Below are 144,179 nucleotides of genomic sequence, written 5' to 3' on the forward strand. Positions count from 1 at the left end.
CTGAGGCGGAAGAGCACAGACTGTTTATAGACCCCAGTGTACCCAGCCAGAATCTAGGCACCTTCAAGGCTTGCTACCTCAGTCCCTTTTCAAGCTCAAAGGCAGGCAGCTTAGGTGCATTACTGGGTGAGAATTCAGGCAACTTTGGTGCCCCTGTCAGGCTATAGGTTGGCGGCTTTGGCAAGAGTGAGCAAAAACCCAGGCTGCTTACAACTGCCCCAGGCTGCCTTGATTTGCATTAAGCTAGATCCCAGGCTGCTCCACCCACCTACCTGCCCATACACTGACATGGGTAGACCACAGCGCAAAAGAAATAACACGAAAAATAAAATGGAAGAAAATCCAGACAGATCATCCAGTCCAACAAGGATCACAACTAACCAAAACATAGAAGAGTGTTTAGGATCAGAACATCAAGTGGAAGCAATGAACAATGTAACCCTGACCAAACTACTGCTAGAACTGACAGGAAAGCTACAAAGGATAGATAATCGTATGGATGCTACCATCACGAAGCTAGAGCAATATGATAAGACACTGGAAGGAATTCAAAGAGAGCTAAGAGAGTTGAGGGAGAATGAAAAAAAAGAGGACCTTAAAAATCAGCTGGCCACACTAAATGAAAACATAAAGAAATGCAAGGATGATTTCCAAGAATCAGCAAGAAAATCAGAAAATGAGACAAAAAGGGAGCTGGACAAAGCGATGGAAGTGATACATAGGAAAGTAGTAGAAAATGCAAACTTAATTGAACAAGTCAAAAACTCACTAGAGGCTCTCAAGAATAGAGTCAGTGAAGTGGAAGATAGAAATTCTGATCTGGAAGACAGGATGGAAGAAACAGTTCGAGAGTCCAAAAATTTCAGTAAGTTCAAAAGTTCCTGTGAACAGAACATGAGAGAATTGTGGGATACACTTAAACGTCCTAATATCAGAATCATTGGAATACCAGAAGGAGAAGAATTTCAGACCAAAGGCATGGAGAACTTATTTAACACAATAATTGAAGAAAACTTCCCCCATCTCTTAAAAGAAAGGCCCATCAAGATTCAAGAAGCAAACAGAACTCCTAACCGACTAGACCAAAGGAGAAACTCCCCAAGGCATATTATCATTAAGACTCTAAACATTGACACCAAGGAAAAAATCCTAAAAGCAGCTAGGGAAAAACAGCACACCACTTTCAAAGGAAACCCCATCAGAATTACTTCAGACTTCTCAATGGAAACCCTGAAAGCTAGAAGGGCCTGGAATGATACTCTTCAAACGCTAAGAAACTATGGCTTTCAACCTAAACTACTCTACCCAGCAAAAGTCTCCCTTATAATAGATGGTGAAAGGAAAACTTTCCATGATAAAACTCAGCTTTACAATTATATGAACACAAAACCAAACCTACAGAAAGTACTCCAGGAAATTCTCCACAGAGAAGAAACAAATAACCAAACACAAATGCCTACAAGAAGAAGATCACAGCAATCAAACCCAGAGTAGATACAAAAAAAAAAAAAAAAAAATTCCATGGAAATGCCAACACACCTCTACCACCACAAAATGACAGGGATCAAATCAAATCTCACAGTCATCACCCTAAACATTAATGGCCTTAATTCACCCATCAAGAGACACAGGCTAACAGGGTGGATCAAAAAATTAGACCCCTCAATCTGCTGCCTTCAAGAAACCCACCTTACCACTAAAGACAGAAACCTCCTCAGGGTGAAAGGGTGGAAAACAATATTCCAAGCAAATGGGAATAAGAAACAAGCAGGTGTAGCTATATTAATATCAGATAAAGTTGACTTCAAACCAAAAACAATCAAAAAAGACAAAGAAGGCTACTTCCTACTTGTAAAGGGAACAATCCATCAAGAGGATATTACAATCATAAATCTGTATGCACCAAACACAGGGGCACCGCAGTTCATAAAACAAAACCTACTTGACAATAAAACAGAAATAACCACCAACACCATCATAGCTGGGGACTTTAACACACCATTATCAGTAATAGACAGATCATCCAAACAGAAGCTCAACAGGGAAGTAAGAGAGCTCAACAAAACCATAGAGCACTTAGACCTAACAGACATCTACAAAACTTTCCACCCCAAATCCACAGACTACACATTCTTCTCAGCAGCCCATGGAACATTCTCTAAAATAGACCATATACTGGGTCACAAAGATAGCCTCCACATATTTAGGAAAATCGACATAATTCCCTGCATGATATCAGATCATAATGCTATAGTCCTAGAAATCAACAACAAAAAAACCAACAAGAGCCCCAACGGCAACTGGAAACTGAATAGCACACTCTTAAACAATAAATGGATAGTGGATGAAATAAAAAATGAAATTGCAAAATTCCTGGAATTGAATGACAATGAGAACACATCATACCAAAACTTGTGGGACACAATGAAGGCAGTCCTCAGGGGAAAATTCATAGCACTCAATGCCTTCATAAAAAAGACAGAAAAATCCCAAATCAATAGCTTAACCATCCACCTAAAGGCATTGGAAAAACAAGAAAAATCCAACCCAAAGAGCTCCAGAAGGAAGGAAATAATTAAAATCAGAGCAGAAATTAATGAAATGGAAACCAAGGAAACAATTAAGGCAATTGACAAAACAAAGAGCTGGTTCTTTGAAAAAATAAACAAGATTGACAAACCTCTGGCCAATTTGATCAAGCAAAAAAAGGAGAGACTCCAAATTAACAAAATTCAAAATGAAAAAGGAGAGATTACAACAGACATCAGTGAAATTGGCAGAATCATCAGGACTTATTTCAAAAACCTCTACTCCACAAAACTGGAAAATGTGGAGGAGATGGATAAATTCCTGGATGCATATCATCTACCAAAGCTAAACTCAGAGCAGATCAACCACCTCAATGAACCCATCACACTCATGGAGATTGAAAAAGTAATAAAAAACCTCCCAAGAAAGAAGAGTCCAGGACCAGATGGATTCCCAGCCGAATTTTATCAAACCTTCATGGAAGAACTCAAACCAATCTTCCTAAAACTGTGCCACACAATCGAAGAACAGGGAAAACTACCCAACTCCTTCTATGAAGCTAGTATCACCCTAATCCCAAAACCAGGCAGAGACGCCACAAGAAAAGAAAACTATCGGCCTATTTCCCTAATGAACATAGACGCAAAGATCCTCAACAAAATTCTCGCAAACCGAATCCAACAACACATCAAAAGCATTATCCACTTTGATCAAGTGGGATTTATCCCAGGAACACAAGGGTGGTTCAACATACGAAAATCTGTCAATGTAATACACCACATAAACAAGCTTAAACATAAAAATCACATGATCATTTCAATAGATGCAGAGAAGGCCTTTGACAAGATACAACATCACTTCATGATCAAAACATTGGAGAGAATCGGCATGGCCGGTTCATGTCTTAATATAATAAAGGCAATATACAAAGCTCCAAAGGCCCAAATAATTCTTAATGGAGAGAGACTGGAGGAATTCCCATTGAGATCAGGAACAAGACAGGGATGTCCTCTCTCACCTCTGCTTTTCAATATAGTTCTGGAAGTCTTAGCCCAAGCAATAAGGCAGGAGAAGGAAATAAAAGGGATACAATTTGGAAAGGAAGAAGTTAAGTTAGCTCTATTCGCTGATGACATGATTGTATATGTAAGAGACCCGAGAGACTCCATCCCAAAACTCCTGAAGGTGATTAACTCCTATAGCAAAGTAGCAGGATACAAAATCAATGCACAAAAATCGGAAGCATTTCTATATGCAAATGACAAAGACACAGAAAAAGAAATAAAGGACATAGTCCCATTTTCAATAGCAAAAAATAAAATAAAATACCTTGGAATAACGTTAACCAAGGAAGTAAAAGATCTATACAACGAAAATATAAAAACTCTCAAAAAAGAAATTGAGGAGGACTTGAAACGATGGAAAGACCTCCCATGCTCCTGGATAGGCAGAATTAACATTGTGAAGATGACAATCCTACCAAAGGCAATATATAGATTTAACGCAATTCCAATTAAAATCCCTACAATGTTCTTCACAGACATAGAAAAAATGATCTCAAATTTCATATGGAAAGGCAGAAGGCCTCGCATATCCAAACATATCCTCAGCAAAAGAAATACCTCTGGTGGCATCACCATACCTGATATAAAGTTATACTACAAAGCCATAGTAATAAAAACAGCATGGTACTGGCATAAAAACAGGAGTATAGACCAATGGAATAGACTTGAGGACCCGGATTTTGGGCCAAGCAACTATAGCTACTTGATATTCGACAAAGGCCCAAACAATATAGACTGGAAAAAAGATAGCATCTTCAACAAATGGTGCTGGACAAACTGGATAACCCCATGCAGGAAACTAAAACTTGATCCACACATTTCACCATACACAACACTCAAATCCAAATGGATCAAAGACCTCAACATAAGACCAGAAACTCGAAAACTACTGGAAGAAAATTTAGGAAGTACTTTCCATGATATAGGAATGGAAAAAGACTTCCTGAATAAAACCCCAGTGGCTGAAGTTCTTAAACAGTCACTCAACCATTGGGATCATATGAAGCTGAAGAGTTTCTTTACAGATAAGCATATAATAAACAAAGCCAATAGATTACCCACAGAGTGGGAGAAAATATTTGCAGGTTATCCAACTGATAGAGGCCTTATCTCTAGAATTTACAAAGAACTCAAAAGTCTAAACAATAAGAAGACAAATACCCCACTCACAAAATGGGGCACAGAGTTAAACAGGCAATTCACAGAGGAAGAGATACAAATGGCAAACACACACCTAAGAAAATGTTCATCATCCCTAATCATCAGAGAAATGCAAATTAAAACAACTATGAGATTCCACCTTACCCCAATAAGGATAGCCAACATCAAAAGGTCAAATGAAAATAAATGCTGGCGAGGATGTGGAGAAGCAGGGACACTCATTCACTGTTGGTGGGAATGCAGGATGGTACAACCACTTTGGAAAGCAATATGGAGACTCCTGAAAAAGCTGACTATAGAAATACCAACAGACCCAGTTATACCATTACTGGGCATGTACCCTAAAACCTTCAAACCAAAAGCCAGAGAGATTTGCTCAACCATGTTTGTAGCAGCTCAATTCGTAATAGCTAAAAGCTGGAATCAACCCAGATGTCCATCATTAGAAGAATGGATAACAAAGATGTGGTATATCTACACAATGGAATTCTATACAGCAGTAAGAAAAAACGACATAAAGAAATTTGAGGAAAAATGGTTGAACCTGGAACAGATCATTCTCAGCGAACTTACCCAATCACAGAAAAAAAATCGACACATAGTCTCACTCATCTGCAACACCTAACCTGAATTTGCCCAAGATGCCTTACATACCCAGCAAGCACCTCATGGACTAGACAATAAGATGGATGGGTGGGCGGGGAGGGAATCAAAGGGTGGAAAATAGTAATCCGGACCCAAACGGCAATGGTACCATAAAATTCTACTTCCTAAAAGACAGACCAAATGACTGAACCTTCACTAGTCCCTTACAGGAAACACCTGAACCACAAGACACTGGAGAGGGTAGGATCAAGACTGACCTAAATCTCCTACATCTTCCTTCCCTCCCTCTCCCCCTCTCTCCTCTCTAACTCTGGTATATTAGTTATCTTTTTCCTCAATTTCTTAGTGGACACTGACCTGTAACCCCCACTTCCAGCTTGGGCCTACAATCCACAATGAGCTTTTGATCAGAGAAACCTACAAGGTTTCCCAAAACAATGACAGACTTCTGTCAGAGTAATTGATGACCCACCAAAGGCCAGTGGTAAGACCCTATTGCTGAAGACTCCATACGCAGCTGGCACGTAAAATGGAATGACATGGCTGGAAGCCAGGAGAGAGTCAGTCCCCAGACAGTCAGCGTGTCTAGTGCCAGAAGGCGCTACATAGGCGACTGGGGGAAGTGACCAAGATCTGTCCAAGCAACACATTGTTTAACCTAAGTAGCAACAATTAACTGGATGTGATACCCACACAACTGCAATAGTGGTACACAGCCATGGTGAGGAATCAATTGCTCTTGATTTGGCTAACTGATCCACTCAGTGGTACTAGACCCTTAGCTGGAGGTGGGAAACAAGTCAGAACCATACCCAAACACAAGCCCACTCTACAATATCAAGCTACCATCAATCACGGGGTATAAGAGGGCCTACACCTATCAAACTGTCTATCAAAAAAGTAAGTGTTATCTCAATTTTCTGGGTGCTAACTTACTCTCCGTTGGAGAATCTGCTTCTCTTTTCCAGATAGATGCAGATCCTAAGAAGAGAGCTGCCCCAACATACCTCAGAAGGGGCCCAACTGAAACTAAGGACAACTGGCGAAATAAGCAAGGGTGCTGTTTTCCTGTGAACTGGATACCAGCACAAAGGGGAAGGAGATCAATGCAGAGAAAAATCAACTCCTACCAAATCAGAGAGCCAGAGCCTCAGAGGCCCCCAACACCTCAGCACTGAAGCAGACCAAAAATGAACCCAACATGGCTCAGGGAAATCTTGCGGAAGAGGGGGCGGAAAGAATGTCAGAGTTACATGTTGGGTCATGATTTTCAGAGACATTTATCATACTAATAACTGGGGGCTAACTCCACAATGCACGACCCATTTTCAATAATAAGGAGGGTCTAATGGGAGGGGGTAGATCACAGATGAGCCTAAATAATGGTACCAAACTGCCTGTATTTACTGAAAAGAAAACTAATAAATTAAATTTAAAAAAAAAAAAAATGAAGCTCAAGGGCTGGAGGGATTGCTTAGTGGTTAAGGCATTTGCCTACAAAGCCAAAGGACCCAGGTTCAATTCCCTAGGACCCATGTCAGCCAGATGAACAATGGGGTGCATGTGACTGGAGTTCGTTTGCAGTGGCTGGAGGCCCTGGCATACCCATTCTCTCTCTCTCTCTCTCTCTTTCTTTGTCAAATAAATAAAAATAAAATATTTTTTAAAAAAAAAAAAAAGGCATGAGATAGCCCTCAAGGATGGAAAATGAGTAATGAAGTGAACCACTTATTTGGTTTCTGTAAATAGCCTGCACTATAAGCCTTACACTATAAGCCTTAATAGCCCACACTGTTAGCCTTAGTAGCTCGCACCATAAGCTGTAGCAGCCTGCCTCAGACCACCAAGGTCATAGGAGGCTGATACCATACTCTGCTACCCCCACCTAAGGAATTACACAAGTGCTGACCTCCAAGGTCATAGGAGACTGGAACCACACTCTGCTACTCCCACCCAAGGACCTGCGCAAATGCTGACCACCAAGGTCATAAACTAATTGGCTTAGAAACTATGGAGTGGCACCAACTGACTGGCTAACACCCTGCGGGGCTCCTAATATTAGAAAATGATTGGTCTAAGGCACAGGCTTTGTTAGAAACCCTATAAAAACTGTCCTGTTCCTGCATTCAGGGCTCTGCAGTCCTCTACCCCTGTGAGGTGTACGACTGTGGGCCCCAGCGCGCTTGGAATAAAATCCTCTTGCAGTTTGCATCAAAAAAAAAAAAAAAAAAAAAAAGAAAGTATATTCCATGGGAGCAGTGGACTTGAGACCATATTCTTCTATCCATTGATAGAAGCTGTGAAACAATTGTTTTGTACTCTAAGGTGAATATGCACACAATATATGGTGGAAACAAAAAGACTAATTGAAGCCAGGCATGTTGGCGCAGGTCTTTAATCCCAGCACTGGGTAGGCAGAGGTAGGAGGATCACCAAGAGTTCGAGGCCACTCTGAGACTACACAGTGAATTCCAGGTCAGCCTGGACTCGAGTGAGACCCTACCTCAAAAAAAAAAAAAAATATTAATTGACTCAAAACCAGACAAACACTAGGAAGTAGCTTTCACTCTGAAGAGAAGAGAGTCCTGAGAGATATAAATAAAATGCTTCTGACTTGTTCCCAGGGAGTTGACCTAAAACTCTGGCACCACCATGCCCCATGAAGAAAGAAACAGTGGGTCAGGAAAAGAAAACTAAATCCATGGGAAATGGTTTTTATTTGTTTTGTTAACAATAAAAATTTTAAAGCAATAAATTAAACTCCATGATATTAATCATCTCCCACTTCAAGTCGACTTACAGAAAAACAAAGCACTAAAAGAGTCCACTTGTTAAAAAAGACAAACTAAGTAATCAAGAAAGCATGTTAACTGGACAAGTTTTAAGTCTTAAGAAACCAAGATGAAAAAATAGCCACAAGAGTAAAATAGGAAGTATTGATACAAAAATAGGTACTTGTGAATGTGAATAAGTTATATTCTTTGTAATTAAAAATAATTAAAATAGAAACTGCAATACATATCCTATCCAATTCAGCTGAAGACAAAAATCATAATATAACACTTTGAAAATTACCTAGAATACAGTTTAAAAAGATAAATACATGAACATATAAAAAGTGCAATTCAGAGACTCACGATTTGGATTCTCTAGAATAATCTAAGAATTTCAGAAAGAGAGGTCATTTTCAAACAAACAAGTGATCACTTAGATTGGACATATTGGGCCTATTTCCTTAAGACTATAAAACCCTATATCTGACTAATTAACTATTAAAATAATAAAAATAAGCAATTAACAGATAAAACAACAGAAAGTACAGAAGTAAAATGAGTGCATGATTAGTAATGTGGTATGTTTAATTAGACATAAGGAAGGAATATTTCTGTATTTTTCCAGTGAAATATACATGCATATACATATAAACACTTATGTTAGGCCTTGAATTTGTAGTAATCCTCCTGCCTCCCACCTGGCCCTCAAGTTTCTTTAGAGTATGTGATCTATATAATTTATTTATTTTCAAGGGGAGAGAGACAGAAAAGGCAGACAGAGAGAATGGGCACTCCAAGGTCACTAGCCACTGCAAACAAAATCCAAATGCATATTGCTCTTGTGAAACTGGCTTATGTGGGTCTTGGGGAATCAAACCTAGGTCCTTTGGCTTTTCAGCCAAATGCCTTAACCTCTAAGCCATCTCTCCAGTTCAAGAGTATGTATTTTAAGAAGAAACAGTTAGCCAGCAGAGAAAAAGTGGGAAGCAAGAAAAGATATTTGCAAATAGAATTCTTTTGTATATTTTAAATAGAGAATTATCATGTAGACATAATGGGAGCGTACTTACCTAACATTCACAAGGTGCTGGGTTTGATCTCCAGCAGGGCTAATAGGAAAAGAAGGAAACTACTTGCAGTGTGCAAATGCCACTGTCCCTCTGATTTCTTTTCATCTGGGCCTTCGGTCTGTTGGAAGGTGTTGTCCGCATCAGAAAGTATTTTCTGCCCATTCTCTGTCCTACACATTAGTCCTCTCTGAAAATGTCCAATCAGGTTTCACAAATCCTAGATGTCCATTCATGTTGTCAACCAAAGTCAATAATTACAATTCCCTTATAAGAGGTGACCTTGGAGAAATTATTCTGTTCTCTAAATACAAGGTTAGCAGGTGCATACCAGAAAGCAGGTATGAGACACACTGCATTTGAAGGTGTCGTGATCTTGAACCTTCCAACCTTCAGGATTGTGGGAAATAAAGGTCTGTTGTTCAAACGACAAGTCTTCAGTGTTGTTATAGCAGCCTGACCAGGTTAAGACATTCAGGAAGATTAAAAAAAAAAGAACTGTCAGGTGTAGTGACACATGCTTTTAATCCCAGCACTCAGGAAGGAGTCTAGGGTAGGAGGATTGCTATGAGTTTGAAGCCACCCTGAGACTACCTAGTGAATTCTGTGTCAGTCTGGGATAGAGCATGATCCTAGCTTGAAAAACCAAACAATAAAAAGAGAGAATGGAAAGAAAAAATCCTTACTACTGCCTCTGTAGCACATATCATTTAACAGTTGTAGGTAATATTTATGAAGAATATACATTGTATACACATTATTCTAGGTCATTTAAATGGTTTATTCTACTCATTCCATTATATCCTTAAAGCAAAATGAAGTACAGCTGTGCTAATAGCAGGAAAATAGAGTGAAAATAGCATTTCCTTTATTTCCCAAGTTACATTATTGATCAAGGAGGTTTTGTAAAGATGCATATCGCACCAGGTTAGTTGTTTTCTTCAAGGCTTTTGAGGAAGGTGACAATCATTATCTAAATAACAATAATAATCAAACTTATAGGTCATTAGCTACATTATATGATTTCTCCAACTTTGTATGTGTATCATTTAACTTTTACACGGTAGTATGAGGTGGGTGTTAATTTAATCTTATGTTGTGGGTGGCAAAGCTGAGGCACAAAGGCATAATTTTTCCAAGTTTTTTATAGCCATTAAGTGGACAAGCTATTATTTGAAGCTAGCTCATCATTCCAGAATTCCATTTCTGACTTCTATGTGCCATCTACCTTAGCAAACTTTCAAGATTTTATCTTCAAATTCTTGCATACTCTGTGTTTTTCCTTAGTGCCCTTCACACATTGTAATTTATTCAGAGCAAGTTATGGAACACAATTTCTGGAATTTCAGGCATTAGTGCCTTCCGTAGTAGCATCTTCCTTTTGTAAAACAGATCCTAAGAAAATAAAGCAGAAAGCCCCCAAACCAGGGGGTGTCCTGAGCACGTGGTTCTTACACAACATTGCTGGCACCCAGACCTTGAAGACTTAGCTGAATGGCCGCATCCTAAATTTTATTAAAATACCACAGTTGCACTGGACATGGATTGATTAGCCATGAACCCATTGAGATGATATGTTTTATTTAAGGGAACTGACTGGGCACCTCGGGCTCAGATGGTCTTGTGGTGACAGCTGGATGGCAGGTACAGCTTCACTGTAGCCCCCCCCACCACCAAGTTTTTCAGAATCTTGGGACACAACTCCAGAGGGTTGCTGATTTCACAAAGGATGGATTAATGGACGAATGCTTGGTGGGCATAGCCACGGTATAAAGAAATGATTTGGCTAAAATAGCATAAATTGTTTTTGTGGACTGGTTGACTTCTGTGTTTCATGGAAGTGAATATTTGTGCTGTAAATAAGAATATGGGAGACTCCATACAAACCATACCACGGTCACACACCACAACTCATATACTACACATTAAAAAGGGGGCTGGGGCTGGAGGGATGGCTTAGCGGTTAAGTGCTTGCCTGTGAAGCCTAAGGACCCCGGTTCGAGGCTCGGTTCCCCAGGTCCCATGTTAGCCAGATGCACAAGGGGGCGCACGCATCTGGAGTTCGTTTGCAGAGGCTGGAGGCCCTGGCACGCCCATTCTCTCTCCCTCTGTCTTTCTCTCTGTGTCTGTCACTCTCAAATAAATAAAAAAATGAAAATAAAAAAAGGGGGGGCTGGAGGGACAGCTTAGCAGTTAAATCGTTTGCCTGCAAAGCCAATGGACCCAGGTTTGATTCCCCTCGATCCATGTTAGCCAGATTCACAAGGGGACACATGCATCTGCAGTGGCTGGAGGCCCTAGCACACCTATTCTCTATCTCTCTCTCCCTCTTTTTCTGTCAAATAAATGACTGTATGTGTGTGTGTCTGTGTGTGACCATATTATATCTGTTCATCTGTCTGGTAAGGTTAAAAAAAAAAAAAGAAAAAATGTGATTAAGCACAAGAATCACCTTCTCGCATTCCTTCCCTGGTGCTATGCATGAACATCAAAATGTTTAATGCTGAGTAGGAAGAGGTACTATCTCATCAAGTGAATGCATTGTCCAGTTCAAAGCAATGTTGACCAAAGCTGGGATAACTCTACATTTGCACATACAGAATACTGGCCCAGCATGGCACCCTTTGTGTCGCTAAAAGCAGAGGTGGAACACCATCTATCTTTTCACATATAGATTATAAAATGGAAACAACAATCAGGCTTTTCTTGTATGCTTTGAACATACCTGTCTCCCATTGCCTTATAGTACCATATATGTTAAAACAATAAAGTAGGGCTGGAGAAATGACTTAGCAGTTAAGGCATTTGCCTACAAAGCCAAAGGACCCAGGTTTGATTCCCCAGGACCGATGAAAGCCAGATGCAAAAGGGGCACATGCGTCTGGAGTTCATTTGCAGTGGATAGAGGTCCTGGTGTGCCCATTCTCTCTTGCTTTCTCTGATTGCAAATAAATAAATTAAGTCTAAAAATATTAAAACAAATAAACAAATAAAAGAAAATATATATATATAAAAGAATAAGGAAGCAGGGAGTGAAGGGGGATAGGATTTCATAGAACAAACAATCTACTTTAGTAAAATCTGTGAAATCAAATCACTAGAGAATTAAGATATTAAGGATAGTGGACAAAAATGTTTATAACTTGAGTTATTTCTATCCATTGCAGCCTGAATAAATGGAAGAGGGCATGCAAATAGCTTGATTCTTTTCTTTATTTAACTCACTCATTTGTGAGTTAAATGAAATATATTCTAGTTTGTAGTTACATTTACATTAGTCAACAAGAAGCAAACAGAGAAATTGATAGAGAAGAAAGTAGGATAGAGAGAAGGGACAGGTGAGTAACAAAACAAGAAAAGTGTGGCTGTGACTGAATGGGCATACAAAGGAGGACTTTTGAAGTGAATTGTACCAAAAAACACAAAAGATAAGTTTGCACCATGGTGTGATCATGTCATGGGTGGGTAGTGAGTGAAAAGAAAGGTACTCTTTCACAATGAGCATCTGGAATAATTCACAAATATTCAAGTTGAATTAAGAATAGTTGTTGCAGTCAGCTTCACACTGCTGGCAGAAAATGCCTGACCAGGAGGAGTTTGTGAGAGATAAGGGTTTATTTTGCCATATAGAGTTGAGGGGAAAGTCTATGATGATAGGGGGAAATGACAGCATGAGCAAAAGAGTGGATATCACCTTCTGGCCAACATCAGGTGGACAATAGCATCAGGAGAATGTGCCAAACACTGGCAAGGGGAAGCTGGCTATAATACGCAGAAGCCAACAATACACTGACTTCAGGAGGTTTCGGTTCTCAAATTGCAACCAACTGTGGACCTAAGCATTCAGAGTACACCTGAATCAAACCACCATATTCTGCTCCTGGTCCCCATAAGCTGATAACCATTCATGTTGTAAAATGCAATGCATTCAGTCCAACTTTAAGAGTCCCCATGGCTTTTATCCCCCATCCCAGTATTATTCACCCCTTCTCCCCTTTCCCACTGCCCCACAAGGACTGCTGCCCCATACCCCCATGTGTCATCTGACCTGCAGCAGCCCTATGTCTCCGCCCAGCTTGTCACAGGACCCAGTAGATCCATCCACCCCATGCAACATGGACCTAAATGGATCCCACTGTTCCCTCCCCTCATCCCTCAGCATCTCAGAACCACCAGACAATCCCATCCTCCCCTCCCTCTGCTACCCTGCCTCAACACCAGTCTGCTTTGTCTCATCCCCCTTGTCAGTGGGTCACCTGACCATGCAGTCCCATACCCCAAGCCACTGACCAACAAACCCCTTCTAAAGGTCTTCAGGCCCCCACCAGAGCCTCACAGATTCCTTCCCTCTGAGCAGGCAGGCCCCATTGCCATCAGAAATCTAACCAAAGCAAATATAAAAGGGAATAATCACTGAAGACACTTCAAGGGTAAACTACAGCTTCCTCCTGAATTAAATAAGATTCCTACACTGGGATGGGCAGACCACAGCGCAAAATAACATGAAAAGTCAAATGCAAGTAAATCCAACAATTTTCCCAGTCCCACAATGGATGTCTCTAATCAAGATGTAGAAGAGACAATAGGATCAGAATCTCAAAATGAAGATACAAGTTATGCAACCCTGGCCAAGCAATTAACAGAACTTGTCAGCAAAGTTCTAATAATTGTATGAAGGCTGTCCTCACTAGATTAGACACACTAGAAAAGATTCAGGAAGCATTTCAAAGAGAGTTAAATGATCTGAAGGAGAGTGAGAAAAAAAGAGGACCTCAATAATCAGCTGGCTAAGCTCAGTGAAGACATAAATAAATGCAAAGATGAATTCCAAGAAGCGTTAAGAAAACCTGAAACATGAAAAGGGAACTCAACAGAGGGATGGAAACTATACATAAAAAGGCAATAGAAAATACAAACCAAATTGAACAAGCCCAAAACTCTATAGATTCTCTGAAGAATAGAGTCAGGCATGTGGAGAATAGAAACTCAGAACTGGAAGATAAAACAGAAGAAACAGTCCATGAGCTCAAAAGTTTCAATAAGTTCAAAAATTTTTGTGAACAGAACATGAGAGAACTGTGGGATACCCTTAAACATCCAAACATTCGGATCATGGGAATACCAGAAGGAAAATGCTGTATTCCTAGAAATTAACAACAAAAGATGCACCAGGAATCCCACCAGCTCATGGCAGTGCAACAACACACTTTTAAATAACAAATGAATAGTGGATGAAATTGCAAAATTTCTAGAATTGAATGACAATGAAAACACATCCTTCCAAAACTTATGGGACACAATGAAGGCAATCCTAAGGGTAAAATTCATAGCACTAAATGCCTCCATAAAAAAGATAGAGTGATTACACATCAGTAACCTAACCATCCACCTGAAGGCATTGAACAAATAAGAAGAATCCAATGCAAAAAGCTCTGGACAGAAAGAAATAAGATCAAAACAGAACTAAGTGAATTAGAAAGTAAGAAAACAATTAAGAAAATTGATGAGACAAAGAGCTGGTTCTTTGAAAAAATAAACAAGTTAGACAAGAAAACTGGCTAATTTTATCAGGTGAAAAAAAAAGAGATGCTTCAAATTAACAAAATTAGAAATGACAAAGGAGAGATCACAACTGACATAAGTGAAATTGGGAGAATCATAAGGACTTATTTCAAAAACCTCTACTACACACAACTAGATAATATGGAGGAAATGGATGAATTTCTGGACACATACTACCTACTAAAGCTAAAAACCTAAACAAATCTATCACACCCATCGAGGTTAAAAAGGTAATCAAAAACCTGCCCCAAAAGAGGAGTCCAGGACCAGATGGCTTCTCAGCTGAATTCTATCAGAACTTCATGGAAGAACTGAAACCATTTTTCTCAAACTGTGCCACACAATCAGAGAACAGGAGAATCTCCTCAACTCCTATGAAGCTACTATCACCCTAATTCCAAAATCATGCAGAGATGCCACAAGAAAAGAAAACTATAGGTCTATTTCCCTGATGAACTTAGATGCAAATATTCTGAACAAAACCCTTGCAAACCAAACTCAACAACATACCAAAAGCATTATCCACCTTGACCAAGTAGGCTTCATTCCGGGATCACAGGGGTGATTCAACTTTGGGAAATCTATCAATGTAATATACAACATATATAAACTTAAACACAAAAGCACATGATCATTTCAACAGATGCAGAAAAGGGCTTTGACAAAATACAATATAACTTTATGATCAAAACATTGGAGAGAATAAACATGGACAGTTTATATCTCAACACAATAAAGGCTATATATAAAGCTCATAAAGCACAAATAATACTTAATGAGGAGAGACTGAAAACATTCCCATTGAAATCAAGAATAAGACGGGGTGTTCACTCTCATCTCTGCTCTTCAACATAGAACTGAAAGATCTATACAGTGAAAACACAAAACCTCTCAAGAAAGAAGTTGAGGAGGGACTTAGTAAATAAGAAGACCTCTCATGCTCCTGGCAAGGCAGAATTAACACTTTGAAAATGACAATCTTACCAAAATCAATATAGAGATTTAATGCAATACCAATAAAAACCCCAACATTTGTCTTCAAAGAGATAGAAAAAAATGATATCAAAATATCAAAATCTATATGGAATGGCAGAAGGTCTCAGATACTCAAGCATATCCTCTGCAAAAGAAACACCCTCTACTGATCTAAAGCTATATTACAAAGCCATAGTAACAAAAACAACATGCCATAAAAGCAGGAATATAGAGCAATGGAAGAGAATAGAGAACCCAGACTTGGGGGTCAAGTAACTACAGCTACTTGATATTTGGAAAAGGCTCTGACAATATAGACTGGAAAAAAAGACAGCATCTTCAAGAAATGGTGTTGGACAAACTGGATAACCATAAGCAGGAAAATGAAACTCAATCCACACATCTCACCTTGGACAAAAAACAAGTCCAAATGCAACAAAGACCTCAATATGAGACCAGAAACTCTGCTACTACTGGAAGAAAAAAATAAGAGGAACTATCCATGACATAGGAGTGGGAAAAGGCTACCTGAATAAAACCCCAGTAGCTCAGGAAATTAAACAATCTGTGGTAGTTTGAGTAGATGGCCCCCAACATATTTAGTTCTTTATTGTTTATAGTTTACATCTGTAGCCACCTGGATGGAGGCAATGTCACTGGGTGATCTTAAGGTGTGATGGTGGGTTTTAGATTTCAATCTAAAGATACGCAAAATGTGCCTAGCTGGAGTTCCTGAAGTATGCTGTATGGCTTTTGGCTTTTGGCTTGTACTTCTCTCTCTTTTCTTGGACTTGTGAAGGCAGGCCAGCTTCTTTTGCCATTATGGAACTTCCTCTGGATCTGTAGGCTTCATTAAATATCCCTTCCTCCATAACTGTGCCTGGTCTGGAAGTTCATCTCAGCAAACCTGGAGGTGTCTGCTACAAATCACTCAAGCATTGGGATCTCAGGAAGCTGAAAAGTTTTTTTCACAAACATAAAATAAGTGGAGCCAATAGATTATCCAAAAAAATAAGAGAAAATTTTTGCTGGCTATGCAACTGACAGAGGCCTAATTTCTAGAATCTACAAAGAACTCAAAAACCTAAACAATAAAACACCAAACAACCCACTCACAAAATTGGACAGAGAACTGAGTTCTCAGAGGAAGAAATACAAATGGCAAATACACACTTGAGAAAATGTTCAACATCCCTAATCATCAAGGAAATGCAAATTAAAACAACTATGAGATTCCACCTTACTCCAGTAAGGATAGCAAACATTAAAAAATCAAATGAAAACAAATGCTGGTGAGGATGAGGAGAAATATAGGAATCCTCATTCATTGTTGGTTGGAATATAAGATGGTACAACCACTATGGAAAGCAAGATGGAGACTCCTAAAGAGATTGACTATAGAATTACTGATAGACCCAGTTATACCCTTACTGGGCATTTATCCTAAAAGCTCCATGCCTCAGTTCAGAGAGATATGCTCAACCATGTTTTTTTTTTTTTTTTTAATTAGTTTTCTATTCTGCAAGTACAGGCAATTTGGTACCATTATTAGGCTCATCCATGACCTACCCCTCCCATTTGGTCCCTCCTTGTTGAGGTATATGGGTCGTGCATTGTGGAGTTAGCCACAGTTATTGGTACGATAAGTGTCTCTGTATATCATGACCCAACATGTGGCTTTGACATTCTTTCTGCCCCCTCTTCCACAAAATTTCCCTGAGCCATATTGGGTTCATTTTTGGTCTGCTTCAGTGATGAGGTGTTGGGGGCCTCTGGGGCTCTGGCTCTCTGATTTGGTAGGCATTGATTTTTCTGTTGCTCAACCATGTTTATAGCTACTCAGTTCATAATAGCTAAGAGCTGGAATCATCCAAGATGTCCATCATTAGAAGAATAGATAACCAAGATGTGGTATATCGACATGATGGAATGCTACACAGCAGTAAGGAAAACAATGACACAATGAAATTTGAAGAAAAATGGTTGAACTTGGAACAGATCATTCTTAGTGAATTTGCCCAATCACAGAAGGGCAATTATCATATAGTCTAACTCATCTGTGGCTCCTAACCTGAATCTGCCCAAGATGCTGACATACCTAATAAGCATCTTGAGGACAGGACAATAGGGAGAGTGGGGCAGGAGGCGAGGGTAAGAGTGGGGAGGGACACAAAACTGGACCCAAATGGAAATGGTACCATGAAATCCTATATCCTGAAAGACAGACTGAAAGGTTGAACCTTCATCAGGTCCTTAGATGGAAAGCCTGAATCAAAGGACCCTGGAAAGGGTCTGATGAATATTAACCTTAATCTTCTCTTGTTTCTCTCTCTTTCTCTTTTCTCTTTCTCTTTTATATTACCTATATCTTTCTTATTTTCCTTTGGTGCTAGCCTGTAACTCCCAGTACCAGAATGGTATTAAGATCCACAATGAGCTGTTGATCAGAGAGACCTACAAGGTTTCCCAAAAGAAGACAGATTGCTGTCAGAGCACTTGATTTTCCACCAAAGGTCACTGGCAAGATCCTACTGCTGAAGACGCCATATGATGTTGGTATGGAACATGGAGAGACCAGGCTGGAACCTGAAAAAGAGACAGTCTCCAGACAGCTGGCTTGTCTAGTGCTGGAAGATGTTATATGAGTGACTAAGGGAAAATGACCGATATCAGTCCAAGCAATTCATGTTCTAAGCTACTCAGCAGCAAACAACCTGACATGATTCTCACACAAGTGCATTGCTGACACACAGCCATGCTGGGTAACCAACTGCTCTTGAATTGGCTAATGGATCCCCTCAATGGAATGGAACTCATAGCTGGAAATGGGAACCAAGTCAGAACCATTTCCAAAAAGTGAGTTTGCTTTCCAATATCGAACTCCCACCAGTCTTGGTCTATAAGAGGACCAAATCCTATTAACTTCTCTCTAATATAATAATGGTTATCCCACTTATCCAGTTCTGACTTCACTCTCTATTCGATAATCTGCTTCTCTTTTTCAGATGGACGAACCTGAGGAGAGAATCACACCATCACATCCCACCAGGGCCACAGCAGAAATGATAGAGTAAATGGGGAAATACTGCTTTCTTGGTGAACCTGGTATCAACACAATGGTAAAAATGATAGACACAGAGAACACTCAGCTCCTACCAAACCAGAGATCCAGACACACTGAGGCTCCCATGACCTCATCACAGAAGTAGACCTCAAGTGAACCTAACATGGCTCAGGGAAATACCTAGAAGAGGGGGAAGAAAGAATGTTAGAGCCTCAGTGGGGATATTATTCACAGAAACATTGACTCTTCCCCATAATTGATGGCTGCCCCACAATGCACCACCCACACCCAATGAAGAGGATCCCTTTGTTGTGCCAAGACCCCTGACCAGGAGCCAAGTCCCCCAGTCACCCAGGAGTCACCCAGAGAACCGCCACAGAAGCCGAGACACTCGAATGCAAAAGCAACAGGTTTCTTTATTGCAAGCCTAGGCCTGGGCTTTGTCCCCACAGTCTGGCACAGCGGTAGTGAGGGAGAGAGCCCCTTTCTTTTGGGGGAAGGGGTTCATATAGGAATTTGAACAAAGAAGTAGGGGATAGTACATGATTGGTTGATTTAAACAGTTCTGATTGGCTTGGGGTTTCAGCGGTCAAAGTTGGGGGCAGGAGCTAGGGGCACTCCAGGCAGATGAAGTCATCTCCATTGTCCTTGAAGTGGAGATTCCTCAGTTTCTTATCTAAGCAGGTGGTCTGAGGCCCAGCCCCATACACTGCCTCCAGGAAGCTTCAGTTTCCAAATTGCCACCAGCTGGTGACCTAAGCATTCAGAATGCATAGTTTTATGGGGGGCGCCTGAATCAAACCATCACAACAGTATAAATGACAACACAGAGAAATGGTTTAAGGAAATGTCTCTCCATTTGAATTGAAAATTTAATGAGACAAAACTGCTATAAATTCTTCTGACAATACCAAAATAATATTGTTTTAATCCTCTACAAAGGAAGGCACTTTCAGCTAACTTTTTAATTTCATGACATGTTTTGTACATGCTTTCTTATTGTTAGTTGTAACATTTTCCTTTAAGCGTCAAATTGTTAATTTTACTTAAATTCCCATGTCAAAATTTAGCTGACAAATTTTATGTTTAACATTTAAATGTTACATTAACAATTTAAGAATTAGGCTATTAAATTGATCTTATTATAATTCAGGTTTTAAAAATATTATTATCTAGTAGATATCTAATAATTCAATTTCATAACACTGTACTTTGAAAAAAAGATCGATTCTTATTGAAATAAACATGTTTCTTTTCTAATTTGTGACTTTATATATGTGATAAACTTGAGACTTATAAAATAAAATAGATTTGAGTAGTTATTTGCCAGAACTGTGCTTTTCACTGTTGTCCAGTGAAGTGTAGCTGATCATATTGGTTATTTAACTTCTTCTTTGCCATAATGTTTTCCTTGCCACACTAGTATTTTCAACAAATTTATGTAAAACATAAAAGTTGAAGACAATAGAGATCATCAGGCCATTTGTATTATTTAATAAGTTACACATCCCCAGTCCTGAGGTGTGGATTGAGCAGGTTACAGAGAGTATTCCATTTGACAGGACTACCAGGTGGTGTTATGTTGAGGTGTTTGAAGACTATACCTAGTCTGCTAAATCAGACAGTTATTTAAGCATTACGGATCACATGTTGTAAATTAATTTTTAAAATCTTAGTATGCAATTTCTTCTTCAATAAAACACTGAAAGCTTGTTATTTTTGTAGATTAGGCTCAAGAAGCTCTGATTAGAAGACCGTTTGATGCTTAAAAAAAAAAAAAAAAAAAAGAAACTCTCCCGTACTCATGTTCCGTTTCCTAGAGAAATGGCATGGTGGTTGTTCAGCTTATATTGGGCCATGGTGTGAATTCTAAACATGGATAGAAGCTTTGTTGGTGAGGTTTCTCAGTTACAGGCAATTGTATCCTTACAGCGGTCCGTGGTGGAAGAGTGGCAGTTGTGTCCTTTTTATATGTTCCTTTCATTTACTGTATGCAGCAATGCACCAACTTGGGCAATTTGAGAAGTGCTGGGTAAGTTGCATCCCTGTGAGTTGGACTGTGCAGTGGCTGATGCATATATACAATACGGCCTTCTTGTTATTTCTTTCAAGTACAATGAATTAAAACAGAGCCCCCACTTCTTCTGCAATAGACTCTGAGCCTTGGAAGGTGTGATAAGAGATATTACAGTGCTGAGCACTCCAGTCACTTCTCTCCAGCACCATGGTACCTTCTGGGTGATCCCAAGGTCACTGCCATCTGAAAAGAGAAGATTCTCTACCAAAAGTGAGAGTGGCATTAGTACAAGGGTATGAACATTAAAAGAAGTGCTTACTGGGCAGTTTGATAAGCGTGATTTATACATTTAGCCAGACAGCAGCAGACATTATGGCCTGGATATCCATGACCTCACAGTGCCTGACACTACCTACACAAGACCATCATAAGAGAAGCAAAAGATCATGACATCAAAATAAAGAGAGACTGATCGAGATGGGGAGGAAATATGATGGAGAATGGAGTTTCAAAGGGGAAAGTGGGGGGAGGGAGGGTACTGCCATGAGATATTTTTAATAATCATGGAAGTTGTTAATAAAATTTAAAAAAATATAGAGCCCCCTTTGTCTTTGCCATATATATAGAACAGGCTTTCCTCTTGACATACATACCCATATGTTTTCTCTGTGTTCAGATTCCAGAAAACCATATATTGCTAAATACTTTACAAAATATAAAACATGCTTTAAGTATAAAGCAAATTAAGCTCACTTAAAACAATTATCTGTTGTAGTTTCCATACCATTACAGTATGAAAAAAGTAATGCTGTGCTAATGAAGGAAGAGGATTAAAGAAAGTTTTGAGGATATTGTGATGGAGTGAGAGGTACAAGACAAACCCTAGACAGAATGGAATCAGGAAGGTAAATTAGGAAGCCCTAGGAACTTTCACCATGGAGTGACAGATATGATGACAATATTTTAGGAAAAGAATAGGACTTTAGTGGTACTCCTGTGAGAATCTGCATTTGCAGATGAGAAGTAAGGTGCAGAAAAGTTGATCTCCAAGTCAGTGGCCAGCATGATTAACCTTAAATTTCTAGCACCATTTCTGTGCAGTATGTATTTTGATTATGAAACACTTTATGAATACTTTCTTCTGAGAATTAACAGAATCTTCAAGCTTTAATGTCTCACAGGTCAGGAAAAAATAAAAATGAGAAAAAAGATGCCTGAATTTTTTTTTTTTAAAGTCTCATTTCTCCTAGATCTTACAACAAAAATCTTAAGAAGAGAGCTGTTGATGAAAAGTAAATTCTCTTGGATTATGTGTCTCAGTTTCCCCAAAAACTTTTGGACATTTGATCAGAGTTTCATTATGATTTACCAGTAGGTGCATGAAATGTTTGCTCTGAGGGGTTTCATGGCCATAGGATGCTTGAACAGATGTCTTAGCAAATCTGCGAACAGACTTTGTGAAATGCATAAAAAAGCAAATATTTGAACCCATGAACACCACAGTGTATTTTTTGGCCTTTAATTGGTCATACTTCTCTTATTTGGGAGACATGAGAATGACTGTGGCATTTCTGACACATTCAAAGGAAAAGTTAACTGGTAACACACTGAAATTTGGGTGTATACTCCCAACAAATACTACTTCACTCATATCATAGGGAGAGCTGAATGCACTTACATTTTCTGTAAGAAAATATTAAATAAGAGTTAGAGAGGAGAGAGATAGAGGGGAGAGGGGGAGAGGGAGGGAGGGAAGATGTAGGAGATTTAGGTCAGTCTTGATCCTACCCTCTCCAGTGTCTTGTGGTTCAGGTATTTCCTGTAAGGGTCTAGTGAAGGTTCAGCCATTTGGTCTGTCTTTTAGGAAGTAGAATTTTATGGTACCATTGCCGTTTGGGTCCAGATTACTGTTTTCCACCCTTTGATTCCCTCCCCGCCCTCCCATCCATCTTATTGTCTAGTCCATGAGGTGCTTGCTGGGTATGTAAGGCATCTTGGGCAGATTCAGGTTAGGTGTTGCAGATGAGTGAGACTATGTGTCGATTTTTTTTTCTGTGATTGGGTAAGTTCACTGAGAATGATCTGTTCCAGGTTCAACCATTTTTCCTCAAATTTCTTTATGTCGTTTTTTCTTACTGCTGTATAGAATTCCATTGTGTAGATATACCACATCTTTGTTATCCATTCTTCTAATGATGGACATTGTGAGGACATACCATTAGTAATATAATATAAGACTGCTGACTGATATAAATACTAGGTTGCTTCTCTAGACTTTGTGAATGTGAATGTGAGGTTTTGAAAATGTGCATTTATCCCATATATGTGTGTGTATATATGTAGATACTTTCAGACTAATTCTGTATTGATTTCCTTTAAAAGCATCCCTAAACTGAATAATCACCAAATCCTGAACTTTTTTCTATTAGATGAATACTTGAGAAATCCAGATAAAGAGAGTGAAAGAAGAGGAAACAAGAGATATGAGGCATTTTTCATGTAATTCCCTTAACAAAATGTTCTCAAAAAAGTATACATGGGTAAATGTTTAAGACTATCCACTGGAATAGAGGAGAAATATATTTCTCCTTATGTTTATATTTCTTCTTAACTTTCATTTACCTATGCACTTATGTACAGACATATTATTACAAATATTTTAAAATATTTTTATTTATTTATTTGAGAGAGAGAGAGGGAACACATGCAAGTGTATGAGGGCCTCTTGCCACTGCAAATGAACTCCAGTTACATGTGGCATGTGTGTATCTAACTTGATGTGGACAACTGAATAATTGAGCCTGAAAAAGTAAGTTTTGCAAGTAAGTAACTTCAGCCACTGAACCATCTTCTCAGTCTCACAGAGATTTAATATTATAAAATTTGTAATTTTTAATTTTTTTAAAATACTTTTTATGAGAGAGAGAGAGAGAGGGACAGAGAGAGAAAGAGAAAAAGAATCGGGCACCAGGTCCTCCAGCCACTGCAATCAAACTCCGGTCACATATGCCACCTTGTGCACATGTAAGAACTTGCATGCTTGTGCCACCTTGTGAGTCTGATTACATGGGATCTAGAGAGTCAAACATGAGTCCTCAGGCTTCTCAAGCAAACACCTTAACCGTTAAGCCATTTCTCCAGCCCTATTATAAACTTATTATACTCACTGTTTTTATGTTTCTTAGTCATTTTCTCTGATAATAAGAGGTAGAGTTGATAGCAGAACAGCCTTAAGTGACAAGCAACGATAAATTTGTTATAAGTGTTAGACCCATTTCCTTTATGGGAGCCAATGCAAAAGTCTAGGGGGTGCCTGTTACCTATATATATGGTTTCAGTCTGAAGGTCATGCAAGTAATAAGGACCAGTCATTAGGATAAAGCTGGAATGAAAAGCGGGGAGTAGGGAGAATGGTAAACTCTTGGAGATAACCAGAACCTGTGAGTTCAGGCTGGAGCCTATGCTCTGCTTTCATTGTCTATAACCTTTGTATGTGTCTGAGCTAGTTTGCACAAGTGATGACAGTCACCGTGGACTTGCATGAATGTCTGTCCCAGGCATCAGAGAAGATGGAGACTGCCCAAGAGGTGAAGTTAACATGGAAACAGCAGCTGCTTTCAAGCAACAATGTGAAGAGATAGACAAGCCACATTGTGCCTAGCTCTGAGGGCACCTGAACTGTGTGTGGACTTGGCTGTTTCAAGACACCTTCTGAATCAAAAGGCTACTGTGTCATCCTGCTTTGAAAATATTGCCAACTTATTTTTGTAACCAGTGCCAAGATGTAACTGCATAGGAAAGGGAATTCTGGGAAATAATTTTCCATCTCAGAAAACCACTGACAGATTGATGAATATGTTGTTCCTGTTTGGAAGTGGTTTGAATATGTTTCCCAAGAGTTCATGTGTGTAAATTTAATCTTGTGAGATATTAAGATGGTGGAGTTAAAGAATTATGTAGCCACAAAGAATAAGAAAATCATCTCATTTTCAAACACTGTATGAGTCATCATATCATAAACCCAATTCAGAAAGACAAGGACTGTGTGATTTTTCTCAGAGTAAAAAGAAAACAAAGGGTGCATATTAGGGAAGAGATAGGAGACCAGGCAGAAGGGGATGTAAGGAAGTATGATGAGAGGTGAATATGATTACAGTATGTTATATGCGAGTGAAAATGTGACAATAAAACTCACTAGTTTGTCAACTTAATCTTCACTAATAACAAAAGAGGGCAAAAGCTCAGTTACAATAGATGCTTAGGGAAATAGAGTTTCTGATGTTACTATGCTGAAGCCCTCAGGACTAAATCTTAGTGGCTTTATAAGAAGCTGGATAGGTCTAGGGAGATGAGCAAAAGTTCTTGAAGAAAGCATGAGGACCTGAGTTCAGGTCCCCAGCACCTAAGTAAAATGCCAGTATGGGAGAATGCACCTGTAATCCCACCACTACGCAATCAAAGAGTGTTAGGTCCCTAGGATTTGCTGGCCATCTAGTTTAGCAGAAACCATGAGCTTTAGGTTCAGTGGAAGAGACCCTGTCTCAACAGAGAAGGTAGAGAGTGTTCCAGGAAGAAAACAGATGTCGACCTCTGGTCTCTATGCACACATGCTTCCACGTGCATTAGCATTTGCACACACAGACACACCAACATTCATATGAATACACATGCATGCCAATGCACAGTACACACACAAAGAAAAGAATAAGGAGAAAGACCAGGAGAGAGAAACACTACTCACTGTTTATGTCAAGTTACTTACTCCCCCATTCACAGAACTTGATGTTGTGCTCTGACATTTTAATAACACTGATATTGCAACGAAAAGCTGTATTCCAGTATTGACATGACTAAGTGGGTCCTCCATGAACGACAACAACTCTAAAGAAAATACTAAGAGTAAACACAGGGTGCAAGGTGTTTTCTTTGTTGATGACAGAGTCAATGCTGTAGAGATAGCTCAGCAGAGGAGTGTTCATCCTTTGACCTGAAACCCAGATTGCTTAGATACACCCCCAGCCAAGCACAGGCCATCTTGTGTGAGACAGCCTATTTGTACTTGTCCCCTCTTTTGACCATGCATGTGTGTTCTAGTCAGCTGTCTGCAGCTGAAGAATGAGCAAAGGGGTGACAGGGCCTCATGGTGCTTAAGGGAAAGTTCTTCTGTGGGGCCTACCAAAAACACATTGCATCTACAGCAATTGATGCAATTTAACTGCACTAATGCAATTTAATTTCACTAAAGGCCCTCTACAGGACACCATATATATCAGATACATAGCATAGTACAAAGAGGTTTGTGTTTCTGAAGAGCTGAACATTATTAAACACTGAATATATCAGCACTTGATGCTTCAATATTTTTAAAGTTCAAATGTGTTGAAAACGCTGTATACATATAAAGCTTGCTCTCTCTCTCTCTCTCTCTCTCTTTCTCTGGGAGTGTGAGTGTTAGGTATTTCTGAGGCGTTTTTGAGAGTGGCCTCCTGGGCTGCATCTTCTTCTTTGGGCACTTCCTGTTCTCCCTTCTGCCCTCCTGTGCAAGCTTATGGGATCTTTGCCTGTGTGTTCAGTGCAGCTGGAAGCCCATCTCCATGCAGCTCAGGCCCTCACACCTTTATTACCTAGCTTCTTATATTCTCCCCAAGCACAGATGAATGGCAAGTGTTACAGATCTTCTGTAACTTAATATTATGGTTCTTGAAAAAAGAAAATAAGAGTAAAAAAAAAAAAAACACCACATTTTTCCATCTAGAAACTTCTCCCAAGCCCTGAAGTTTACTTTCCTCCATCAAAATGCATCCTTCAGTGCTCTGACATGCTGCTTGTTAAAGTACTGATCAGCTCGAGGTGCCTCAATGCAGAGTCAACTCTAGCCTCTACATTCATTCTCCAGTGATATGTCTCTTCCCTGCTTTTGGATTAACATAGGATGTGATTTTTTGTTATGTACGCAATAAAAAATAAGGAAGGTAATTTCAAGACTGATATTAGGATATTTAGAGGTAGGGAGGGAACTGGAATAAGATTCAGGTTTTTTTTTTCACCTGTCTTTTCCTGCCACTTTCTAACAGAGGCACCACCACCATGCTAAATGCAATGTGTGTGAAGAATGCCAACATTGAGGTTTGCCCATTGCTTTATTACTCCCTAACTTCCACCCCAGCCTCGCTAGACTTTCCCTCTTCATGCTTGTCAATAGCACAGACATTTTCAAAGTGTAATTGAGATTACTATGGGGTTAAACCTAGCAGAAGTTTCTTTCTACTTCTCCCCCTGAACTAATATTGTCACAATGTATGACATTTTCAGAAATATTTTAACTGTTAGCAACCTTTGCTGACAAGGAAAGAAAATATTGAGCAAGCAAGGATATGTGCTGGAAAATTTTGCTGCTACAAAATAAAATGCTTTCTTTTTAAACCCTAATTGTAAATTAAGTTTTATTACTAGCCTTGGCTCATGAGGTATTTTACAAGGCCACTAGTGAGGATATACACAACATAGGCTTTTCCCTTGGAGTCTACTAAGACTTTCAGCTCTGGCAAGAAGCTCATCCTGGTGCCTACCCCAAGCCATTCCTATCTTTACGACTCTTTCTTCTGTTATAGTATGAAGCGTCTGGCCTTTTCCACTCCTGAGACACCTTGGGGGTCTATCCTCTACCATGTTATACCTCTAACATCACCCAAGCAGCTCTGTGCCTCCTTCCCTCCCCTCCCACTGGAGGCACAGCAGAACTTAGCCTCTCTCTGAAGATCTCTCCAGATTCTCTCACTCTGTTAACAAATAAGGCCTCTGACTTTGGGTTAAAGCAACATTCTCCATCTGTAATTATGCTCCCCAAAGGAAAAATTCTGTTAGAAATCTTTTAAACAAGGAATACCTCGAGTTTTTTCCTTTTTGACCAGTACAAATTTTCTGTTAAATATCCAAAAATTCCTCTTTATTTTTATTCTCTGAAATGTTTGTTTCTTTTACACTGTGGCTGCATGGCGCAAAAATATCTTGGTTTTCTGTAGTATAAATGTCATTTGGACAAATGACTGTGACAGTTAAGTTTGAACAAACAAAACATACACTAACACCTGTGGCACCTGGATAGTTATAGTCTCAGGAAATATCACCTTAATTTTTATATTTCCTTCCTGGCAGTTTGAAAGTCCTTTTACAGCCAGGATAAATGAGCACTTGAATGGTTACTACAAGTTGACATTTCTTTTCCAAACCTGCTGTCTTCTAAGAATACTCCTTATAGCATCTTTTCCCTTCAATACTTTGCCTTGGAGCAGATCAACACTCTGTCATGACTGTTAGTGGCCAAGAGCAGCAGCTTCCAAAGGCCACTAGCATCAATGATCATCAGGTTTATCCTTTTATGTTGCTGTTGTTTGATTTTTAACTGTTTAATTATAAAACAAGAGGTCAACACTTTGACATGGCATTTGAGGCACGAATGCACTGTATATGGTTTGATGAAATAACTGCAATCCTCAATGAGTTCTCAAGGTGCTCCTTACCTCTAAGCACTGCCAAAATGAAACTAAAATCATAGCAAGTTAAAATTAAGGCATTTTATTATTCCTTAATTCATGCATTTTGACACCTTGGCTAAGCACAATCCTGTGAACAGCAAAAATATTTAGTCTTGATTTTTGAATTAATACAAGAGTTTGAAAGCATACTTCAAGGTATTTGGGGTAAAAAAACATCAATGTTTTTGAATATTTGCTAATCTATGTTGCGTTGATATAAATCTGTTGTTTGCAATTTTCAGATGGGATGCTTGTCTCTTGAAAGTACCACAGATACACTCCGGCTGCCCATTCCTGGTTGCTTTCTTTCTTTTTTTTTTCTTTCTTTCTCCCAGTCAACTTAGCAGATAGGAATGGCACTGAGCTCTCAACTAATAGTGAGCTTCTCTTCTGCAACATGACCTGTATACAAGAGGATGTCTCCAGTATGGTTAAAAGCATTAACCTCAGTTTTCTGTTGACAGTCATAACTGCTCACTGCCACTGGAACCCAGGGCCACATGCTTACAGAGTGCTATGCTGATGTGGGGGCATGATCCCAGCTGGCTGAGGGCAGTGTTCATATATTCTTGTGCTGTCTCACCAGCTCTGGGATGACAAAAGAACGTGCTAAAATGGAAGCTAAAGTGCTGGACAGGATTGCTGTGGGGATAAATTAGACCGCAAAGCAAAAAAGGACCCTTAGCAGGCCCAACAGCAATTATTGTCTAAAACTATGGCATTCATTTAAACTGAACCTCCAGAATCTTAGATGCTTTGGTATACCTAAGTGCCTGATTTAATTATTTAAAAAATTATTTTTATACATGTTAAAATTTTAATGAAAACAGACACTTTCTAAAATAGGTTATTACTGTTTTTTTTTTTCTTTTTTGCACTGTTGGGATCCATTAGCATTACCCTGTTCTATTAGGCTACCTAGTTTTGGAGCTGATATAAGTGTAAAATGGCTTTTTTTCCCCCAAGATCGAATTCTGAAGACTGTAGAAGTCTGATTAACTCTGACCTCCATACTAATACTGAGCTGAAGCTGTATTAGCCAGCCAGCACCTGGTAGGGCACACAGGCACTGAAATTATTAAAATGTCCCTCAGAGCTCAGGGCTCCCTGTAGGCCACTCTCTCTTGGTGCTCCTATGGCAATGTACAGAACTCCCCGTAATCACCTGGAGAGGAAGAAATAATGACATTCATTTGGACTTGGGGCACATATTTTATAAAAAAATTCTCATAGTAGTTTATATTGTGAAATATTTGTTATTCCTATAAACGTTACAATATCTTCTTCAGGCAGTGTAACTACCAATAAGGTGTATCGCTCTTTTAAGGTGAAATTTATACAAATAAACTGAAACCCAACAAAGGCAATACAAATGTATTTTTAACATAATGTCGCTTTTTAGTAGGCAAAGGCAAGAATACTATTGAAAAAATTCTCATTAAAGTGATTTTATGGGAAATATGCCAAATGAGCTTTCCTGGAACAGCAATGGTTATTCCTGCCTGATCTGTTAAAGCAGCACCTAAGCAGTGGTGGAAAGCTCTCCTTGCTGAGGTCTCTTCTCTGCTTCCTCTAAGACTATGGCTTTCCTCCTGCACTGGTCTCTGACAACACTGTAAGAAAAATTTTATATGGAAGGTTTTATTAGGACCCCTTTTTATCCCTTTGCATCCCACACATGAAACATGAATGCTGGAACACAGGCTGCAATCGTGCTCAGCTAAGAAATTGTAGAGGAACAGCTCTTCCCCTGAACTCTTCATATAAGAATTACATTTCACATATTTCTTTTATAGGAAGGGATCTAAGAATCTATCTCAAGAAACAATGATTATTTTGATTTTCTCTCATAGGCAGTGATGCAAAATCCTAACTAACCAGTACGTGGGCTTGTGTGAAGACAGCAATAAAATAGAACATTTTTACAGATCTGCTAACAGAAAATCAAAAGCTACAAATTACTCTATTGGGCTTTTAAAAGACCACTTATTTATTGAATGAAATTGAGGAACATTTGTTATATTAAAGATATGTGAAGTATATATGATCTGAGAAGAAAAAAGTAAATGATTAAGATTAATTTGAAGGCACTATCAATGACATTGGCATGTGGTGACATGTGTGTATAGAAAACTTGTGAAGGTGGAAAACTCCACAGAAGAGGTGGTTTTTATAGTGTGAAATTTAAATGTCCTCAAGAAGTCCTTGAAAAGCAGACATGAGCCTTGCAGAGAGATTATTTTCTTACATGTGTGTTAAAATCGTGTATGGCAACAGTTATTCTGTAAGTATGCTTACAGTTCTCACATAGTCAGAGTACATGTTGTTTTAGGATACAGCACTATTCAGACACCTGGGTACTCAGCATGTTCCTCATCTGCATCTCATTGTGAGCAGATATCAGGCTTTACTTCTGCTTCACATATGCTTCTAAGTCTCAACACTCATTAATAGATGCATTTGCTTTGATGAACATTAAATGAGGTAGTAAAGTTACATCATAGTTTACAGGTATATTTCAATGTCAGCCCAAAACAGCTATGTGTTCAGAAGTGCCAACTTATGCGCTGATCATGTAATCTACAAGTCTCATTCAGATTAATTTCCAGAAAAGTCACAAATGCTCTGAGGGTGTGTTTTCATTGTAAATGTTTCGAGATTATTTGTCACCATATAGTCAATGAGCTCTAAAACTTTACTTTCTTTTTTTCTTTTATCTCCAAGTTCATTTGTAATTGTGGGCATAATTTACCAATTATACGTTTGATAAAGATATAATATTAGTTAGTTGGTGTCGTAGAGATATAACATGCTCCTTGCTAATATTTAAAACCATTAAATGAACTCAATTTGTCAAAGCAGTTATTTATCTGTAATCTGTGTGTTAAATCTTAGAGTAAAAGTAAAGTTTTAAGTTGGATGGATGCAAATTATATAGTAGATGCAAGATTATTTTGTTCTTTCAAAGTATTGACAGAGAGAGCCATTGAGGAATCTTAAATCTACCTTAACTTTATTTGTAATCAAATATTTTGCAAAAATGTTGTCAAAACCATTCTGGTGCCAAGAGGCATATAATCATCATCCTTGTCAACTTGACTGGATTTAGACATATGTCTGGGTATGTTTATGAAGGTCTTTCCAGACAGGGATTAACTCCTGTATTAGTCAGGGTTCTCTAGAGGAACAGAATTACTAGAATGAATTATTTTAAAAAGGGAATTTGTTGGATTAGCTTACAGTAGTCCAATAGCAGTTGAAGGCCCGAGAATCACCGAACCTGGTAGCTGCTCGGTCCACGTGGCCAGATACCTCAGCAGTCCCGACCTGGCACTGCAGATGGTGCCGGAAAGCCTGGAGGCTTACTGAGGAGCTGCTGGGTTTCGATCGATCCACGTGGGTCTTCAGTTGATGTTGGTCTTTAGTCCGTACTGGTCTTCAATCCACGCTAGAAGGTAGGGAGCAGCTCCGGCAGCCAAGTGGAAGGAAGGAAGGAAAAAAGGGAACTCTTCTACCCAGAGCTTCCTTATATCAAGTCCCCCTCTGAGCGGGCTGCCCACTCTGGGGGAAGGGCTCACCCTGGGAGAAAGACCTCCTCCTTTGTTGATCCTTCCTAGAAGCACCCTGTGGATTACTAAACAGATCAAGTTGACAACACCTTAACTATCACAAGTCCACCCCTTGTCAACTTGGCATCAAATCACGTCTCCTTACATCATACTTAATTTCCAAATGAAAACAGTAACAAGCTCATAATTCCACCTAACATCACATAACTATCCCATGTACAACCAGAACCACAAAATCTTCCCCCCAACTCAAGCTTAGTCTCTAATACAATGGGTCTAATATAAATTCAACAGTTAGCTAATGATATAATCTTAATATTGGTGTAGATACAAACACTCTGTTATCAAGGCAGGACAGAAACATTGCAATCACAGTCCTCGTTTCTGTAACTGATCACGTGGCCTTAGCTGATATTTGTAACTGCTTTCTTCTACTACCCATTCTGTATTCCCTCCACCTTCAGCAAGCACCTCAGCAGGTCTTGGTTCTTTACCTGCAGGGGTAACCCATACCTTCATTCCTGAAGGATCTGGGCCATTTATCACACTACTTCTATTGGGTTGTTGCAGTCGTCCATTGACTTTGACAACAGGACATGGTAACACTAACAGACGCCCTAAAGGATCTCCTGCACTCCAGGCATACTCTTCCTTACCTCCATTGTGGAAGAAAAGCCCAATTTCCCCCTGGTAATCTGGATCAATCACCCCTGCAATCACTGTAACTCCTTTCTCAGCCTGTTCACTCAAGGGCATTAGGAGCCCAAAGTGACCAGGGGGATGTCTTAGCTTCCAGTTCAATAGAATGTTCTTTGTGTCTCCTGGCAAAAGCACTCCCCCCTCTGGGACCAAGACTTGTAGTCCAGCAGAGTGTAAGGTTGTGGGAACAGGAAGCAAAAATCTAGCTAACGGGTCACTTGGGGTGATGGTAAGTGGGACCATTGTGGGGAGGAATGTGGTGGTTTGATTCAGGTGTCCCCCATAAACTTAGGTGTTCTGAATGCTAGGTTCCCAGCTGATGGAGATTTGGGAACTAACGCCTCCTGGAAGGAGTGTATTATTGGGGTGGGGGGGCTAATGGGCTTTATAGCCAGTTTCCCCATGCCAGTGTTTGGCACACCCTTCTGTTGCTGTGGTCCATCTTATGTTGACCAGGGGGTGATGTCCACCCTCTGTTCATGCCATCGTTTTCTCCTGCCATCGTGGAGCTTCCCCTTGAGCCTGTTAGCCAAAATAAAACTCTTTTTCCCAGAAGCTGCTCTTGGTTGGGTGATTTCTACCAGCAATGCTAACTGGACTGCAACAACTCCCCCTGAATGTAGAAGGCATCTTCATAGTGGCTGCGATCCCAGAGTGAATAAAAAGGGGAAAAGGAACTAAGCATAAAAATTTACTTCTCTCTCTGCTTTCTCTCAGCATATACCAATGTGACTAGCTAGCTTACATCCTGTTACCATGAGTTCCCTGTCATGATGGACTTTACCCTCAGGCTGATAGCCAAAATAAACCCTTCCTTCCTTAAGTTGATTTGCTCAGGTATTTTGCCACCACAGAAAGAAAATAAAAATCTAGCATAGGAACTAGTACCAAAATTGGGACCATTGCAGTGGTAAACTTGACTGTGTACTTGGTGGGCTTCTGGAGTTGGTTTGCAAGAGGAATGTAGTAGAATTTGCAGCTGTGGACTAGGTGAAAGCCTACAATCACATAAGGAGAGCTTAATGAGGCATTCTGATGGGAGTTTGCAAGACCAGGGTGCTGAGGAAATGTAGACAGTGGAGGCCCAGCTTTCAGGGACTCTGAGAGGAACAAGGGGTCTACCAGGAACTTGGCTGTAGGCTATGTATATTATATTCTAGAAAAGAAGTTAACTTCATGCAGCCCTTATCCTGAGTAATGGAGTGAAAGTGAATCCAAGAGTGATGTGCTGAATCCGGGTGTGGTTGGCGCACACCTTTAATCCCAGCACTCAGGAGGTAGAGGTAGGAGAATCGCTGTGAGTTCAAGGCCACCCTGAGACTCCATAGTGAATTCTAGGTCAGCCTGGGCTAGAGTGAGACCCTACCTCGAAAACCAAAAAAACAACAAAAACAAACAAACAAACAAACAACAACAACAAAAAAACGAGTGATATGCTCATTTGTTTGGTGGAGTGCATTTTCAGACAGTATAGCATTCAGATTGAGTTGTGTTTATTGCTCACTGCTTTTATTCAAGTTGATAGTGAGAGAGCAGCAACTGAAGCAGAAAGCTATGAAAACTGTGTAGATGGAAAAAAGAAAAGTAGCATGAGAGAGTTTAAGATTGTGGACAAGGTGTAGTGAAAGCAGGTGTACTTGTTTAAAAGAGAAGGTTCGCATCTTCAACATTAAGGCTTGTACTCTGCTCTGGGGCAGTAGTAAAGGTGTTCTGAGGACATGACCAAGACCCATTGAAGGCTCCAGCTTATTTCAGTGTCACTGCTTTTAAAAGAAGAGAGTCTGAACTGCAAGTGCTGCTGAAGGGGTTCCCTGTTCCAAAATCACTATCTAGGGAAGTGTTTGCCTAGCTTTGAAGGTGCTTGGAGACTGCTGCAGCTGTCCAAAGGGAACCCGGAAGAGCTTGGCCTCATCATCCATGTGGTACTGAATTTGTAGGCATGAAAGATGCCAAGAGAGAGAGCCATCGAAGTTTGTACTAGAAAGCTCTTGAAGCCAAGAATTTTCTGCATGAATCTGGGCAGGTAAATCCTGTTTCAATGGAGATCACAGGATGCTGGGAATTCCAAGACTATGGAATGTCTGTCAATCACAGTTATAGATACAGAGTGGAGCTGGATCCAGAGAGAGTCTATGAGTGCCAAGAGTGCCATAGGAGGCAGAGATGGAGAGCTGGCGCTACCCAAGGCCACTGGGTCTAGGTTAGTCTATCACAGTCTCAACATCTTGCCTGTGTTCCTGCATTGTTTGGTGGTTGTTTGCCTTGCTAAGATTTAGTCTAACGTTGGGCTCATATTCCCTTGCTATCCTCCTATCCACTTTTAGAATAGGGAGTTTTACTATATTCTATTCTCTATTGGATATTTATAAGTTAATTTTTTTTAAAAAATTAATATTTGCAAGCAGAAAGAGAGATAGAGAAAAGAGAGACAGAGAGAGAATGGGCATGCCAGGGCCTCTAGACACTGCAAATGAACTCCAGACGCATGTACCCCTTGTGCACCTCGCTTATGTGGGTCCTGAGGAATCCAACCTGGGTCCTTTGGCTTCACAAGCAAATGCCTTAACTGCTAAGCCATCTCTCCAGCTCCGTAAGTTTTTTAATATTATTATTTTATAAGGGGCTCACCATTAAGACATTGCCCAGAATCTTATAAGAAACTTTGGACTTTGAGTGTTAGAACTAAGATTTTGGAGAATTCTTGAGATGGACTAAATGCATTGTCTATTATCATATGAACATGAACATTTAGGGCTCAGAGGCAGAGTGTCATGATTTAAAGTGGTGCATCTGGGCATCCAGTTGATGAGGTGTGGCGTTGCAATGGTTAATTTTTATTTCTAACTTAATTGGATTTATAATCACCATGGAAACACACCACTGGGTTTGTCTATGAGGAATTTCCAGAAAGATTTAACCAAAGAGCAAAGACACACCTGAAAGTAAGTGGTACCGTCCACAGGCTGAAGTCGTAGAATGGGTTCCAAAGAGAAAGTGAGCTGACCACACCCTGCATTCCCCTCTGCTTCATGACAGCAGATGCAGTGGGTCAGAGGGTTATCGCCATAAAGTACTGTTCCTTCAAAGCGTGAGACAAATTAAACCCTTCCTTCCTCCAGTTGCTTTTGTCAATGAGAAAGGCAAGTAAAAGGTACCAAAGGCACCAAGGCCATCTACTGCATTTTTGAAGTCCTTGAAGTGTACCCACCAGAAAAGGCTTAGTTCTATCACTTTTTATTCTGAGATCCAGTGCTATGAATTTCAACGTCATCGGCCATTGTCATCTGTTGACACATCAGTGTTACATATTATCATCTCTTTTCCTATTTTGAGAGATTAGGATTTGGGCTCATTCACTCCTCTTTTCCTCTTTTTTTTTTTTTGTGAATAAGTTGGACTTCATTTGAGCAGTTATGTTTTGTTCTCTAAGCTATATCCTGTATTTTCTGTGAGATAATTATTTTGACTTTTATTCAATTGTTTTTGAGTATTTGGGTTGTGTGGACATGGGAAAATCTGCACATGTTTCCTGAGAAGTTGTATTAGGATGCGGGATGTCCAGCTCCTCGAGGTCTCTGATCTGCTCATCCATCAAGATTCTGTGGTCCTTAGTCTTAGTCTTTATGAAGGACACTCTTACCTTGCTTCTCCCAGACATCTCTCTGTACATTTCCATGTATTTTTCCTTGCTGTTTGGTTCCATGTCTTACTTTCTCATTTTATCCTTTATTTTTGTGAAATACATCATTTAATAGCTTCTTCAGAAATAGTTTAGGGGAGATAGCCCTTTTAATTTTGTATATTTAAACATAGCTTTGTTTTAGCCTTATGTTTGATCAATAATCACATAGTTCTACAATTAATGGTTAAAAATAATTTTTCTACAGCCCCTTAAAGAAAAAAAAAAAAAACCTTGTCTTATTGTCTTGAAACTGCCAATATTTGAAGTTAAAAAATGTCATGCTGGGCTGGAGAGATGGCTTGGCAGTTAAGCACTTGCCTGTGAAGTTTGAGGCTCAATTCCCCAGGACCCACGTTAGCCAGATGCACAAAGGGACACTCATGTCTGGAGTTTGTTTGCAGTGGCTGGAGGCCCTGATGTGCCCATTCTCCCTCTCTCTCTCTGCCTCTTTCTCTGTCTCTGTCACTCTTAAATAAATAAGTAAATAAATAAGTAAATAAATAAATAAATAATAATAAACCAAACATTAAAAAATGCCATGCTAATTTTTCTCCTAATTATTGTTAGTTTTTTTTCTGAAAGCTGGTAATTTCCTGAATTTGTTGAGGAGGAGGAATGGTAGGTTAGCATCTTTTCTCATCAAGCTAAGATAATAGAGAGGAAAGATGACAATTTTTAGTTGTTTCTATAAAAAATTGTCTTTCCCAAAGAAGGACAGCAGGAAAGGTATGTTGTTTTTGTTGCTATGACAAAAACATTTGGAGAAAGTAAGTTAAGAGAAGGAAGATTTCTTTTCCCTTACATTTTCCAAAGTTTCATCCCATAGTTGACTGATTCTAATGCTTTTGGACCCACAGTGGGACAGAATATCATGTGTGAAAGCATGTGGTAGAGCAGAGCTGCTCATCGCATGGCAACCAGCAACAGAGAAACAGGAAGGGACCAAAGGGAAGATACCTCCTTTCCAGGCCCGTGCATAGTGACCTATGTCCTCAACCAAGCCCTACTGCTATCATGAGATGGTAAACTGTCCTGATTTCTCCTTTGCACTCTCTGGAGGATACTCACTTTCTCTGTCTCTGTCTCTGTCTCTCTCTGTCTCTCTGTCTCTCTGTCTCTCTCTCTCTCTCTCTCTCTCTCTCTCTCTCTCTCTCTCTCTCTCTCACACACACACACACACACACACACAAGAATATCTCTTTCTAACAGAAAAACAAAAGTCAAATGCATTCCAACTTATTTACTACTTCTTGCCTGCCTTTGGGCACATTTGTTTCCATTTCCTAAATGATGGCTAATCACAAGGTTTTCTCATTATATTAATAATAGCCTTTCATTGTTTATTTTCTTTATGTATTTGAGTGAGCGAGGCAGAGAGGGGGAGAGAGAAAGAGAGAGGAAGGGAGAGAGAGGACAGGGAGAATCAGTGTGCCAGGGCCTCTAGCCACTGCAAATGAACTCCAGACACATGCGCCCCCTTGTGTATCCACCTTTACATGGGTACTGGGGAATCAAACCCAGGTTCATAAGCTTTGCCTACAAGTGTCTCAACTTCTAAGCCATCTCTCCAGCACCCAGTTTTTCTTTTTATTAAGTTAAATTAATTTGTTCACTTGCAAGAGAGAAAGAGAGAGAGAGAGAGAGAGAGAGAGAGAGAGAGAGAGAGAGAGAGAGAGAGAGAATGGGTGTGTCAGGGCCTCTTGGTACTGCAAATGAACTCCAGAGAAAGGCACCACTTTATGCATGTGGCCTTATTTGGGTACTGGGGAAACAAACCCAGTCATTCAGGCTTTGGGAGCCTGAATGCTGAGTCATCTTGCTATCCCACCAGTAGTTTTTCTACAAATTTATTATTGCTTCTTCTAGTTCCCATAGAATCAAGATTTACATTTCCTAATACCCTTAGGCGTACTGTCTAGCTTTCTACTATAATCTCTCTGGGAAGAGGAGAAGTAAGACAGATATGTTAATGACACCTAGGGTTAGTGAAGGTGGCATTGAGTATTAGTCAAAAGGACTTGGAATGTGAACACTTTGAGAGGCAAGGACAATAGGAGGTAAAACAACAAAGCCTCTGCTTGCTCTAGAACAGAGCAAAGGTGAAGAATATGTGTTCTTCGAGGAACATTGAAGAAATTTTTCAGTTGCTATATTCAAAATCTACAAGATGGAAATGACTACTCTGTAGTCAGTATCTGCCCAAGGACATAATCATTCTATGCTGGAATCGAGCAGAAAATGGGATAAAATATTTTGCTTTTCTTTTGTAAGCAAATATTTTTTTGTATTTATTTTTTCTTGTCATTGACCTTAAGGAAATCCCTAGGTATATATTTGCGAACTGTGATATTTAGGTGTAGATTAAAGGAATAGATGTGTGTAAATATTTTCCTTCTCTACGGCTCCAAGTTTGCCCATTTTATTCTCTTCAATTCGACATGAATTGGAGGTTCTAATCTAATTAAAGACAACATCCAGGGATGTCAGGCTTTCTGGCACCAGAGGCTCTCTATCCTGTAACATTGTGATTATTTGTACAACTAATTGTGCAGCAAAGTCCTCAACATGGAAACATTCCCTTTTGGACAAGAAGGGAGGCTCATGAGATTCAGGGAGTAAATAAATTGCAAATCTCTGCAGGCTCCTGAAACTTACAACATTTGCTCGGCCCCTCCCCAGCATATAGCAGCAGTGTGTGGAGGACAGTCTTATCAGGGGAGCGGCCTGCAAGCCATGAACCAACTCTGGGACGTAGCTTCCGTGAATGAGTCATCGCCTATGCTGTGGTGGGCTTGCTGGTGATGCAGCTGCCTTGACGTTACCCAGCACTCCTGTAAAGAGCCCCCACCCTGGCTCTGAAGTCACCCCATTAAACTCATCGGTTCACTAAGTTGGACCTCAGTGTAATTGTTTCTTTGATTTTCTTTGATGCTCTGTTTGGGGTCAAATGACGTCTATTTGCATACCTCCAGAGAAAAAGTTCATGCCCCACTGTTGTACTCTGATTTAACTCACAGGAAGGTTTTTGAAAAGAATGGAAACATAACCAAAAGGCCCTCCAGTTGGGGGCAAAGCCATACTAATTTTACTTATTGCTGCTTTAATTCTTATGAGAAAGTAAATGTAGCAAGACTTATATATGATTAACTATTTTATTAAATATTTGCCTTTAAGATACATGAATCAGGATTTTTACTTTGATATTGGAAGTAGGTTAGTCATCTGACTATTGTCTCTCTACTGTCTCCTTCCAAAACATCATTCTAAAAGATGGTGACCCGGTTCACAGAGGGTACCCAGATGCAGCTCCCTGGGCACCACTCCCTGCTCATAAATGGCCACAATCATGGCTTTGTGTTTCAGCAGAAACTGCAGATTCCAAGGAATAAATGTCCTTATAGAGATGCTGAATTGTCCTGGAAAGCCAGAGAAGAGCTCTGTGCCAGCGACTTCCCTAAGCTGTCTTTGAGACTGACCTTATTAAATTTCTGCAGGGGTAATTTGCTCTAGGGATCTCCTGAGTTACTTGACTGGATGAAAATAAGCTCTCTGTTTTTGACCTATGTCTGGTTAGTGGAGCAGGGTTCATGAGAGGTTAGCACGGCTTCTGTTTCGGGCTATAGGGAACAGTCCAGAAGGGTATTCTCAAGGCTGAAGGCATCTATTGCTTCTGTTTGTGCCACAGCCTTCTTGTCTGACTCCATTGCCATCTCCTGTTCCCATTTGAATACATAAATGTTATGTTAATATAATTAGGCATAATATTACTAAGTATGATTTCATCTTTCTCTTCCTCCAGGAAACACATACTATGCTAGAGTCAAGATAGGGTATAGCATGTCTCTAAACCTTAGGGCCATGGCTGCATTCCTCTTCTGATTTGACCAGCATCACAGTGTTCATCACAGGTAAATGACTTGTGACTGGACTTATGCAGGATCTTCCTGAAGCTCAAGCAATGACATCATTCTAGTTGTTTGCCTGGTGTACTATTTGTTCCCTGTGTTTGACAACAGCTGTTGGTGGTACTAGGTGAGGGCAGGTACTCTCTGGTTTCACCCACAGAATCTGACATCACACTTGGGTAAAAGAATGAATTAACAGAGAATAATTATTAAAAAATATGCCCTATAGTTTTCCAAATCAGAATGAAATGATAAAATATGATGCAGATTCCCAGGTTGTGCCTTTTCTTATGGTCAGATGAGGGTCACTGAGCAGAGACTAAAGCAGCTGTAGTCATCTGTGGCTTCTAAGGCTAGGCTATGGAGAGCTCTTTGGAGAAGGAAGATCAGGTGAGTATACCTGGAAGAGAGTTCAGATGAAGGAACCTGGGTGGGAGATCAGTTGGAGTGTCGGAGGTGGGGCAGGGTAGGGCTTTTATGCATATCATGTAGCTTCAGCAAAGACCTCGAGAAGAGAAGCTGTGCCAGAGCCATACTAGGCTGTGGAAACTTCTGCCTGAGAGCAGAACTAAGCACAAAATCAAGAGCAGCAAATTCCCCATTCCAACAGCTTGTTGATGGACATGTAGGACCATGTACAACTCATCTGTGAGACACAGAGGACTGAGTAAGGCACCAGAGTGACGAGGGGCGTAAACTAGGGGAAAAGAAAGCATAGCCTCTATTCTGCCAGTCACCCTCATTGTTGCAGTTACCTTCCTGTTGCTGGCACAAACTCTCGCCAGAAGTAGCTTATGGGAGAAAAGGATTTATGCCCCGACCTGCGGGACCTAGTTATTCATGAGGGCACCAGGAGGACCTTAGCCTGTGAAGAAAATGGGAGCGAGAGGGGAATGGACTCAGGCAAACCAATGCTTGTCGAGAGTCGTTTATTCAGCCAGAAGGCTCATCTTTTTAAAGTCAGTTTTAGGTAGAGGAGGGGTAAGGGGAATAGAGGGTGAGACAGTACAGAATCTTCTTGCACAAGGCATGGATCATATGGAAGGGGGTCAGGGTGACCTAGGTGGTGGAAGGTTACAAACTCTTCTTGGCCTCAGGCCAGAGACATTGTGGTTGTTCTGGGAAGTCATATCTCAGGAGCCTTGATACTTCAGGTGCAGAGCAGAATGTTTGTTCTTTAGCCAGAATGCAGCGGGGGTGGAGGAGGGAGTAAGGGAAAGATGAAGCATTTCTTAAGGGTGGTCCCCAACAGATTTATTTCAGGATTACAGATTCCAGGGGCAGCTCCATCATGGTGGAAGAATCTGGCTGTCTTCATCATACATCCATAGCATTGAGACAAAGAAACAGTCTTCAAGCTGGCTCATAACACACCTTAGGGCTGGACTCTAGATCTGACCATAGTGACATGCCTGGAGACTAAGTAAGAAGCTTAATCAAAAATCCCTGAGGCTAGGAGTCACTTACATTCAAACAACCACACTAATAGACATTTTGGGGGTTGGGATCTTGGAAGAAAGTGAAAAAATACAAGGAGAAATAGAGTCATAAAAAAAGAATAACTAAAATGGCACACATGAGGGATGTGGAAGATAGCTATGCATAGGATGTTTTCTGGTAACAGCTGCAGAGTGGAGCAAAAGCACTTAGCTCTTCCATCTACCTTTCCTGGGGGGAGAGGAGACTAGCAAAAACAATATTAATCTAAGAAACAGGTATAAGAAGATGTGCTACATGGCAGATGCTCTGTTTAATATCCTTAGGGAAAGACGGATGGGATAGTTCCATCCTCTCGGATTAGGGAAGTTTCAAGAAAAGTAGTATATGCAGCATGAAATAGTAATTAATAGCACAGTGAATGGAAGTCTAAAATAGGAATGCAGGTAGGTAATAGCCTAGGGACAGAAGAGGAGGATAGGAAAAGCTCCATGGAACAGGTAGGGGTATAGAAAACAGTGGCTTTCCGGACTGACAGGAGAGCTGGGGCAGAAGTTAGTAAGTAAGTAGCTAGCCCAGCTGCTTCTGTGTGGAGATAGGCTGTGTCTCTCCTGATCATGTCTCTATGAAGAGGCGGGGCCAGGTTCTGCAGAGCCTATGATTTTAGGCACAGTGCATGAGGTTGTGTTATAGTGATAGTGATTAAAGAGTACGGGATTGGAGAAGAGACTCTGGTAGAGCCATTGCTTAGTATGCACAAAGCCACGGGTTAGATCCCCCAGCACTGGGGATAACAGAAAAACAAGAAACAAAACAAAACAAAATACCCCAATTGTCCTAAAGGAAGATGAATTTAGAGGTGTAATGCTGGATGCATTCAAGCAAGGAGAATATAAAAATAAGGAAGGTGGAATAACAGTTTCCCCTGTGTCTTGCATTTATGAATGCCTTGTTAGAAGCAGTGACTCACCAGACTGCCTTTGTTCTGAGCTGATTTCCTGGAGAAAATCTTTGGAAGATGGTTTCTCCCTGCACAGCAGAAAACAGGTAGGCTGACTGTCTATTATGAAAGCATCAATTTCCCTATGCTTAGGACTTTCTTTCATAATGAAACCCAGTGTAGGTGAAGACTTCCAGTGCCCCTGTGGAACATGAAGAGAACAAACACAATATGCTGCTTGCTTTGCTATGAGCAATAAAGTCCTGTCTGATAGAATAGATTCTCGACAGCTGCTATACAGATTATGAGACTCCAGCAGTTACCTAAAAGTAGTAGACAATCAGAAACTCTGCATAATTATTTTGTAGTCATAGAGATCATGTGTGTGTGTGGTGATAAAGATTAGGATTCAGGTGGCTTGTGCTGTAGGTAATTTACTCAGGGGCAAGGCCCCTCTGTGAGAGCTAAAACACTGATCTGCTCAGGTGCGCCTGACACTGACTCATGAGGACCTGGCTGACTACCTGCTCTTCTCCATTGTTCTACCCACAGCTTCCTTAAAATTTTGGCAGGCTTCCCTTGAGCCTGTGCCATGTTACCTTATCTTTTCACCAATCATGGACTCTTACACAGATGTATTTATGTAGATGTGCCATGATCTGTCTGATGGCTAATTTCCACATGAGTCACCACTTGGACTTCATTCCTAAGCTATAAAGGCATCTGTAGTCCCATGTGCCCATGAAAACTCTATTTGAGCAACCCCTGCCTGGGCAGCCTTTTTCTACATTTATTCCATAAAGCTTGTCTGCATAACCTTTGTACACCTTACTTCTGTCCTTCCTTACTGTTGTATGCTCAAGAGACAAAGAACTCATGAGCCATCATCTTTGGGAATTTTTATGACCTTAAACAAACCCTACCCCAGACAAGAAAGGATTTGTTTCTCTTAGTACTTCCAATGTGGGTGGTTTTTGTGCACTCATTTGGTTTGTATTTGATATGCTTGCTTGCTGAGACAAAGTATTGCCTAATCCTGGCTGGCCTGGTGCTCTCAAATGTAGCTCAGGCTGGACTTAAACTTCTGGTTATGCATCTGCCTCATCCTTTCTGGTGCTGAAATTGTAGGTGTTCACCACCACACCTGGTTTCACTATAGATTTGTTTATTGGGTTGCTTGATGTAATCAGTCTTACCACGTAGCCCAGGCTGGCCATAGAATTGCAATTCTTTTGCCTCTGCCTGCCCAGTGCTGGGAGTATCACACTTGGCAATTCACAGATTTTTTTTTTTTATGAGGGTGTATAGTATTAAGAAATGATGCATAGCCAGGCGTGGTGGTGCACGCCTTTAATCCCAGCACTTGGGAGGTAGAAGTAGGAGGATTGCCAGGAGTTCGAGGCCACCCTGAGACTCCATAGTGAATTCCAGGTCAGCCTGGTCTAGAGTGAGACCCTACCTCGCAAAACCAAAAAAAAAAAAAAAAAAAAAAGAAAGAAAGAAGTGATGCCTTTATTACAAAGGTAACAGCAACTAGAAATCATGACTCATCACAAATTCACCCCTTACTGCAATGTCTTGTGTTTTCCTCATTGGAGAGGATGGATCAGGACAGGTGAGCTTCAGATTTTCTCATAATAAACAGAATCTGTTCACATTTTGCTTTTTCAAGGTGACTAAATAAAACCAAAATGGTATAGCACAATATCTGGACTATTGAGATTTTCCAGGTGCTCAGCTATAGGCTGGCTCCAAGAAGATAATCATTATATATTTAGTACAAAACAGAACAAGAAAAGGAAGATCATTGAGATTTAGAATTAGAATCAATTAGAAGGTTCCTGTCATTACTTACCTACCCCAGTCCTAAAGTTATTGTTGTGTTAAATTTGTTTAGTTCAGCATCTTTGTGCAATACAGCCAGGGCTAGATACTGTGGGGGAGTGCTTTACCACTCCCTATTTTTGTGACCCTGAATCTTGTTATTCTCACCATCAAGGGGATGGTTAGCTTGATTATCTTTTAGGTCTTTTTTAGCACATAATTACAAAACGTCTACTTCATGGAGCTGAGTGATAATTTTATTTCAAAGTTCTTGCTTTCATTTTGAAAACAAAAGAAAATATATTTCTAAATGCAATAAGTAAAAATAAGTATCTGAATATGTATGTTAGATAAACTTCTCTATTAATCATTTTTAGGGTCCTTTATTTTGAAGCACAACTTAAAGTGAAATGTTGCAATTCTGTGACTTTTTAGTAGATCCATTTAGTAGATTCACAGCAAGAAGAGAAACAAAGAGAGAGTGAGCATGCCAGAGGCTCCAGCTTCTGCAAACAAACTTTAAATGCATGTGCCATTGTGCATCTGGCTTTATTTAGTACTTAGGAATCAAACCTGGGCACTTGAGCTTTGCAGGCAAGTGCCTTAACCACTGTACCATCTCTCCGGTCTGGTTCATAGCATCTTTAATTTCTTCCATGAATGGACTTTGACAACAGATGTCAATGAGAATGTCTTAGCAAAATAAAGAAGCTCAATGTCTATGTTGGAACTTGCCTGTCATCCTTTTAGTTTATAACTAGTAATCAGTTTTCTGTGCTTTTTAGAAGTGTGAAAAACAAATAGAAAAATTCTTCACTATTAGAAGGAATGGCCCATTTGTGATCATAGAAAAACAAAGACATTCCATGGTGCTGTTTTTCTCACTAAATGTAAGGATCTTCATGTGGCTGGGTGAACTCAGTTGTTCACCCTTGTACTAAAGACAAGGTCATTGGCTAAGCCCAGTGGGGGCTGTCAACTCCACTCTCTTCTGCCTTGCCAACCACCTTACACACAGGAACTCAAGCAGAGGTCAGACCCTTTGCATGTCACATCAGTTATGACTTCATACAGGACAAATATTGAGAGGAGACATCAAGTCCACTCTGCTTTATCTGTCTTGAGTTCATAGTATTTTATGTGCAAGAGTAATATCACCCAACAAATATCAGGTTTTTTTTTTAATGTGCTTATAACCAACTGGATCCTAGGCAAAGAGAATTTGACTTTCTATATAATATTTATTCTAGAGAACCTTGCATATGGACAGATAATTGGGAAATAGTGAATCAAATTTACTTATAATAAATTAGTCATCATACAAAGTGATGCTTAGCTAAATTCCTAGCAATCTATAGCCTCATTTGCACCTACCTTTTCTTGAAGAAATTTTATTAAAACTGTTGATTTGTGTTCATATTCAGGAACAACATCCTTCCTAGGGCCACTTTTGAGTTAACTCTTGTTTCTTTACAGAAAATCACTTTCAGTTCCAACTAAGCTGCTTGTGATATTTGCCTAAGGTAAAATTTGTGAATGATTCTGTCTCTGTAAAGTTACTGCAAGCATGAGGGGTTTTTTATGTAACATTGGGACATTAGGATGGGCTCATTCCCTTGGTCTTTCATTCTATATGTGTATTTTTGTCTTCAATGTACACATATGTTGTTTTATAAAATAAAACTTTACTGTAATTGCCTGTAATTACAAGGAGGAAAGGTAAATTTTGCGTTGCCTATCCACTATGCTGCTGGAACTTGTCAACTGCAGCAGTTATCCCACTATCAGTTAGTAGGTGATTTCCCTTCTGATGGACTCTGTCTCCCTTTCAAAACTGCATCACACAACTTGAGTGGGTTAGTGTTCTAGAGATCAAAGATTTACATTTTTTCTTTTGTATTTACCTAAGTTTCAGATGAAATAAAATATTGGGTTTGCTTGGCATGAGTTCTGAGACTCTTTGTTACCAGATGGCTTTTCTCTTCCACTTGAGAGTGTTAACATGTGACAGACTTTGTCAGGGCATGTGTCAGTAATGTTATTCATCGGGAAAGTCTTCCAAATGACATGGTTGTCTCTTAGGGCACTTATTCCAAGCATGTGTTATATCTTTGGAAGCCTCAGTTTCACACATTAAAGACATTAGTTAGGTGGTAAATTGCTGTAGGTCCACAAGCTTCATGCCTGGGAGAAATGACATCTGAAAACTGACCAGCCACACTCTTCTTTCATCTTTTTATTTTAAGTACTAAAATGTACTTATAAATGGTTAAAAAAAAATGAATCCTTTAAAAAACATACTTTTTGCACTGATATCTTAATGTACTGACAACCAATCAAGTCATTTTGGAGACTTTAACATCTGCTAAGAACTGTGTCAGGAAAACATTCAGACTACTTCTCACTAAGTAATGGATAACTCCTCAAAAAAACTAGGCTGTGGTTTGATGATGTGTTGGTATCTCCTGTAGACATTCCTGTCAACATGCAATGCTCTAATTTTAACCATGAAAGTGGGTTATGCCACCCATCTCTTTTCCCCTGATATGACAGCTGACAGTCATTAGAAAGTAACATGTCTGGAGGAAGCAATTGTAGTTCTGGACTGGACCATCTCTTTACAGCTGTGATAGCATAACTTTAACTTGACTCACCTTGTGCCCAGTCCTCACAGAGATCATTATTTATGGGTTAGCAAGCACCATAAGGATACTTCTGAAAGAAGTAAGTGTAAACATATAGAAGATGCTTTACTTCTTATTTCAACTCATCTCTGCTTTAAAATGGCATTGAATATGATGGTAGACAAATTTTGTGAAGTACTTGGGAATCAAGTGGACTTCCAAACAATTTAAAGATTGTGATTCAACTTCCGATGGGGTTCATCAAGAATGCTTTCGTTTTTGAGGAAATTGAGACATGGAAGATGAAATACATTCTCTAAAGTCCACAACCAGCAAGTAAGTGACAAAAATGGGCTTTTCAGATGCAGATCCCACAGTCTGAAATCACTATCCAAATTAAGAATAACAAAATTTCACTTGAACAGTCCAAGTTGATTTTGCTGTTTAGTCACTCCTTATTTCTTCCATAAGGAATGCATGTCATATGTGTTTACCTTAAGTATTTGTGTTTAAAGAAGGAAAGTTACTCATGTGTAAAGGCTAAAAGGGTGCTTTTGCACTCTAAGGAATGAGCAGTTTTTTGGAGAGTGATGTTCTTAGAGAAGCCTAACCCCACAAGGTATTAACAGTGGCAAGAGAGACCCTTATTGTTACTTTTGATAAATATCTACCAATTTGAAAGAAGACATGTGAAACTTGTAATAAGAACTTCTTTAACTAGATCAAGTGCCTACAGAAAGCCTCCATAAAATGTAACATGCTAAATGAAGAGGAGATTGTTTTTCAAAGTTGGGGAAAAGATGAAGATGTTTATAATCTCAAGTGCTTTTTCAACAAGGTGTTGACTTGCAGGCAGTACAATGATAAGAAAGGAAGTAATGCAAGAGTTGGAAGAAAATAAATGAAATAAAATAGGATATTTTTAAAAACAGAGAGTATAAACATATGGCTGGAAATAAGGCTATTATACAACAGTAATAAAATATATTTCCATTAACATTAAATTTTGTTAAAGCCTCCATCTATAAAACTGTGGGACATTGCCATGTTTGGAAATAATAGAAGGAATTGAGCTTAAATAAGGGCATGCCATATCCCAGACATTATTTTTCCTTATTGGAAAAAAGAGTAGGTCACAAGACACCTGAGAAAAGCTGACCCTTGATGACAAAGCATGGAATCAGTCCTTTACAAGTAGAGGAAAGAGGCTTAAGAATAAAAGTGGTTGTGCCACATTGTAATTTCAGACATGAGCCCTACAGAACCACCAGAAAAGTGTCTGAATCACCAGCCTGATTTGACAGTTTTCATAAAACTCATACAATGCCTATGAGTAAATCTAACAAAGAATATTAGATCCACTTTATTGAAATGTGACAGTTAACTTTTTCAACATTAAATTCTGTCAACTGCAATCATTTATCAATTGATAGGTAGGCATAATATTGTGAAGATATCAGTTAAGTGATTTAGTGATTAAGTTATTTAGAAATTTACTACAGCTCAATTCAAAACCTTCATAAAATTGAGAAATTTGATTAATTCAAAAATATTGTAAATCAGCAAACAACCAAAATATTCTAAATATATCTCAAAAAGGATAAAGATAAAGGATCCCAACTTACATGTAAAACATATTCTAACAATGTAGTGAGATAAAAATAAATTAAGACAAATGAGACTGCCAAGTGTTGAATAAAATGTGGATCAGTGAGGACTTTCACTTTGTCAGTGGTGGTGGTACTTACTCTATAAAATTGGAAAAAAATTGAATTTTATTTTTATTTATTTATTTGGAAAAAAAGCGAGAGAGTATGGGCACACCACAGCCTCCAGCCACTGCAAATGAAATCTCAACGCATGCACCACCCTGTGCATCCAGCTCATGTGGGTCCTGATGAGTCCAACCTGGGTCCTTTGGCTTTAAAAGCAAGTGCCTTAACCACTATGCCATCTCTCCAGCCCTAAATTTGATTTTTAAAACTGAATATTTGCCTTTCTCTTAATGACCATAGCCAGACTTCTCAATGTATACTACTAGATTTACTCCCAGGACTCTTCATTCATATGTACTAGGGAGCAGCTGAAAAAATTGTGAACAGCTCTCTTTTTATTTATTTATTTTTTGGGGGAAAATAAATAATCTAACTGCTCATTAATAGGTAAAGAAATACTTATGCTTCATTGTATTTACAGAAAGGAATATTGCATGTCAAGGAAAATGAATGACCTACTTTCAAATCACAATGGATAAATTTTGGTAACCTGTTGTGTGGCAAGAACAACTCTGGAACAGTATTTTCTAGGAAGGTAGACTTTCAAACTGAACAAGGATAAGTTCTGAAGTCTTATTTGAAGCTATTAAGATGGTGGACCTGAAATTTGCTCCATGCTCCATGATCTTTTGACTCGGGAGTTTACACCGTGCATCAAGTGAAGGCCACAGTTGGGGAGTGCAGCAATCCTGCCTTACTGATCCAAGACTCGCTATAGAAGTACCTGCCAGCATCATATTTTGATCTGGTACATGGAGCCATAGTTCAACTGGAGAAATAGGCAGTTGGCTGTTCCTGCCTGCAGTCAGCTCGTTCTTGGTTCTGTTTGACTCTGACTCATTGCCTTATTATTCAGTCATTTCTATTTTTCCTTTTATTCTGCATTATCCACTATCTTGAATATTAGTGGGAATGGGAAAATGATATAAAACTTTTCTCATTTTATCTCCTACAATCTTTAGAAAAATTGTCTCCATGCAGTGATTCCAATATATTTATTTTTATTGATTGATTAGAGTCAGAGAGAAAGGGAGACAGAGAATGAGGCAACAGGGCTACCAGACGCTGCAAATGAACTCCAGACACATGCGCTACCATGTGCATCTGACCTGCCTGGGACATGAAGAATCGAACCTGGGTACTTAGGCTTTCTAGGTATGTCCCTTAACCACTAAGGCATCTCTACAACCCCTCAAATCACTACTAAGGATGTATTTGTTAGTTACCTGCAACTTTAATTTTTAACATTCAAATGAACTAGTTTTAAGATCATGCTAACCTCCACTGAAAACAGAGATTGATAAATGACTCTGTAATAAAATAATTTTACCAGATTACAGTATTTTTTAAAAAATTGATTTATTTTCCTCATAGAAATTTAATCTCATTTAATGTGTTAAATAAGTACACTTACTAGTATCTTCTTTAAACAGGAGATTTTCTGTTTGATAAAGAAAAATGAGGGCTAGAGGGATGGCTTAGCAGTTAAGTCATTTGCCTACAAAGCCAAAGGACCCAGGTTCAATTCCCCAGGACCCATGTTAGCCAGATGCACAAGGGGCACACACATCTATAATTCATTTGCTGTGGCTGGAGGCCCTGGTGTGCCTATTCTCTCTCTCCCTCTTTCTCTGTCAAATAAATAAATGATAAAATATTAAAAAATAAAAATGAAAATTTTTAAAAAAGTTAATTGATGCCAGTTACTTTACCTATATTATTTATAATAACTACATTTATGTTGTAGAATCTGCATTATTTTTATTTTCTAATTTATTTATTTGCAAGGAAAGAGGGAGAAAGAGAGAAAGAAAGAGAATGAATAAGAATGGGCATGCCAGGTTCTCTAGTAACTGCAAACAAACTCCAGATGCATGCCTCCCTTTGGGCTTCTGGGTTTATGTGGGTACTGAGAAATTGGACATAGGTTCTTAAGCTTTTTAGACAAGTGCCTTATCCCCTAAGCAACTTCTCCAGCCCCCTATATTATAATTTTTTTTAAGGTAGGGTCTCACTCTAGCCCAGGCTGACCTGGAATTCACACTGTATTCTCAGGGCAAATTTGAACTCATGGCAATCCTCCTACCTCTGCCATCTCAGTGCTGGGATTAAAAGGTTGTGCCACCATGACTGGCCCTCTGCATTATTTTTAGAATTTTACAGAGTAAGAAATTGTGGCTAAAAATTTCTAATCAAAGTCACCCAGTTAAAAAGTAATTTAAATTCTCAAAACAAACAAAGAAACAAACAAAGGTTATCCCATTTATTTGGTGTTAACTTCACTCTCCATTGAAGAATTTGCTTCTCTTTTTCAGATGGATGCAAACTCTAGGGAATGAGCCAGCCCATAATACCTCAAAAGGGTCCCAGCTGAAACTAAGAGTATTTGGGGAAATGAGCAAGAGTTCTGCTTTCTTGTGGAATCTGGTATCATCACTAGGATGAAGGAGATAGACACAGAGAATAGTCAACTCCTACCAAACCAGATATCCAGAGACACAGGGGCTCCCAAGACCTCATCACTGAAGTAGACCTAAAATGAAGGCAACATGGCTCAGGGAAATTTGCAGAAGGGGGTGCGGAAAGAATGTTAGAGCCACATGTTGGGTCATTATGCACAGAGACATAGTCCCTTCCCCATTACTGATGGCTACCCCACAGTGCATGACTCATATTCCTTTATGAGGAGGGTCCTTGTGGAGTGGGGGGACAGGGAGGCTAATGATGTTATCAACATGACTGTATACACTGTGTACATAACTAATGAATAATAATAATTTAAATAGGTCTCCTTAGCTCTTACATTGTCATGCTTTATATCTTGAAAAGGTCTTTAAATATATATGAATACAGAATATATATATGCATATATATATACATATATATATATACATATATATACACATATATAATATATATATAGTTAATATAGCTTCACTATTTTTTAATAATTATAGTAAAACCAATAACCAGAGTTATTTATAAACTGTGATATGATACTCTTATGGAATTAAGAAAGGATTGGAATCATGTTGTTCAATTAGATTTAAAGTTTTGTTGCAAATAATTCAACCTGTAAATTGAAAAAAAAAATTGTAGGAATAAAATGGAAGTTTTTAAAGACCAAGCAAAGTAAGAACAAATCCTCACTTATCTCAATTATACAGCCTTATGTTATTCAGAATTCACATTCTTTTTTTCTGGGTTACTCAGTGATTTAACTATTTCGTATAGCTCATCCCATATTCCTGTCATTGTTATTTCTAAATGGAAAAAAAAGTACAGAGTAGAGCTATGGCTTATACTTTTCCATATCAGTTCCTCACATATGAATTTCCTGCATTGCCCAAGGCTCAGATAACATCACAGAAGGGGAGCATAGAGAATGTAATAGCTGGAAGATGAGGGGCAGAACTATGGAATGCTGTCTTTGGACACATGACCATTGCATTCTGAAACTCACAGCCCATATGGTTTCCTGCATAATGTTAAGCACATTAACCTTCAATCACGGATAGATGGGGGGCTTATAAGACTTTGACAGGGCACTCATGAGACACCATCTATCTCTCTCAGAGGAGCTATAGGCAGTTAATGGTCACTAGGGGAGAGTCTTTTTTTTTGTAGTGGTGTAGTCACTGGCAAGTTGTCCATGCTCCAGTAATTAATGGTTCACCTATGCTCGTGCAAGCAACCGTGACTTAAATCAGTGGGTCAAACATATACTCAAAAAAAATAAATAAATAAAAGAAAAAGGGAAATAAGAAGTAGACTAACTTGGAAAGGAGTTTAGAGGGAGTGGAATAAGAGATGGTACTCGAAGGTAAATAAAATCAAAAACATACCTTTATTCAATTCTCAAAAATAAAATAAAAAAATCTTTCAAAAATGAATTGACATTGCCTCCTATAGAAAATAAAGGTAAGAGTGTTGGCAGATGTAGGTTCAAGTGTGCCTTGAGTTCTTAAATAACTTGTTTTTGTAACTTGCTGTGCATGTGCATGTGTGTGTGGGTGTGTGTGGTGTATACATATGCATGTGTCCTGTGGTACCCCACGCACTTGCTTGCAGCGGCCACAGCAGAAAGTCAAGTGTCCTGCTACATTGCTCTTCTACCCATTCTTGTTTGAGCTGGAATCCCTTCCTGATCCTGTATCCTAACACGTCCCCCCACAAACTCTGCTGATTACTGGGTCTCTGTTCTATGGGCCTGGGGTAGTAGGTACATGTACTCAGGCCCAACTGTTTATGTGGGGTCTGAAAATTCAAACTCAGGCAATCTCAGCTCCCCTCAGACTTCAATGCATGTACAGGAAGCACACTTCGCTACTGAGCCATCTCTCCAACTTTTGTTCACTCTTTAGCTAACACCATTAACTTTTCTGTCTTTACTTTCATAAGGAATTAATTTCCTCATCTGTGAAATGGTAATAATAAAATTATTTATGTCACACACAAGCAATATGGTTCAAATCAATGGGTGTGGAAAGGTTGCTGTGCCATTTTGAGGTATGCTGGGCAGGGACATAGGAAAGAGTACCTAGTTAACAAATTTCTTGACACTGAATTTAAATGATTCCATCTATATCATGACTACTGCAAAGGACAACTTGTCATGCATATGATGTTTGTGCTAACAGAGATGATCCTACCTGTTCAAGGCCAGGTAGGATCCATTTATTAAACCCCAGAAGCAAACAAAGATGTCTGGCATTGAATCATCTACTGACTTCCAGGTTTTCTTCAGAGCATCAAAATAGCATCCACTGGGTAATAATTTTAGGCATCTGCAAATGTAGATTTTCCTTGCATTGATCATTTTTGCATATAAATTTGCCTCGTATGCTGTGTAACATGTTTTATGTTGCTACAAATTTGAAGGTTGGTCTGGTACATAGCTGCTATAGATGCAAACACCTATCCCAATTTAACCACCATGAAAAATCATCCATTTAAATTCTTTAGATTCAAGGCCTTTCACATACAAGAGACACAGAATTCAGAGTAGTGAGACTGGGCAGGCTGGCTGGAGCATGTATCTACAAAGCATGTGATGACCAGGGCTCTTTACTCACATGTCTACCCTGGCTTTTCCTCAGTGTGGCTTGTCCTCACATTGTGGATTGCTCAGACATTCATTATAGATCTATCACTGTAGTGGTTGGATGTCCCCCATAAATTCAGTGTGGTCAAGGGGTGACCATGTGACATCAAGAAACATCTGCTAGAGAAATGAGTGACTTCTCTGATCACAAAAGTCACATACTAAGAAGGCTCTTTTGTATCACTGAATTCCATTCTACTCATAGCCCATACTTTTTGTTGTTGTTGTTTTGTTTTGTTTTTTGAAGTAGGGTCTCACTATAAGCCCAGGCTGACCTGGAATTCACTGTGTAGTCTCATAGTAGCCTCAAACTCACACCAATCCTCTTACCTCTGTCTCCTGAGTTCTGGGATTAAAGGTGTTGTGTCACCATGCCCGGCTTCATATCCCACTCTTGTCATTCACTCTTATAATGCATTCTAGCACTCTCCTTGAATATCCCACTTTTGCACACCATTTTAGTATTTCCTGTTTCAACTCTACCATGCAGGGGTTTAGGCAGCTGTTTGGGGACCATGAAACAACCCCTCTTTCAGTTATGCTCCTTTCTATGCTCACAGGTCAGCTACAAAAGTCCAGCCATCACACTCATATCCGGGTTAAAGCTGGAGAGTAGAGGAAGCTGATTTTGATCAAGTCAAGGGGCATCTGGTTAGGTGTAGAGATTTTGTTATCAGTTTACTGGGTGACTTTAGACAAGTCATTTCTCTCTCCGAGGCTCTGTTTTCTATAGGAACAATACCAGGGGTTGAAGCCTGGGTGATTTCAGTTGCAAAGGATTCCAACTTAATCTGATTTGAAAGAATGGGAATGGGGAATACTTAGGCTTGCATCTAGGCAAAGATGGGCTCAGGTTCCCAAGATGACACCAGCACTTTCCAGCACTGCTTGCACCAGGAGTTCTGTTTTCAGTCCCTCAGAGGGTTCCTGTAGCAGCAATGTGCCCACAGGCAGTGACTGACTATCTGCTTTTGTGACTGCAACCAGCAGAAAGCCAGTGTTTGTCCTTTGATATTGCTGAACTCCACACACACCCCTAACCCCTGCCATTGCATTTGTACTTTCAAAGAAGAAAAAGCTTTTCATTGCTCAATTTACATATTATGAAAGAACAAAGTAAAGTTGGAACACAGTTTCCTTAAGCTGAAACTTAAAAGCTAAAATCTCAATCTTTTAGAAGCAAGCATGAGTGACTATCTTTCCAACCTTGGAAGAGGAAAGGATTTAACTGAGCCATAACACAGTGATGAATTGTATGTACTTCATAAAATTAAACATCTTTGATCATGAAAGAACAGCTTTAGGGAATCAAACGCAAGCCAGACAATGTGAAATGATTCACAATGTATGCATTTAGTAAAGAATATGTATCTAGAACACATAAAGAATACTTTAAACTCAGCATTAAAAAAGCTAACATCATAAAATGGGTAGGAGGTTGTGAAAGACATTTTATAAAACAAGATATCTAAATGACTTGAGGTATAGGAGAAAATGTTGAAGAGCATGAGTTATCAGTGAAATACAAAGTAAAGCCAGAAGACAAAACTCTACAGTCTCAGACTCAGTATCATTTAAAAGACATGTATAATCAGAAGGTGGTAAGTGCTGGGAGCAACAGGATTCTCCTAGCTTGCATGTGGGAATGGAAATTGTGCATTGACTTCACATAATAGCTTGGCTATTTCATGACATTTTTGACATGTAACTATCCTATGTTCCATCGTTTAACTTTGAAAAATTTATACTAGATATTTAAACATATAGAGTGACACAACAATTATCACAAACATTTATAAAATCTTCAGCTTTATTGACCAAAATCTGGAAGCTATGAAGAGGTGAGTGAGTAAGGACATAGTGTTATGTTCATATATTATGCCAATGATGGTGTCCTTCTCAAGAAAAAGAATTGCTGGTTTCTGCAGCAACTTAGATGAAGTTCACAATGATGGTGAACAGAAAAATCTGAATACAATGCTAAAATGCGTCAAAAAAATGGAACAATGGCTTCACTGGGGAGTGAAAAGAATGACTATGAAGTGGAAAGGGAGAAATTTCTGGATTGAAACCAATAATTGATATTGTTCTATACTGTATCATGAAACAGTTCCTTAAGGGCAAGATTTCAGAGCCAATCCAAACTTAACTATAATTTCAGTTATGCAATACAAACCAACCACTTTGTTCAAAACTGTATTTTGATTAGAAAGGTCTCTCAGAAACCATGGTAGGTGGTAGCTCATAACTATAATCCCAGTACTGAGGAGGCTGAGGCAGAAGGATTGGTGGGAGTTCGAGGTCAGCTTGAGCTATGTAAGAAGCATTCCAGGACAGCTTAGATTATAATGTGAGTCCCTGTCTAACAAACAACCTGTCATGTATCTGCCTCTTCCTGGTCCCTGCTAAGTTACACAATGCAATAGGAAGTCACTATGTCATTGAAAACATGATTTTTTGAAAGTGAATTTCATACTTTTCTAAAGCCCTCGCAAAGAGACAAGCGTGCAGCTCAGTGAAGAGCATTTCCCCTGCATGCACAAGGCACTGGATGCAATTCACAGTTCTGCAAAAGAATAATAATAATAATAAATTAATAAACAAAACGTAATTTAAAGCTATACCCCAAATCCTTTCTATCGCATGGTGTTACAAGATTTCTTAAAATATTTATTTGAAGCATATAGTCAAATTATCTTTTGTACTTGTTTGTTTTGTCACTGTTTTGCTTATTCAAGGCAGGGTTTCACTCTAGCCAAAGCTGACCTGGAACTCATTCTGTAGCCCCAGATTGACCTAAAATTTATGTAAATCCTCTTACCTCAGCCTCCTGGGTGCTGGGATTAAAAGTTATATGGCACCTTGCTCAGTCAAGAAATTTTTTTCTTTGTCCTTGATCAATTATAATATTAAGATTATAAATATCATAATAATATTTTAATGTGATTGAAGTTGCTAGTATAAATATATGCAATTATGCATGGATTCAACAATGTGGAAAATTGTGCATATATTATAACTATCAACAACTTTTCTTCAGTTGATCTTGTCATTACTTTCAAGGGAATTTTATGTTCAATATTGTTATGGTGATGGAGTTGTGAGGGTGTTACTTCACCCCTATAATAACTAAATTTATTGTTTCATCAAGGAGTCCCTGGTGTATAATTAGAATTGACTGAAAGAATAGTGATTGTGTGTTCCTTTTTAAAAATTTTATATATATCACAATGCTACAAATGTATCCGAGATTTTTTTGTTTAATGTTTGTCCCTTAACTCAAAATGATAGCCACCAGATGTGGAACACCAGTTATTCAAGAGGCTAAGACAGGAAGATCATAGGTTAATGGCTTGCCTAGTCTACAAGAGACTTTAAGACTAGCATGAACAACTTAGAATTTAGGTGGCATTGCCTCAAAAACAAAAAGTACAAGAAAAAAAAAAGTGTTCGTGGTATAGGCTTAGTGATAGAGGATTGTCTAGCATGCACAAGGAAAAGCAAGTACTGTTTAATAAAAAATAAGCTTATAGTATACTGAGATATTATCAATGAGATATGGGCTAGGTCTCATTTCAGTAAAGAGCTGTGGTTGTCTGAATGTAACAGGTCCTCATCGCCTCATGTGTTTTTGATTAACATTCATAATCAATCCCCAGTTGGCAGAGGTGGAGCTTTCCTGGAGGAAGTGTGTCACTGGGAGCAGATGTTGAGGTTTATTAGTCCAGTCCCAAATCAGTACTTGGACTGCTTACAACCAGATACGTGACAAGACAAGATCTGAGGCAGGTCCTTGCTTGGGCTGGGCTACCTCCACCATGATGAAACTTCCCCTTGAAGCTGTAAGCCTGAAGGAGACCCTTCACTTCCATGAGATGAGCTGCTCCTGGCCAGGTGACTCATCCCAGGAGTGAGAAGGTAATTACAGTAAGAGTGCTCATGGATTACTCAAGAATTTCCACAGATTGGGCAGGGTTGGCCGTGGAAATGGACAACCCCTGCAGTTAGAGAGCGGGGGGTGCAGATGAGCTGAGCATCGTGGTGGAGACGGCTGTGATAAATGACACAGTGGAGGAGCTCTGATGGGGTGACAGCTCATGGAGGCACCCCACCAGACTGAATCAGTTTAGTTCCCAGGTGACAAGAAGCAGGGACGGTGACAAAAGACATGCACACAGCGCAGCAGGGGGGAAGAGGCCGAGGCGTGGTTTTTCTGTTTCTAAAATTATGGTCTTTGAACAGCTATAACTTACAGATAAAAACGTCAGCAGCTTTGAGATATTTTGAGCTCCACAGTTACATCTGACTTTGAAGGAAAGAGCTTAAATATGATTATCTTCAGTCAGCAGTCTAAGCATTCTTGATGGCCAACAGGTTTATCTCCCTTAGAGAGAGAGGGAAGAGAAACACAGCAAGCCTGAGGAAGGGGCGAGCTGTTGGCAGTGCTGCCAATGCCAGACCTGGCCTTGAGGGGCCCAATTACTTTGTTGTTGCCTGCAGATGATTCATCTGGAAGGAGATCTTTTGAAAGGTCAATTTTCACCTGTAATTCCTTAGCTGTTCTCAAGGGCAATTGAAGTATTGCTTAGGAATAAAATTAAGTTAAGAACACTGAAGACAACTATGTGAATAGGGCTTTAGCGTCCATTCAAAGGTCCCTCTGAATCCGGTTGGAAATTGACAGTGGTCTGCTATTCTATTGTCTTTAACCTTTCCCCTTCCTCCTTCTTAAATCCCAAGATGGCTATAAGAATTGTTTAATAAAGATTAACTGAACAGGACAGTAGACCTAACCTAAAGATTTTCTAAAAAAAAAAAAAAAAATCAAACTCACTGCCTTGGTGACCACGCATTTCTTGGAGAGTCGTATTGTTTCCCCAGGTTCTGGGAGGCCAGGGTTTCTGGGGTTCTTGCTTTACATCACTGGAGAGGTAATTGCTGATGACTATCATTCTCATTCTCTTTACAACAAGTATTTTCTCTAATGTTATATTCTCCATTCACTAAAATCCATCCTCTTACCAGATAAAAAGGAAGTCAAGCGAGTAAGAAATGGATAATCAAATGCCATCATTGACACTCTAGACAAAATAGCCACATAATTTAGTTGTTCACATTTCAAGTTGTCTTGATAAAAGGAAGTATTGTGTTATATTTAGATGTGTGCAGGATTGCAAGGTGTTTGTCATCCATTTATAATACACCCTCAGTAACATTTAAAAAGTACATTTATGAGATAGAAGAAAAAAGAGGCTTTAAGGGAGGGACCTTAGCAAGGACAACAGGAGACATGTGACATGAAAGTATAAGGGAGAATATTGGGAGCAGAAAGGTATCGAGGAGGTGCAGGAAGATGGGAAAAGTAGGGTAGGGAGAATCAATTAATACTAAGTATAAATTAAAATGCCATAAACTAACTCAAAACATAAATTAAAACAAGTTATTCCAAATGTGTTTTGAAATTGTAAACATAACGTTCTGCATGACAAGGTTTATTTTGTGCCTGAATTACATATCTCACTTGGAAGTTGATCCTCCAGGCAGAGTGGAGTCTGTCCCTGATTCCATGCCATCTCCATCTGGGAGTCTCTGTCAGCACTGTAATAAACAATGAATCACTGCTAATAATCCCATTGCCATCTTTTCTGTGCCCTACCCTTCCGCATAGCCAGTGAGTCTCTAACAAGCTACAGGCACTGGTTGAGTACTGGGCTGCTAAGGAGAACAGCAATGCTTCAGGGACACAGGAAAGTTCCAGTAACAGTGACACTTATGCCCCATGGAAACAAGGCTATTTGACATTTAACCATCTTTCAGTGACTTGAGAAATATAATTAGATTGTACAACGTGTTAAGATATTTAATTTATAAGATTTAATTAATCAGTGAATATTTGTTGAGCTTTTCCAACCTGTGAAGAACCCCAAGCAATCCATCTAAAAGGAATGAGCTCTCTGTTATGTTACAGAGCAAACTCATGCCAAGGAAGGCTGGGCCCCCTCTTGTAAGTCTCCCAGAGTAAAGTGCTGATAGTCGTTTCAACTTTTTGATTGAAAAAATATTCTTTGAATTATTGGCCACAAAATGACAACTATATTGTCATGAGTTTCTTTATTTATCCAAATCACAATAAAATTTGTAATTATTTGGAATAAAGGAGATTAAACACTAATAACATTAGTAAAAAAAATCATGCCTTCCTATCCCACCCACCTAAAACACTATCAGAATGACATATATATATGAAAATGTATAGAAATATATAGCATTATCTAATGAAATGTGAATACCAAAATATCGAGAAAATGAACAAAACATTTCCCAGGTATATTAAAACAAGGGAGAGTTCTCATTCACATGTTTCCAATCTTAAAAGGTGGTGATGCTGACTTGGTCTGTTTTCTGCTACCATTTCTTGGAAGCAGAGTATTGAGTTAATGACTTCTTGGACCCTCTCAGGAATAGTATGGATGTGCAGAAAAGAGACGAGGACACTTTTTATGTTTGCTCATTTCTCACGAGTCAGAGCACAAATATGTGGTGAGGAGACACAGATCAAGGTGTCCGGGTTGAAGAGCTCACAGTGTGTTAGACTCTACAGCGAGTTGGAAGATTTGCACTCCAGGGATTCTCTATACTGTTCAGCCGTGCCCACAAAATGGAGCCAAGTTCCATCAACAGGAGGGGCAGCATCTTCATAGGAGCATTTTCTTCTTCCTCGTCCCTTGGTCATTTCCCAGAGCTGGAGAGTACATGCCTCCAAGCGTATAACCCATGGGGCCATTAAAGAGAACTTAACTGTACAATATCTGAGCAAGCAGAAATTTTGATAAAGATTCTCATTAAGCTGACGAAGGTGAAAACCAATTGTATGATAAATGTGGAAAACATGATTATAAATAAAAATCAAAATGCAAAACAAGAGTGTCAAATTTTCTGAATAATGGGCTGCCCTGGGGGATATACTTATTTAAAAAAATAGTACATAGCAGTATTTAATGACAAGCTTAATAAAATGCAGGCTTAAACATAAGATTCAGTGAAACTCACTCTCAGTGACATCAAAATAGAACTAATAAGTTAGAGACAGCAAAGGATAGTGTATAGGGCAAAATAGGACGCTCAGTGTACTGGACATTTTTAGCATGGCTGTCACTCAAGGGACAGCAAGAACAAACTGTGTACGTCAGGTTCTTTTGGGTTTGGCTAAAGAGAATTGCCTGTAGGAGATTCAGAGGAGGCAGATGAAAGAGATTTGGGGAGTTTTACATGCTGGCTAAGTCCTCACAGTGCCCTTGTAGGTTGCATTGTCTTTCTCCCTCCCTAGACCAGAGGTACTAGCCACCCTGATCCCTCTCTAAACTGCCAATGGATATTCCCACCACCTACTTGTCATTTGGTCATTTTATATTTCTTTTTTCAAAGTTATTTTATTTATTTGAGAGAGAGAGAGAGAGAGAGAGAGAGAGCAAGCAAGAAAGAAAAAAAGCAAGAAAGAATGAGACAATGGGCACACCAGGCCCTTTGGGCACTGCAAATGAACTTCAGATACATGCATCATCTTGTGCATCTGGCTTATGTGGGTCCTGGGAATCAAACTTGGGTCCTTTGGATTTGCAGGCAAGCACCTTAACTGCTAAGGCATCTTTCTAGCCCTCATTTTATATTTCTATGAAGGTCATAACAATATTAGAACATTGTTCATAAGCAGTGTGACGTTAACTTAAATAATCTGTAATTTCTGTATTTTGGAGATGAATTCTGCTCTTTTCATTTAAATTTATGTTTTTTTAATTAATTAGTTTTATACTCAGCAAATACAGTAAATTTGGTACCATTGTTAGGCTCATCCATGATCCTCTCCCTGGCCCCTCCTTGTTGAGGTATATGGGTCATGCATTCTGGAGTTAGCCCACAGTTATGGGTGGGAAAACTGTCTCTGCATACTGTGACCCAACATGTGGCTCTGACATTCTTTCTGGCCCCACTTCTGCAAAATTTCCATGAGCCATGTTGGGTTCATTTTTGATCTGCTTCAGTGATGAGGTGTTGGGGGGCCTCTGGGTCACTGGATATCTGGTTTGGTAGGAGTTGATTTTTTTTTCTGTGTTGATCTCCTTCACCCTTGTGCTGGTACCCGGTTCACCAAGAAAATAGCACCCTTGCTTGTTTCACCAATTGTTCTTAGTTTCAGCCAGGGCACTTTTGAGGTATGATGGGGTGGCTCTCTTCTTAGAATTTACATGTATATGAAAAAGAGAAGCAGATTCTCCAACGGAGAGTAAGTTAGCACCAGACAAATGAGATAACCCTTACTTTTTTATAGAGAGTTTAATAGTGTAGGCCCTCTTGTAACCCACGATTGGTGGTAGCTTGATAATGTAAGATATAAATTTATGTTTTAAACAAACAATAAAATATTCCAGACATGTTTCCTTGTATACAGTGAGTATAAAATTACTCCTGTGTCTTAAATGGTTTATTTTGCATGATTGCATTTATATTTGTTTGAGTCTCATTGATATCTGCTGTGCATTTGCATGACAAATCAGGAGAATCATTTGTTCATAGCACTGGATATAAAATATAAGCAAAGAGATGATTAATAGTCCCTTGATGATTTGAAATCTGTGTTCTGTCTATGATTAATCTAGTCATGTTTCAATGAAAGTATTGTCTCTGAGATAAAATTTGCAACTCCTTATAACTGTTGTATAATTTTTGAAGTACTGCTAATTTATTTTATTTATAATCTCAGCACCCTTAGAGGCACATAGGATTCATGCATCATGTCCTGTGTTTACCAATGAGTTAATTGACTTCATGGTCCACAATTGTTCAGGGAAGATCTATCAATACTATGAACAGAAATTTTGCAAACCTCGTTTTATTATACTACCTGCTGTAATTGTGGGTGAAATATCACCCCCTGCCTTTTCTGGTTTCACTCTATGATTGCCAGTTACATGGCTAGATTGGTGATGAATGGATTCTTTTTCACTAAATAATGCAAGGCTTGCTAGTAGCACAGAAAAAAAGAGGAGTTTTCTTGAAACAGCTCATGTAGAATTTTGTTATTCTGTAATTTAAACAAATTTGGCAACTGCAGCTTCATTTTAATGTGTTTTTTTTGTATACTTGGGGCCATTCTGAATCAAATTCAACTTTCAATTTTTTATGACATTAAAAGTGAAGAACAGGACAATTTCAGGAGCTTTATGAATTTATTACTATTTTCTTCAATTCTAAGAAAGCTTGAATCTTTAGAGGCTGAGTATCATGTAAAGTTTAATAACATATGAAATATAATAGCCTCCTCTCTGACAATATGAGCAAAATATTGGATTAAAATTTTTACAATATATTCCCATTTCCATTTAGGGAATATCTTTAGTTTTTAATTCTTTTTCCAAATGAAAGGGGTAAAAATTAGCTATTGATATAGATGAAATTTTCAGGAAATTGACATGCACATGTCCATGAACCTCATTTCTCTTTTGCAAGTGGTATGCACTTCTACTTGCCAGAATCATTTGCAAAGGGATGGAAACATTAGTAGGAAGGAAAATAACACCAAGAAGAGAACAATGTGCACAGGTCCTACACATTCTAGTCAAAGAAGAAATAAGAAAGCATCTGTGAAGAAAGAGAAAAATAGGACTAATGTGTCCCTTTCTTTAGCACAACTGGAACTGAAGCTGGTTTCAATGGTGTTCCTTACTTGGGGTTGCTTTATATGGGGATGTGAACCACACAGAGGCTAGGACTTTGGAAATGTCAACAAGAACACCATTTTCCTTGTAGGAGGTTTCGTTTAGTCTTGTTTTATTGGGTACATGTGGGAGGGACCCAGAGAAACTTACCTTTCCCAGATGACTACAGTGTCCCTCTACTCATTCCTATAAAATAACTAGAGTTTTGAAAAAAATTATTTATTTGCAAGAACAGAAGAGACAGAGATGAGAGAAAGAGAGGGAGGGAGGGAGGGAGAGAGAAAGAATGGCTGCACCAGGGCCTCCAGCCACTGCAAACCAACTCCAGACACATACACCACTCTGCATCTGGCTTTACAGGGGTACTGGGACATCAAGCCCAGGTTGTTAGACTTTACAGAAAGTACCTTAGCTGCTAAGCCATTTCTCTAGCCCCTAGATTTTTTTTTTTTTCATTCCAGTTATCACTGTATCCAGGAAGACCTAGAGCTAACTCTGTAGCACAGGCTGTCTTTGAACTCACAGTGACCCTCCTTCTCAGCCTCTCATATGCTGAGGTTACAGGCCACTATTCTCAGCAGCAGCTTACCAAATTATATATATTCTCAGTATTTTATTTTTTTTCCAGATAAGAGTTTTCTTTAGCAAAGTATTGGATTTTTTTTCTTCCAAATTAAAGCAAGTTATAATCCAGCACATGATCTCTGATCTCATAGCAAAACCAAGGCGAGATAGAACAAGTGGTAATAATATTGAATATGTATTTCACAGCATTTTGTAACACGGGTTTTGGGTGTGAGATATGATAACCCTATAGGGACTCTTTGCAAGGTGGCTTCAGAGGCTGAAGAAATGATACAAAGTGAGTAGGTAAAGTCTATTGAAAACATTCAGCACTCAGTTCTTAGAAAGAATCAAAATTCCACACAATTAGATTCTATGATTTAATCTGTCACTGGTAGGGAAATCCTGACAAAGTGTGTTTCATTTTCTGTGGTATGTCTGTTTGTCAAATGAGTGATGGAAGTTAAGGACTAGGAACCTTCAACCTGAAGAAGGACAATTTTGACCCTCTTTGGATGGCATCACATACAAATATGAATGTACTGTTACAGGATTAAAGAAAACAGAGTTCTTTCCAGGATTGCCTAGACAAAGCTTCCATAGCTGTTCCTAGTACCTCTGACTCCTCTATCATTTCCAGTGGAAAAAACACACTAAGTTGCCATTTAGGTCAAGTTAGTTTCTACCCACTCATCCATCAATGATGGTTGTTCATTTTATGACCTAAATATTGAAAGCATAATTAAAGGTTAAAAAAAAGGTTGAGAATTTTGGATTGATAACAATATAAAGTGTTATGTTTTGTTTTGGTATTTAAAACAAAATGAAATATATTAAACCATGGGTGATTTCATTTAGCAGTTTTGTAGTTGCTGTGTTTATTTAAATAACTGAAAAGGCACTTGTGGGCTGGAGAGGTGGATTAGTGGTTAATGTGCTTGCCTGCAAAGCCAAAGGACCCAGATTTGATTCCCTATGACCCAAGTAAGCCAGGTGTACAAGGTGGCATATGCATCTGGAGTTCATTTGCACTGTCTAGAGACCCTGGTGTGCCCATTTTCTCTCTGTCTCTCACTCTTTGTCAAATAAATAAAAACAGGTACACAAAATTTTTAAAAAGGCAGTTTTAGAAACTCAACAGAAACATTCTTCATTTGCTTTATCATAGAAGCATGAAAATATATAGGGTAGCCCAAAATGATAAGATTTGTATGCTTTCAGTGATATTTATGATTTAATTATGCAGTGGGATAATATGTGAGCAGCACAAGACACATAAACCATTAGGTTATTTAATTAAAAATTAATATACTTGTGGAACCGGAGAAATAGCTCCATAGGTACAGTGTTTGCTTTGCACACATGAAGACTTGAGTTTGAGTCCCAGAACCCATGGAAAAACAAATCTATATACATGTATACTTTTTAAAACTATGATCACAATAGTGGAAAACTTATGATCCACAGGCTTAAAGCAAACAAGGTTTGGACTCCCAGAGATGGGAAATGACTTTGCTCTTAATAATGGGTTATATTAGTTTTTATTATTTGACACATACAAAGATAACAAAATTGTATTTGTGAAGGAACCCAGCTCTGATTTAAACAATCATTTGCAAAGTTACACCAAATGATTAAATTGATTATCTATGGGATAAAAACGCCTAAATAGAATCAAGTTTGGTCTGTTCATTGCTTTCTACAATGAAAGAAATTGCTGCCATTTTAGACATGGTAATTGGTGATTTTCTCTGCAAACTCCCCTCATACAAGCCTCCCTATATTCCCAGGAGAGCAAACGCCAGTTTACTGAAAACCCCGCACTAGGATCCCAGATTAAAGAATAAATCTTCCTGTGCTGATTGGAATATTTTACTCATAAAACACATTATCTATGTCCAGCCCCCTTTTTCCCAGTGGCTTGTTGGGGTTTGATTTTTTTTTCTAGTCAATCTAAAATGGTTCACTTTGGGATCAAAAGCATGGTTTTGATCATATGGCTAGTAAGAATTAAAATTGTTGGGTTTAGTGCATTAATTCATCTTCATTTTTCTAAAACTTACAACTTATAAAGACCTGGTGTTGAACGTCTTGAAAATATATAATTAAATTTTTGAGGAGCCTGAGACCACAGGAAATCAGAAGTGATAATTGAAAGGAAGAAGTTCCAAGCAAGACTGATTGCACTAGTGATCGCTGAGATATTGGAAATTATTCTAGTGGTAGAGCACACATTGCCTTTTCAGTTTTGTAGCACGCATTAAGTGAGAGAAGTGTTAAAAAGTCGCACATTTTACAATGACTCGGATATGAGCGGGCAGTTATTCAGACACAAGCTGTATGAAGAAGAGACATAGTGTTTTCTCTACAGGAGTAGCTGGGTGTCATGTTAAGTCACAATGATGGTGTCGTAGAGTAAATAAAGTAACAATCTGCATGAAGTTTTTCTTACCGAATACTGTGAAATAACACCACTGAACACACAAGTGCAATGGCTGAGCTGTGTTGCTTTGTAGGGTGGCACAGATCTTACGTTCTCATTATTTAAGGATGGATGTTGTCCTGAGGATGCAGCAGGTCAGTGAATCTTATTTCTTTTAAAGGTTTCTGATAAGAACAGGGCTGAGATGCCTTAGGGATCGTATATTTTAGTCAACAAATATCTCGAGTAGAGTTCCTTACTGTTACTGTTGAGGGAAAGCTATAAGCTATCACGTTCAGGAGTATTGTGCCATGGCCTAAACCTTACTAGAAAGCTGAATCACTTCTGCTTCTGTAAGGACTGAGTTATTCTTAGTACCACTGGGAAATTCCACAAGATATCATTTTATGTGTTTTGATTTATTTAATTGTTATTAAGAACATACTTTGTGTACATACATCATGCGTTGGTACAAGCTTTTCCCTCTTCCCTGCCCCAATTCCACAGGGGCCCCTCCTGAGTGGGGTTTCTGGTATTCCACATGGAATTGTGGATTATGTGTTATGGAAGCAACAGTCAGGTATTAGGGGGAGGCAATGCCTCTGGACATGAGGTCCCAACCTGTGGCTCTTTTATATTTTTTCTGCCTCCTCGTCTGCAAATTTCCCTGAGCCTTGGTGGGTGAGTTTTAAGTCTACTTCAGTGATGAGCTCTTAGGAGCCTCTGGAGTTCTCCTTTGGTATGTGTTGATTATCCTCATCCTCTGTCTCCTTTTCCCTGAAACTGCTTGTCAGGCTCACCAGGGAAGCAGCACTCTTGCTCATCTCCCCACTTTCTCTGTGGTTTCACCTGACTCTTTGCTGAAGAGTAAGGAGTGGTTTATCTCCTTGGGTCACAGTACCTTCTGAAAAACAAAAACAAAAACAAAAAAAACATTCTCTGACAGACAGTGAAGTCAGCATAGGTTAAATTGGATAAGCACTATTCATTTAGTCAGATATTGATGGATGTAGGCCCTCTTTTAGCCAAAGACTAGTGGGAGCTTGACGTTGGAGAGCATAATCTTTGTCTCCATTGAATTCAGACCTGGTTTCCACTTCCCAGATATGGGTTCCTTTTCACTGAACGAATTTCTTAGCTAATCAGAAATTCATTGATTACCCACCAAAGCTGTGTGCCACCAGTGCACTGGTGTGTAATTCTTGTCTGGTTGCTTCTGAGTAGCTTAGACCCCTGCTTGCTCACATTGTTTGGCCACTTTCCCCGGCCAGTAGCTCATGTAGAACTTGCCAGCACTAGACATGCTAACTCTCTGGGGACTGGGTCTCTTCTGGATTCCAGCCAGGTCTCCCCACGTTCTGTGTCAGCAGCATAGAGTGTTTTCAGCAACAGGGTTTTACCTTTTACATCAGGTGTGTAATCAAGTGCTTTGACAGAAGCCTGTCTTCTTTTGGGGACCTGGTATGTCTCTCTGATCAACAGCTCAATATGGGTAGCACCAATTTATTCCTAGTACTGGGAGATACAGGTCAGCCAAAAGTTTTAAGGTTAGGTTTCATCCCATACTATTCAGGGCCCTTCTTTTCAGATGCTTCCACTATACTGTTGAGAGTAATCTCTTTTACTATGCCTCCAAGGAAAAAGGTTTCTATGGTGCCAGTTCACTTGGGGTTTAGTTTTGCTTTTGAGATGCTGTTGAATTTGGTTTGTGAGGATTTTGTTCACGATCTTTACATCTCAGTTCATCAGGGATATGGACCTATGGTTTTCTTTTCTTGTATATCTGCCTGGTTTTGGTATTAGGATGATGCTAGATTCATAAAAGGAATTGAGGAGGATTCCATGTTCTGATTAGGTGAAACAGTTTGAGAAAAAATGGTTTTAGTTATTTAATGAAAGTTTCAGAGAATTTAGCCAAAAAGCCATTTGGTCCTGGACTTTTCTTTTAGGGAAGATTTGTTTTTTTTTTTAGAAATGTTTTTTTTTTAATTTTTTAAAAAAATATTTATTTATTTATTTGAGAGCAACAGACACAGAGAGAAAGACAGATAGAGGGAGAGAGAGAGAATGGGCACACCAGGGCTTCCAGCCTCTGCAAATGAACTCCAGACACGTGCACCCCCTTGTGCATCTGGCTAACGTGGGACCTGGGGCACCGAGCCTGGAACCGGGATCCTTAGGCTTCACAGGAAAGTGCTTAACCGCTAAGCCATCTCTCCAGCCCTAGAAATATGTTTTATTACTTATTTATTTGTTTGAGAGAGAGAGAGAGAAAGAGAAAGGAAGAGTCAGACAGTTAGAGAGAGAATAGGCTTACCAGAGCCTCTATCTACTGCAAACAAACTCCAGATGCATATGCCCCCTTGTGTATCTGGCTTACATGGGTCCTGAGGAATTGAACCAGCGTCCTTAGGCTTTGCAGGCAAATGCCTTAACCAGTAAGCTATTTCTCCAGCCCTAGGGGAGCTTTTTTATTACCTTTTCAATCTCCATGGATGTGATAGGTTTATAAAGGAGATTAATCTGCTCTGAGTTTAGTTTTCTTAGGTGGTATATATCTAGGAATTCATCACTTTCTTCCAGATTTTACAATTTTGTAGAGTAGAGGTTTTGGAAGTTTGTTCTGATGATTCTTCCAATTTCATTGATGTCTATTGTGACCTCTCTTTTTTCATTTCTGATTTGTTAATTTGATACTTCTCTTTCTTTTGTTTGATTAAATTGGCCAAGGGTTTATCAATCTTGGTTATTTTTTCACAAAGAACCAAATTTTCATTTCATTGGTTTCTTAATTGTTTCTTTAGTTTCCAATTCATTAATTTTCCCTCTGATCTTGATAATTTCTTTCCATCTGGAGCTCTTGGGGTGGTATTCTTGTTATTTTTCCAACATGTTTAGGTGAATGGTTAGGTATTAATTTGGTATCTCTCCATTTTGTTATAAAGGCATTTAGTGCCAGGATTTTTCCTCTAGGACTGCCTTCATTTTGTCCCATAAGTTTTGGTTAGTAGTGTTTTCATTATCATTCAATTCCAGGAATTTTACAATTAAAAAAAAAAAATTTCTTCCACAACCCAATCATTGTTTAAAAGTGTGTTGTTCAGTCTCTAGGATATGGTGGAATTCCTGATGTGTCTCTTGTTGTTAATTTCTAGCTTTAAAGCATTTTGATCTAATATGATGCAGGGAGTTATTTAAGTTTTATGATTTTATGGAGGCATACTTTATTGCCTAGTATATGACCAATTTGGAGAAGATTCCATGGGATGTTAAGAAGAGCATGGGGCTGGAGAGATGGTTTAGCTGTTAAGGCATTTTTTTGTAAAGCCAAAGGACCCAGGTCCAACTCCCCTGAACCCCTGTTAGCGAGATGCACAAGGGAGCACATGCATCTGGAGTTTGTTTCCAGTAGTTGGAGGCCCTGAGTGCCCATTGCCTATCTGCCTCTTTCTCTCTCCTTTTCTCTCTCTCTCTTAAATAAATAAAAAAGAACATGTATTTTGTTGAATTGGGGTGGAGTGCTCTATAGATGCTCATTAGGTCTAGTTTATCTATGGAGTTGATCTCTGTTATTTCCCTTTTGATTTTCTGTTGGATGATCTATAATTAGGGTAGGGATTAAGGTTGCTTCAGATAGGATATAGAAAAATATTAGTCCAGTGGTGGAGAAAATTATGATTAGTGATACTTGAAAGGTGATAAGTATGGAGATAAATAGGTTTTTTTTTGGGGGGGTAGGTTTCTCTTTTGATATGTGATTTTGGCTTGCAATAACTATTAGAGGTATGAGTCATGACGTAAGAATCGGAAGGGGTGTAGATAGCTGGTCCCAACTATGGTGGTGTCAGTGTTTATTTCTGTTTTGTTGTCATGTAGCTTTTGTTTTATAAACTGTGGTGCACCTGTGTTTGGTGCATATAGATTTAATATTGTGATGTCCACATATTAGATCATTCTCTTGATTAGTAAGAAGGGTCTTCTTTGTCCTTTTTGATTAATTTTGGATTGAAGTCTATTTTATCAGGTTTTAATATTACAATACCTGCTTGTTTATTTCCATTTTCTTGAAATGTCACTTTCCATCCTTTCATCCTGAGGAAGTGTCTGTCTTAAGTGGAGAGGTGGGCTTCTTGAATATAGTAAATCAAACGGTCCAGTTTTCTGATCTACCCTGTTAGTGTATATCTTTCAATGGGTTGCTTAAGACAATTAATATTTAAGGATTTAACTGAGGTTTGATTCAACCCCTGCCATGATGGAGTGCTCTATGGGTTTTGGTACTTTCGTGGGCTTTGTACTTCTTTGAACCTGCTCTAGTTTTGGTTATTGTGATCTTCTTGTTAGCTTTTGAGATTGGTTGTTTGACTCTTCCATGTGGATAGTTCCCTGAAGTATTCTTTGTAGGTTTGGCTTTGTGCTCATATAATCTTAGAGCTGTCTTTTATTCAGGGAAATTTTTCCTTTCACCATCTGTTATGAGGGATATTTTCACTGGGTAAAATAGTTTGGGTTGGAAACCATAGTTTTTTAGACTTTGAGGTGTTCCATTTCAGGCCCTTTTGGCTTTCAAGATTTCTTTTGAGAAATATGAGTTAAGTCTAATGGGTTTGCTTTTATATGTAATCAGTAGTTTCTCTTCTGCTACTGTTAGCACTCTCTGTTGTCAATATTTCAAGTTTTAACTATGATATGCCTTGGAGAGTTTCTTCTTCAGTCCTGTCTGTTTTGTGTTCTGTGAGCTTCTTGTATTTGGATGGCACTCTATTTTTGAGATATTGGGAAATTTTTCTTCAATAATTTTGTTGAATATGTTCTCTGTGCCTCTGGCCTGTATTACTTTCCCTTCTGATATACCCATGATCCAGATGTTTGACCATTTTAGGGTATCCTACTGTTCCCTCATATTTTTCTCACATGGTTATTTGAACTTAGAAAAGTTTTTGGCTGCCAATAAATTTCTTCTGTCTTGTCTTCTAGTGCAGAGTCTCTGTCCTCCACATAAATGAGTTAGTGATGGGTTCTAGAGAGGTTTTCAAAAGCACTATATGATTTTTCTTTTCTGTTTTGTTTTTAGCATCATGTCTATCTCTTTTTTTAGATATAATTTCAGGTTAAGATCTGATTTTCTTGATGCATTCTGGAATTCTTTCTTGTATTTTATCATGTCTTCATTAAGCTTGATCATGTAGTTATTGAGATTGTTTATTTGTTGACTTACCTTCAATTCATCTACTGTCTTTTGAGACATGTCTGGTTTTCTTCAATTAAGTTAATCCTAGTGATAAAAGCTGAGTGTTCAAAAAGGCAACTCTGTTCAATTTCATTTATGCAATTATTGGATTTTTGATGATTTGCTTTCAGTTCAGAAATTCACTTGATCAGGGTTACATAGCTCATTATACTCTCATTTTGGCATTCAATTTTCATTGTGTTCTGTGTTTTCATTTGAGGCTTCCACTGTGGGACTAATATCCTTGGTAAAGATCTCAGTTTTTTGTCTTTTTTTTTTTTGTGGTGTACCAATCTCAGGGTAAAAGTCTTATTTTATTGAGAAGTAAGCAAGTATTTGTCCTTGTAGGACCTCTGGTGAGTGCCCTGTTTTGAATGTGAGCAGGATTGGAGAAGGATGTGGTTATAACTGCAGATGTGCAGACTGTGGAGTATACAAGCACATCAAGGGCACCTGGGGAACTGGAAGGTAGGAAACTGGGAGCTCAGGCCTACTCACTCCACTGGCATGCACTCTTCAGCATAGGGGAAACTAGGGTTGGGAAACCAGGAGCAAAAGGCCAGCTACCAAAGTGGGCATGCACCCTGTGGCTCAGGGGAACAGGGAATTGGGGACAGCCCAGGAGATAGTCAATCAGGAAGCAGTAAAAAAAGGCCTGCTTCTGCAGCATGCATGCAGGGTCCATGCCATCCCAAGCAAGCAGCAGGGAACCAGGACCAGGGAACTTGGAGGTGGAGGAACTAACAGGGAGCTCTGGCCTACCCATTCCATGTGCATCCTCAGGCACAAGGGGTAAGTAAGTTGGGGACTCAGGGACTGGTCAATCAAGAAATCAGAGCAAAAGACCTGCTTCCTCAGTTGTCAGCTCACAAGCAGATGGCAGCCTGCCCCAAGCCAGCAGCAGGGTTACTGGGACCAGAGAACAGGGAGGTGGGGAATGAAGCAGGTGTTCTGGCCTACTGAGTCCTCAAATAGCCACTTGAGCAGGAGGACAGAGAGAGAGGGAGGGAGAGAATGTGTGTACCAGGGCCTTCAGGTGCTGCAAACTAATTCCAGATACATGTGTAACCTTGTGCATCAGGCTTATGTGGGCCCTACGGGATTGAACCTGGGTCCTTTGGCTTTGCAGGCAAGCACCTTAACTGCGAAGCTATCCCTCCAGCCCTAATAATAATGCATTTTAATAGTGATAATGACCTGTGATTCTTAAACTACAAAGTCTGGCCATCAATTTGTTATGTATGTGCCTCTATGTATATACATATGTTCGTATATTTATTTTTTTGTTATTTTTTAAAATGTTTATTGATAATCTCTACACATATGCACATTGTACACTGATCATAATATTTATTCATTTGTTTATACCTTTTCATTATTTTTACTTTTGCACTTGTGTGTATGTTTGATGTGTATATGCATGCTTTTTAATATGTGTATGGGTTCACAAGCAGGCCAGAGGTTGATGTCAGACATTTGCTTCAGTTGCTCTCTATCTTAATTTTTTTGTGTCAGGGACTTTCACTGGGCCTAGAGCTCACTTACTTGGCTAGACTATGCAGCCAGTGATTCATAGAACTCCAACTGTCTCCATCTCTCCAGAACTGAGATTTTAGGTATATGTTATCACATCCAGGATTTCACATGCATGGTGACAATCTGAACATAGAACCTTAGGGTTGTGCAACAAACCCTTTTCCTATTGAGCCATTTCCCCAGCCCCCACTTCACTGACTGAATGAGGCTTATTTTAATATTAGTAGTCTTAGAGAATATAGTGGAGACTGCAACAGGAAATGACCAGGCCAGGACAACAATTTCTGAAAAAATATTACAGCTTTTCTTCAACTCTTACTACTATCTTATTACAGAAATTGCATCTGTTCTGGGTCAATGAAGATATGCATAAAAATAAAAGATACAGAGCTGGAGAGAAAGCTCAGTGGTTAAAGGTGCTTACTTGCAAAGCCTGACAACTTGAGTCTGATTCCCCAGTATCCACCTAAAGCTAGACACACAAAGTGACACATTCATGTAGAATTTGCTTCCAGTGGCAAGAGGCCCTGTTATGCCCATCCTCTCCCCACCTGCCTTTCTTTCATTTAAAATAAATAAACATCTAAGAAAACAAATGAAAGATCAACAAGAAAACAAATACACATTTTTATCTGTTTGTTTTCAGAGTCAAATGTTAAAGAAAGAAACCTAAATATGCCAACTAATTTTAAGCATTAGTTACAAATTTTCGGTAAGTAGTCAATAAGATAAAATTTTAATAAAGCAAGTACAGTTTGTTAGCTCCAAATGTAGAACACTGGTTGGAGAAGATTCCATTTTTAATTTATCAAGAAAGAAACAGAATACAAATTACGTTTAATGGCTGGTAGGCTCACAGGCCTTTAATTATAAGGGAAGAAAAAAATTCATTTTAAAAACATAAATAAATGATGTTCTTTGTCTAAGTAGATTAAAACCTATCTATATCAATAAAAGTAAACACATTAGTAGTATTAGAAACAACCATTCTGAGTGATCCTGGAATAATAGTTTATACATGAAAGAAACATCATTTATAAACTATTATTTTTCCAATTTTTTCTTTACAATAAGTGCTTTTTAACATTCTACAAGTTTAAAATTATTTATACAAAGGCATTAATTTTGTAAAATAACATTAAGCTACATGTAACAGTGGATTAAAATGGTCACAAATTATTGCAGCTATTCCAATGAAAAGTTGAATCTGAGCTGAATCTACTATTTGCCTAAGAGAACTGGGGGTGGGAAGGGAGCAGTGAAAAAGGAAGAAAAATTCTGGTCATCTGATGCTAGACAGACCTTATCAACTTATATTACTTACTTATTTATTTATTTGAAAGGAGAGAGAGAGGAGAGGAATCAGACCTGCATCATTAGGCTTTGCAGGCACATGTCTTAACTGTTGAACCATCTCTCCAGCCCCAACCATAACAACTTTTCCCTGTGTCCTTTGAAGTACCACGTTGGGGAAGTCAACCTCCATAGAAGGAGTGAGCCCTTATGAGAAATATGAGTGATGATAAATTAAGCTAAGTTTTAGAGTAGTTACTGCACAATATTGAATGAATGATGGGAACACCTAGGTTTTAAGTAAAAAAAAACAAGCCAATAGTCATTTTACAGGATTTATAGACATTTTGATTTCCTCATCTGTAAAATGAGTAGGACAAAATGATTTCTAAACCATATGGAGATATGAAATTCTATGAGTAAATTACATAGATTCAGAAAACTAGTTTCTCATTGTCTGTATATCCTAATTCCAATTAGGCTTTCTGTTGTGCCAATACAACTAGGCACGAAGGAAGGAAAGAAATTATGAATAACACTTATATTGCCTTGACTGCTTCATGTATCCCTCTGAGAAGCTTTTGGCCATGTCCAGATAGCAGCCAAATAGTACAAAGATATTTTGTTGAATCCATTACATTCTAATCAAAATACTGGGTTAGAAATGCCTGTAATCTCAGCACTACAGAGGCCATGGCCAGAGAATTTTGAGGTAGAGGTCAGCCTGGGATAATAAAATCGTGTCTCAGTAAATAAACTACTAGATTCATACATAATCCATGTTTCAAGTTTGATCCAGGATGGACCTGAGGTGAGATTCCTTGTAAAGGAAGACAATTTTGTTTTACATGTGTGCATGCCACAAAGATAGAAGGAAAACAAGGCGGGGCGCTGGAGAGATGGCTTAGCTGCTAAGGCACTTGCCTGCAAAGGTTAAGAATGCATGTAAGCCAGATGGTCACGGTGTCCGGAGTTTGTTTGTGGTGGCTAGAGGCACTGACATGCCCATTCTCTCTCTTTGTCTCTCTCTCTCATAATAAATAAAAACAAAATACTTTAAAAAGTAACCACCTTTTCTAGATTTACTCTCTGATGAGCTATTCTGTGGTCACTTGTAGCTTCTATTTCAGCAGTAGGTTTAACAATCATTTTGAAAGCTGAATCTGTAAGTAACAGGAATGATATAGGAAAGAAAACAGATAGGCAGCATATGGCACACACATTCCAAAAAAGGCCTTGCCTAGAACATGGGGGGGGGGGGGGGATGATCTATCTCTCTTACATACCACCATCATGACCTCAACCATCATTACCATCACCATCTGAACTACCTTTTCCTTCCTATTTGAAATGCTTTCTGAGTATGATTGGAGATCTACAGAAAGTCTGAATTGCAATGTACTTGGAGATAATACAATAGAGTATTACTGGGCTGGAGAGATGGCTTAGCGGTTAAGCGCTTGCCTGTGAAGCCTAAGGACCCCGGTTCGAGGCTCGGTTCCCCAGGTCCCACGTTAGCCAGATGCACAAGGGGGCGCACGCGTCTGGAGTTCGTTTGCAGAGGCTGGAAGCTCTGGCGCGCCCATTCTCTCTCTCTCCCTCTATCTGTCTTTCTCTCTGTGTCTGTCGCTCTCAAATAAATAAATAAAAAATGAACAAAAAAATTAAAAAAAAATAGAGTATTACTGAAATGCCATTTTATTTTACATCAGGAATAAGAGATTCCTTAGGAGAAAAAAAAATGCTTGTGCTATGTTCCATCATGGTTTTGCTAAATAATGGCTGAGTGGCTATGAGCAGTTGGGATGACTCATGCTATAATATGCCCAATTTGTATCTGAACTGCCCAGCTACTAATTACTCATATCTTGTGCCTATACAAACTCCTTTATTAATATCATGCACTTGGATGTTTTACTTATAACATTACAACTTCCTTGCCTGATCCACATCTCCCTAATAGTCCCAGAGTCCATCCCGAAAGAACGAGGTCAGGTAGCATCTCATCAAGGAAGCCTTCACACCTCACTAGGCTGGACAAGGAGCTAAAGCCACTACAAGAAATTACCACCATGGTGTAATGTGCCTCAACTTTGTTATTGGGCTATTAAGATCTATAGAACTAAGTGCTAGCAGGGCTGAATTTTTTTTTATTTTTATTTTTCTAGAAACTCAAAGAAAGGATTCCCTTCTTGTCCTTTCTTTCCTTCTTTTATTTGGGAACTTTAAAATATGAAAATATAGTAATTTCACTGTGTTCCTGATCCATTATCTTATCCTCTTTTACTCCCTTTCCCCTGACCCCATGTTACAAGGACCCTCCTTTGTTATCTTCAGTCTTTCATGGCAAAAATGTTGATAGGCTACTGTGGTAGTTTGACTCGGGTGTCCCCCATAAACTTAGGTGTTCTGAATGCTAGATTCCCAGCCAATGGAGATTTGGTAATTAACGCCTCCTGGAGTGGGTGCATTGCTTGGGGCAGGCTTATGGTTGTTATAGCCAGTGTGTGGCACACTTACCTGTTGCTGTTGTCCACTGTATGTGGTCCAAGGAGTGATGTCCACCCTCTGCCCATGCCATCATTTCCCTGTGCCATGGCAGAGCTTCCCCTCCAGTGTGTAAGCCAAAATAAACCTCCCCCCCCCCCCCAAGCTGCTCTTGGTTGGGTGATTTCTACCAGCAACGTGAACCTGACTGCAACCGCTAGGAGCTGTGCTGGGCCTGTGGGGGTATCAGTAGTGGGGTGGGCACATGTGGGAAGGACAGTGCCCTCAAGATGCCTATGCATCCTGTAGCTCATGCCTTGTTTTTTCTTCCCCTTCTTCCCCAATGTTCCTGAGCTGAGGAGGGCAGTAGAAATCTTTAGTGAAGAGCTCCATCTTTTCTTATTCTATGGTTGACTGCTTTCCTCAGTTCATGTCCCTTTCTTCATCTTGTAAGCTTTTTAGCTTCTTCATGTCTGTTTCTATCTTCCTCTGATTATAAAGAACCTTAAATTAGGGTGGGAATACTTAGTAATTCAAAATAATCTCCTATCTTGAAACGCTTAATAACATCAGTATACTGATGTTTGGTAAGTCGGTAATATATCCACAGATTTGGGAGGTTAAGGCATAATAGTCAGGCCATCACTTTGGCTACCAGGATGTCTCTTTAGCATGAACATTCACAACTGTGTTCTAGTGAATGGCGCAATGAAAAGAAGAGGCTTAGCCTGTGAAGAAATGAAGCCATACCTTGACCCTTTGCCTTTACGGTGTTTCCTGCTCGTTGGGTGTGGGATGATACACACCTATATTCCTGGCACTTCAGAGGCTGAGGCGGGAGGATTGTGAATTCAATGCCAGCCTGGACTATATATGTTAGATCTTGTCTTAGGAAAACAAAGCCAAATAAAATCAAAGTAAACAAGTCACATAAACAAAGAGCATGTTGCCTTTTTGGCTTTAAATGGGAAATAAGCATAGTACTTCTCTTTAATATTATATATAATTATAATAAATTAATATAACTAATAATAAATATATTTTAAAATAAATATTAAATCATAATTAATTTAATTTATAATATATAATAATTTATTTTACAATGTTTGATTATATTATTAAACAGTAAAATAAAAAATATTTTAATAAATATATAATATGTAAATATTATACACATATATATGTGTCTGTGTGTGTATTGGAAAAGTTCATGAAATAATGCTCCCTGCTCTCACTGAAGATTAAAAAATTTTTTTGACAATTTCCATAAATATAAGCAATACATTATGATCATAACCTCCTTCCCTGCCTTCCATTTGCACCCTCCCAAATCTGTCCTTCATTGAATCCTTTCTTTCTTCCAACAACTCTCTCTCTTCCATTTCAATGGCATTGTTTTTTTCCTTCCTATTATGTAGGTCTGGTGTAGGTAGGGTCAGCCACTGTGAGGCCATAAATATCTAGGTTACTTTGTATCTGGCAGACAGCACTGTCAGCCCTCCTCCCCTTCATTTTTCTCTTAAATTCTTTCTGCCACCTTTTCCACAATGACCTATGAGCCTTGGAAGGTGTGATAGAGATATCTTGCTGAGTGGTGAACACTCCACTGGCTCTTCTTATCGCTTTGAGCCTCCCCAGTGGTCACCACCATCTTAAAAGAGAAGCTTCCCTAACCAAACGTGAGTATAACCTTAACATATGTAACATAAGTATTTAGAGATCAGCTTGCTAGGCATACTATATCCATTTATCCAGACAACAGTAATAGTTTCCACCTAGGACTAAGCCATAGGCGTTTCACTAGGGTTTCAGTACAAGGAAGGAATTCCCTCCTATTGACCAGGCCTCAATTCTAATCAGAGATCAGTAGGTTTCCCTCATAATAGATATGGCATGATTGTACCAGTTGGGGCACTTGGCCTGGCTATCCAGCTGTAAAGCTTGCATGGTCCATTGACTCTTAATAAAACTGATGACTTTTCTCACCCAGCAGGCTACATAGGTCTTTCTAGCATCCTGACACCTATTCAACAGGGAAGATATTTCCAACTCAACTCTAGCTGGATTTCTCAGTGACAGTCATTCTGACAGGAGTGAGATGGAATCTCAAAGTTGTTTTAATTTACATTTCCCTATATAGAACCCGTTTTTAGATGTTTATTGACTATTTTTCTTCCTTCTTTAGAGAACTCTCTATTTAGATCTCTATGTAGCCAATTTTGATTAGTTTGTTTGATTTTTTATTATTTAATTTTTTGAGTTCTTTGTAAATCCTAGATGTTAATCCTTTATCATATGTATAGCTGGTAAAGGTTTTCTCCAATTCTGTAGGTTGCCTTTTGACTCTTTCACAGAATCCTTTCCTGTAGAAAAGCCTTTACATTTCATGAGGTCCCTAAATGAAGCTCTTTCCCATTACACTGTAGAGACTTTCTGGGCAAATAAAAACAGATATAGCAAAAAAAAAAAAAAAAAAGCATCATAATCATTCTAGCTTCACCAGATAACCTTTTCTATCCTAGAATAGTTTTTCCCATTGCATATTTATATCATCAGGGGAATGTTCTAAGAGTACTGTCATTTTGGATATTTGCCTGGCAAAGATTCTGATTTAGTTGGTTTCAAGTGGTGTCAGTATCACTCTCTTAAAAGCTATATAGGTTATTGTAATATTCCAGCAGTCTTCATACATTGTGGGTGTGTTCCATGTGATTCAAAATGCTATTGAGCATGTACTAATTCCAGTGTCAAACTGGAAGTGTTCAGAACTTGCCAACTGGGCAGGTTTGGCATGACTAAACCATGTTAGGTTATTCTGGATAGTTTTCTCATATTTCTAAAAGAAACCCTACTTAGAAATTTGAGATGATATGCAATGCACTTACCTGGAAATTTAAGTTCATGACTCTCACTTTACTTGTGATATAGACCCCAGAGATGTATTTCGAGAGAAATGATTTAATTGTATTCAAGAAGTGGTAGAGCTTACACACATATAAACAAGAAGAAATTAAATACTGATTTTTGTTTGTTTTAAAAGTGGGGAGAGCGAGCCTTATGAATTGTTTCATATTGGTTTCATTCAAAAAGCAATGTAAAGTGATGAAGATTGGTGGGTTTGGAACGTATCTGATCAAACTTAGGTGGCTATGAATAGGAAAGCAGAATGTGTTTTTATAATTTAATAGTTTTTATTAGCATGATTTGCCAAAGTACCAGTGTTTTAGCAGTTTTTAACTGTCTTGTTCTTTATAAGTGCACTACAGCTCTTCACTGAATTAAATCTTTCTCTTGCAAATCTCATCCATTAAAAAAAAAAATGCCCCACTTCCATTTCACTGCCTCCCTGTTGAAAACACTGTGAAGGCTATATTTTCTTCTCTTGCTCCCCAGGCAGTAAAGCGAAGGTAGACTGTAATCGTCACCCTACGTGTGGTTACATGGAAAACTCTGTATTATAGCCACTGAAAAGAGATAAAGGGGAAAATGTCCAGAAGCTGCTTTGACCCCTGCTCTTAATTGTGAGGCTTAGACCAGGCGAAAGTGCAAGTTAGCCTGAGGGAGACTGCATTTCCCTGGTATACTGCGGTGGCCAGGCACTACCACTGCAGCCCAGGGGTTTATCTCGAGGGAAGGAGGGAAGGAAGCTTGCTCTTGCTTTGTGTGCTGGTCTTGAGAAGAAAGCCTGCCCAAATGTAGCCTGGGATGCTCTTATCTGTTTGTCATGGTTTCAAGCTTCTTTGTGAATGTATGTTGTTTATTATTTGTGGTGTTATATTTTAAAAGGTTAAAGTTTTATCATAGTGACTAGGCAATGTAGACACTGTCATTGGACAAGACAAACAGGCAAAACAAGATTTCTAAGTTGAGAAAATGAAATGGAGGGGGTACGTGTTGAAGCATGATCCACATTGCTGGGGAATTATTTATAAAGGTTTTCTGAGGATGAGGAGATCACTCAGCCAGTGCACCACTTTTGGCACTAGCATGAAAGTCTGAGATCCAATCCCCAGAACCGTGTAATTATCTGTCATGGCATGCACCTGTAACTCCAGCTCTGGCAAGGCAGAGAAAAGCTGATCCCAGCCTCAAGCTGGCTAACTACACTGGACAGATCAGCGAGTTCTAAGCTCAGTAAGAGACTTTGCCTCAATAGAAAGAGACACCCACGTAGGCCTTTGGCCTACACTCATATTGCATAAACTATGCCTCTGCACACATACACACGTGTGCCCCCATGCATACAAGCATGCATATGCAAATGCACAGAAGGAACACACATATGCAAAATGAACCAAAAGACATTCTGACACTTGCCACTGGGCAAATCTAACAATGCTCAATAGTATCTCTCTGTCCTGGTGCTCAGTTTGCAGAACTGTTGTATTTAGGGATACAGCACACCTTGGAGACAATCTAGTTTGAGTATATCATTTTTCTCCTAAAAATTGGAAAATGAAAGTTGGGGCCCTATAATGAGAATGTTTGAGTTTTGTTTGTGACTTCTGAGTGGCCAGGAACTGCTCCTGCAGGACTTGTCCTATCCAGGGTTTCATGTGAACACTCAAGGACCTTGACTGAAAGACAGTAACTGGAAGGTTCATTCGTCAATTGATTGATACTCTGAAATGTGATAGAGTACCTGAAACGGGAGCCACTGGAGTTTGCTGTTGTTTTCTGTTTCTTACCATGACAGGATTTTATAGTTCCTACTCACTCTGTGAGAGGAGACACATTAATTATAACTAATGTGGGCTACACTATTTAGCTCTCTTATTACCTGAATCTGTTTAATGGAGCTATTCTTCCTTAAAATGTCTATATAATGCCATTACATGTGGATATTTTTATCAGTTTAAAGCTAAATGAAAATTTAAAAAAAATAGAGTTGGAGATAAGAGAGATGGCTAGTGGTTGATGCATTTGCTTGTGAAGCCCAAGAATGCAAGTTTGATTCTCTTGTACCCACAAAAGCCTGATGCACAAGGTGGCACATGCATCTGGAGTCGCTTTGCAGTTGGTGGAGGTACTGGCGTGCTCATTCCCTGTCTCTTTATCTGCTTCTTTATTTCTCTCTCTCCCTCTCTCAAATAAATAAATAAATAAAATATTTAATTTTATTTTAAAACTAGAAAAGTTTATGTAGAAATATGTAAAATTTTCCCAGTTTAAAAGATAGTACTTTAAAATGAGTCCCTTTGATTTTTTTTATTAAAACATGTATTGTCTTATGAAAGAATCTCACTATTTTTCTGGTAGGTTTTTTTTTCTTCTTTTGTGATCTTTACTTGAAAGGAATTGACACTTTTATATTATATGGAAGCCAAAAGTTTGATGTTCCCTTCCCTTCTCTCCCCTTCTCTTTATTTAACCACCTCCCCTCTCCTCCTTCCCAGCTCTCTCTTTATCTCTTTATTTTCAGATAGGATCTCCCACTGAGACCCAGGATGACCTCATGCCCACAGAAATTCTTCTGCCTCAGCCTATTGAGTTCTGAGATCACAGACATGAGCCACCATAACTGACAATTTGATATTTCTGGCTTCTGGCAAATCATGGACAAGTAGAATGAATTCTTAGGGAAGCTCTGTAGTCTAACTGTCTGAGTCCACCATCAGGGAAATTTTGCTGTAGAAAAAGTAGTGAATCCTGTAAGCTGAAATGTGTTCCTTAAATGTCCATACTACAGCCAAATTCGAGTCTTCTGCCATATCTTCTGAATTACTCTATCCTCTATATTTTTGTTCTATTCCAGATAATGCATAGAATTGAGATCTTTTAAATCTGAGCAAGAAGTAAATTCCTTTTCTATCCCAATCTTGACTAGTCACTGCAAAGCAACTACCAGAAAGGGAGGGCATATCTGTGGAAAGATAACCCCACAAGCAGGGGCAATACCCCCAATGGGGCTTGTTGGGGCTGCAAAGTGAGTTCAAGGCTAGCCGAGGCAACCTAGCAAGATCCTCTCTCAAAATGGAAAAAAAAAAAAAAAAATGATGTAAAAAGGGCCTGGGGGATTTAAGTCTGTGGTAAAATATCTGCCTGGAAAACAAACATACAAGCAAAAACACAATTAAATAATGAGGAAGATCAAGTACAACAGGAGTAAGAGGAGAAAGAAGAAAAAAGGAGAGAACTATACAAATCCTTTCACACTGCCTTTAGTAGTATTAAGGTGTTATTATGTTCTCCTTGGAAATATATTGTTTGAGAATATTTCTATATTCTTAGATTACAAAAGTGACTTTTTCTTTTGGGCTGGTAATGGATTTCACATGAGCCCATGAGGATAAAATGAAAAATCACATGAGCTACTTTTCTAAATCTCAGGGGTGACGAGAAGAGAAGATGGGTGAACAGGGCAGAGGGAGGAGGAATAAGGAGAGTAGGAAGGAATTGGTCTGGAAACAAAGACGTCCCGGGAAGAGGAAGTAATAAAGTTTGACAAATTTAAACCAAAGTTAAACTTTGTGTTATTCTGACTGGAATCCAGCCAGGTCCTCTACATATCCTACCATCGCCGTATTTGAGATTAAAATGATGATGGTAATCATTTCCCCTCTGGCTTTAGATGCTGTTTAAAGGTCACTTTTCTCTCCTTCCATTATAATTTTCCTTCCCTGGGGCCTTCAGAATGTCCCAGCATGCCCTGTGTGGAACCAAGGGCAAGTCTTTTTTCCTCTATAAAAAAAAAAAAAAAAAAAAAAAAAAAAAAAGTCCTGTGACACTGTCTAGTTAGGATCTTTTCAGTATTTTGTTTTACCCCACAGGGTATGCTGATTTATACTTGCAAAAGTAATTTTGTCCATGTTGAAAAATGTAAATGGAGTGAGTATCAGTTCTAGTCACCTTTTGACCAGTTGATAATTTGATTACTTGCATTCCGTTGTCAGAACCTGGCTGCCTATTTCAGTGATAATCTTTGCAAATGCTATTTGGAAGCCCAATTTGACATAGAGGCTGACAAGCTGGAACTCCAAAGGCAATATTAATGTTAATATGCTGTCACTTAGATTATTCAATTTGCATGTATCTAAGCAAACACAGGGTCAGTTCTAAGACTATCTTTTAAAAGATGAAATTAACTCATGAAGCCCAATGCATACTCACTTATTTCTATGAGAAATACATGAAAACCCAGGTTGCAGTATTCTTAAGGAATCATATTTCCTCCCTTTTCAGGCTTGGATACAGATAGTCGGAAATTCTAATTCCAATTTCAGTACTGTTGTGGAATTATATGAAACTCACTTAGCTTCTTTATTTTTTTTTTTGGTTCATTTTTATTTATTTATTTGAGAGTTATATAGAGAGAGAGAGAGGCAGATAGAGAGACAGAGAGAGAATGGGCATGCCAGGGCTTCCAGCCACTGCAAATGAACTCCAGATGCGTGCTCCCCATTGTGCATCTGGCTAACATGGGTCCTGGGGAATTGAGCCTCGAGCCGGGGTCCTGAGGCTTCACAGGCAAGCACTTAACCACTAAGCAATCTCTTCAGCCCTCAATTAGCTTCTTTAAATCTTGGTTTCCTCTATGTAAACAGAAATAATTAATAATAACCAACTTAAAGAGTTATTAGCATTTGTGCATAGTGAATTCCCAGTAAATATCAACTCTCTATATATGTGAGTCTATGTAAGTGCTACATGTATATACACCCAACCTTCCTCAGGTATATATCTGTAAACTCAGAAGAACTCATACATCATATATGTATACATACATATGTATATATATGTATGTGTGTGTAGCATAATCCAGTCCATACATGCATGCATTATAATATATGCATACAGATATGACATACCAAATGATAATTCAATAAAATTACCATTAAGAAAAATGTGTAATTGGGATGATGGATAATTTTGTCAACTCAAGATTTAGAATTGCATTGGAAATAAACCTCCAGGCTAGTATGTGAGGAAGCATCTATCTTAACTGAGGTAGGTCAACCCACACCAAATGTGAGCAGTACCATCCCATGGGTGAGGGGTCCTGGATTGTATGAAGAGGTGAAAGGGAGATAAACACAAGCATTCGTCTCTCTCCTTCCTGAATGTGGATGCAATGACCAGCTACTTCACTTCCCCTGCCTTCCCCACACGACTGACATCCCACTAACGGAAAGCTGAAATGAGCCCTTCCTCCCTTAAGTGACATTTTGTCAGGTATTTTGCTATAGCAACTGGGAAAGAAACTAATAATATACTATGATAAAAATATGTGAATATTCCAAAGGTGGTTCATGGACCAATTAAGGTTCTTAAGAGACTTGAAGAACAAACATTAGGAAAAATGAATGGAAATAAGATATTTAGAGACAGATTGGATGTTGTAGAATAATCACAGGAATTACACGTGGAAGTCCAATGCATTATTTAAAATGTGGGCACAGTGTTTGGAACATTGCTCAGTCATGGAACACTTGCCATGGACACATAAAGCTCTGGGTTCTGTCACAAGTGCTGTCATACATATTATTGACACATCATGAATGCTAGTAGCAGTCAAAATAGAACCTTTTTAATCATATAGATGTATCAGAGAATATTATTCTGTCATGAAAATCAATAAAATCTTGTTTGTTTGGACAATGTGGGTGAGTCTGAAAGATTTTAGGTTTAATGAAATAAATTAAGACCAGAAAGCTAAATGTAGCATGTTCTTATTCATATGTGGAGATCAAAAAATTCTTAGAAGCAGAGTATAGAATGATGGTTATCAGACACTAGGATGGGCAAAGAAAAGTGGAATACATAAGGTTGGTTAATGAGTACAAAAATATAGGGCGATTAAGTTTTATTGTTTTAAAGCACAGGATGGTGACTGTAACCAACAGTAATTCATGGTATATTTCAAAACTGCTAGTGGAAAGGATTTTTAAAGTTTCCAATATAACACAAAAATAAAATAATTTGAAGTGATGAATATGCTAATTACCATGACTTAATCATGATAAAGCCATACAAGTGTTAAAATTTCATACTCTATCCCATGAATATGCACAGTTTAATGCATATCAATAAACATTTTCAAAAATGAAATATTTCCCAATTATATGAACTAAAAATTAAAAAAAAATTTTTAAGCTGTGGAACTTTTGATTCCTTAGTCCACAGACATAATAACAAATCAAACACTATGCTTCAACTGTTTTCTAAAGAACAAAGGTTTTGTTGAAGACTAGTGGAGGCTAGCAAAATACAGGTGCAGCTACTTTGCATTGTGTTAATGATATCAAATAACACTTTTCAGGGTGTTCTGATCTTTGCTTTTTTGATTTTGAGACAATTATAAAATTGTTTAAAAGTGAACTTTTTATAGAGTAGTTTGGGCTAAAGCGGGATGGCATATGAAAGTTGCCTCTAGAGAGTATTTGGAATCATGTCTAAGTGCTGTTCATTGCAGCCCCTCCTTCTCTTGCATTGACCTTTGAAGTGTGTTTCAGATTTAAACCATCCTGACAGCATTAAGCCTTCCTTGTCTTCCATCCATTAGATGGTAAGGTGACCCTTGCAAAGACACTCCTCAGCAAGTTTTGCTTTCATATTTAGTGACTCTCTGAGACTTAATCCATAGATCACATTCCTCTGTCTGTCTTCCAAGGTCATCTATTCCTTGCTTCGAACATATCTACCAACTCAGCTTTCATGCTTACACACATGAATGCACCACACAGTCCAGCCAACTACCTCCCCCACCCCAGTTTGCTTTGCTTCCTTTCCCTTCACTGGTTCACACTGTTGGCAGCCTGAAATTCCCTGCTTTCTCCTTCTGTTAATATAACTACTATGACTCAGTTTGAGTGCAGTTTAATTAATGTACCAGTTAATCTGAGGCAGCCTACTCAACTGCTGAAGTTCATCTTGGTTTCTTCCTTCTTTGAAATCAGTTTGCAAACAAAGACAGAAATTCACAAGCTAGTACTTAATTGTATGTTAATTAGATCATGTACTGTTTTGTTCTCTAACATGATGCTGTGCACATTGTGGGCTTTTTTTTTATATCAGGTTATAGACAACCATGGCCTCATTCTAATACAATTTATACAAAATCACTGCTTAAAAGATTATAAGACTAACTCAGTTCTTTGAGAGGCAGAGGTACCTTTTTCCCTGGTCTACAAAACATCACCTTCTTTAAGAAGTTATACATGACAAACTCTGAGGAGACTGCTCTAAAGGGAATATAGTAAGGTATCTATACATATCTTGCTTTCATCATTATCTGAGTACATTAGTGCTGAAGAGACAAGACAGACCATAAATAGAACAAGGCCCTGGAGGCAATAGCTGTGAATGGTGAACAAAGAGGCATGTAAAAAGCAGCAACAAAGGACTGTGGGACCATATGATGAACATTTGAATCATATTTTCAGTTACATTAGAAAAATTCATATTACAAGGACTTATTGAACTCTCACACGAAGGGAGCTCACTGTAAAGATAATTTTGAGTTGAAAAAATAAAAACTAATGAAGTATAAGAATAGAGGTAGACATATATTTACATATTCAACATATATGAATAATAATTATATGTAATAAAACAACAGAAGAAGGATTAGATAGAAAGAAGGAGTCCAGTGGGAAGAAGATGGAGGAGATGGGGCAAAAGAAAGAATTGGAAAGGAATTAGGATCAAAATTCATTATGTACATGCATGAAAATTGTCAATAGAGAGTTTTCAAGAGGAGCAGCGTTTGCTATTCTTTTGTATAAAGTCAGTTACCGAATAATGATAGCCTTCATTTTATACCCCAGCTTCTAAAACCTTCCTGCTTTATTCAGCAGTGCAGACATGGTTTGTGCTATATTACTTATTACTGGAATAATATGAGCATAAAATCACTATCTGCTCATCTCAGTAGGCATATTTCTTGAATAGCATATAAGAGATTGATGGTAAACTTAGTTTGTACATTTTCAGTGGATGACATGGAAACAGATAAAAGATACTGAGTTATGGATTAATTACGAACTAAGGTAATTCAGGTAATAGTGAAGTTACGGAACTGCCTTCTTTTATTCCTTACCTCATAATCCTTTCAGAAATTTGAGAAACCTATTGTGTGTGTGTTCGTGGTGGAAATATGGCAGTCCTAATCCCTTTTGTTTCTCTTGCTTGTTTACAGGGTATCATGAGATGGTCAGGTTTCATAGACCCTGCACTCTTGCCCTGGCATGCTCTACTACCACAAAGCAACAAGGCTAACCATCATGCTCGAAAATCTCTAAAAACTTGAACCAAACTAAGCCATTTTTCCCTAATTAAGTTGATTTCCTCAAGTATTTTATCCTAGTGATAGAAAGACGACTAACGCATGCATGAAACATATTAGTTCGTAAAGAGTCTCCTAAAGTTAAGGCAAGTAAGCGACTATGAGAAAACTACATTAACTCTAGAACTTAAATGGGTATACGTTCATGTTTTGTTATGAATGCTAATGAAAACAGTGCTCTTACATTTCCATATATCTCTCATTTATATTATAAATCAAACTCTTTCATCCTTTATATATCAGTTTTTAGTTTGTCAATGTTTGTAACATGCATGTTGTATTCTGTGATCATAGTCTTCTCAATTGGAAAATCTTAGTTTTATGCTTAAACTGTGTCAGTCCTCAGCATTTTACCACAGTTTCCACATTTTTGCCTTACATTTTTTTTTCATCCATTAGCTAACTTTTGCAGTCTAACAGTCTTTTAAAAGAACAATCAAAACTGCATAGTCCCTATATTGTCATGCTTGAAAGAATTCACTTCCTGCTTTTTAACTTGAAGAGAACCTGGCTGCTAATATGTCTTTGCCAACTGGCATGCTTTGTTTCTGTACCTGGTGTAACTTATCTTGGGCATTGTATTTGCTGTAGGGAAATAGCAAGGCAACTTTAATTTTCTCTGTCAAAGAAGCTTTAGAACTTCTCTGTGGATGGTCCATTGATTGTTTCTTTATCCTTGAAATTCAATAATTTATCAGAATAAAGCTAAGTGGTGGTTGAGCGTTATTACTTTTCTGGATATAACTGCACTTTCTTTCAATTCTTATGCTAAAGTTTTACTTAAAATAAAATCAAGTTTTGCATAATTCTTTATTGAATTTTATATTTATTTCCTGTATTACTATCATGTTTCTTGTTTTGTCCCTTTTGTTTGTCTGTCTAAAAAAGAAATCTGACTCTATTGTATATATTTCACTGTTGATAACTTTCAAGGCCCATCACCCCTGTTTTCTTATGCCCCCACATCTATGACTGTTGATGAGAATGAAAGAGTGCTTCATCTCCTGTGGCACCAGCAGGAGTTTTAAATCTCCACATCCTATAGTCCACTAAAGGGAGCCATTACCCCATAACTTCTTCTACCATTATCAAACTCCAGCCAATAGCCTCATTCTTCTCCCTATGCAACTATGACCTATTAAGCAAAACCAAGAAATCAACAATCTCTCAACACTATTGAATAAGTGGTATTCTTTATCTGTAAGTCATCTTTTTTATGCCTGGTTTTTGGAGAGGTGAGAGAGTGTTCATTGGGGAATTTTTTAATGTTTTACTTTTATTTACTTATGTACTTGACAGAGAAAGAGGGAGAGAGAGAGAGGGAGAAAGAGAGAGAGAGAGCAAGCAAGTGCCAGGGCCTCTAGCTACTGGAAATGAACTCCAGGCACATGTGTCCCCTTGTGCATTTGGCTAACGTGGGTCCTGGAGAATCAAACCTGTGTCCTTTGGCTTTGCAGATGAATGCCTTAATTGCTAAGCCATCCCTCCAGCCCATAATTGGGGAATTGTCACAGAGCAGCTCACAGCATACATGCGAGTTTTATTACGTTGTTTGGCAGACAGTTTTGTCATATAAAATTTGTTGAACTCATCTCAAAGTTCTTCAACTCACTACCCATCACTTCGCCCTCATTGGCATCTTATCTTATTCAGTAGTAAGCCTTCTTTGGGAATCTATTCAACTTGTAGAAAAACAACAACAAAAATATCAAAATTGTAAACTAAGTGTCCTATCTCTAACCAAGCTATCTTTAAAAATGAAAGCAAAACAAAGATACTTCTGAATAGAACTGGAAAGAAATTATCTTTACAAGACTTTCCATTTAAGACTTATGAAAGGAAATTAACTGGAATAGCAACAAATGATGTAGCCATGCATGGTGGCGCACACCTTTAATCCCAGCACTCGGGAGGCAGAGGTAGGAGAATCGCTGTAAATTCGAGGCCCCCCTAAAGAATACAGAGTCAATCCCAGGTCAGCCTGGACTAGAGTGAAACCCTTCCTCAAACCCTCCCAAAGTAAATGATGTCTTATAATAATTTGACTTTACACAAAGAAAAACAATAACTATCAGGTAGCTATGTATTGTAAATGATGGTATAAATGCTTGCTTTTCTCTAGTCTTGTTTGAATTGGTTTAAAAAACAATGCATAAAATAATATGCATGTAATATATTACTGAGTCTGTAAAACATAGCCATGTAACATATTGCCAAAGATAGGATAAAGTGATTGGGTAGGGAAAAGTTTTAATGAACTAAAAGAGGACTACAGAAAATAATATCATAGTTATAAAAATTGGGGCTAGAGGGCTGGAGAGATGGCTTAGCAGTTAAGCGCTTGCCTGTGAAGCTCAAGGACCCTGGTTTGAGGCTCAATTCCCCAGGACCCACATAAGCCACATGCACAAGGGGAAGCACACGTCTGGAGTTCATTTGCAGTGGCTGAAGGCCCTGGCATACCCATTCTCTCTTTCTCTCTCTCTGTCTCTCTCTCTCTCCTTCTGTCTCTCTCTGTTGCTCTCAAATAAGTAAATAAAAATGTTTTTTAAAAATTGGGTCTAGAGGGATGGCTTAGCTGTTAAGATGCTGGCCTGCGGCACCTAAGGACCCAGGTTTGACTCCCCAGAACCCAAGTAAGCCAGATGCTCATGCACACAAGGTGCCATATGAACCTAGAGTTAGTTTGCAGTGGCTAAGACTCTGATACATCAATTCTTTCTCTTCCTCCCTCTGTCACTCTCATAAAGGTAAAAAAATAAAAACCTTAATTATTGGGTTTGTAAAATTTTCTTGTACAGTACACATAGCCGCAATAGCACAAAAAGGTACAAAAGGGAACTGAAGTGCATCGAAGAGACATTTATAAATGAAATGGAAACTCAACTATTATTTATTTAAACCCAATCTTTCTTCAGATTTATAAAATCTGAAAGCATATAATTCTTAAAACACTAAACAATCCAAACAAACCACAAATATTCAAAATATAGTGAAAAAAATCATTTAAGAAAATTAACAATTATAAAATATTAATTTAATATAAAAGAAAGTATTAATAGAAGGAGACACAAAAGGCCTAGGACTCATAAAATCAAATGTAAACAAATTATACATCCACTGATACCAATAGCATTAATTGTTAATGGGCTGAATAATTTATTGAGTCAGATTGTCAAACTAGACAAATATTCTAGGCTCTGTCATATATATATTCTCCAACTGTCCTTCCCCACTTCTTTACCTCCCTATGTCACTTAAAATATAATAAAACATGTAAACATAATTATCACACTTTTAGTGTCGAGGAAAGTTTAAATGAAGGCCCTATTATCATGTTGAATAGTTACCAAAAGTTTCTGTATTTTGAAAATGTCAATAATATGAAATAATGAAAAGTTAAAAACCAAGGTGACAAACAGCCAGCGTATTATCGACCATCTTCTTGCCATCATGACAGCTTTACACTGGAACTTAAAAAGTCTTGGACTTCTTGGATTTTTGTTCCAGAAATGCCACGTGATGGAACTTAAAGTTCTTGCCTTGCTTAGTTTTGTTCTGGAACGTCATATGAGAAGACACAAGCTCTGACTCCTGGATTCTGGCTCCAGGTCTCATTGTTTGTTATCTTTCCATGTCTGCCTTCCTCTCACATCACAAATGACCTTAAGTGTGTGCTTGCTTTTGGAGCCCCATGATCATGTCCCATTAACTTCCACCTTGGGAGCAGTCACTACTTGCGCCATATCATTGTGATGGTGGCTCTTGGGAAGATGGGAGCATAGGCACTAACTACCTGGGCTCTAAAACTGGACAAGATAACCTGCGGACAGGACATAGCATGGATCATTGTTTTTGGCACTTAGGGAACATTGTCCAAACTCACAAAATGCCTTAACCTAGGAGGTGGGATACAGCCAGGAAAGCTAAGAATGCAAACATTTAAAGCACAGGACCAAAGAAGGGACACTTCTGTTACTTTGACCTAGAATAATGATGTTATATTTACCTGACTAAGCCTTAGGGTCCTATGAATTTCAGTCTTAGAAACATAAAAACATCTATGATGCTCTTTTAAACTTTTGTTGGCTTTTGTATATGTATAATGTGGTATGTATGCTGTATGTGATACAAGTATGTATATATATAAATATACAATATATATATATATATAATATATATAAATATATATACAAAAAAATTTAATAGGATTGGTTTGGAAAGTTTAGATTTGCATACCTGAAATAAAATTCTAAAATGCTTCAAAATGTCTGTATGTGTATATATATATATATATATATATATATATATATATATATATATATATATATATATATATGTCCTTGCAGTATGCCATATGCCCATCATCAGTGCAGGACACTCACTGCAGAGGTCAGAGTAGAATTTTGGGTACTCCTCTCTATTGCTCACCCACCAGTACCTATTTGGAGCTGATGTGGGGGCTTACTGTTGTTTGCAAGGCTGGAGATTCCCAGGCTTCTGCTTCCCCTTGCCCAACAGGAGTGACAATTATGTGTGGCAATGCCCAGATGTTTATAGGAATTATGGAGATTTGAACTGTTTAAGAAGCCCTCAGGTTGCCCAAAAAGTGTGCTTATCAGCTGAGCCATTTCTCCAGCCCATTTAAAATGTTCTTAATAAAACAGGATACACTCATTATCTTTTTGTTATATTTGTCAATCAAAACTTCCCATTATTTCCCTCACTCTTTCCTTATGTTTCTAGTTTTATTTTTTCCTCAGCACTATTCTTCCCATTTCTGTTCTCTGCGGACATAATTCTTCATTTAGGACAATGAGGTTTAAGTAACATTATGGACAAGGGAAAAATCTGAGCAAGTATTCTAGAACTTTCCTTGGGATTAGAATAGAGTACAAAACAGCACATAGTTATTAAAAGTAAACATTTAGGAATTATCTTGGCCCTTCCTTAACAACTAAGAATCCAACATATTGATAAATTGAGCTTCCAAATGTTAAACCATCTAGTTTTTTCAGTAATAAGTATTACAACATAAAATTATAGTTAACCTTAGCAAGATTAAGTTTAATGAAGTGGTACAAGTGGAAGACACAGTTCACAATGTTGAATTATTTAGTTATGCATGTATTTATTTCTTTAATTTACTTTTTAGGCATGGTCTGAGGAAGCCCAAGGTGGCCTGAATCACTATACACCTGAGATAATCCTTTACTCTTGATTCTATTGTCTCCACTTCCCAAGTGAGGTATCACAGGTGCCCTGTTAAAGGACATGACAAAGAATTTACAGGAAGGTTAAGTGATAAGGTGAGTGTTTTAAGTGGTGCAAATTTACATGGTTTCTCTTAATTTTTAGTGTGATATTAAGCATAATAGATTGGTTATTCGAGCATTGAGACAATTTGGTTCCTTAAATTTATTGTCACTTTAACCCAGTTCTAAAATTATAAAGTGAAAATATTGTTACTTGATTCAAGGATATTTTCAGTTTACTTGGATGAATATATTTTACAAAGGAATTTAATAGGATTGGTTTGGAAAGTTTAGATTTGCATACCTGAAATAAAATTCTAGAATGCTTCAAAATATCTATCAGCTCCTGGTTCTTCAAAAATCCTTGGAGACAGGTTGTGAAGTTCATGTCTATAAACCCAGTACTTGGGGAGGCTGGGGCAGGATGATTGCTGTGAATTCAAGGCCAGCCTACAGCATAGAATAAGACCCTGTCTCAAGCAAACAACAAACAAGCAAAACAAAAATGCTTATCATATTTTTTTGCTTTTTTAATTTTTAATTTTATTTTAACTTTATTGGTATTTAAGAAATGATGGCATGAAACAAGTCAGTATTAAAAAAAAACATCAAATAGCACTTCTTATTTCCATTTTAACATTCTGCTATGTTTTCATGCATTCAGCAGGGAGGAGAGGAAGAAAGTACTGCTCATTTAAGTTTCTCATTTCAACTTTCCTCCAAAAATACATATGTATACTATCCATAAGACATATACATAGAGTATGTAGAGAGCTGCAAAGCACCGTTTGTGAATTACCAATTAAAACCAATTAAACAATGCAAAAATGATTCATCTCTAGCCCCCAAAATAAGTGCTACTTTTTCCAGGCAGGGGAGATATGAGTCTCCTCCAGGAGCGTTTCATGGTGTGTGGGTGATTTATCTATGGCTATATACAAAACAAATGCTCCTCAAACTTAGAAATTGGAAAGGACAATTTTCATTCGCTTTCAGTTTCTGTGGTCCAGGAGTCTGAGCACAGCTCTGTGCTCTGTTATGTTTTCCTGTTCAAGGTCTGCTGTAACTGCTTCAAGTTGTGGTACGGGACTGCAGTGATTTCATGGTCCTCCTGGCACAAATTGTGTTCACCTCCTCTCTGTTTTCAATAGCATTGAATTCAGTGCAGGATCTTGGACCACTCACATCTGTTCTTGCCTAGACTTTTCTTGCCTCAGTTGCTTGCCACTGCTTTTGCTACAGAGGAGAGCTCACAGTAGGAGAGTTGGCTTAACCAATAAAAGATATAGAATAAAAAATATATAATATGAACGACTCAGTCTCAAGAAGAAAAAAAGATCTACACATTGATAGCAAATACCATTTAGTGTTATATCAAAATTACAAGATGAACATAAACCTTTGCTTTCCATAAGCTGCTTGTGGTCATAGGTTTTATGCTGGCAATGAACAAGTAACTGCTACAGGAGAACAAACAGTTAACTGAAGACAACAATGTCTATAGACCAACATTAGCATCTTAACTGTCATAGGAGTAATCATGTGACTGACTCTGTGAAGTGTATTCGGTGACTTAACCTACCTCTGAAACAATATTGAAACCTGCATGCTCAGACTGATGAGAAGCCAGAACCATTGCCAGAGGCACTTACCTGTCACTTCACAGCAAACTATCCTAAAAGCATCACAGCCAGAGAACAAGTTGCTAAGAATCACATGCCGTGTGGCATTAGATTCTGTGGAGTGAGCAGCTGTGTGCAGTAGACAACTGATGAGAAGCGATCTAGTGAGACTCATGCACACGAGACACCCTTTGAAGGAGGACTTCTCCTTCTCATCTCATCTTGAATTCCACCCAAAGAAAATGCAAGACAATGGGAGGCTTTCAGAAGCATCTCTACAATCATGCTTCATTCTCCCCTGGGAGAGGCAGAGTATGAAGGAAAAGAAGATATGTATATATTAGGAAAAGATGGTACTTTCTGGATAAATTAAGGGTTTGCTGCTTCTTATCTAATATTGCTATAGAAACATCTGGAATCACCCAGCTGGATGGCAGTGCTAGACATTCAAAGCATTTTGCCTCCCAGAGAGAAGCATTTTCAAGAGCAGAAAGTTATTGTGCAGGATCATGGGGCTGCCTCACCTCCAAGAGCTCTGTGCTTGTTGCTGGAGTGGAGGAAGGGGTAGGCTATTATATACTTTACCTACATTTCCCTCACTCCCACTTTATTTCTGAGTTCACATCATGTTTTCCTCTATTTGGGTGTCTTTATAATACTATCATTCATCCTAAATTTCTATTAGTACTACTGAGTCTCCTGTTAACATCACTTCTGTCTGAAGACCGTGGCCCTGCCTCTTATTTCCCATTCTCCACACTATGACTGCTAACTCCACCACCCACATCCTGTCCATGGCTCCCTATCTGCTTTCTCGCTAAACTTTCAGGAAGCCATTGCTATTCCTTCCATCTGTACCACACTGGAAATGTTCTGTCCGGCTGACAATTATTGCCTAGTCAGCCCACTCTTCCCAGGGATCAGAAGGTCTTTAAAAGTGTCCTTGGGCTGGAGAGATGGCTTATTGGTTAAGGTGCTTGCCTGTGAAGCCCAAGGACTCGTGTTTGACTCTGCAGGTCCCACATGAACCAGATGCACAGTGCTGCGATCACACAAGGTTGCATATGTGCACAAGGGGGCACATGCATCTGGAGTTCAATTGCAGTGGCTGGAGTCCCTGGAAATTCTCTCTCTCACTGTCACATAAAAACATCAGTCTGTTGGGCTTGCCTCAAAAAATTATATATATATATATATATGTGTGTGTGTGTGTGTGTGTGTGTGTGTGTGTGTGAGAGAGAGAGAGAGAGAGAGAGAGAGAGAGAGAGAGAGAGAGTGAGAGAGTGAGCATTCTTAACTTTTTCCAGAAAACTGACTCCAAACAGTAATACTCCCCATTATCTGAGAGCTCCTTGCTATAGAAGGCAAGCCTGACAAAGTTACAGCTTCCTTGTTTCCCCCTCTAGGTATATGCCTCAAGATTCTGCTTAGGCCTGGCCCAGGAGAATGATTTCTATACTATTACGTCCTACGCCTTGTGCTCCCAGTTTCTGGGATAGGAGATAGCCCAGTGTCCTCAGCAGACTCCTGGGACCTTTGTTTCTCATATACTTCAGTTTTCTAGATGCGTAGTCTAGATTTACTAAATGTCTACAATTCTACTTTTTTATCAGAGACTCCCACACTGACCACGCATTATAGTTAATGCTTTTAGTCACTCAGGAAATGTTTCTAACCCTTTCTACTTATTTGTTGAAGTGTAAAGCCTGGAGCTGGAGAGGTGGCTCAGTAGGTAAGAATGCTTGACACTCAAGCATGAGGGTTTAGGTGGCATGGATTATGTCCCCAGCACCCACATTCAAAAGCAGGTGTGGCTATATGTGCCTGTAACCCCAGTCCTATGGGGAACAGCTAGTCTGACTAAACTGGCAGCTCTAGGTTCAGAAAGGTATTCCACTTCAAGAAAACAATGGGGAAGAACAATAGAGGAGGACACAGGATGTTCTCACCCCTCTTTGTGTGTGTGTGTGTGTGTGTGTGTGTGTACATGTGCACACATGGGGCATACACATCTGCACACATATGTGCATATACTATACACACCAAACAAAATACACACCAATGCGCCAAAAATAAATATATAGATACAAAAATACAAACCTGGGACAAATGCAATAAATTGAGTGGGTCACATAGCAAACATGGGAGAAAATTAAGAGAGACAGATGAGCATGAGTAAATGTCATGATGCGGGTGAGGCTATAGATACATTTCACTGAAATTGCAGTTGATTAAAATATCATAGCAACATTCAGGAAGGATCAATAATGATAAACATCTATGTCACTTGGACATCCAACAATGGGCTGTAAATATTGACCCTTGTCCATTACAATAAAAAGAAAATACTTTATATTCAAGAAAAGTTAATGGTCTTATTTTTAAGAAGTGTGTTTTAAGGCAGTGAAGGACTCAGGAACCAGATGGAAGCCATGACAGGCTTCAGAGTCCTCAGTAGGGCTAAGTTTCTGTTTCCCAGCAAGATCTAAGTTTTTAATCTTCTGGTAAGTATGGGCTTAACAGTTACTGAAAACTGATCATGCCATACATTCCTGAAGTCATAAAGTTCAATTCCCCTATCTCCAGCCCGCCGACCTTGCTGTAAGGGTAGGCTTAACAGTTAAACCGGTTATGCCATACATTATGCCATACAGTTCTGAAGTCATGAAACATTCCTATAGTCATGGATGAGCTCAATTCCCCTTGCTCCATCCTGCCAACTTTGCCCGCCAAAATCCTAAGCCAACCAGAAGAGTATACTGTTTAAGTCAACCAATCATGTACTCATCCCCTTTGTCTATGTTCAAATCCCTATAAAAATCCTACCCTCCCACTACTCAGGGCTCTTGTATGGATCCACTGCGTTGGTGAAGTCAAGAGACCATGCTTAAGCCTGAATTAAAAGCTCCTTGCCCTTGCATACATGTTTGGTTCTCCTTTGTGGTCACTGGGGGTGCCACGAACTGGGCATAACAGCAGTTAGGTTGGAAACAAGTTAGTTCACAATTCAAGATATCTGTTTAAAATTGAATTCCATCTGTTTGTATAATGCTTATTATTATGACCTTTGAAAGTCTCATCCAAAAGGTTGAACTAATTTATATTAAAGAAAATGGTATGGATGAGAAGATATTTGATTTTATTATTCATGCTTTTCACTGGTAGCTGCACATACCATATAGTGCTTTCAGCGTGTTTCAGACAAAGAGAACCAATAAGAGCCATACATAGGTATTCAGAGAGTTTTGCCTTGTAGAGTTGGATCACACAATTATGGAGGTGAACAAATTCAAATTTTTAGGCTGTATTGGATGGCTGGAATCCTAAGAACAATCCAATATTATCCTTCAAATTCTGAAGGCTATTACACTGATGACCTGGGAGAGACCTGATATTTCTGTTCAAGTCTGAAAGCAACTAGGATATAGCCCTTGTAGAGACAGATGGTAAGAGAGTTCACATCCAACAGTGGCTGCTGGATTCAAGCTTGCTAGGGGTAGATGACCTTTTTTCTCCATCAAGCCTTGAATTTATTAGATGAAGACCCTCCTCCCCTCCAGATTATGAAACTTGGTTTATTTAAATTCCATACATTTAAATACTAATTTCATCCAAAACACCCTCATCAGAATATCCAGTGTAATATTTGATCACATGATATAGGTGCCATTACTTGGAAAAGTTAATATATAAGATGAAACATCAGAGACACTATTATGTTTGCCTATAACCATTCTGAGAATGGATAAATCATTCATTTCTTTTCTACTGTTGAGTACAAAAAACTGCAGAGACATGCTACCTATATTCCCTCCTATTCAAATCTTATAATATACCTTTCCCTAATAGACTTCTTTACTTTTCTATTACTCTTCCCCACAGATAAACCTGTACAGATGTAAAACTGTAGAAGACAAAAACCATTGATAATTAATGTAATTACAGGAGACTGACATCTGCATGAAGGCAGTTCTTATCTTAGAAGTCTGTTGGAGTGCAGCTGCATTTTTCTCATGCTGATAACTTTGAGCTCTGCCACTGCCATTTTCTCAACTGATTTACATTAAAACTAAAGGTGCCCATGATAAGTTCCCTATTATTCAATGTAGATTATGCCTTAAGGCAGAGATAACTGAGATTTAGGAACCTTATTCACACCAGAATTACGTTCTCTAATCAACCTAGGCAGCCAGGCTAATGATCTAAGGTTTGTTTATCTCTATAGCAAATGCACTAGTATTCATGAGAAAATGCTTTTCTCATTAAAATACCAAGGTCAAAAGGCAAAATAATGTTACACAGACCCCGTTGTGATTTATTAATTTAAGGATGATTACCACACACATTGCTGAGAATTCAGGATTGGAGAAGTAGGAAGTTGAGCAACAAAAGCTTCTCAAAAACTCAGCGTCACTGATCCACACTCCTATATTTCAACTATATGTATGTATAGCTGTTTTTTAAAGTTAGTAATTAGAAATCAGCAGAATCAGAATTAAGGTGTTGTTGTTTCCAGAGTGAGATGGCACTGTTGCAGATATGTGTGGTATTGTGAATACCTAACTCAGGAGGTGTTCCTAAAACTCAGCCTTGTGTGATTATGTTAGGACATATTGTCTCCAAAAATAATTGAGCTTGGGCTGGAGAGATGGCTTAGTGGTTAAGGCACTTGCCTGTAAAGCTTGAGGACTCACGGTCAACTTTCTAGGTCCATATAAGCCAGACACACAAAGTGACTGACACAAGCGTACAAGCTTGCACATGCGCACAAGGGGGCACACGCCAAGTCTGGAGTTCGATTGCAGTGCTGGAGGCCCTGGCAGGCCAGTTCTCTCTCTCTCACTCTCTCACATACAAAAGTCCAGTCTGTTGGGCTTGCATTAAAAAAAAGAAGAAGAATGAATGAAAGAAAGAAGGAAAGAAAGAAAGAAAGAAAGAAAGAAAGAAAGAAAGAAAGAAAGAAAGAAAGAAAGAATGAAAGAAGGAAGGAATTCAGCTACCTTAGGGAGATCATGTGTGCAGCAGTTAGAATTATGACATGTGTAAAAAGCAGCTATTAAATGAAGCAGAGAAGAAAAATATTATAGAAGAAGCTAATGTGACCATATCCACACTATTGAGTAATTAATTTAAAAGTAATTAGAAGTATTTTAATTTCTTATTTACCAAATAAGGAAGTTGAGGCTTCAAACATTGTAGAATTAATTTAGCTTTATATAATAGCTTTGTAAAGTTTCTGGAAACAGTCTTTTTCAAAATGACTATGTTGAAGTCATTTATGAAAGGACTTTACAGCATTCCAATAATACAATTCTAATAGACTGAAGAAGTTAACTGAGCTTGATTCCTATGTTAAAAATATCACATATGTTTCATGTTCTTATAAAATAAATCTACATAGTGTACCAGTAATCTTTGAGACTTTATAACTTGTTATAAAATATTATACTACAATAATCTTAACAAGACCAGCAATAGCAAATATTCCCAAAGCAATATTTATTGTTCTTGAGCCAAGGCTTAATATTACTGTTTTATTTAGTATAGGAATCTTCATAGTATGTTGTATTGACTGTAGACCCAAGAAATTTAAAGTATTTTCCCAGTCTATAAGCCAGATGGGTACTCTGTTAGTGGTATGCTATATGTATCAAGTATGTAATGATTCTGCTAAGTAAATATCAAGACATGTATGTGTCCAAATCGTTATGTTTCCTAGGAAGTTATGTCTATAAAACCACCAAAATTATCTTTGAGTCCAATCTTATGAGTAATTTTTAGCCTTCTATTCTTCCAGTAACAATACACCAAGTATAGGTTCATGTTAATATGCATTTTTACATGTATATGGATGTACATGTGGGCATGCAAATGCGTGTGGAGGCCAGAGGTTGATACCAGGTGTTTACCTCAATATCTTTGCCCTTAATTTACTTGAACCCAGAGTCACTGATTTGGCTACTTTACCTTGCCAGCTTTACCTGGGGATCAACTTCTGGAGATCCATGCCCACCTTGCATTCACACGGCTGCTGGGGATTTGAACTCTAGTTCTTATGCTTGCAGGGAAGGCATTTTATCCAGTGAGCAATTCTCTTAACTACTGCTCTCTTATCTTGAAGTTCATCGTCCTTGTAGGTCTCTAGTTAAACCCTAATTGCTTTGACTGAATTACTTTCCTCTTTCTTGGCTTTTTGCTAAATACAGCAATAGCTCTCTTCTGCCAGGTGGTCTCTACTTTCTCTCCTCGTGGAGCTTCAGATGTACGTGGATTCAGTTCTACAGAAATGCTTCCATCTAGATCTCTCCTCCTGGTGAGCCACACTGTAAGTGTTACACGATCTGTTTGCTGTGCACCTTTGGCCAGGTGTTCTGTTAGTTCTATTCATGATATGTGATAAGATTTCCATGTTAGCATTCTCCTTTCTTTCATTCATTCATAAATAACTTGCCTGACACTTTTATTATCTATTAACTCCAATTGTGTGTATGTTTCATTAACACACACACACACACACACACACACACACACACACACACACGTGAGTGTGCTTTAGGAACGTTTAAAATAAATTACACATGAATACTTGAGAGTAAAGAAATACTTCTCCACATTGAAATAACAATGTTTATTTTCTGTGTACAATAATGCACAGGATAATAACAAATAAAGAGAATTTTGTTTTCAACATATGAAGTCCTGTCTTATCCTTATGATAAACAATTGTTAGAAAGAACTGGTAATGAAGGTCAATTCATCATAATGAAAGCTGACATATCTCTGGCTTCATATTCCTTTGACTGAAACTGCTTCAGTTTGAATTTATCCCCTGACATACATATGTTGAAATGGAATTACCAATGTGAGAGTGCTCAGAGGTGAGGCCTCTAGCAGGTGATTAGTTCTCCATGGTCGAGTGCTGAAGGATGGGACCTTACAAAGTGCATTGAGTCATGGGTTTGCTCTCTTCTTCTCTCCCACCATGTGAGACCATAGCACCCATCCTCTGCAAGGAAGAGCACACAAGTTGTCATGTTGGAAATCATTACAGGGGCAGCCACACCAGCATCAAATCTGCAAGTTACTCCAGCTTGTACTTTCAGCCTCCAGAACTGAGAAACACATGTCTATCATTTACAAATTATACAATCTGTGGTATTGTTACACCAGGTCAGATGGAACAAGGTAGCAACGACTCTTAATTTGAAGGTAAAGTTCTGTTTTGTCTCCTACTTAGTCTTGAGACATTTGCTTTGATTCCCTCAGCACCAGCCATCCCTTTCATAGTTTGTTGTTCTTACCGTTAATGTTTCCACGTACATTTTTTTTTCTCTGATGGGAATACCCCTTTTTTTAATTCTCTACCTAGGCAGTTCCCATTCCTAGCGATTCCTTTACTGGGCTGCATCTAAATAAAGCTCATCTTATTTCTTGCTCTCATCATGTCTGTCCTTTTCACTTTAGCTTCTTCAGAGTTGGCCATTGTGTGTTTATCTTGTTTCTCTTCCTCAGAGCTATAAATTCCATGAAACCCCTGCATATGGTAACTACTCAGTAAGTATTTACTGAGTGTATACAAGTTAATCGTAAGAATTTCAATACTCTAAGTAGTTCTTGTAAGATAAAGTAAAGTATAGGTTAAAATCTTGACCTAGTTTTCTAGAAACTTTATTCCCTCTAGAGCTGGGCTTTTCAGTGACAAGAAATTTGAAATAATATAATAATAGGAAGGGAAGAGATAACTACACACTGTGTTGATGATATATACGTGGAGTGAGAATAAGACTTACCCTGCTTATATCCTGGGGAATTTATGAATGTAAAATTGTTAGAGGTATAAAAGAAAATTTTGTAAACTATAAATTTTTAAGAGGAAGAAAATAGTAGTAGCATACAAAACTTTTGGAAAAGACATTTTGCATATTTAAACAAAAAATATTTAAACAAATTAAGTGAAGAGATTGTAAAATATAAACACAGGAGGTTGAGGAAATTATTTTAGTTTTAAAATCAATAAGTATTGTTATAAAAATTAATTGTATAATTAATATAAAAATATATAATTCAAACATGCTTAATATTTTCACTTTGATAAAAATGACGTATAAGTATTCATTTTTAACATTTTATGAGTAGTTGATGTTTAATCTGTGATTTAATAAGAAAACTGGTTCTCTTTTCTGAAACTGGTCTGTAGTCCTATTTTTGTTTGCTTAATGACACAATTTTTGATGGATAGAAGACATTTCCTATGGAGAACCTGCATTCATTTTTGAGTTTGTCCACTGATCCAGTGATTATCTACTGAGATCCTACTCTATATAAAATTCTAGGCTTAGTTTTGGGAAGATGGTGGTTAACACAGAAAATAGCCCAAAAAACATCTCCATTGAGAATGTAGCTCTAGTTCTGATGGTTTCTAGTTGGAAAAGAGCATTAACTAATGCATTTAGCAGGGTGACCTTCATAGTTTGGAATGAAGAAAGGCTTATTTTCGGATAGGTTTTGAGAGAGGAAGAATTGGCTTGGCGACTAGCCAACAGTCTAGCATTTGCAAAAGACTTAATGTAGGAAGTTACAGTCAAATGGAGTGATTTTCAGAATAGGAACAGAAATTGGACCTCACTTAAAAATGGCATGTTGCACTGTCTCTTAGAAATTACCTGGTATATCTGGTTAAAACAAAAACAAAAAAAGAGAATAAAGCATTATAGAAACCAATGAAAAGAAAAATCTTTCATAGTGTGATTTAAGAAAAATACTTGGAAAATAATTAAAGAAGGGGATTATAATAAAAAAACTTTTTATATGAAGATTAATTCAAGTGCCTTATAAATTAAAGAATTTTCTCTGATCCCTGGGGCAGAATTCAGTTGAGTAAATATATTTAGCTTGATATAATTCAGTCACTTTCTACCTTTTTGAAATAGACCCTACTGCATAGACCTGGGGAACTCTAGACTGTACATAGTCTTCATAGATAGGTCTCTGTGAACTATTTTTCACATGTAAAAGACAAGTGTTGTTATACTTAATGAGATACAAATATTCTTAAGAACATAATTTTTGTCTAATAACCATACCATCCACTTCTACTGAATGATCTACAGACTAACTCATTCTCTCATCCTCTCTTTTAGTAACTATCCCAGGTCACTGGCACATTCTACTATTTTATCTGTCATAATACTTAATGAAGTTCAACAGTCACCTAAAGAAGTCACCTAACATCCTGACCACTTGGAGAGTGGACTACTTTCCCCAATGATCATTTCCTTCCTTAATTGCCACATGATTTTTTGTGTGTTGTCTTTATCAATAATTAATACTTACAGCTTGCCATAGAAGTGAGGTCTCTCTGAATAGATCATTTTTCTTCGGAATATGTCTTTTTAAATTAATTAATTAATTAGAGAGAGAGTGTGTGTGTGTGTGCACCAGGGCCTCCAGCCACTGCAAACAAACTCTAGATGCATGTGCCACCTTGTGCATCTGGCTTACATGGGACCTGAGTCCTTAGGCTACAGAGGCAAATGCATTAATCACGAAGCCATCTCTCCAAGCACAAATATTTCTAAGAATTAAGAAACAAGAGCTGGACTTCCCTGAAAAGCCAAAGGACCGAGGTCTGATTTCCTACTACCCACATAATCCAGATGAACAGGATGGCACTTTCTGTCTGGAGTTTGTTTGCAGTGGCTGAAGACCCTGGCACACCCATTCTTTCTCTCTCTCTCTCTTGCTCTCTCTCTCTCTCTCATAAATGAATAAAAATATTTTTTTAAAAAAAGTAGTAAGATGAAACTGTTAAGTTTAGGTAGTGATTTTCCTGCCTCATCTCTTGGCTCTTCTGCTCTTCTCTATCTAGTGTTTCCCATTACCCTAAACAACTGATGAAGCTGATGTTCCCGTTCATGTCCTGGAGTCAGACAGATATTAGCAAGTTTACAAAAATCACTTCCAACATGGCCATGTATTTTTTTCAGATATTCTATGTGGGTCATAAAAGCTAACTTTGGGCTGGGAAGGTGGCTTGACAGTTGAAAGTACTTGCATGCAAAACCCAATAGCCAGTGTTCAAGTCCTCAATACCCATATAATTCCAGCTATATAAGGTGACTCATGCATCTGGAGTTCTTTGAAATGGCAAGAAGTGTTGGCAGGCCCATTCTCTCCTCTCTTTACAAATATTTTTTTTATAAAAATAAAAGCTGTCTTTAAACACATAAATTATGAAAACAGGGCTGGACATATGGCTTGGTAGTTAGGATCCTTACCTGCAAAGCCTAAGGACCCAGATTGGATTTCCTAGTACCCATGTAAGCCAGATGCACAATGTGGTGCATGTGTCTAGAGTTCATTTGAAGTGGCTAAAGGCCCTGGTATACCCATTCTCTTTTTCTCCCCCCTAAAAATATTAGTATTCTTATGGGCACACTGAGGTGGGCAAAAATTTAAAGAAGATGGTATCTGGAAAGATGAGAATAGTGTATTTTAAAATTTTTAAATTGTGACATCAATATTGCTAGAATGGGAGAAAATTGTCTTTAGGATAAAAGGTTAGTATTTCTTTATTAAGCTGGATACATTTTTGTAAAATAAGACATCACTTCAAGTGTTCAACCACTCTTCTGTATCCTTACTGAATAGCATCTTTAAGGCACAGAGTTAAGTATTTAACATATCCTCCATTAATTTTGATTTGTTGGCTGGTTTTTATTGATTCAACTATTTTAGTAAGAACTTTCAAAATAAGACTCTGTAGACTGAGGAGGTAGCTCAGTGGATAAAGTGCTTACCACACAAACATGAAGACTGGTGTTTTGATCCTCAGAGGACACATACATGCCATGCTAGGTGGGCATGTCTGCCACCTGTAATTCTAATGTTCAGAAGGCAGAGGCAGGGAATCTGCAGAATAAACAGTCTATCTAGACTAACTAAATCTGGGAGCTCTGGGTTCAGGCAAGAAAACTTGTCTCAGTAAATAATGGCGAGATCAATAGAAGACACCTAATGTCAACCTTTAACCTCACATGTATGAACACACACATATTCACATGCATTTGTGCACACATAGGCACTCATGCATATAACTTGCTTATGTGTAGGCACACCACACACACACACACAGACACACACACACCCTCAAAAACTAAAACATTATATTAATTAGTTGCTCCATGAGAAGAAAAAGTTCATTTTCTCATATTGGTCAGGTATCCTGGAACTCAAGAAAGTACTGCAATTTGTGTATGACATAAAACACAGATACATGTTTTCTTAGTGCCATTCTGTTAGCAGTTCTCTACTTTCTTATGCCTTCAACATATTTATCTAGATCCTACTTTATTCCAGGTATTGTTCCAACTTATCAGGATATAAAGAAGAAACAAATCAAACCAAAATCCCAGTGCAGTATAGATAGGAGACATACTATTGAAGCAAGGTTGGAAACTCAGCACTAGGACAATTATGCTAGAAGTTTTGTTAGGAGAGAAAATGGTGACCACAGCTGGTCTAGTATAAAGACATGCAAAATGAAACATCACTGAAGTTTCAGTGCGCAGGCCCAGGGTGAGTTAAGAGCATGGTGTGGGGACTGAATGAAGTGTATTTCAAGGAGAAACCAGCCTAGAAGAACAAGTGCCCTTGAGGAGCCAGACAAGACTAATTTGGCAAGAGCATGACGTGTATGGCATGGCAAGAGGTAAGATAGCAAAGCAGAAGGATGATGGAAAGCGTTAAAAGCCATGTGAAGGAGGATTCTTGGAAATCTCTGTGAGGTTTCTTTTTTTTCTGAATATATACTACAATAATGTTCATTATAAGCACAACGGGAATTTTTAAAAAATATTTTTGTTTATTTATTTGCAAACATAGAGAGAGGGAAGAGAGACAGAGATAATGGGTGTGCCAGGGCCTCTAGTGGCTACAAATGAGCTCCAGATGCATGCACCTCTTTGTGCATCTGGTTTTTATATGGAGATGGGGAAATCAAACCAGGGTCCTTAGGCTTTGCAGGCAAGCAACTTAACCACTGAGCAATCTCTCCAGACCAGAATAGGAATTGTGCAAGTTCATTGATCAATGTGTTTAAGAAGTTCTGCTGAGCCGGGTGTGGTGGTGCATGTCTTTAATCCCAGCACTTGGGAGGCAAAGGTAGGAGGACCCCTGTGAGTTTGAGGCCACCCTGAGACTCCATAGCGAATTCCAGGTCAGCCTGGGCTAGAGTGAGACCCTACCTTGAAAAACCAAAAAAAAAAAAAAAAAAAAAAAAAAAAAATAAAGAAGAAGAAAAAAAAGAAGTTCTGCTGAATGGAGGCTTGATCATTTTTTATCTGTCTTTCTGTTGTTCACGGCCCACTTAGTTCATCTCACTGACTGATGTCACCCATCTCCCATTCTGCCCCTGAGTTGTCTCTAGTACAGATTTTAAAGATACTTTCAGGACATTTCTTAATAAATATGCCTAGGAATTTTGTATTTATCATTTAAATATCAATGCCTATGGAACACAAAGTCTTCAAAGTAAAATGACTTTAGGGAGGAGGCCAAAAACTAAAGTAAACAAATAATTTTCCCCAGTTACATTGGCCCTGGGAGCCTGATTAGCATAACCTGTGCAACTATCTGGGCAGGAAAACACAATGGTTCTCTAAGGCCTCAGAAACTGTGAATCAAGCATGTTTTAGGACTCAGAAAACACAGAATCTGTGTAAAAGTCTGTTAACTAATTTTAAAAATGAGAGCATATGCTCCAGAGATTTTCTTTTCTATTTTACTGAAGGAAATTGGGATTTGTGGTCCCCAGAGATTGTTGATGTAGCAGTTTCTCCTAGAGTTTGACATTAAAACCACATGTACCACTCGTTTCAGGTCACACAAGACACAGCAGCTCAGACCAGACAGCTGTGTGCATGAAAAACCCAGGGTTCCCTCCTCAGCTCAGTCTTAGGGAGAATGGCTATTCAAATAGCAGACCACTTCCTCCTCCTTTTCCTCATCTTCCTCTTCTTTTGTCTTGCTGACCACCTATTAGCATATGCTAATTGTACAATGGAATAGGTTTCTTTATAACATTTCCATACATGCAAATGATATTAAAACAGAGAATTTCCTATCCTGAAAATCTGCTTCCAACTTCCTATTTCTATTGGTGGTATGTTCTCTTTTTCTCCCTTAGGACTGAAACTTTTTTTTTTTTTTTTTGGTTGGAATATCTATTCTTTGTTCTTCCATCCATGAGGGAGCAAGATATGCTCATTCTTCATGGCAAACCATTTCATTCTTCCAGTAGTCACTCTATTCCACAGCATTGTTAATCTCCCCTGAAATGCTGTACTCAGTTTTTGCATGAGAGAAGGTATAGTAGCTGTCTTTAAATATCTGAAGAGCCATGGTATGGAAGTGACTGACTGACTGCTGTTATGGAAGGCAAGATGACTGAACAACCAAGCTGGCCCCGTACAGCAGTGGGCTCAACATCAGGTAGCTCACACTGACCATCATGTCAATGAGAAACAGAAGGTATTTTTACATTAGAAATGTAGTTGATTTGAAGCTGATACTCAATAATTCTTTTATTAAAGCATTTCAGAACTTTATATTATACAATATACAGAATAGAACTAAATATATAAATAGAAAGCATGTAAACATGCTCTATGATATTTTAAAATAAATTTTGTCTTTAGGCACAATTAAGTACTAACTTTAAAATCAAAATTAAATATATATGCTAGTCCATCTGTTTGTCATATTTTGATTACATTATATTGCTTGGAGTTCAACCAAATTTAATTTAGCTAATTCTCTCATTCCCATTTTACATAATTTTTATTCCCTCTTCTCAAAGAAAAACTCTTTGCATCATTTAGAATTTTAAATTGATTATCTAAATTGTATAAATACAGTGCAGAGATATTTGTTGTGGAGAAGTTTCATGTTTTAACATATTTATTTGATCCAATATTACTTGACTGCCACCATATACCAGGGTACAGACATGGAATTCATGCATGTGAATTTCATGTATAGAATCATTGTGGCTCATACATACTTAGGTTTTTTGGAACTTGAAGTATATTTTTGGTTCCTTTCACCTGGTCTGAGAGAGCAGACCTATATTCTATAACAGATGATGATACCCACAGCTCTTCTTACAAAAGCAGCCATGTCCTGTATCCATGAGAACATACCCTTTCTCTTTTCAAAAAAAATTCAGTTTATTTGTTATTAATATTTTTAAATGATTCTTAAATTTTAATTGGAAAATAATTGTTATATATTTATGAAGTAAAATGTTGTAGTTCACTGTTTATTTATTTAGAATAATTACATTAAGCTAATTAACAAATAAATCATCTCAAAAACTTATCAATCTTTTTCAATCATGCCCAGTTCATAAGAACTGCTCAAATGTAATTACAATCTGCTCTTGTGGACTTGTGCTTTGCATCTCCCTCATCTATTATTGCTTGCTCTAGATATCCTAATTATGATAGGTCATTGGTATACTCTCAAATAATAACAATGTTTAGTTTTCAGGAAGTTGCTTGTTTACAAAGTCTGAACGGTAGTGAAGACAAATACACTTTTTAAAAGCAATCTTGAAGATTGCATAGTCAGTATGCTAAGCAGAGGTTTGTTTTCCTGTGTTCACTACAGCATAGTATATCACAACATACATAGTTATTCACAATACCTAAGAGAAGGAAAAAAAATCCTAGGTATCCATCATCAGATGAGTGCATAAAGAACTGACAGCATATAGACATAGTACAAAACTAGATATCCCTCAGTAGATGAATGGATTAAGAATTTACAGCATATAGATGCAGTCAAATACCACTCAACCTTAGAAAAGGAGAAAATTCTCTCATTGGCAGCAAGAGGTATGATAGGTCTGGTGTCTGATTTCAAATATAACCACCTCATTTTTTACAAACTCAGCTAGTGTCAACATGACAAGGATAGGAAAAGTATCTTTCCTGCAAAATATATAGATGTCTAATGATAGTTTGGGGGGGGTTATGGAGAAAGTTTATAAAATAACCAAATTCTTAAAGAAATTAAAAATTGCTTCCTTTTATCTTTAAATTAGAAATATAATTCTCTATAGTACTTCTGTATATCAATACAGACTATACCCAAGCCAACCTCAGTATAGATATTCCCTTTTAATACTGATTTAAACATCTGATAAATGTACTTTTACAAATATTATAATTTTCTAACTGAATAATTATTTTTTCTCAAATATTCACATGAACTAAGAGAAAATATTTTCCTAAGATTCTAACACAGCACTAAGCAATGTTGCATGTAAGTTACAAAGCCAATGTAAAAAAGAATTAAACAAAAATTAAGCAATACAGTGTAATGGGGTCCAGTGTTGCACAAATAAGAACATCATCTGCTCATGGAATGTGAGGCAGTTTTATTCTGTAAAAAAAGAAAGAAAAGGAAAACAAGAAAGTCTGGTATACCAAGTCTGTGCCCAAGAGGGGATCTTGGTGTGGGGGTGGGGGAGCCCTGCACTGTTTGGAGTGTTAGCTTTTATTGGAAGTAACCACATGATGTTAGAAAAAAGAAACAGGATGGGAGTTAAACCATAAACCACAATTCACATGTGATAGTTACAGCCATAAAAGTAAAAAATAAAATAAAATAAAAATAAAAAAAAAGAATGGCACTTATAAACAGATATGTTGGTTAGTTACAGGAAGTGCTCTCTGTGGGGTACAAGGTAGGCCTTTGACCAGGAGTCCAGCTTATTCTAAGGAGTTTGCTCAACAATGCTGGCCCCAGGATTCATCCCAGCAGAGCCCCTGTTTACCTGCCATTAGCTAAACAAGTGTTTCATTCCATCCTTTCATAAGCTCCTATAAGGAAGTGACTTCTATTTTTCTCTAAGCTAGGTAGAAAGAAATGTAACATTTTGCTCATTTTACATGTAGAAGTGAGAGAAAAACCCTCATCCATCTTTGCTATTATTCCCATAAAGAATATGTTCCACTTACATCCTCCAGACCCAATCAACCTTTGTTTTTCTCATAGCATGGAAACAAACCTTATATGTCAATTAGATGTTATCTCCCGAAAGGGAAAAAAAAGCATACTTTTGGCTCAATCCATCTGTCTTGAGTTGAGATCACTATACGTACTATATTTAGCATTTTATTGTCTCAAAACATGCAGACAGCCATGGGAAAGTATCACAGAGTCTTTTAGATATGAAGAGAACTTGTTCTTCAAACACTTGTTCATTGTAACTGGGGTTGATTAGGAGAAAGGTGCAGGGTTTGGCAGCAATAAAGTCAGTTGCCCTGCCCTGCCAGATGAAGCCAGTAGAAAGTCATATTAAGAAGCAGAGCTGGGCTGAAGAGATGGCTTAGTGGTTAAGCGCTTGCCTGTGAAGCCTAAGGACCCCAGTCAAGGCTCGGTTCCCCAGGTCCCACGTTAGCCAGATGCACAAGGGGGTGCATGCGTCTGGAGTTCGTTTGCAGAGGCTGGAAGCCCTGGCGCGCCCATTCTCTCTCTCTCCCTCTATCTGTCTTTCTCTCTATGTCTGTCGCTCTCAAATAAATAAATAAAAATTTAAAAAAAAAAAGAAGAAGCAGAGCCTACTGAGGAGATTAGAAAAGTGAGTAATTTGTTCTGTGGAATTTTCTCTGCAGATTTGGGCATATCTGGAACTTCTAATCATGAGAGGCTGAGAGGGCAGTATAATGGCAGAAGAGGGATGGCCAGAAAGTGTCAAATTCTCAAGAGGGAAATGGCGATTCACCACATCACTGGTCAGGCAGGTGAAAGATAGATTGAATAGTTTAGTGTCACTCCCAGTGGATTTAGTGACAAAATGTAAGTCAGCCTCCAGAGGGGGTCAAAGAAGAACTGGGATTCATCAGCTGAAATATGAACTGAAACAGCATGGATTTCAGGAATCCTATTGTTTCAATCCTATCCACAGCAATATGGATCATCCCAAGATTGTGTTAATGAAACCCTTCAAACTATTGAACATGTGCTTTGAGCTCCGGTGCCACCTGTGCACAGAACCAACAAAACCTCCAGCCTGTGCCCTGGCTGGTGGGGAGGACGGTGGGCTGGGTGACCGAGCTCACTGTGCTTCAAGTTCTCCTCTGTCACGAGACACACTGGGTTACCTACCTTAGTGAAATGAGATGTGTTGCCTTTTTCTCCTGAACCTAGGTACCTCCATCTATACCTCAGTATATACTGTGACTTTAGAAATAGTCTGTGAAGGCCAAGAAACCCCAAGAAGACTCAGAAGAAACCAGAAACCTCCTATTTGCTGCTGCTTTTCCTTGTGCAGGGTGTTTCAAAACCACGTGTTTGTAAGATGGGGGGATGGTAGAGGAGAAATATGAGCTTCAAAGTCCTTCTTATTCTAGCACCCCAAGAAATAAAAGCACCTATGACCATTCTGTGCTCAAACTACAGACTGACTGCTGACTCTTCTAGGAAAATTGACACCAACTGCAGAAAAATCACAACAGTAACGAAGCACCAATCATAAAGTTCTCAGAACATCACCATATGATTTATTTTAAGAGTCTCACACTCCATTCCAATTACTTACTGGGCCTGAGCCCACTTAGCTTCTGAGATCAGACAAGATGGTATGGTATGGCCCTACACAACATATGATTTATTTTAAATGACAAACACCTACATATCTGAAGTAAAAAGTATACTTTCTTTGTCAGAATTAAAACATTTTCATACCTGCTGCAGTAGTATAGGTGACAGGGAGAAGCAAACTAAATATCCTTTGACAGACAAGTGGATAAATAAAATGTGGTGTTCAGAGAAGTTACATGCTTCAGAGAAGATTCAAAGGAGCCTTGGTTTCTAACTCTACTATGTAGTTTGCAGTTCACTCACTGTCAACACGGAACAGGTAATGCTGCCTTGTACTTACAACTATTGTGCAAAATCCTACATGTAAAGGAGGTTTCCTTGTGCATCTGGCTTAAGTGTGTCCTGGGGAGTTGAACCTAGGTCCTTTGGCTTTTCCAGGCAAGTGCCTTAGGAGCTAAGCTATCTCTCCTGCCTTCAATCCATATGTTTGAGTTGAGGTTACTACACTTACTATATTTAGCATCTTATTGTCTCGATACATACAGAACAGGTTTGAGGAAGCTTCACAAAGTCAACTTTTGGAACCAAGTCACATTAGATAGCTTCCTGTTCTGATAAATTTGGGGGAAATTTGTCTTTTTACCTTTTTTTTTTTTTCACTCTAAAACAAATCATGGCCAGAATATTGGAGAAAGAGGTATCAAACAAGAAAAAGTGGGAGTATAAAAAGCCACCATGGAAATCAAGGTGAAGAAGTCTCAAAATGTTAAAAGTCACATGATTTTGCCCTAGCAAACCAAGAGTGCATCCTACTACGGAGAGTTGCACATTCATGTTCATTACTACTCTTTCACAAAAGCAAGGAAGTGGAATCAACTTAAATGTATATTAAATGTAAATGACTAGATAATGAAAATGTGGTACCTCGCTACAATGGAATATTTTTCAGCTGTAAAAAAATGAAATTTTCAGGAAAAGAGATGAAATTGGGAAAAAAAAATTGTACTGTGAGGTAACCCAGCTGCAGAAAGGTAAAAATCACATGTTCTTTCTCACTTTTAATATTTGTTTTGTGCAATTGAGGAATACAAGGATGGGAATAGTCTATAAAACTAGGTGTAACAGAAAAGGAATGGAAAAAGGTGTTTAGAAAAGATGAGCAGGGCCAAAGGAACCTTGAAACATGAGAACAGCAGTAAGGCTGTGAGGGGGAGGGCAGTTTGGAAGACACGGGGTGTGGTAGGAAAGAAGGGGGAATGGAAACAAAACAAGCTAAATAATGACATAAAAGGCTAATTCTTGAATGCAATAAGAAGTTTAAGTAATGTATATATATAATAAATTACTGGGCTGGAGAGGTGGCTTAGTGGTTAAGGCATTTGCTTGCAAAGCCAAAGGATCCTGGTTCAAATCTCCAGGACCCACAAACGCCAGGTGCACAAGAGGGTGCATGCATCTGGAGTTCATTTGCAGTGGCTGAAGGCGCTGGAGCTCCCATTCTCTCCCTCTGTTTCTTTTTCTGTTTCTCTCTTTCTCTCTGTGCCTATTTCTCTCTCTCAAATAAATAAAATTAATTTAAAAAAGAAATTATTAAAGTGTTTCTGACTACATTTTCACAATTTTAAGGGCAAGTTTTAATCTACTGTAGAATACCTGTAAATAAATTTAGACTATGATATTTCAATTTTCACTATTTATATTTTATTTTGGTTAGGAATATTTTATACATTAAGAATATAAATATACTGCTTCTTAGTTAAATTAAAGGTATTTTTAACATTGGTTAAAAAAAAAAAACTTGTCAAACTGAAATCAAGAGCATATCAAAGAGATAATTCAGCATGATTCCAGAGATGCAGGGATGGTTGAACACGCATAAATCAATGAATGCAATCCATCACCTCCCCAGACTCAAGGACAGAAAGCACCTGATTACCTCCTGAAATAGGACAGACCTTTGACAAAAGCCAAATTTCAGTCATGATAAAAGCCCCAGAGAAACTAGCCGTGGAAGGAACATATCTCAGCATAATAAAGGCTGTATACGACAAACTTACATCCAACATTATGCTAAGTGGAGAAAAAGCTTGCATTCCCACTAAGATCAGGACATGACAAAGATACCTATGCTACCCACTCCTATTCAATATCTCCTTAGTATTTTCAATGATTATAAAACACCAATAAATTGCAATACTAGTATTGTTTCTTCAGTTGAAACATCAGAATCAACAATACCTATTTCACTTGGCAGTGAAATAACAGACAAAAATGAATGTGGAATATTTGAAGTTCATCTAAATTCCTTCTTCCCTCCCTCCCTCCCTTTCTCTCTCCCTCCTTTCTTTCTTTCTATTGTTTATCATCTATCTATCTGTAATCTATTTGCATGTCTATGTGCATGCATATGTATGTATGGGCATGCTACAAATAAATCTCAGACACACCATCTTTTGCATCTGGCTGACATGAGCAGCTTGGGAATTGAACCTAGACCAACAGTTTTCCCAAGCAAGTGCTTTTACTTGCTGAGCCATCTTATCACCCCTACTTGTTTTGCTTTTGACTGTAGGAACCTATAGGACATTAGAAAGCATCAAGGTACTTTTAGACAACTGCTTCTATCCAAAGTTTTGGAAAGTAGCTCAGAAATACAAAACAAAGAGCTGCATGGCACGAGCATTTGAAATGTGCGGGAGCAATGTTTTCATACTTGGCTCCCTGTAGTAAGTCTTTGGAGACTGCTCTCAATAACTTTTTCTTATCTGTATATTGTCTGGCACATCAATGCACTGTACTCTCTGATTCTTGCACTGTCTCTTTCTCTCAGGATTCCCTCTGCCAGGATTGATGCTGTCTTTGTCATAAACATTCAGAAGAATCAACTTGTTCTTTACTACTTCACAGCATTTTTCAGTCAGTGCCTTTCCTGTGACTAAAATAAAATAGTTATATAAATTTTGCTTAATGAATTCTATGATAACATATAAGGCATGATTTCTTTATTATTTATTATTTATTTAAGAGTGACAGAGAGAGAGAGAAAGAGACACAGAGAGAGAGAGAGAGATTGAGAACTGGCGCGCCAGGGCTTCCAGCCACTGCAAACGAACTCCAGATGCGTGCGCCCCCTTGTGCATCTGGCTAACGTGGGTCTTGGGGAATCGAGCCTCGAACCAGGGTCCTTAGGCTTCATAGGCAAGTGCTTAACCACTAAACCATCTCTCCAGCCCAAGGCATGGTTTCTTTATGTGTATGTATAATTGATGATTGAACTCAGCCTTTCTGTAGAAAGATTATTCACAGTTGAAAAGTATAAATAGCAGGAAAGTTACTTTGTGTTTCTTTGGAGCTAGCTTGTAATAACATACCTAGTTTAACACAAGCACTTCTCAAGACCATTTCTGTGACCTCTTTTTATCGATGAGTAAGTGGGTATTAGGGAGGGCAAGCATCATAATTTGCAACAGAAATCCAGGTATGAGAATTATAGGACAAAATCCAGGTTAGCATCATTTCAAAGCAGCTATTCTTGTCTTCTGTGTGTCCCAATATTACAACATGATAGGCTTTATAACTAACATTGGTAACTTCTTAATAAATAGATCGGTAGCAAAGTTTTATCCAATCTGTTTGGACCATGCATCAGCATCAGGAGGACTTAATGTTGGATCTGAGTATGCTTCAGGCTGCCACACAAGTACAGAATCTGATTTTAACCTAATACCTACTAATTATTTTACCTTTACTACCTATGAGAGCATTAAACTAAACCGTGACACTCTATTTTCTCATGTGTAAAATGGAAATAATGGTGGCACATAGATTATAGCATTAAGTTATAAATGAAGTAATGAAAATTACTTCTCTTCTGTTTTCTTGGCATGCTTTACATAGGAACTTTCAGAGTATTTACTTTTCATTCTTATCTCAATCACATGCTAGAGTAGGGAGAAATGTCATAAAACTTTAAGTCTATAGAACCAATCTATATACCCTCTATAGGAAAAGCTACAAGTTATGCCAGGTAACAAAAAAAATTCCAGTGTTTGGAAGGGCTAGAAGCCTATTGAATCCAAGGTAACCTCACACACATGCAAAAAAATACATTTTTTTAACCTTCATATTATCCCTTTAAATAAAATATATGCAAGTGAGTATTTCCTTCTTCTACATGTAAATAGAAGTCTTATGGAAGTACTGTCTTCAGTGTGGTAAAATAATTTTAAATTTTATCAGACATATATGGCAACTGAATATCTAGTTTACCTTTATCACTGATCTAGAAGAGACCCTCATATGATGAATATACCATTGCCAATGAACAGAGCTATGTCTCACTGCAACTTGACTTACGTGTTATGAAATTTGAATATCATATTATTCTCACACAATGTGAAATATTCTTTTATTTTTAATATTCTTTTAATTTCTTAATCACTTGAAAATGAAAAAAAAAATAGCACTTTCACTACAATGAAACAGGCAGTGGCCTGATTTGGCAATGTACTGTCACTTGTACCAGATAGTGGACTAGAAAATGACCTTACTCTGTGACTGACACACCTGACCTGCACACAGCTGCCCTGATAATCCAGTAGAACAAACATTCCCAGCTCTTCCCGCTTATACGAGTGGGATGCTGGGTAGTACTTCCTACCAGAAAATGTGATTGCTTGACACAATCAATATACATCATTTTTGCATGTTGTGATAGATACCAGTTGATAGAAGACCATCCATATGTTTATCTGTTCTCTAAAGATTTGCTCCATGTTGACTTAAAGAGCTTTAAATCATCGCCTTGTGTCATTAATGTTGTTTAGTAATGGATGCCTGTGTATCCAATGCCTGTGAGGACAGGTTTGCTGGAGAGTAGGAGATTCATGCATCACAGGATGTTTGAATGCCCACTGAAGATCTTCTGCTTCAGTTGGTAAGGTTTCATGGGAATTCATTTTTGAAAGTTTTCCAGGGATGGTTTATAAAGTGCATAATGGTGACAATAATGTATGATGAGACCCTCACCTTATCTTGAAAACTTCCTGGATCATGGTGTCTTCAGTAATTTAAAAACAAAATGTTTTTCTTATATATTGACTTAGGCTAATGACTACTCTCTAGGAATATGAAGGATTATTATTTAAATAAGATACAGTCTAAAGATATATATATATCACTAAGCCATATTTCTGTTTCCAAATTTAGTTCTTTTCTTTTAAAAATATTTTTAGTTATATATTTTCAAGGAGAATCAGAGAAAGAGAGCGAGAGAGAGAGAGAGGCGGAGGGAGAGAATAGGCATTAAAGGCCTCTAGCCACTGCAAATGAATTACAGACACATGGGTTACCTTGTGCATCTGTCTTATATGGATCCTAGGGAATCAAACCTGGTTCCTTTGGTTTTGTAGGCAAGTGCCTTAGTTACTAAGTCATATCTCCACCCCAGTTCATTTCTAAAACAAACAAACAAAAAGCTATTACTGAAAATTCATTGTACAAACTTATAGTATCATTGTCATTAAATTTTGTAACATATTTTGACCATTTTCATCCCTATTATCTTCTTCTTCCCACTATTTTATCCTACTGGTCTCCTTAATCTTTCCAAAGAGCCCCCTTTCTTCTCTTATATATATGTACATCTTATGCATACACATAGATGTATATAGTCATACATTTGCATGTCTTTGCGCATAAAATCTAGGTACCACATATGAGATAAAGCATGCAGTATTTGCTTTTCTAAGTCTGTTTTATTGCTCTTAATGTAATGATTTCAACTCCATTCATTTTTTTCCAGATGACATAGTTTTGTTTTTCTTGATGGCTCATTAAAATGCCGTTGTGTGTTTATGGTACATTTTGCTCATTCATCTGTTAATGCACTCCTATTCTAAGCCTATGCCATGGCTGCAGTGAAGAGTTGCAATAGACTGTGCAGCAGAGGATTTTTGAAAATCAAGATCTTCCTTAAATGATCACAGATCACTACAATTGTTTTGAGTTCAAATACATAATTACCCTGTACTTTTAGTCTTTTGTTACAAATAAGTGATCTTTTTTATGTTCTCATACATTAGTCCTAGTCTCAGTTTTGTTTTTTTGATGGCACTTTGGTCCTATGAAGTCATCTTTTGGAAAAGTATGGTCTTTGAGCTTTTAGTTAATAAATTAGTCATTTCCTTTCCTTGCTCTCAGTTTGATGAATTCAGAGGTTTTGAGATAAGTAACTTTTATTCCAAGTGTCTTCTTGTCTTGCATGTGCTCTAGCATGTAAACTTCACTGTGTTCTCCATTCCAGATTGTTTTATTTCAGCTACCCTGAGTTGGCAGACATGCTAGCTGTGATTAGATGAGCCATTGGTAAGCAGAACAGATTGTGTGTTTCAATGTACCTATGACATCAGTGACATCAAAATGCTTTCTTCTTCAAACATCAGCTGTTTCTTTTAAAAAAAAATGTTTGCCTATTTTTATTTGATTACTTGAAAGTGACAAACAGAGAAAGAGGCAGAGACAGAGAGAGAGAAAGGGAGAATGGGCATGCCAGGGCCTCCAGCCACTGCAAATGAACTCCAGACGCATGGGTCCCCTTGTGCATCTGGCTAATGTGGGTCCTGGGGAATTGAGCCTTGAACCAGGGTCCTTAGGCTTCACAGGCAAGAGCTTAACCGCTAAGCCATCCCTCCAGCCCATGTTTCTTAAGGAACATTTTTCAGTGAATGTTTTGGCTATTAGCCTGAAAAATAAAACTGAGATTACCCTATTGTTAAACAATGCACTCATGTTCCTAGCATTATTTATCCATATGGTAGATATTGCATGTTGTATTCTTGTGCTTTGAAACATTACTTTTGCTCCCTTGGTGTTCAATATCAATGTTAATATTCTCTGATGCAACATTTTATTATAATTTAATGGAGTAGATATATTCTTCCTACATGAATTCATATCCTTCTGCCTAGACTTGAGGAAGCTTCCCTGTACATACATTTCATGTAACTGGACAGCTCACTCCTTATGTGGCTGGTAACTGAGAGGAGTAACTATCAGTTTACAAATGCTAAATGACTGATAGGAAGCGGATAAAGGAATAGGGAGGGAAGGGTGATGACAGATGAGGGTTGTGGCTATTTTAGAATCAAACACTTTTATCTCCAGATCTGTGTCTTGTTTCTTATTTTTTAATCCATGAAAAATAAAATGCTGCAAAGAACACAGAAAATAATCAGTAACTTTTTCCATGAAAAATGAAAGAGAATGAGGTGTTGTATTACAAATAAGCTCACAACTGTTATTCCTGGTAATATGGCTCAGATATCTTATTCTTGAGGTTGGGTACCTGCAGGGGGTAGAAGCAAAAAGGACAGAAAACAATGTTATTTACTGGCCTTTGTGTCACTCCTAAAAACCAAAAGGTCGAACAGCAGGGACAAGATGAACTCCCTGGTACTCCCTTTTATGTGTAAATGGTCATTCCCTCTCATTCTATTACAAAAATCCACAATCTCAATTCTGTCAGACTCTTATCAAGCAGCCTTTGACTGTAATGCTTCTGCTCCAAGTTAACAGCATAACATCAGAGCCACTGAGTTTATGAGGATTACTTACAGAAGCACGGATGGCTCAGATGGAGTTGCAACACTAAAAGTCCTGCCACAGAATGAGTGACAACTCACAAAAGTTGCATCCCTACAGCTTCCTGGCCAGTTTAACCAGAAGTGAGCTTCCCAGAAGGGTTGCCTTTCCGTAATTATTTACTATTTTTACAACATGTAGAAAGAGTTTTATATTCTCATAACTTTCTGAATCTCTAGAACCTTATAAATTTCATTAATTCTTTAAATCTTCTGAGCCTCCTTTCTCCATCCAAGTTGTAATGCTTCAATGTTGAGGGAGAAAATTATAATAGCCACATATTTTGTTATGTCCATGAAAAATATTTCAAAATATGAAAAAAATTCAAGGTGGAAACATGTCTTACCCCAAGCCTTTCATAGAAAAAGACAATCTTTATAAACATACATAATAAAATAAGGGGAAACTGACAATAAATATAAAGAATAAGGTAAAACGTTGTATAAAGAACTCTATAATCAAAAGGTAGGACCATACATTTTAATAGTTTCTATGGACTTGCTAATGTTGGCCAATAACATGGTCTCTTGTATTAGTGTTCTCTGGAGAAATACAATCATTTTGTGTCATTTGTCAGTCTGGCTGTTTATCCATCCATCCTGTTATCTATCTACCAATCTACCTGAATTCACTGATTTATATGATTATGAAGGCTCACTGATAAATCCCATAATTAAGTTTTTAAAATGGGTGAATAGGAAATTCATTGGTATAATTTATAGGCCTGGGAGTCCAAGAGCTAATGGTATGGATTCCAGTGTCAGAATGGAGACGAGAGAACCAACAGTAGCTAGAACAAGAGAAGGTTAACACATCCATCAAAAAGAACTATCTCAAGAGGGCAGTCTGTGCTGTGGAATCTTCCCTTTCCCAACATTTTTGTGCTCTATTTAGGCCCTCAGTAGACAGAAGGTTGCTTACTCACATTGGGGGTGGGGGCAGAGCTCATTTTGAACAGTCAACAAATTTAAATGTTAATCTCTTCTGGAAATATTCACAGACATTCTGCTTTTAATACAGTCAATGTGACACATAAAATTACCTATCTTATCTTACTTTCCAGTGATCAGACTCCACACCTCTATAACCATAAAGGTATCTGAATTGCTGCAGAAACATATTACTCTTAGTGACATTGAGATAATAAGACATTTCTGTTGTGCCTTCTTATGAAGATGAAATAGTATAATGCAGTTAACATTTCCATAATAAATACAACAGTAAGTTTCAAATAGTTCTTCCAGACTGAAGGCCTCTGTCGATGCCAAAGCACAGTTCAACTGAGGTAAGCTCAGTGAGGGCAAAGAAAACTCAGCCCCAAACAAAGTTTCAATGTCTAGATTGAACCAACAATGAATTTAGTCCAAGAATGAATTTAGTCTGTACTTGGCTGTGCCAAGTAATTAGTTAGATATTAGCATATCTGAGGGTCATGAAGGGTGGACCTCTCCCTCTTAAGATTTAGGCTTCACCTATTATGTTCCACTAATGTTAAAGAAAGGATCAGTATCACAATTGCCTCTCTTTGAAATATAGTATATTTTACGAAAGGGTAGAAGGTAGAGGTAGCAGGCCTTTTTTGAGGACTATTAAGAGAAAACCATTTCCTCTTGGTGAAATGTGACTAATTTTATAGACTTATTTTCTTCCTTTAGTTTCTTTAAGGTGCTATGCTACATGATTTTTGGTCAAAAGAATGAGAACTGAGTCATATACCTTGCCATAGGAAGAAGATCATGATATTATTATTTAGAAAAAGGCTTCCTGGAAAAAAACAACAGATAGATCATCGTTCCCTCTGTTGCACTTGGTATTTTGTTGCTGGGACAAAACACCTAACCAAAGTAATTTATGGGAGGGAGGACTGATTTCATACTTATAGTTTTAAGGGGAAACTTCATCATTGGTGGGAAAAGCAAAGTTCTAGCAGGAAGCTGCCACATATTTGGGTAGAAGTAGCTGGTCTACTGGACTTGGAGCTAGGTCATATTACCCCAAAGTCTGCCTCAGGAACACACCTCCTATAGAAAAAAAAAAACTTCATTTTCCCAAATTCCCACCACCTAGAGACCAAGTATTCAAAACATATAAGATTATGAGATTATGAGGGATATGTCATTCAAGCTACTACATTCCATTCTTGGCTCCCATTAACTCATGGCCATCTAATGATACAAAATGCTAGTCTCACCTTAAAAAGTCCCTGCAGTATTCGCCAATAATAACACCATTCAAATATACAAAGTTTCATCTAAAACCTGACACTCTCTTAACTATGATTCTATAAAATCAAAGCACAAGATAAATATTTCCAACACAAAAAAACACAGAATAAGTATTCTCTCTGCAGAAGGAAGGCATAACAGAGATAGACTGGGCCAATGCAAGATACAAAGCCAGTAGGGCAAACCTCAAACCCTATAGCTCCATGTCTGGCATCTGGGACATACAATGAAATGCTCCAAAGGCTTCAAATTCCACACATCCAGTTGTACTGCTTGCTTTCCAGTAAGAACCAAGTGAGTCAGAATAAACAGTTTTTGTTAATACCAATCTATAGTCCTGATATCTCCAAAATCTTGAGGTCTTCACTGCAACCTATGGTTCATCTTTATGGCTCTAGGTCATGATTCCTTCTTTCCTTGATGCAGTGAATATGACCATGCTCCACACTGCCTCGAGGCCATTTCCCAAAACCATGCTGCATCTCCAATGACCTTCTCTTTCCTGTAGTTGCAATGCTTCAAGTGCCCACTGTGTGAGGCTACCAAGATCTATTAGTCCACAGAAAAATACAGCTGACTTTAGGAGCAGGCCATTCCTTCAGCATTCTTTCATCAGGATCCCTCTTTACAAGACAGTTCTCATTCCCCTTACTGTCTCAGTGCAGAACAGTGGCCCAATTTCAATGGTGGTTTGTCTCTCAAAAATTTCAGCTGAAAATTTTCTGTTCCTAAACCTGCTTACACTTATTCTGCCAAACATACCAGTCCACTTCTTTTTCAATTCAACTTTGCTCTGTTTCTCAAGAAATAGGCATAGTCCAGAAGCACCATTACATGAACTGCCTCTAGCCCAGTTCTGACTAAGTTCTCTTCTCCATCTTGAACCTCATAGCCGAAGCCTCCACAGTCCACCATCCACAGTCCACAGTTCTTTGGGCATTTAGGTCTTTCAGCTCTCACAGAATGGCCCATCCAGCTCTGCTTGTAGCACTGTAAGGAAGGCCTCTTTAGTCCAAAGTTCCAAATCTTTCCATATTCTTCTCACAAACTTTTGGAATCAAAAGAGCAAAGAACACACAGTTTATTGGAGCAGTGACCCCACTCCTAGAGATCTATTTTTCTGTTGCAGTTGGCTTCTTGTTGCTCAGACAAAACTTCTGACTGAAAGCAGCTTATGGGGAAAAAGGGCTTATTTCAGGCTTACCGTGTTGAAGAGAAGTTTCATCACCGCAGGGGAAGCCTGGCCTCAGCAGGAGCTGTCACATAGCTGGGTGGCAGTAGTCTAGTCTATTGGCGTAGGGTTGGGTCACGTAGGAACACAATTCCTTCAGCAAAGCTCCACCTCCCACATTGCCACCAATGGAAGACCAAGTAATCAAAATACATGAGACTTTGGAGGACATCTCATACAACTACCATACTCTCCCTTAACAGTTAATGACTCACCTGATAGGCAAATGTCTTTCTGAAGAGCTGTCTGTTCCAGAGACTTTAGGCAATACATACAGCCTAAACATATATGTCATTGTATGTTCCAGCGTCCTCTGGGGCCCCGGCCGTGGTTTCCCCCCCACACCCAAAGGCATCCTAGGCAACCGTGGAGACCAAGGCTGTGTGTGCATGAGGAGAGAAAGAATCACTCCCGGGAGTCAGTTTCAGTGAACAGCTCTAGGTTTATTGTCAGGGAAATGGATTTATAAGCAGTTGAAGGCAGGAAGAGGACCGCAAGGGGATTGGTGGGTTTAAAGGTTGCTAAACTATAATATGGGGACATTCATTCCAGCAGGTAGGCATGGTAAAGAGAAGGTATGCAATGGTGCTGGCTGATACCATATGAGGAGTTTCCTAGGCAACTGGCCAGAGGCCACAGGGTTATGGGCAAAGTCTAAGTCTTATCAGAATGTCCAGGTATCCTCTGCTAGGAGAGGGAGTGGTCCTACTTCCTGCCGACCTCCGTCTGAGATTTTGTTGAGGGAATCCAGGCTCACTATGACTCCCAAGAATGGGGGGAGGATCCTGGCTCATTGAAATGCACGAGAATGGGGGAAAGAACTCCCCTGCTGGTCTGTCCCCAAGGTATGACCAGCCGGTTCAAGCTGCTGCAACCCCTCCATAGCCTGGGGCCTTCATGTCAGACAGCTTAGGTTTGCTTTAACCTAGGGCCCCGCCTATGTCTGCCAGGTCAACACAATGGTCTCCCTGGCTATTATCCACTGTCATGCATTGAGAGTGCTTTCTTCCCCAGGGGTAGTTCTCCATTTTCACCTTTGATAGTGCCTTGTGTTATTCTGCAACACACTCTGTCTTCTATACCAGCTCTATATGTCTCATCTGATGGAGATCACAAGGACTTAGGGGCAGAGGGGAGGCCACAGTGATGCCTCAGGAGCAGTTGCTACTGTATCCCATATGGTGTACAAATGGATCAACACAGTATCAAAAATTACAGAGATATTCAGAAAACCCTGAACTTATATAATCATTTGATGCCTAATAAAATTGCCAATGAGGAACTAAAACATTTCCACAACTAGATATCACATAGAGAATGTTAACCTAAGATTTATCTCATATATCATGTGAAAATTTATAATGGGTCATAGACCTAACCATTCCACCCTAGTCTAGCTTGGTGATTCCGTGAAACTGTGAAAGCTGAGAGAAAAATCCTTCTATATAAAAATACATTAAAATATCTTTGCAACCTAGAAATAAAGTTATACTTTTATAACCTATCTAAACAATGACATAGGAGAAAAAAAGTATAAATTTAACACCCACATATTTTGCTCACCAAAAGACAGCATTGTAAAATGCATAGTCCTAGGGCTGAAAATATTTATTTGCAGGACCTGTCAGACTGCAGCTTAGTATCTGAGACACAACCTTATTCAGAGAAAAGTTGATAAATGTGTGTGAACTTGGGCTTCATTCTTCTTTTTTTTTTTTTTCTTTCAAATAGTTCTTTAAAATGTTGGAAGCACTTCTGATGACAATGATGAGAGGGACAATCCAATCAGGCTGCTCCACAGTTTCACAAGTTCTTCCCACGTATATCCCCAGCCTACTTCTTTAGATGCATTGATAGAATGCAGAGCTATTTTAGTAAGTCAGTCATGATTGAAGTGAGCATGCCAATTATGAAATATTTCCTTTAATCCAATCCGATTTCAGGATCTTATTTCATATAGGAGAGCACTGGGCAGCTCAAAAGCAGCACAGAGAAGTGTGCTGTATGTCACTATTTAGAGGTTGATGTTTAAAGACCAAGTGACATTTCTTTAAAATAAAATTAATTTGGTGTATAGTGAAAGAAAATGGAGATAGTAACAAATGACTGTGACTATATTTTCTGTGCCAGAATCCATAATTGATCTGCTGATTTTTTAAATAATTTTACTGCTGTACACCTGGAGAGCAATTATTGAAATATTGTTTTGAGCATAAGAAATGTAAAATAAAAGTCTCAGGTCCATTTTGGCATTGCTCTGTTGTGTTGTAAAAGTCTTGATGACTCTGTGACCTTGAATAAAATGGGGGTGATGATTTTACTAGCTTTAGACTACACTAAGAAAGAGAACATGAGATAATATCTGATCCTTCTCTCAAATACAAATTTTCCAATTGTGCTAGTGGTAAGTGATTAGCTCCACCTCTGAAATCATATGTGAATTTTAAAATAACATTTGAAATGCAGTTATTACATCTTACCTTGCATTTAGCTAACTTCTTCCCTTTATGTTATATATATTATATTATATTTATTATATTATATGTGAGGTTAAGGACTTACCTCATTCATTTTAATATAAATTAATCATATAATAGTTGAATGAATATATGAGAATGAATATTAAAACAATGATAGACAGTTGATCAGCATTTTATGGTGGGAGTGTTGGTTTTTTAAGTACCTCAAATTATAGTGTAACTCATACACTACTCAAGGAAAGTCTGTGTCTCTCCTGTTCTCTCTTTTCTTTTGATCCTATGTCTCTCTATCTAATCTCTTTCTCTCTCTATTATTTATTTTTTTCTACAATAAATGCTAGATTGATCTTATATTCTATATACCCCTGGGGCTAGGAAAGGTCAGTGGCTCATACTCTGTCTGAAGTTTAAAAATTGAAAACTAGGTAAGCCAGAAAATGACCTTTTCTTTCAAACAGAAGTGTTATTGTACTGTGGCAAAATAAACATATATACCATGATATCTAACCTCTTAACATATTTTAGGTGTGTAGTGTTAACAATCTTCACCGTGTTATGTAGTTTCTCTCCAGAACTTTTCCATCTTGTATGATTAGAACTCTGTACTCATGGAACAGAAATCCTATCCCCTCCTCCCTTTTCCCCCAGCCAGCACCATTATATTTTCTGCTTCTATGAGCTTGACTTTTCTTCCTATCTCATATAAATGGAATCATGAAATATTCTCTTTCTGTGACTGGCTTGTTTCATATAGCACAATCTCATTTCATATATGTTGTAGTCTATGATGGGAATTACATTTTTTAAAACACTGGAAAATGCACAAATATAACACCTTTTCTATGCATCTGTTGATACACTTCTCAGTTACTTTCACTTCTTGAGTATCATGAACAATGTGACAGTGAATGTAGATGTGGGAATATCTCTTTGAGAATTTGTTGTTACTTCTAGTTTTTGGTGTGTGCATGTGTGTGTGTGCACACTCACACATGTGTGTATTTGTGCTTGTGGGTGAGTGGTCAAATGTGTATTTTCAGCTCAAAATGCATGCATGTGTTTGTGTGCATGTAGTGGACAGAGGTTGATGTTTGGTGTTCTCCTCAAAGGCTTTCTACATTAGTTTTTGGATGCACAGTCTTTCTGACACTAGAGCTTATCAATTAGGCTAAACTAACTAGCTAGTAAACCTTAATGATCCTTCTGTGCCAGTTACCCTAGATCTGGTTTCACAGGACACACTATCATGTACATTTTGTTTCAGCCCTGAGGATCAGAACGCAGGCCGGTACACTTATGCAGTAAGCACTTCAATCACTGAACCTTCACTCCAGCCCCATAACTTCTAGTTTTTAAACCACTCAGATCAGTTTAAAGGTTTTTCCTGTGAGGAGATGGTGGATCAGCACAGGAAAACTCAAAGGACTACTGTGTTCCTTAAACCCTGGCAATTAAAAAAAAAATGCTAACAATTGCCTGACTTTCTCGTTTTAGACCTCAGACCTGTGAGCAACTCAGTCTGTGAATGATTTTTCAGCATTAAGAAATCAGAGAAATAACATTACAATGAGAATCTGAAAGACACTGAAAATTATCACACGCAATATGTGGGTGAAAATCATATTTTCCAGAAAATTTTACATTTTCTTATCATCCTTATTAGTAATATGCCAGTTTTAGCAAGATTTATAGTAAATCAGGAAAATTAGAGGGTCATAAATAACTTGAAAGTCTCATTCATTTAAGTAATTATTAAATTTCCATACAAATAACCATAACATGACTCTTTATAGACTGAAATGATTCTCCGAAGTCCTTGGGCTCAAGGCTTAGTCCTCAGCTTGGTCATTGTGAAGATGGTGAAACCATTAAGAGGTGAGGCTTAATGTGAGGTTTGTGTACTGTTTTGGATTAAAACATGCTTTATTTCATTGTAAGTTTTACAAGCTGCTAAGATATGGGAAAATCATGTTAGAAAATTAAGTCTTAAATATGTTTTGAGTGACAACCTGATCACCAAGATCTTGCAGCTAACCAGAGAACAATGGAAAGTACCTTAGAAACTACACAAGGCAGGTTCAGAGTGTCCCAGAGCAGTAGTAGCTTGCCTTTTCCAGCTTGGGATCCCTTCCATTGGCTCTTGGTACCCACCAGCCACCTTTAGAGGAGCTCAAGAGGTACCGCTCAGGCAGGGTCCTCTGGGCAGACAGCAGGTCTGGATTCCCTAAGTCATGTCTCCAGCCTTAAACTCCTTTCACTTTCACTGTGAAGGAAGGTCACAGCTGGCTCTTCCTATCCGAGGGCAAGGCCAGCAGGCGGCCTGGGAGGTGGCTGCTGTTTATTTTGTTTTCATCCCTAGTGATCACACTGTTAAGATAGCTCCAGTGTAAAAGAGGAGAACGGATCTTAAGTAGGACCCAAGATGGGAGGCAACCCCCTTTTTCTACACTACTAAACATCTACAGGGCTATCATGATTAAGAAATATGATTGGCAGGCTGGAGGGATGGCTTAGCTGTTAAGGTATTTGCCTGGGAAGCCAAAGGACCTAGGTTCAATTCCCCAGGACCCACGTTAGCCAGATGCACAAGGGGACGCGTGCATCTGGAGTTCGTTTGCAGTGGCTGGAGGCCTGTTGCACCCATTCTCTCTCTCTCTCTCTCTCTCTCTCTGTCAGATAGAAAAAAAAATTAAAAAAAATTAAAAAGAAATATGATTGGCAAACAAGGAACCTCGCCTTCTTAAAGCCTCCACTTGTTCTACTTTTGAAGCAGTGGTCCCACTGTGCACAGAAGAGTGTGAGGATCTCTGAAGTATCTCACCATAGCCCAGCCCTTTGAAGACAGGGGTATAGGTTAGTGGTGGGTTCACCAGTTCCTGGAGGCAAGAGAGGTACAACCAGGCCCACCGATTCATCTTTATCAGTTCTGGTCCAGGTTCTTGAATGGTTTCAGTACTTCCATACAGTGTTGAGCACTTGAGTGTTGGGATGAGGACAGACCAGAAGGGATAGGAAATTATAGGTTCTTAAAAAGTTGCAGGAGGTTACCTTTGAGACAAAGAAAAAGTCTTAAAGCAGGAGTCTGCCTTGTGGGGGATTGCAGGTTGTAGGTCTGTTTATCTTTCCTTTTACTTTGTGGTGTGTTCTGACCATGGGTAAGCAGGCTTTTCTCTCCACCATAATGAGCTGTCTCCTCAAAGACCCATAAAGAAAAGAACCAATGGATTATGGACTGAAGATTCTAAAATTACAATCAATACAACAACCCTTTTCCCTTTATCACACGATTATCTCTCTTATGTGCTACAGTAACAGAAACATGAACATCTTAGGGAAGCAGCACTGGTGAAGACGCAATGTGTTCAGAGGCTGGGACAGGACTCAGGAGGTGTTTGTTGTGCAAGCATGAGGGCCCTGGTTCTATCCCCAGCATCAACACAAGAAGTCAGCCTGACCACCCACGTCTATAACTCTAGAGATGATGGTAGCACTGGAGAGCCATGGGTGTTTGATGGTTAGTCAGTCTGACAAAAAAAAAAAAAAAAAAGTAAAACTGGTAAACGTTCCAGGTTCAGGGAAAGTCTCCATCTCAAAGTAATAAGACGGAAGACCAAAAGAGAATACCTAGTGTTCTCTGGTCTTTCACAGGTTCACATGGGGGTGTGTGCACTTGCACACATGTGCACACACATACGCCACATACATAAGGAAACACACAAAAACCTACACACTACACACACGCGCACACACACAACAATTGGCTCCAGAATTTGTGTTGATGGACTGAATTCTCCACACTCCTAAAGGGAAAGACCATGAACAGTTTGTATTGCCACCCTAGTACATGTCAGGAGGTACAGAACTAGTTAAATGAATGAAGAGGAACATAACTAATTGATAAAATAGTTTAGGCTATACTTTGACTCAACATCACAAGATACTGTATGGCCCATTCTCAGAAGTAATCTCTTCAACTTGAGTACAAATTATGAAATGAGGCTGGTCCAGTGGGTTGGGGCCCTATTGTAGTGTCTTTACCTATCATTGATAAGTAGATGTGGAAGTAGGGTCATTTGAGCATTAGAATTACAAGACTATCTTTTTATTTATTTATTTATTTGAGAAAAAGAGAGAGAGAGAGACAAAGAGAGAGAGGAGAAGGCAGAGAGAGGGAGAGAAAGAATGGGCAAACCAGGGCCTCCAGCTGCTGCAAATGAACTTCAGATGTATGTGCCCCCTTGTGCATCTGGCTTACATGGGTCCTGGAGTATTGAACCAAAGTCCTTTGGCTTTGCAGGAAAATGCTTAACTTCTAAGTCATTTCTCCAGCCCACAAAATTATCTTTATTTAAAAAAGTATTTTTTTATTTATTTGCAAGGAGAGAGTGAGAGAATGGACACGCCAGGGCCTCCAGTCACTGCAAACAAACTCCACATGCATGTGCCACTGTACATCTGGCTTTATATGGGTAATGGGGAATTGAACTCAGGTCATGAGGCTTCACATGCAAGTACCTTAACTGCTGAGCCATCTCTCCAGCCCCCAAACTATCTCTTGAAAACAAAATAATCTAATAGAAATATGTAAAATATATTTGTGGTAAACTGAACACACTGAATAATTACACTGATTGGGGCAAAAGACAATGGCTTAAAGCAGTGGCAATGATTAATGGGCTTAAAGTAGTGACAATAAGTAATGAAGATTATGTGACCATTTCATGTAATGAAGATAGGATCATTTTGATATAGCAATGAATAGTATATAGTAAGGTTAAAGAGAAGTAAAAAAAAAAAATTCACATTCTGTTGGATTAGATAATGTTCCCATTATTAGAAACATTGTACTCAGAAAGAAAAGGTAGTTTGAGGGCTGGAGAGGTGGCTTAGTGGTTAAGCGCTTGCCTGTGAAGCCTGAGGACCCTGGTTCAAGGCTCAATTCCCAAGGACCCACATTAGCCAGATGCACAAAGGGGCACACGGGTTGTTTGCAGTGGCTGGAGAACCTGGTGCGCCCATTTTCTCTCTCTATCTGCCTCCTTCTGTCTCTGTCTGTTACTCTCAAATAAATAAATAAAAATAAACAAATTTTTTTTTTAAAAAAAGCTATCTTCAGAAGGAAAAATGGCATATTTATAATTCCTACAGAGTACCAAGGGGAAGAAATTCACAATATAGTTGACAATATATATAGGCAGGAATGTATTAAAGGTTGGAATTTGGAAGTTATTTTCAAAGAAACAGTAGTTAAATCCTTAGAGTCATATGAGATGCTAAAGGAAGAAAGAAGATCTGAAAAGAAAGGAACAAATAAATTCTTTGGAGAATGTTTTGTTTAAGGGTGTAAACAGAGCCAGCTCTGGAGATATAATAATGAGTGGGAGATGGAGGAACAGTCAAATTCTGTGTGTCACAAATTCCAGTGTGCTTGAGAAGAGAACTAAAGATGGTCTCTACTTTTAATGCAACATAAAATCACATGGTGGCAGGTGTAGAAAGTGACAGTTATCATTACAGGAACGGGAATACAGGTAGAGTAATAATAGCACAAAACTCTCCAAAGAAGTTTTCTGTTGTTGAAAAGGAGTTTTTTAGGACAGGATAGGTTAACACGATATATAGAGAAGGAGGGACTAAAAGGAGGTATTAAAAAGAATGAAATGTCAAATGGCTACATTAGGATCTGAGAAAAGGATAAAAAGTTTAAGCACAAGCAAGTCGGCATTAGCCTTGAAAATGGAAGGGATGATCAGTGAAAGAACAAAGAAACTGGATGGAGAGAAAAGAAGTTCAGTGAATTCATCCTCCTGGCTCTTGACCTTCACAATGAAGAGAAAGTGCACTGTCCACAGTTGCTTTACATTAGATCTCAATGTCCTCCACAGGCCTGTTTTCTTCAGGCTGTTTCTTAGAAGGTGTCTCCATTCTTCCATATGTGCACATCTCAGAATCTGTATATTCACTGCTACAGAATTCACTTTTTTATTTCATATAATGTCTTCAAAACTTATTTTTATATATTAGCAAAGCTTTTCTTGGAATAAAGACTTAGCCCTTGACACCCTAAGCCAGTGAGGAATGTGAGCACATGCCTGTAACCCCAGCATTCACAATGCTGTGGGAGTAGGAGTGTGACTGAGACCAGCCTTGGCTACATGGACAGTAAGGGTTTGTCTCAAAGAAACAAAGGGGCTAGATGAAAGAAAATAAACAGGTATCAGAGGAAAAAGTTTGATCAAAAAGAAACTCCATAGAATTGATAAATGCTGCAGCATGATGGAAAGCTTAAGGATCCCCTCTTAATAAAAACACGACTGGCTCCCTAAGTTCTTGCGAAGGCTGCAGGACACTGAGAAGGCAGGTTGACCGGAAGCAGTAGAGCAGGTAGGGGTTTTGATGCTCAGGAGCAGTGCTTCTAGCCTCATTGCACATGAGAACTTACGGGACCCCTCAAAGCTCCCAGTGCCTGAGTCTTGTCCCACACTAATGAGCTAAGAGCATCTCAGAGTTGGAGCCAGGGGTTAGATCTTTTGAAAATATACTAGATGATTCCACGTGCCAGCAAATTTTGGGAACCACTTTTAAAAACATAAAATAAGGCTTAAAATTATGTTTTAAATCATTATTTTTTGACTAAACTACAAATATCTATAGTGTCTATTTAGTCTAACTCTTTAGCTTTCTTTACTCTATGTAAGGAGAAAGAAGTTTTAATTCCTATAACTTTCTTCCTGGGTTGAAGTTTCAGGAGTAGACTCACAGCACTGAGATGGTTTCAATATCTCAGAATTGAGGAACCCCAACCATGCTCGCTGAGCAGGCTTCTTTCTGTCCTCTTCACACAACCTTTGATGAGCGCTTGAATTAGTTGTCCTCAACGAGGGCACAACTGCACCCTGGTTCTAATCATTTGGCTTCTTTATGCTCCTTGAGTTCATTACAAAAGAGAATGGAGCCCAAGGTCACGACTGCTGAACAGCCTTGCTGACTTGTTCTCATTTGATCTGGAAAAGGTTACCAGCAGCAAGTTATTCACAGTTATCACCTTATGAGGTGCTTCATTTACATGACATTATTTTGTTTACTAACCTCTGGCACAGGTCAAAAAAACCTTCATGCATAATTTAAGTGTCCCAGATAGACAAAACAACTGTTATATTGGTTTGTTTCCTCCTGGCACTGTGCAGTAGTAATGGCATCAAGAATGTTTCTTATTGAAAAAGTTTTCCTGTTCATTTCTTGATAACCACTGAATTTTATAATTTTCATTATCTTGCACCATATATATATATATACATACACACACACACACACACACACACACACACATATATATATGTATATATATATATATATATATATATATATATATATATACATATATACATATATATAGAGAGAGAATTTGTATAGAAATATATATTCCTAGAAAAACCTTAAAAAGAAAATACTATTTTGTAAAGTAACTTTATCCAAAATTTATCTTTAGTGACATACCTATTTATAATTTATCTAATAATTTTATCTTTATATTGTACATTAATAACATTCCAAACATATTTCCATTTCACTTTTAAATGTATCAAAAATGGACAGTTAAAATTGCAATAGTATTTATTTAGAAACATGATTATTTTCAGGAAGGAATTTAACATTGAATACACCAATACCCAGAGAAAAACTGTAATGAAGACTGTAAAATTATTAGATAAAGGGAGAGAGTAATCACCAAAATTAGTATTGGGAGAAAATCTCTTTAACTGATATTTAATTTTTCCTCTGTATTTTATGATAGTTAGAAGAAAAAGGGAAGATACTTTAATCTATAATAATCAATTCAATAACAAAGAAAGTATGCCAATATGCTAAGAAGGTTAACATATTAGCTGATTCTATGAATTAGACTAAGAGAGATTAATTGGTAGGTAAAGTGATTACCTTGCAAGCCTGAGGATCTGAGTTTGAGCCCCAGTACTGGTGGAAAACTTCAAGACAAGGTGGCATAATCCTGTCAGTGCTGGAGAAGTAGAGAAGGAGGATCCCCTGGGCTTGCTGAGCAGACAGGCCAGCCTAAAATTGATGAGGTCAATGAGAACCTTGTCTGAAAAGAGATGCATTACATTCTTGAGCAACGACATTCAATATTGTTCCTTGGATTCCACATGCACATGCACCTGCACCTGCATACGCATATCACACACACACACACACACACACACACACACACACACACACACATACACACACACACACACACATCCCACACAAAGATGTCATGTTCTTCATATGGATGAATTGATGATTCAAAGGCTGTGTCCATCCAATGATTCCTAATACTAACTGAAATAAATAAAAGAGGAAATGTTCAGAACAGAGCTGCATTGTGGCAGTTGCCATGCAGTGTAAAGCAGTCCATGCCAGATGCTGTTAGGGGAGGGTTATGGTTAGGGCCACAGGCTATAAGTTTGATCACCAGGGTAGTGCCACTATAATGTACTGCGACCTTGAGGAGGTGGGGCCTAGTGGAAGGACATTAGGTAATTACTGGTATGTCCTTGAAATGGTTCATGGGACCTGGTTCCTTCCTATTCCTCTGCTGAGGGGGAGAGCAGTTTTGCTGACACATGCTCCTGCCACTGACATGAGTCCAGTCACAATGGGCCAATCTGTTACAGCTGAAGCTCTTGTAGCTGTAAGCCGAAATAAACCTTTCTCTCTTTGTTCAGTAATTATATAAAGTACTTGTTATAGTGATGCTAAGCTAGTGCATCGTGTATGTAGCTAATATTTTAAGACCATGTTGGGGTAAAATTCAGAAAATTCTATACTCTAAAATTCAGTTTTGATATATATTTTTGTCTGCTTTATGTTGATCCCAGCATATTTTCTCTCCTTCTGTTTTTCAACGTTTTTCTTTCTAGAAACAAAATAGTTATAATTATATTTATATACCATGTAGTTCCCACATATAAATGAACCCTGTATATAGCACAGTGGCCATGTACTAGGAAGGCTATAGTATGTAACAGTGGAAATAACAGTTAGGTCTAGATGCAATATTGCTGCAAGAGCTAGAAAACAAATGCAATGCATAACTAAGCAGGAGGGCAGCTCAGATTTTCAGAACATGAACAAATATAAATTCAGTCAGTCAAAGGTGTATATTATTAGCATAGACACTTTTTTTTTTTCTCTTGGGGATACTTACAACTTACTTCTGAGAGATTATGGCCAAAGGTAATTCTAATATCCATCAACAAAATTTAGACATCTGAGAGTGGAAAAGGTCTTCTATTCTGATGCCAGATAAGTAGACATAAATTCATAAATTGCATTTATCCTGAGAAAAATGGGCACAATTTGTTGACTCAGAAAACTTGGTTTGTTTTCAGTTAACCATGTATTTGAATAAAGTGTTTTTTTTTCTTGTCTGCAGCTTGTTTCTTAGGTGTTTAATTTACAGTTGGTATAATTAGAGCTTTCTCGCAAAATTTTGGGCAAGAAGAATATTCACACCCTCAACTCACTGTTCCCAGTAAGCTCTTTCCTATGTCATTTTTATCCTTCAGCCCACAGAGGAATTTTCTTCCCACGTAGCCTTTGCTGCTCGGGCTAATGAAATCCAACAATTTCAGTTCCAAAATAAATAAGGGGGACACTCATCTTTTCAAGAAGGTCAACTGATTTGATATAGAAAAATAGTATAACTAGAAAAACACCATTATGAACTACTATAGTGACAATTGTTTCACACAATAATTATTGGAAGCTAAAATCATTTGGTTAAAGAAAATGGTATTTACATGATTTCAAAGATTCTTCCCACAGGATAGTTAAGGATTATAAAGAGGGAAAATCATTGCAATGAAAACAATCTGTGCAACATTCTCTTACCTAAGTGATAAATTAATATCACCAGAAAAAGGAAACACTATTATTAGATGCCTCCTAACATTGTGCATGAAAAGGTCACAATTATGACTTAGATAATTTTAAATTCAATATCCAAATCTAACAATGAGAGAATAGACAAATCCTAAACTAAAAGATTTCTTTTCAAACTGTCAATGACATGCAAGGCAAAGAAAGGCCAACAAACAGATCCCGATTAAATGTTATTGAAGGTACACAGCAACTAAATACATGATGATCTGGCTGAAAAAGCAAGTTACATAAAGAATGTGACTGATGGGCTGGAGAGATGGCTTAGCGGTTAAGCGCTTGCCTGTGAAGCCTAAGGACCCCGGTTCGAGGCTCGATTCCCCAGGTCCCACGTTAGCCAGATGCACAAGGGGGTGCACGCGTCTGGAGTTCGTTTGCAGAGGCTGGAAGCCCTGGCGCGCCCATTCTCTCTCTCCCTCTATCTGTCTTTCTCTCTGTGTCTGTCGCTCTCAAATAAATAAATAAAAAATTTATAAAAAAAAAAGAATATGACTGAGACAATTATTTATGTTTCAAATGGCCTGTATAGTAGATGATAATATTTTATCAGTGATAAGGTTTCAAAGTTTGAAATTTTGTGCAATAAAGAAAATATTGGAGTTTCATGAGAAATGTATGCTGAATTATTTGGTGAAGAAATCATGGTTTCTTACTCTCAACAACTCAGACCAATAGGAAAATGACTCTTAAGAATATTACATAAGTTAGCTGGGAGCTACTATAATAGCACACTTTAGACTGAATGGATTAGACAGTAGAAGCATATTTCCTCACAGGCATAGAGGATTGAAGTCTGAGATCAAGATAGAGATCAGATGCACTGCTGATCACTCTTTCTCTCATGGTAGGGAGAGCTATGGTACCTCTTCCTCCTCTGAGGACACTAATCATATCATGAAGTCTCTTTGCTTTCCACTTTGTTTAAATGTGATTCCTCCATGAGACCCAATCCTCAAACATCTTCACATTGGGAGGTAGGGCTTCAATACATGAGGTCAAGGAAAAGAAAAACAATTCAGTTTATAGTAAATAAAAATATGTCTGTGTATGTGCCTAGTCACACACACACACACACACACACACACACACACACATATATATAATATTCAATTGTCATATAGGCTTAAATCTTCTCTCAATAGAGAACAGAGGGAAAAGAAGGTGAGGGAACAAAATGGAAAAAGCAAAAGTGACTATAAAATGTGAAAAAAATTTAAAAAAGAGGAAGCATATGAAAGATATTAGAAACCTATAACACTGGTCTTATAAATTTCCCAAATTGCTGGAATTTTAATAAAATGTTGAATAAAAGTTGAGCCAGGCAACTTAGTGAGGATTTGTCTTACAATAAAAAGTGAAAACATGGCTGGAGAGATTACTTAATGGCTCAGGCACTTGCCTGCAATGCCAAAGGACCCAGTTTCAATTCCCCAGCATGTAAGCCAGATGCACAAGGTGGGACATATGTCTGGAGTGCACTTGCAGCAGCTACAGGCCCTGTCATGCCAATTCTCTCTCTCTCTATATATATGCCTCCCCCCACCCTCTTAAGTAAGTAAGTAAATAAATAAATAAAGCTTTTTTTCATTTTTATTTATTTATTTGAGAGCAACAGGCATAGAGAGAAAGAGGCAGAGAGAGAGAGAGAGAGAGAATGGGCATACCAGGGCCTCCAGCCACTGCAAACAAACTCCAGACACGTGCGCCCCCTTGTACATCTGGCTAACATGGGTCCTGGGGAATCTAGCCTCGAACCAGGGTCCTTAGGCTTCACAGGCAAGCGTTTAACCACTAAGCCATCTCTCCAGCCCAATAAGTAAAAATTTTTTAAAAGTGAAAACAGAGCTAAGGATCTAGTTCCGTGGTGAGCAACCTACAATGTCACTAAATTTTAATTTTCTAAAAATGAGTGGGTGCCTCTAATCTCAAAGTATTTGATTGCTTATTTCCTAGGGAAGTTACTACAATTTACCTTTTATTTGCTTGATATCCTGAACTTACCCCAGAATAAGAGCTGGGATTTGGTGTCTTTGTTCATTTTTATATCCTTTCATTTACACAGTTTTCTCTTTCACTGCTGAATTAGTGTAGTGCTTCTGAATTTTAGAGTTAAAAGAATTGAAGAAACACTTAGCAGTCTGTGGTGCTAGGTTTGGAACCCAGCACCTTGTGAATGCTAGGCAAGTGCTCTACAACCTAGCTACATCCCCATCCAATAGTTAACATCTCACAGTGATGGCTCAGCTCTGTCTTTGGATGCAGTATTGTCAGTCACCAAGGGCACACAGTGCACAGAAAAGGATTGTGTGAAATCCTCTTGTCCACAATAGTTGCCCCACTTATTAGACCTTTACTCCTGTCCTTTGACTGTCCAGGCAGTATTCATACACCGAGTGCCAGCCTAAGGTCTTTCTCTGCAGCAGTTGCCTTCTAGTTGCTGGGGTGTGTGTGTGGGCGGTGGCGGGGGGGGACACCTGACCCAAAGCAGCCTGATTGTAAAGGATTTATTTCTGCTTTAAGTCTCAAGGAAGAGTTCCATAATGGCTGGGAAAGCAATGCAGAATAGACAACTGAGTATCCCATCTTGTCACAGCAGCTGGGAAGGAAGTAGTCTGAGGGGGCTGGCTCAGAACCCTCAAACAGTGGCACTAATAAGCCTCAACGTCAGATCTCAGCAAACTTCTCCAGCAGGGCTCCACCTCCCAGAGCTCCACAACTTTCCCAATTGCTGCCAACTGGGATCTAAGTATCCAAAGTACACGAGGCTATAGGGATATTTCATATTTAAGTGGCCACATTCACTCCTTTCTTGAAAACTTTCTTAACTGTTTGCTGCAGTCATCAGGCCCTTTGCTCTGATTTTTAATCACTGGATCACTTATTTCTGTAGTAATTTGTTCTCATAAGTGATTTTGTATATAAGTTTTATACCAAATAAGTTATCCTTGTGTCATTATAAAGGATGAATGTATCTTGTAAAATGATAAATTATCTTGCATTATCATAAAAATATGTTACCTTGTGTAAATTACCTTGTATTAGCATTAATTATGTCCATCTTCTGTCAGCTTACATTCTTTGGGTGTGCAAAGTATTTATATACTATTTTATATTCCCCAAAACATTTAGTTTACTTTTAGGTCCATAGAAAGCTTGTGTTACCTGTAACTTCATACCAAAAACCATGAGACTGAATTATATTTGGCTGTGATCTTTTGAATATCTCTATATATTTATTTGGATAAACATTCACTTAGAGCAGTAAAATGTAAAGTCAGGAAAAATGATGAGTAGTGCTTTTCCAAGGAGTGAAGCAAGGTTTGATAAATCATTTGGTAATGGGAATGTCAGAAAGTGGGTTTATTGTGACTTGTTGATTTTACAAATTGACCCAAAGAAATTCAACATTTAAAAAGCAGGAAAGTCACAAATTTTCTATATTAGGCTGTGAATTATAATAATATTAACATTATATTTCTATTCTGTCTGGGTAATTTCTCATTTTAACCATATATCCTACTGATAAGGATTTTTTTCAGCTTTTTGATACATTTTCTATTGATATGTTGTTGATATTGTGTTGTAATTTTCTTTTTCTAAAGGATTTATATATTAAAGTGCCTCAAAATGGCTGATGATGTTTAATTAAGGATTAAAGCTGATATTGGAGAGGTATGATTGTGTGTGTGTGTGCACATACACATGCACATGTTCTGCCATGCATCACATGTGCTATTTAGTTCAGTGCTTTCTAACACAGCCACTGGGAAACCCTAGGGACCTACAGAGTTAGAGCAGGCTTTCCACAAATGCATCTGTGCTTGATGCACTGCATAAACTCAAAGTTAATATCTTTTATATATTATTGCTCAGTGGTATAGAGCTGATATTATAGTTCATAAATCCCAGTTTAAAAGTGATACATAATTCATAGCACCATCTTGCCATGGATTTCTTACTAAATATTTAATTCACAACTATGAGCCTATAGGAGTCTAAGGAAATTACAAATTTTAAAAGAAGCCTTCTCTGCTATTCCTCTGAGAGTCAGTTTGGTTGAAGAATCATTATATTTTCATAATATGATGCTAGAGAAGTCTACAGAAAATCCAATGAACTGTTCATATGTATTCTGATGCATTGTTGTTTAGGTATTATTGTAATTAGAATGAGAGGCATCCTCCCTAGGCTCATATGTTTGAACACTTGCTCAGCAGCTGTTGGTGCTATCTGGGAAGGTGGTAGAACCTTTAGAACATGGAGTTTGGGTGGAGGAATCGCATCACTGTGGACAGGCCTGAGATTTTATAGCTTGTCTCCACTTCCTGTTAATTTTCTACTTCTGCTTCCTGAGTAGGGATGCAATGTGACCATGACCAGCTACCTCCTGTTTTCTTCGCCATGCTTTTCCTGTCACAAGGGACAGTATCCTTGGAACTGTAGGCAAAAATTAACCCTTCTTTCCTTATGTTGATTTTTGTCGGGTATTTTAGTGTTAGCAACAGAAAGTTATGAATCCTTAACCAGTTTCCAGTCAGTTTATGGTCCTCAAGAAGTGGAAGAAAATTAGGTTCCCTTTTCAAAAGAGCTTATTAAAGTACAAATATAGTTTTAATATTACTATTTCTCCCATTCTTCCCCAAAGGGACCTAAGACTTTTCACTAGAATAACTGAACAAGAGGGCAAGGGAGATTATTGGGCCTTCTGACACATATTAAACACTGGCTCTAAAGTAACATTGATTTGGGGAGAACCCAAGTGCCCTTGTGGACCTCCAGATCACAGAGACAATTATGGATGTCTGGTGATCCTTGGAGTTTCAGCCAAGTATGACTTGTGATAGGAATGATGGTTTACAGTGATTATTAATTTTTCAAGACCTACAATCACCTGTGAAGAATTCTCTAGATTAGGTGAACCTCAAAGCATGTCCATTAGAGTTATCCTGATCAGGTTAATTGGTGTGTGAAGACTCACCTTAACTGAGGTCAACATCATTCCATGGGCCTGAAATTTATCAAAAAGAGAGAAATTGGTGAGCATGACAATTCAGTACTTTCTACTTCCTCATTGAACATGGAGTTCCCATTTTCTGGTTAGACTTGCTGACCAGGGAGCATTAGCAATCCTCCTATGACCAGCTGACTCAAACTTTAGATGTCATACTTATCCCACGGTGGTACTTAGAATGTTTGGCCCTATTGAATTAGCCATTGTTTTATTATACTTCGTATTTGAGCCCCTAGATGGCAGGTCCCTGCTATAGGGGTGTGTCACTGGGAGTAGACCCTGGAGTCCAGTTCTAAGGTGTGTTTGGGGGAAGATCTGATTCCAGCCCAAAGGTGTGGAGAGAGCAGTTTGAACTCAGGTAGTTGGTGCTTGCTGGTGGTGCTAGGAGTTAACGGGAACCAGCTTCTTCTACCACTGATGAAACTTCCCTTGAATCAGCAAGCTTGAAATCAATCCCTTCCATAAATTATGTCTGGTTGGATGTTTGTCCCAGCAATGTGGAGCTGACAACCACACCCACTATGATGGACTATAGCCCATAACTGTAAGCTGAAATAAACCCTCTCTCCAGGAAAATGATTTTTTTAATCTAATATTTTCTCACAGCTAACAAAGGCATGAGCTAATAGAGTGGGTCCATTGAGTACCTGAGCTCTCCTGTGGTTATTTCTCCAGTTCCCCAATGAATAATTGGGATAAATGTACTTAGAAGTTGGGATAATCCCCACATTGTTCCCTGATCTGTGAAATGAGGGTTATTATGTTTGGAAAGCCACTAAAGCTTCCTGTACTGGGAAAACAGTGACCTGGACCACTAGGCGTGCGCCTTGAGGATTCTGCCTTTTACTGTTTGCTTGCCTGAGTTTCTCAAGATCTGTCATGTGTATTGCTCCAGAGCAGATGCACAAGCCGACGCAAGGATGGAGAAGAAACCAAAGCCAGAAATCACAGGAGTCAGGAACACTATAAAACCATGTGAGCCTTTCTCTACTCTTTGTTGTACAAAATACAGTTGCACAATAAATGTACTCATTCATTAACATGTTGTAGCTGCATTTTTAGTGTCAATAAATTAATAAGTGTTTTAAAACTTTCTCATTTTCAATTTCTAATACAGTGAAGACAGGTACTTACATACCTATTCATATGTATATTAATGTAGATGCCTATATGTCAAAAATTACAAAACTCGGGTATTAGTGATTTTTAAAAGTTAAAGGAATCTGATCCTGACAATTCTAAGACTGCCATTTTAGTTGATGTAAGTATATTATCTTGATTCAACTATGGAATTGATGCTTATTTGGTAATTCAAGTTTTAAGGACCTAGTTTTCAAATTTCAAAAGAATAAGTTACTATGAACTTCTATAATTCAAAATTGTGTATAACAATGTGTTTGGTAACATAAGAAAGTAAAAGCTTAATAACCACTGTTCTGTCATTTTTCAGATTCAAAGAAGTAGAATTGAAATTCAAAGAATTAGAATTTGACTCTTGGCTATGAAATTCAACATTTACTAAACCATATAGCTGTATCTAAGAAGGAAGCATTGCATGGCCATCAATTTTCTTCATTGTACTTTTTACAGAGAGACTCAAAAATATCTTAGCTGATTGGTGAAAATTAGCTTAACACTAGATTTCATGGCCACACAGCGACTGCTGATTGGTTGTCATCTTAACAGCAGTTTCATACTCTGAAGTTCATTATTGTGACATACTATGCTAGTTCAAGCTAATGGTTAAATCTCTATTGCATCAAACAGGTTAGCCTTACAACTTTTCCATGTGACATGATGCTCTGCCACCAAAATGACTCCTACTTCCAACAAGAGACTAGCATGCTGCCTCCCAGGTAGAAGCCAGAAATACGAGCTTCATCTTTCAGAACTGCCTTTGTTGACAGTCTACTGAACAAGGACAATAATGCATCTTTGATTATTTATTCCATTTTCCTTGTGTTTCAACTGTGGTTATGCCTATTCTGGGACATGACTAGAAAGCACAGAAAGATGGGCAGAGCTGATTAACATTTAGGTTCAAAAAAAGAATATAGTGCAGGCACTCAGAAAATAGTGAAGGCATTCAAGTGCTAATTAATACTTGGAAATGATTTCTGTCAAAAGTCACGTGAGCCCCTGGCAACTGTCCAAAGAGTTTTCAGCTGCATCATTAGGTGGGGGCTATTGATTGCTTTTCAAGAACTTGGCTGGGTGTGAGGCAATGGCACATGAAGTTCATAGCAGGTGTCAGACAATTCCTGGATTCTTAGGATAAAATATTGAACAACCTCTTAAGTTACAAATTAAAAATTAGCAATGTTGGACAAAACAAAAGGAAGTGACAATGAATATCAAAGTATTTTCAGACCTTTATAGTCAAAAACACATGAAAGTAATTTTTTTTGAGTTATGAACTTTACCTTATGAACAAATTATGTGTTGTTCATATTCCCATTGGGTTGCATTCTTATATCCCTTCTCCCACCTCCCCCATTCCACTAGGGACCTTTCTCAGTGGTGTTATTGGTATTTACCATGGGGTTATGAAAGCATTAGTCAGTCTCTGTTGTGGGAGGGCATTGCCTCAAGAAACTCCTCTTTCTCACCCTATGGCTCTTAAAATCTTTCCTCACACTCAACTGCAATGTTCCCTGAGCTTTGGTGGGGCTGTTATGTATGTACTTTAGTGGTGATCTCTCTGCAATCTCTAGATTTTA

This window comes from Jaculus jaculus, chromosome 10 (genome assembly GCF_020740685.1).
Source record: "Jaculus jaculus isolate mJacJac1 chromosome 10, mJacJac1.mat.Y.cur, whole genome shotgun sequence".
Lineage (NCBI taxonomy): Eukaryota > Metazoa > Chordata > Mammalia > Rodentia > Dipodidae > Jaculus > Jaculus jaculus.